Here is a 144,179-nt window from a genome sequence, read left to right as displayed (position 1 = left end):
GCCATCAGATTTTCGTACTCTTTTTTGCACTACTTATTAAATTTCATCTATTTACTTAATTTGGAGGTACAGCATGAAACAGGCTCTTCCAGCCCTTTGAGGCATGGTGCCCAGCAATCCCCCAGTATAGCCCTAGGCTAATCACATGATAGCTTACAGTGCCCAGCAATCCCCCAGTATAGCCCTAGGCTAATCACATGATAGCTTACAGTGACCAACTAACCAGTCCGCCTGTGGACTGTGGGTGGAAACCAGAACACCCAGAGGAACCTGACTCTGACACCCCCGTGGTTAAGGGGAGGACTCCTTACAGACGTCACCAGGCATCTGTAAGGACAGCACCTTACAGGCGCTAACCACTGCTAACATGGTGCCCCATCAGTGTGGGTCTTCAGGTCTGTGTACCCCTCACTGATTGTAGTAATGAAAAAGCTTTTATTTACACCTAGTAGCCACTTTACCCCTGAAAGTGGCCACTGAGTGTACGTCCGTGGCCTTCTGCTCTGTGGCCCATCCGCTTCAAGGTTCAACGTGTTGTGCATTCAGAGACGCTCTTCTGCACACCACTGTTGTAACACGGGGATACTTGAGTCACTGTCTCCTTCCTGTCAGCTTGAACCAGTCTGGCCATTCTCCTCTGACCCCTCTCATTAACAAGGCATTTTCACCCTCAGAACTGCCACTCACTGAATTATTGTTTTGTTTTTCACACCATTCTCTAAACTCTGGACTGTGGTGTGTGAAAATCCCAGATCAGCAGTTTCTGAGAGACTCAAACCACCCCGTCTGGCACCAACAATCATTCCACCATCAAAGTCACTCAGATCACATTTCTTCCCCAGTCTGATGTCTGACCTCTTCACCATGCCCGCGTGTTTTTGTGCATTGAGTTGCTGCCCCGTGATTGGCTGATTGGATATTTGCAGTAACGAGCGGGTGTCGGGGTACCTCATCAAGTGACCACTGTCAGGAAATGTGTTGTTTTGCGGGACCGCTACAGTGCAATACTTCATATTAAAAGCTATAAATTACAATAAGAAGTACATTTTAAATAAGTTATGCTGAAGGAGATCAAGGACCCTGTACTGACGGTGGTTTTCTTTGCTTCACAGTGCCAACACTGGACAGCAACAATCGCGTCCAAGGAGAGACTTGACAATGGAATGAAACTGTGAGTGCTTGAGGATTAATTAAAGCTCGCCGTCAATCGGAGCCCGTGGCTGAGTGCGATGAGTAGTGAAACGTGTCTCTGTTTTGCAGACAGATAGGATGGGAAACAGGAAGTCAAGTGTTGCCAATGTCCTGCATAAAAGCTCCCAGGGTGTCATCATCATCGAGTCGCCTCTAGTAAGTCTAACGTTCCTCACCTACAATGACTAAAGATTAGCTTTGGTACATCAAAACATCGAAACACACAGTGAAAAGCGGCATTTGCGTCAAATCAGTGAGCATTCTGCTGGGGGCAGACCACAACTGGCCAGCACCAAAATAGCACCTCCACAAATTAGTAACCCTAAATCATTTTCTTTTCTGCATTCTGGCTCCCTCTCACCCCTTCTCTTCTCCTTTCCTGCCCATCAACTCCCTCTGGTTCCCCTCCTCTTTTTCTTTCTCCCATGGTCCACTCTCCTCTTCTGTCAGATCCCTCCTTCTTCAGCCCTTTACCTCTTCATCCCACCTCCCCCTTCACCTGGTCTCACCCATCACCTCCCAGCTTCTTACTTCATCCCACCTCCCCCTTCACCTGGTCTCACCTATCACCTCCCAGCTTCTTACTTCATCCCACCTCCCCCTTCACCTGGTCTCACCTATCACCTCCCAGCTTCTTACTTCATCCCACCTCCCCCTTCACCTGGTCTCATCTATCACCTCCCATCTTCTTAATTCATCCCACCTCCCCCTTCACCTGGTCTCACCTATCACCTCCCAGGTTCTTAATTCATCCCACCTCCCCCTTCACCTGGTCTCACCTATCACCTCCCAGCTTCTTAATTCATCCCACCTCCCCCTTCACCTGGTCTCACCTATCACCTCCCAGCTTCTTAATTTATCCCACCTCCCCCTTCACCTGGTCTCACCTATCACCTCCCAGCTTCTTAATTCAACCCACCTCCCCCTTCACCTGGTCTCACCTATCACCTCCCAGCTTCTTACTTCATCCCACCTCCCCCTTCACCTGGTCTCACCTATCACCTCCCAGCTTCTTACTTCATCCCACCTCCCCCTTCACCTGGTCTCACCTATCACCTCCCAGCTTCTTAATTCATCCCACCTCCCCCTTCACCTGGTCTCACCTATCACCTCCCAGCTTCTTAATTCATCCCACCTCCCCCTTCACCTGGTCTCACCTATCACCTCCCAGCTTCTGTCTTCATCCCACCTCCCCCTTCACCTGGTCTCACCTATCACCTCCCAGCTTCTGTCTTCATCCCACCTCCCCCTTCACCTGGTCTCACCTATCACCTCCCAGCTTCTTAATTCAACCCACCTCCCCCTTCACCTGGTCTCACCTATCACCTCCCAGCTTCTTACTTCATCCCACCTCCCCCTTCACCTGGTCTCACCTATCACCTCCCAGCTTCTGTCTTCATCCCACCTCCCCCTTCACCTGGTCTCACCTATCACCTCCCAGCTTCTGTCTTCATCCCACCTCCCCCTTCACCTGGTGTCACCTATCACCTCCCAGCTTCTGTCTTCATCCCACCTCCCCCTTCACCTGGTGTCATCTATCACCTCCCAGCTTCTTAATTCAACCCACCTCCCCCTTCACCTGGTCTCACCTATCACCTCCCATCTTCTTAATTCATACCACCTCCCCCTTCACCTGGTCTCACCTATCACCTCCCAGCTTCTTAATTCATCCCACCTCCCCTTCACCTGGTCTCACCCATCACCTCCCATCTTCTTAATTCATACCACCTCCCCCTTCACCTGGTCTCACCTATCACCTCCCAGCTTCTTAATTCATCCCACCTCCCCCTTCACCTGGTCTCACCTATCACCTCCCAGCTTCTTACTTCATCCCACCTCCCCCTTCACCTGGTCTCACCTATCACCTCCCAGCTTCTTCATCCCACCTCCCCCTTCACCTGGTCTCACCTATCACCTCCCAGCTTCTTACTTCATCCCACCTCCCCTTCATCTGGTCTCACCTATCACCTCCCAGCTTGTATTCCTTCCCATCCCCCCACTTTCTTATTCTGGCTTCTGTCCCCTTCCTTTCCAAACCTGGTGGAGGTTCTTGGCCCGAAACATCGACCGTTAATTCCTCTCCACAGATACTCCCTGACCTGCTGAGTTCCTCCAGCATTTTGAGTGTGTGTTGTTCTGCATTTCCAACATCTGCAGCCTCCCTTGTGTTCACTACTAACCCTCACCCTTACACCTTTGGAATGTGGGAGGAAAGTGGAGCACGCATGGAAACCCACGCGGTCACAGGGAGAATATACAATCTCTCACAGACGGTGGTGGGAATTGAACCACAATTTTAGAACTGGTGCTGTAATGCATTTCACTGACCCGACAGCAGTCACATGGCAATGTAACTCATTCACTCATGAGCCAATAGTCTCCTTCCAGCCTCTCCCCCTTCATCTGCCCATCACCCACATGCTTGTCCCAGCAGTTCCCCTCCCTCCCTCCCTCCCTCCCTTTATTCATCACTCCACCTTTTCCCCCAAGGTCGGTGTTGTGGATAGTGCAGAAGGTTATCAAGGGGTTCAACGGGATATTGATGGAAGGCAGGGCTGGGCTGAGGAGTGGCAGATGGAGTTCAACCCAGAAAAGGGCAAAGCAATTCACTTTCACAGGGCAAATCTGAAAGCAGAATGCAGGGTTAATGGCAAAACTCATAGCAGTGTGGAGGAACAGAGGGATCTTCTTGTCCACATCTGCAGATCCCGCAAAGTTGCCAAGCAAGTTGGTAAAGAAGGTGTTAATAGTCAAGGGATTGAGTTCAAGAGCTGCAAGCTAATGTGGCAGCTCTATGAAACTCTGGTTAGATCACACTTGGAGAACTGTGCTCAGTTCTGGTCACCTGATTGTGTAAAGAGAGCGTTTGGCACATTGGCCCGAATAACTCCCGAGTACAGGAGTTGAGACATTATGTTGGAGTGCAGAGAAGATTTATAAGTATGTTGCCAGAATTAGAGAACTTGAGTTTTGGGAAAGATTGAATAGGCTCAGTCTTTATTCCCTGGAGCGTAGGAGTATGAGGGGAGATTTGCCAGAGATTTACAAAATTATGAGGGGGAGCGTTAGGGTAAATGCAAGCAGGTTTTCCCACTGAGGTTGGGTGAGATGATAACTAGAGGTCATGGGTTGAGGGTGAAAGGTGAAATGTTTAGGGTGAACCTGAGGGGAGGTTCTTCACTCAGAGGGTGGTGAGATTTTCGAATGAGAACCAGCAGAAGTGGTGATTGCGGTTTCGATTTCAACATTTAAGAGAAGTATATGGATGGGAGGGGTATGGAGGGCTATGGTCTGGCTGCAGGTCGATGGGACTAGGCAGAATAACAGACTGGATGGCCAGTGTCTGCAGGGTAGTGCTCTGTCACTCCTGAATCTACCTTGACATTGCACCTGTCATTTCCCTTTGAACTTTCCGTGGGAGCTCAGGTCAGTCAGAGGTGACCGTCGAACAGGTAGGAGGGTCACCCCACGTCCTCGGGGAGGAACGCTGTGCAACTGTACTGCCTCAGAGGGGTGGTACAGGCCCATCTCCAGGAGGGGCTTCCGACGGCTGAAGGGTCTCAGTGTGATCGGAAAAAGTTGTAGAAAGTTGTAAACTCAGCCAGCTCCATCATGGGTACTGGCCTCCCCGGCATCGAGGACATCTTCAAAAAAGTGATGCCCCAAAAAGGTAGCATCTGTCATCATGAGCTCTTCTCATTGCTACCATCGGGGAGGGGGTACTGGAGTCTGACGCCACACTCGTTCAGCATTTTCAAATGGACAACGAGCCCATGAACACAACGTCACTATTTTGTTCTCTTTTCACACCACTTATTTATTTTATATTCCTTATTGTAACATATATAAAAAATAACTATTGCACATACAACTGCAGCCACAAAACAACAAATTTCACAACGTATTTCAGTGATATTAAACCTGAGTCACATTCTGATTCTGAAACTTTGACTGTTCATTCCTCTCCTTAGACGCTGCCTGACCTGCTGAGTTCCTCTGGCTTTTTTTGTGTGGCACTCTAGGTCTCCTACTTCTACATTTCTCTGCTGGCACAGGAAGCTTGTTGTACTTCTCTTAAAATTCAGGGGTCTTGAAAGGCTGAGATAGAGTGGACTTGGAGAAAATGTTTCCTGTAATGGAGGGGTCCAGGGCCAGAGGGCACAGCTCTGGATACAGGGATGTCCATTTCAAACAGAGATGAGGAGGAGTTTCTTTAGCCAGAGGCTGGTGAAATGTGGAATCATTGCCACAGACGGCTGTGGAGGCCAAGACATTGGGTATATTTAAAGTGGAGGTTGATGGGCTCTTGATTAGTCAGGGCATAGAAGGTTATGGGGAGAAGGAAGGAGAATAGGGGTTGAGAAGAGTAATAAATCAGCAATGATAGAACGCTGGAGCAGACTTGATGGACTGAATGGCCTAATTCTGCTCCTAATCTTCTCATGATATGCCTGTTTCTTGGAGGCCTTTTTGAACGGCAATATCCCGTAGCTGAGGGCTCCCACCTGTAAAAGCCAAGATATGAAAAGCTGTGGTGCCATTCTGCATCTCCTTTCTGCTCAGGCACGGGGTGTCAGTATTTCACTGAAAATACTCGAAAAGTGCAACTTAAGCATTCTGTTTGGACGCACCATTGCTTGGTCTGGTAACTGCTCTGTCCGTGACCGCAAGGAACCGCAGAGTCGTGGTCACAGCTCAGCACATCACAGAAACCAGCCTCCCCTCCACGGACTCCATCTCCACTTCTCACTGCCTCGATAAAGTAGCCAGGATAGTCAAAGACCCCGCCCACCCCGACGTTCTCTCTTGTCTTAATCACAAAAAAAACTTCTGCAGCTGCTGGAAACCCAGAGCAACACACACAAAATACTAGAGGAACTCAGCCGGTCTGGCAGCATTGACAGAGAGGAATAACCAGTCAACATTTTGGGCCAAGGCCCTTCATTAAGACTTTGCATCTTCTCCTGTCTCTCTTTGGGCAGAAGATCCAAAAGCCTGAAGTGATTTACCACTGGGTTGAAGGACAGCTTCTGTCCCATTGTTCTGACCTTTCACTTTATTATCTACCTGCACTGCCCTCTTTCCGTAGCTGTTTCACTTTATTCTACACTGTTAGTGTTTGGCCTTGTTCTACCTCAATACACGTGTATTGATTTTGTCTGTACGAACAGTATGTAAGACCAACTTCTCACTGTATCTCCGTAAACCAATTCCAATTCCAACACTTGGTGCTAGAAATCCAGAACAAAAACAGGAAGTGCTGGAAAGACTCAGCTGGTTGGGCAGCTATGTGTAAGGTGAGAGTCCGTGTTAACGTTTCATAGATCTGTAATGTGGAGCAAGTCACGTGAATCAATTCTTTATGAGTGGCATTGAACACTGTGGATGAGGGGGCCTGCTTTGCTTCCATGGGGGAAATCCACGGACAGTAGGTGACAGAGCTCCAAAGACCTAGATTCCATCCTGATCTCAGACGTTGTCTGCGTGGAGTTTGCACACTCGCCCTGTGCTTCAGTGGGTTTTGTCCAGGTGCTCCAGTCCCCTCCCACATAGAACACAGAAGACAGAACACCACACCCCAACACAAGCCCTTAGGCCCACAATGTGATCATTAAGGACCCCAATCGCCCAGGACGTGCCCTCTTCCCATTGCTACCATCAGGAAGTGGGTACAGGAGCCTGAAGACACACACTCAATGTTTCAGGAACCGCTTCTTCCCCTCCACTATCAGATTCCTGAATGGACATTGAACCCATGAACACTACCTCAATATTTTTCCTTCTTTTTTTGCACTAATTATTTAACTTAATTTCCTTTTTATGTGCACTTCTTACTGTAATTTATAGTTGTTATTTTTAAATATTGCAATGTACTGCTGCCACTAAACACAAATTTCACAAAATGCTGGCTAACCGGCTAAATTCATCCTGATCAGACAGGAGTTATCCCAGGTAGGTTCCCTTTTTCCAATGTCAGATGCCTCCTTAATACTATGCATGCTGATCATGAGAAAGCTAGTGGGGCAGCAATTTTATCCCTTGAAGCACAGAAGGCTTTTGACCAGCTTGAGTGGCCTTACACGTTTGAGTTGTTGTACAGTTTTGGGTTCGGCAAGTCACTTGTATCCTGGGTAAAACTGATATACGCCAGCCCAATGTGTTCTATTATAACCAATGGTGACAATTCAAATATGTTTCCCCTACACCGTTCAGTTCAGCAGGGTTGCCCTCTCTCGCCCGTTGGCCCTCTTTGCTTTTGCGGTAGAGCCCCTTGCCCTAAAAAATAAAAAGTCACCCAAATATTGTGGGTTTGAAAGTGGGAAGTATCGAAACACTTTAGTTTATATGCCGACGATGTGATACTCTACTTACAAAACTCAGAAAAATCAGTCCCCCTTCTTCTAGATTTGATCACCTCTTTTGGCAGACTGTCGGGCAATACTACTCAATTTGTTGGGCAAAAAGTGACTTGGTGCCCCTCTCCAACATCTACACGCGGGGTTTTTTGGAAAGTGTCCCGTTCAAAGTAGTTAAAGATCAATTTACTTATCTTGGCTTGGCAATCCCCAAAGATCCTAAATTACTATTTAAATTAAACTTTGCAGAGTTTATTTCAAAGCTTAAGCAGAATATAGAAAGTTGGAAAACTCTACCTCAATCCATGATTGGTCGTATAAATTCAATTAAAATGATTTCTCTTCCAAGGTTTCTCTAGCTTTGTCAAAATCTCCCCATTTTTCTTACATCAGCCTTCTTTAAAGAGTTGGACTCCATACTTTTGTCTTATATCTGGAATTATAAGAATCACAGGATTTCGAAATTTCATTTACGAAAGTCCAAGTCTGAAGGAGGGCTGGGATTACCTGTATTGGGCTGTCAGTGCTAGGGCTCTCATGTTTTGGCAACAGGGGGCTCCGGATAACCAGCCCCTGGGGCTCCCTCATGGCGGTGTATGGAGTCTAACTCTGTTATAAATTCCTCCGTGCCAGCCATGCTGCTCTCTAAGCTAGAAGAGCATGGGGCTTCAAAAAATTTGTTTTGTTTTGAAAAATTCCACAGGAATTCTAAATCAGATTAGGAATGTTCTGAATTTACCAGAGACCTCTGTACAAACACCAATCTGCTTCAATCACTCCTTTCTACCCTCATGGTCAGATGCTTGGAGGGAGTAGGGTCTAGTTTCTATTGAAGACCTGTACATAGAGGGACGGTTTGCAACTGAAAGAGAAATTTGAGCTGCCTCACTCGCACTTTTATCGTTACTTACGAACTAGACACTACATTCAATCTAAGATTTGTAATTTTGAAATCCTTCCAGGGAAGCATATATTTTTTGATATTTTAAAGAACCCTCCTGAGTCCAAGCATCTCATTTCTAAGTTTGTACATTTGTTCGATGATCGCACTGTAACTTCTACTGTGAAGATTAGAGACGCCTGGAGAGAGGAAGTGGGCATTGAATTATCTGAAGCTGCCTGGAACAAGGTTTGGTCTATGATATAGGCTTCCTCTGTTAACAGCAGACACCAACTGATCCAGTTTAAAGTTGTCCACTGTCTCCGCTTATCTAAATTTAGATTGCACAGGATTTACCCCTCTGTCTCGCCAAGGTGTGATAGATGCCACGGGATGGAGACCACGTGGTCACACACCTTTAGGTTTTGCCCACTACTGACTGGATTTTGGCCCAAAATATCTGACTGGTTGTCAAAGGCCTATAAAAGATCGTTCCCCTTGGAAGCTGGGCTCGCCATCTTTGGCTGCTCGCAATCCACTCTGCGCTTCCCTACAGCCATACAACAGTCTCTGATGCTGGGGATGACTGACCCTCAGACTTACCCTGAGGGAATGGAGATCACCCTCTCCCCCTTCCTTTCAGAGACAGATGGCTGACATGACCTCAGTCATACAGATGGAGAAACTTAGGTTCTTGAGAACCAATGCAATTAAAAATTTTTCAGCTATCTGGGTTCCATTTCTTGCCTACCTGGATGAGGCCAGGGGCAGATGAACAATTTCCCCCCAGCTGATTTCTCAGGGCCCTCATTTGAGATTTAATGTTTAGTATTTTTGTACAATAGGCATCCCTCTAATGTTATATCCCCTTTGTTTTTGCTTATTTCATTTTTACACATGGCTGATCTGGTATGTGCTTGTTGATTTCTGTATTTCTTTTTAAATTTTGAAAACAAAGTATTAAAAAAACAACAGATTTCATGACATATGTCAATGATATTAAATCTGATTCTGATTCCGACTTTCTAACCTACTCCCAGATTGTTCTAAACTTCCCTCCCACATGGTCCATTTTTCTATCATCTGTGCATCTGTCTAAGAACCTCTTAAATGTCCCTAATGCATCTGTCTCCAGCACTACCCTTGGCAGCAGTTTCACACACTCAACATTCTGTGCAAAAAAACAACTTTCCTCTGGCTGTCCAGCATTTCTATGCCTTTAATCATCTTGTACACCTCTAACACATCCTCCAAAGGGGAAAATCACCAGCTTACTCAATGTATCCTCTCTAGCCATACTCTCTAATCCAGACAGCATCCTGGTAAATCTCCTCTGCACCCTCTCTAATCCAGACAGCATCCTGGTAAATCTCCTCTGCACCCTCTCTAATCCAGACAGCATCCTGGTAAATCTCCTCTGCACCCTCTCTAATCCAGACAGCATCCTGGTAAATCTCCTCTGCACCCTCTCTAATCCAGGCAGCGTCCTGGTAAATCTCCTCTGCACCCTCTCTAATTCAGGCAGCGTCCTGGTAAATCTCCTCTGCACCCTCTCTAATCCAGGCAGCATCCTGGTAAATCTCCTCTGCACCCTCTCTAATCCAGGCAGCATCCTGGTAAATCTCCTGTGCACCCTCTCTAATCCAGACAGCGTCCTGGTAAATCTCCTCTGCACCCTCTCTAATTCAGGCAGCGTCCTGGTAAATCTCCTCTGCACCCTCTCTAATCCAGGCAGCATCCTGGTAAATCTCCTCTGCACCCTCTCTAATCCAGGCAGCGTCCTGGTAAATCTCCTCTGCACCCTCTCTAATCCCGTCAGCGTCCTGGTAAATCTCCTCTGCACCCTTTTCACATCCTCTCTACATTATGAGGCAATCAGAACTGTAACAGCAAAGTGCTGATGAAGGGTGTTGGCTGAAACTTCAATTGTTTATTTCCTCTCCTGGCCTTGTGTTCCCTCCAACATTTTGTGACTGCTGCTCTGAATTTCCAGCATCTGCAGAACCTTTTGTACTTAGGAGAAGAGAGGATGTCTGGGGTGGTTGGGGGTTTTGTGCATTGGTCTTGAACTGAGATACCCCAGAGAATTGCAGGGTGGTGGGTTAACTGATCCGGTGACTGGTGGATCCTCTGGTGGGAGTGTGGGAAGAATATGTCGCTGAGAAATTTAGTAGAGAATGGGATTTCCTTGTGGGCCAGAATAGAGTCAATGGGCTGAATGGCCCCTTTTTATGTCATAGGGAGGTATAGAATGATTACCCATTCAGTAACTTAGTCCCTAAACATAATGCCCTTAACAGCGAGCTCCACCAGGCAGTGTTTGAGTGTGAATATCATGGTGTTTGTGTTTCTGATAAATTGGTTTATTGTTGTCACATATACTGAGAAACAGTAGAAACCTTGCCTTGTCTAATGTTCATACAGACCAGATCCTTAGTGCATTGGGGGTATCACACTCAGTGGCCACGTTATGTACACCTGCACACCTACTCATTAATGGCAACATCTAATCAGCCAATCATGTGGCAGCAACTCAATGCATAAAAGCACGCAGACATAGTCAAGAGGTTCAGTTGTTGTTCAGACCAAACATCAGCATGGAGAAGAAATATGAAGTAAATAACATTGACTGTGGAATGATTGTTGGTGCCAGACGGGGTGGTTTGAGTATCTCAGAAACTGCTGATCCACTGGGATTTTCACAGAGTTTAGAGACAATGGTATGACAAAGACATTGAGTGAGTGGCAGTTCAGTGGGAGAAAACGGCTTGTTAATGAGAGAGGTCAGAGGAGAATGGCCAGACTGGTTCAAGCTGGCAGGAGGCTGACAGCGACTCAAATAACCACACATTACAACAGTGGTGTGCAGAAGAGCATCTCTGAATGCACAAAACATTCAACGTTGAAGTGGATGGGCCACAGCAGACCTCCAACGTACACTTAATGACCACTTTGTGAGGCACAGGAGGTAGTTAAAAAAGTAGCCTCTGAGTGCAGAATGAAGAGTAACAGCTACACAGGACGTGCAGTGCAGGTAGACAGTGAGGTGCAAGGTCATAACAAGATAGACAGTGAAGTCAAGACGAGAGTCTGTCTTATCATACAAGAGGTCTGTTCAACAGTGGGATAGAAGCAGTCCTTGAGCCTGGTGGGCTTTCAGGCTGTTGTATCGTCTGTCTAATGGGAGTGGGGAGAAGAGGGTATGGCCAGGGTTGGGTGGGTCTTCAGTTATGTTTGACGATCAGTGTGCTTATCTACATTTATAGTATGCTGTGGGCATGCATTGCCAGGCTTTGTAAATGGTTTACCACCAATAGAGAAATTCTGTTTGTGTTTTATGTGTGTCTTCAGGAATTCGGGGGTAATCTTGCTGACGACTCCACTCCCAAAACCCCTCCACCATCGACAAGTGCTCGAGAAGCCAGCAGCGGGGACCGTGAACTCTCAGCGAACTCAGGCGGACTCAACGACTCAGAGGTGAAAGGATTACTGACCGAACCGACAAGCGGAGGACAAGGCACTGATCCTAGAGACACAACCAAAGATCCCGCAGAACCAAAAAAAGTCCCTGTGGGGGAAGAGAAAATCCCAGTAGAACCAGGCAAAGTCCCCACAGAGCAGGATCAAGTCCGCACAGTGCCAAATGATGTTCCCACAGAACTAGGCAAAGTCCCAGCAGAAACAGGAGATGTGCCTACAAAACCTAAAAAAGTCCTAGGTGAAGTTCAGACAGAGTCAGGCATAATCACTGCAGAAACGGATGATGCTCCCACAAAACCTGACCAAATCCCAGCACAAACAGAAGTCCCCACAGAACCAGACAAAATTCTAGCAGAACCAGGAGAAGCTCCCAATGAACTGGGCATAACCCCAGCAGTGCTAGGGGAAGTCCCCACAAATCTGGACAAGGTCCCAACAGAAACAGGTGAAATTCCCAATGAATTGGACCAAGTTTCAGCAGAAGCAGGTGACGTCTCCAGTGAACTGAACATAACTCTAGTAGAATCAGACAATGTTCCCACAAAACTGGATAATGCCCCAGCAGAATCAGACAATGTTCCCACAAAACTGGATAATGCCCCAGCAGAATCAGACAATGTTCCCACAAAACTGGATAATGCCCCAGCAGAATCAGACAATGTTCCCACAAAACTGGACAATGCCCCAGCAGAATCAGACAATGTTCCCACAAAACTTGACCATGTCCCACCAGAAACAGACAATGTCCCCTCAAATCTGGAGCATGTCCCAATAGAAATAGACAATGCCCCCACAAAGATGGACAAAATCCCAGCAGAATCTGACAATGTCCGCACAAACCTGGACAAAATCCCAGCAGAATCTGACAATGTCCCCACCAAGCTGGACAAAATACCAGCAGAAACAGACAATGTCCCCTCAAATCTGGAGCATGTCCCAATAGAAATAGACAATGCCCCCACAAAGATGGACAAAATCCCAGCAGAAGCTGACAATGTCCCCTCAAATCTGCACCATGTCCCAGCAGAATCTGACAATGTCCCCATGAAGCTGGACAAAATCCCAACAGAATCTGACAATGTCCCCTCAGATCGGGACCATATCCCAGCAGAATCTGACAATGTCCCCTCAGATCTGGACCATGTCCCAGCAGAATCTGACAATGTCCCTACAAAGCTGGACAAAATCCCAGCAGAAGCTGACAATGCCCCCACAAAACTGGACCATGTCCCAGTAGAAACAGACAATGCCCCCACAAATCTGGAGCATGTCCCAATAGAAATAGACAATGCCCCCACAAAGATGGACAAAATCCCAGCAGAAGCTGACAATGTCCCCTCAAATCTGCACCATGTCCCAGCAGAATCTGACAATGTCCCCATGAAGCTGGACAAAATCCCAACAGAATCTGACAATGTCCCCACAAATCTGCACCATATCCCAGCAGAATCTGACAATGTCCCCATGAAGCTGGACAAAATCCCAACAGAATCTGACAATGTCCCCTCAGATCGGGACCATATCCCAGCAGAATCTGACAATGTCCCCTCAGATCTGGACCATGTCCCAGCAGAATCTGACAATGTCCCTACAAAGCTGGACAAAATCCCAGCAGAAGCTGACAATGCCCCCACAAAACTGGACCATGTCCCAGTAGAAACAGACAATGCCCCCACAAATCTGGAGCATGTCCCAATAGAAATAGACAATGCCCCCACAAAGATGGACAAAATCCCAGCAGAAGCTGACAATGTCCCCTCAAATCTGCACCATGTCCCAGCAGAATCTGACAATGTCCCCTCAGATCTGGACCATGTCCCAGCAGAATCTGACAATGTCCCTACAAAGCTGGACAAAATCCCAGCAGAAGCTGACAATGCCCCCACAAAACTGGACCATGTCCCAGTAGAAACAGACAATGCCCCCACAAATCTGGAGCATGTCCCAATAGAAATAGACAATGCCCCCACAAAGATGGACAAAATCCCAGCAGAAGCTGACAATGTCCCCTCAAATCTGCACCATGTCCCAGCAGAATCTGACAATGTCCCCATGAAGCTAGACAAAATCCCAACAGAATCTGACAATGTCCCCTCAGATCGGGACCATATCCCAGCAGAATCTGACAATGTCCCCTCAAATCTGCACCATGTCCCAGCAGAATCTGACAATGTCCCCATGAAGCTGGACAAAATCCCAACAGAATCTGACAATGTCCCCACAAATCTGCACCATGTCCCAGCAGAATCTGACGATGTCCCCATGAAGCTGGACAAAATCCCAGCAGAAGCTAACAATGCCCGCACAGAGCTCCAAATCTTCAGAGAAAGAAGTGACCTCTTTGCAGCGATAGTCAGACTCCCTTCAGCAAAAGGAAAGGTCCCTGGAGCAGCAGAGAAACCAACCACAGTAGTTACAATCCCCACAGAGCAGAGTAAATTCCCTGCAGAACTGGACGAGCCCCACACAGAAACAGAGAAACTCCTTGGGATGCCAGAAATATCCACCACAATACAAAGCAAGGTGCATGCAGATCCTGTTAACATCCCCACAGAGCTAATTAGGCACCCAGCAGAACAGGCTACACCTCACACACCAGCAGAGGTGGCACCTGAACAGCAAGAGAAGCTCCCTGAGATTCCAGCAGAACCTCACACATCCCCTGAGAGAGTCACTGGTATACCAGCAGAACCTCCCACATCCGTTAAGATACACCCTACAATACCAGCAAAGCCACCCATGGCACCCAATACGCCAGCAGAACTTCACACAGCACTTGAGAAACTGTTTCAATCACCAGCAGAATCTCCCATGGACACTGAGATACTCCCTGGAATATCTCCCGCAGCATTGAATATATCCTCTGGAATACCAGCAGAACTCAGTGCATCTGAGACACCCTCTGGAAGACCAGAGACGATCTCGGCAGTTTCTGCTGATCCAGACCAGGATTCCATTGCTTCAAATCTCATCCATTCAGTACCGGATCAGGTATACTATAGTGCAAGCCAGGGCAGGAATGAGCCAGCCTGGCTTCCCACAGAACTCCAGGGGGTCTCTTCTGGTCCATACTCAATAGTCGAGTCCAAAGCAACAAGCAAAGAAATGTCTGCGTCACTCTCATACGTAACCACCTCGAGTTCAGCCACTCAGTTGTCATCTGCAAAGTCCCTGCAGTCGGGGACGGCTATTCACGCCCAGGAGCCAAGTACACCACGCAAAGTGAAATCAACGACCTCAGGACCAAACTTGCTCACTCCCAGAGCAAGCCCCTCTTCATGGGCGGTAGAAGACAGCGGAGAGTCAGCGGACGAGGTGCCTGTGACAGTGAGGCCCCTGCATACAACGAGGGCCAGGAGCCCCATCATCTCCAGCTCGGCTCCCTTCCTATCAGCCCCTGAGCCACTGCCCCACCCGGAGCAGTTTGATGAGGCCCTCTTTGAAATCCTGTTCCACACGCCAAGGGACGTGCCGGACAAGATGCTGGTCAGCGTGCCTGAGGAGGACCACGAGTACTGGGGGGTGTTGCACTTCCTCGGACTGGACGCTGCTCGAGATTTAATCAGGAAAAGGGAGGATGACGAGGAGAAGAAAAACAAGATGTGACCATTTTCGCTCCCTCTTGCCCCAGGTGCTGGAATGTATTATTTACCCAACACTCACTCTGGTGTGGAATCTGCACTGGCCAACAGGATCAAAACAGACTGCCTCGCTGCCATCTATTGTGTGGGGTTAGAACCCAGGAAAAGGTGATTCGTTGAGAAATCTTCACCTAACACTAGAGGACCCCGGGCCTAGAGTTTGTGTTATTGAGAATGGCAAATGTTTCTCTCTCTCTCTCTCTCTCTCTCTCTCTCTCTCTCTCTCCAGCTCACTCTCCCTCGCTCTCTCCCTCTCTCCTTCCCTCCCTCTATCTCCAGTCTGGCATCTTTAAGTGTCCACATTAAAATGTAAAAAAGGACTGAAGTATTTCCAGGAATATCTAGGCTTTGTCTCTGAATTCCCTTGTGCCTAAGAAAGGGCCCTCTCTTGCTATGTTTATTCCAAAATAAAACCTAAGGAGGGCTTGTGCACATGCTTGGTGCTAACTTTTATTTTGAAGAAACAATAGAAGCTCTAACAGAAAACTAGAGCAAACACCGGAGGCTTGGCCTTTGAGGACTGTTTCTGAGGTAAGGACAGTGACATGAAAGACTGGCAAATTCAGGATGGGCAGGGTTAAAACCGCGTGTCCTTTCAGCCCCCAAAATACTGCAAAAGGAAAACACCACCTGACCGAGCCATTCTTCCTCGTTGCGTTCGCCTTTACTGGGGCACGGGCCGCCAACAGCAGCTGGTCAGAGTCCTCTGTCCTGGGCCAAATGTCAATCGACCCCGCAGCTTCCCCTTTCACCACACATCGGGGCGGAGGCCTCTCCTCTCCTGGGAGTGAGATCCTTGGAGCTCCTGCTGGTGTTTCTGTAGCTCTGGGTTTTTATGGAGCCTATCAGTCTACCTATCCACTTCCTGTCCTTCTCCTTTCACAGCCAGGTCTGGGACTGTCCATGGCCGAGTTGACCTACCCATATATCAGAATAAATCTTCCTGCACCAGACCAGCCTGTGTTCGCTGCCTTGTCCCAGACTGAAATAGGTCTAGGTTAGGTCACCTCTTCTCAGGGAGAGAGCACGGAGCTGGGCATTCAATACTATGAAGACTATGCAGTCAGTGGCAACTTTATTAAGTACCTCCCGTATGTCCCACGTTGCCCATTCATTTCAAGGCTCAATGTATCGTGTATTCAGAGATGCTTCTGCACACCTCTGTTGTAACGTGTGGTTATTTGAGTTACTGTCACCTTCCTGTCAGCTTGAACCAGTCTGGCCATTCTCCTCTGACCTCTTTCATTAACAAGGGGTTTTCACCCACAGAGCTGCCGCTCACTGGATGCACTTTTGTTTTTCACACCATTCTCTGTAAACTCTAGAGATTGTAATACATCAAAATCTCAGGAGATCAGCAGTTTCTGAGATACTCAAACCACTCCATCTGGCACCAACAATCATTCCACAGTCAAAGTCACTTAGATCAAATTTTTCCCCCATTCCGAAGTTTGGTCTGAACAACCAAACCTCTTGACCATGTCTGCATGCTTTTCTGCATTGAGTTGCTACCACACGATTGGCTGATTAGATATTTGCATTAATGATCTACCTAACAAGGTGGCCAACCCATTCTCCTATCTTCCCCCTGTAACCTTGGATGACCATCAAGAACCTGAAGACTAAAGACTGGCTTTATCTGTCGAAATGTGCATCATTTGCATCAAATCAAATGAGTAAGGATTCTGTCACCACACTTCCAGCACCAGCAGGATGCGCCAACAACTTACTAATTCTAACCGTGTGTCTTAGGAATGTGGGAGGAAACTAGAGCACCCAGAGGAAACCACAAAGTCGTGGGAGAACGTACAAACTCCTTACAAGCAGTTGCAGTAATTACCCCAATCAGTAATCACATTATGCTTCATTACTGAGCCACTGGTGAGTAGCTGCTGTAGATGCAAATATTTCAAATTCTGGAAAAAAAACAAAATCTGTAACACTTGCAGCCCCAAGCGTTTCAGATAAGGGATATTCAAACTGTAATAATGTAGACTGTGAAGAGGCTTATCAAAATTTACAAGTGGATCTTGATAGGGCTGAAGAAAGACAAACAAAATTTCTCAGTGCGAGGCGCTACGTGTCGGTGAATTAAACAGGATTGAACTTTCACAGATAAAGTCAGGGCCTTGGGGAGTTTTGTAGAATTGGGGCTTGATAGGTACAGGGATGGTAAGGACTGGAGGGAAATAGGATTATAAGATAAAGGAGCAGATCCGGGCCACTCAGCCCATCGAGTCTGCTCTGCTCATCGAGTCTCATCATGACCAATTTATTATCCCAGTCAGCCTCATTCATCTGCCTTAACTGTTGATGCCCTTATGAATCAAGAACCCATTAACCTATGTTTTAAATATACCCGATGACCTGGCCCAACAGCCGCCTACAGCAATGAATTCTACAGGTTCACCACGCTGTGGCTAAAGAAATTCCTCATCTCTGTTTTAAATGGACATCCTCCATTCTGAGAACAGTCTGTGCCCTCTGGTCCTAGACTCCCCCACTATAGGAAACATCACTCCATTCCATAGGTTTCAATGAGATGCATCTTCATCCTGCTACATGCCAGTGAACATAGATACATGGATGGAGGGGAATGCAGGTAGGTGGGACTAGGTTGAAGATCATGTCAGCATGCAGTAAACGGGCCAAATGGTTAGCTGGTTTAAAGCCACAGAGGCTTTTATGTTAAACTGCAGAAGCATGTAGTGACAGTGGATGGAGATGGAAGTCAGGCCACAGTATTGTCATTAAATAACCGGACTTTGAAAACTCAAACACTATCCTCTATTATACATTATTGAGCTTGTCCCTCATCACCAAACTCATTTGTTTATTATTTATTTAGAGAACTAATGGGGAACAGGACCTTCCAGCCCAGCAACCTGCCTACTTAAGCTTAGCCTAATCTAGGACAGTTTACAGTGACTAATCAACCTATGAACTGGTACACCTTTGGACTGTGGGAGGGAACCAGAGCACCCAGGGAAAACCCGTGTGTTCACAGGGAGAAAGTAACAACTCCTCACCGATGGCCACAGAACTGAACACCCCCAGGCTGTAATGGCATTGTGTAAACCGCATTGCCATAGTGGCATCCAAGATCTGAACTTTTGAACAGCAAGAAGCTACTTTTAAACAGAATTCACTTGTTGGATGCAGATATTGACCGATCGGTAATCTTGTGTGCTTTCAAGTCTATATTTGCGTAGTCAATCACCAATCACACTTCCATAAGGCAGGTGTAAACAGCCAATAGAATCTCAATATTACTGGACAATAATACTATTGGGCTATTGACAACATCCATATTATTCCACAAAGAAAGATGCGTTGGGAATTTGAGATATACATCCAGTGAGAGCTGGTGATGTCTGGAAGTTAAACAGTGCGACCCGAGACTTTAATCTGGATGATGTTGAAAGAGGTGGGTTAATTAGGGGTGCTATCGTTGCAGGACACTATTTCAGCTTGGAGTGCTCAATGGTCATTGGTTTTAAGATACGTCCCAATGTCTCTGCCTCTTTGGTATATTGGAGGCCAACTGTTCAACCTTCCTCCATCCATTATGCATTGACATGTGCAGGTCTGGTCTCTGATCTAGAACGTAGAACATAGAACAGTACAGGCTCTTCAGCCTCAAAGTTGTTCCAACTTCTTAAGCTACTCCAAGATCAATTTTAAGCTTTTCTCCTACATAGCCCTCCATTTTTTTTATCATCCATGTGTCAACCTAAGAGTCTGTCAAAGGTCCTTAATGTATCTGCCTCTACTCACCTCCAGCAGTGTTTTTCATGTGCCCACCACTCTCTGTGTAAAATACCTACCTCTGACATCCTCCTCTACTTCCATCAATCACTTTAAGATCATGCCCCCTCACAATAGCCATTTCTGCCCCTGGAGAGAGGGTCTGACTGTCCACTCTATTATTTCTGTCCTGGGAGAAAGTGTCTGTGTCATGGTCCGGTCCGTGGACTCAAGACTCCAGATCTTCCGGCGTTCCCTTGTCTCAATTGGGCTTAATTGTAGGCACCTGATTCTCGTCTTGTGGTCGGGAATATAAGTGGCCCTGGGTTTGAGGCTGGTGGTGGGTTTGTCTTGACAGTATCCTGTCCTGGCCTCTGTGGGGTAAGTCAGGCTGTCATTGCTGTTTCCCTTGGGAACAATAAAGTATGTCTGTCTGTTACCCTGAGGCTGGACTATTCACTTCCCTCTGAAGCCCTGCCTGTAACCTGTGACCTGCGCCTGGAACCCTGCCCTGTGACCAGCGCTGTTGCCTGGAGCCCTGCCCTGCCTTGCCTCTGCCTGGAGACTTGCCCTATTTAGAACTGCCCGTCCATGTCCACACCTTCGCTAGGTAGGTCCGGCCGTTTTGCCGCTACCCAGCGTTAGGAACTGCCCGTCCATGTCCACACCTTCGCTAGGTAGGTCCGGCCGTTTTGCCACTACCTAGCGTTAGGAACTGCCCGTCCATGTCCACACCTTCGCTAGGTAGGTCCGGCCGTTTTGCCACTACCCAGCGTTAGGAACTGCCCGTCCATGTCCACACCTTCGCTAGGTAGGTCCGGCCGTTTTGCCGCTACCCAGCGTTAGGAACTGCCCGTCCATGTCCACACCTTCGCTAGGTAGGTCCGGCCGTTTTGCCACTACCCAGCGTTAGGAACTGCCCGTCCATGTCCACACCTTCGCTAGGTAGGTCCGGCCGTTTTGCCGCTACCCAGCGTTAGGAACTGCCCGTCCATGTCCACACCTTCGCTAGGTAGGTCCGGCCGTTTTGCCGCTACCCAGCGTTAGGAACTGCCCGTCCATGTCCACACCTTCGCTAGGTAGGTCCGGCCGTTTTGCCGCTACCTAGCATTGGGAACTGTCTCGTTGTGTTCAGTGTTCTGTGTAATGAGTCCCAGCCCTATGTCCTGTACCCAAGGAGGGGTCCTGGCTCTGTGTTCCATGTTCCTGTTCTCCCTCAACTCTGTGTTCTGCGTTCCTGTTCTCCCTCGACCTAGGCTCTGTGTTCTCGTCTTGTCCATGTGCCTTGCCCAGCCCAGGAGTACCTTGCCCAGCCCAGTGCTGGGATTTCCTTGTCCTGTTCAGGAGTCTCACATCCAGTCTTGTGCCTCTCCTCATCCTATAGCCACGTCTTGCCCTTGCCTGGTTCTGGAGTTCGAGCCCGAGTCAAGACCCAGGTTCTGGGTCCTTGTCCAGTCTCTGGCTTGGAGTCCAAGCCCAGGCTCCTAGTTCCCAGTTCCATGTCCTGGTTCCACTGTCCTTGTCAAGTCCTAGGCCAGGCCCAGAGTCCTTGTCTCGTCCGGGGCCTTTGTCATGTCCAGTGTCCTTTCTTCCTCGCATCCCTTGCTTCCTTCTCATGCCCAGTCCTGTTCCTGGTAGTTCAGTGTCTGTGTCTTGCTTTTGAGTCCACTCCCAATGCCCCCCTATAACAGTCTGACTGTCCACTCTATCATTTCTACCCCTGGAGAAAGGGGCTGACTGTCCACTCTATCATTTCTGCCCCTGGAGAAAGGGGCTTACTGTCTGCTCTGTCTATGCCTCTTATGCACCGTTATCAAGTCATGTCTCTTCACTCCAAAGAGAAATGCACCTGGAGGAGAGCCACGTGGTCACGGGCTGAACGTACAGACACTTTACGGGCCATGGTGGGAATTGAACCCCAGTCAGTGGTCACTGGTGCTGTAAATCGATGTGCTAACTGCTGTTATACCATGCCTCCCCATCTGATCAACGTCCATTTGTAACCTGTAACAATTTTTTATACTATCCACACCACCTCCAAACTTAGTGTCATCTGCTAACTTACCAACCCACCCATCCACTTCCTTATCTAATTCATTGTTACCTTGTGTCCCCCCACCGCCCCTGAAATTCTGCCTTCATATCCGAGACTTTGTGCAGGATTCCCTAAAGGTTAGCTTGCAGGTTGAGTCCATGGTGCGGAAGGCTAATGCGATGTCAGCAAGAGGACTGGAATACAAGAGCAGGGATGTGATGCCGAGGGTTGATAAGGTGTTGGTCAGACCAGTGTTGTGAGCTGCTTTGGCCCCTTTATCTCAGAAAAGATGTGCTGCCCTTGGAGAGCATGCAGAGGTTAACGAGAACCAGGAGCATTTAATGGCTCAGGTCCTGTACTCACTGGAGTTTAGAAGAATGAGGGGGTATCTCATTGAAACCTGTTGAATATAGAAAAGCCTAGACACGAGGGGACGTGAACAGAATGTTTCCCATAGTGGGGAGTCTAGCGCCAGAGGCTACAGACTCAGAATAGAGGTACGTTCATTTAAAACGGAGATGAGCAGGAATTTCTTTAGCCAAGGGTGGTGAATCTGTGGAATTCATTGCCATTGACAACTGTGGAGGCCAAGTCGTTGAGTATATTTGAAGCAGAAGTTGATAGGTTCTTGATTAGTCAGGGCATCAAAGGTTACGGGGAGAAGGCAGGAGAATGGGGTTGAGAGGGATATTAAACTAGCCATGATGGAGGAGTGGAGTAATTCTACTCCAGTGGGTTATGGTCCTATGCTACTGTGGCTGTCCATACCTTCGAATTCTACATCTCCAAGTGGGAATGCTTGAAACCGCAGTGAGGAAAACAGTTCTGAATTGTCTTAATCCTTACTTCTTGCCAAATAACAGTGGCCAAAAATCACTGCCTCTTGAACACCAGCATATGCAGCTGGTGCTATTTTAAAACTGTCTGTTCCAGGCGTGTAGTATCTGACGGCAGCACAACGTGCATGGACCTGCCTCTAGTTACAAACAGTCCTGTGCCCCAGTTAAGCGGCACAGTGTCTCAATAAATGATGGGAATCCCGGCTATTTTCTCCACGAGCTTTCATGTTCTTTAAGAGCTGTCCCAAATAAGCTGCTGCCCGATTAACCGATGGCCCAAGTAACTGGAATCCACTGTGTATGAGAAGTGTAGCTCGCTGAGTGGTGTCATGGCTGGCAACATGGGCAGGGTCTCTACCCATTGCTATATGCAATACAGACACACACAACTTCCTCCCAGTGTGATTGGAGATTACCATGGGGGGCGGGGGGCGCAGAAAATGAGATTTCCCCACAGGACTGAAGTTACATATTTTATAAAAATATTCACCCAGATTTCTGGTCACCTACTTACAGGAAAGATGTAAATAAGGTTGAAAGAGTACAGAGTAAATTTACAAGGATGTTGCCAAGACTGGAGGAGCTGAGTTAGAGGGAAAGGTTGAGAAGCTTAGGACTTTATTCCCCAGAGTGGAAAATTAATGGAGGCATACAAAATCATAGATAGGGTAATTGCAAGCAGGCTTTGGGTGGGACTATGCGTTGAGGCTGTGGGTTAAGGGTGAAAGGTGAAACATTTAAGGGAAACTTCTTCGTTCAGAGGGTCGTGAGAGAGTGGAACAAGCTGCCTGTGGAGGTGCTGGATGTCAGCTCCACTTCAATATTGACGAGAAGTTTGGATTGATATGTGGATGGGAGGGCTAGGGTCCCGGTGCAGTTCGACGGGTCTAGGCAGCTTAAGATTGGCTGAAGGGACTGTCACTGCTTTACGACTCTGACTCAATAGAAGAACACACAGAGGAACTGAATGATCTTTAATAATGAAAGAAAAAAAGGTTTACCAGTCTGATTTACCAGTTATGTACATCACTGAAATCCTTCATTTGATTTTCATACCTGATGAAAATGCAGATTTCTGATACTTTCTATAAATAATCCTGCTTAATATCTTTTTTATACAAAATAACAAAACAGCATTAAATTAAGCAATAAGATACAGTAGTTTACACACAATATTGCACTTCAGTTAAAAAAAAATTCCTTTGGTTTCTCTGCAACACGCACAGAATGCTGGAGGAGTTCAGCAGGTCAGGCAGGTCGATGGAGAGGGATAAACACTTGATGTTTCGGGCCGAGACCCTTCAGCACTGGTTTCTGTTGCTATTGGAAACAATACCTGAGGCTCAGTATGGCTTTGCAATTGAATGCCTGGGGGAAAAACTGTGAAGCAGCCAATACAGCTTCCCAATCTCTCACAAAACTCTCCTATCAGTCTGTCTGTGGACCATAGGAGACCATCCGGTCTCCAATAGGAGATTGTAAACTGAAATCAGAGTTGCAAAGGGAGTTGGGAGCCCTTGTGCAGGATTCCCAAAGGTCAATTTGTAGGCCGATTCAGTGGTGAGGAAGGAAAATGCGATGTTAGCGGTCATTTCAAGAGGACTCGGATATAAGAGCAGGGAGGTGATGCTGAGGCACTGGTCAGTCCACGCTCGGCGAGCAGCTTTGGATTCCGTATTGCAGAAAGGATGTGCTGACATTGGAGAGGGAATGATCCCAGGAATGAAAGGGTTAATGTATGGGAACCACTTGATGGTTCTGGGTCTGTACTCACTGATGTTCCGAAGAATGAGGAGGGATCTCAATGAGACCTATCGAATACTTAAAGGCCTAAACAGAGTGGGTGTGACGTTGCCTTTGGTGGTGGGGGTCTAGGGCCAGAGGGCACAGCCTCACAATAGCAATGCGTCCATTTAGAACAGAGATGAAGAGGGATTCCTTTAGTCAGAGGGTGGTGAATCTGTGGAAGTCATTGCCACAGGCAGCTGTGAGGCCAGGTCATTGGGTATACTTTATGCAGAGATTAATCAGTTCTTGACTAGTCAGGGTGTCAAAGCTTACAGGGAGAAGGCAGGAGCATGGGATCGAGAGGGATAATAAATCAGCCATGATAGAAAGGTGGAACAGACTTATTGGGCTGAAGGGCCAGATTCTGCTCCTATGAACCTCATGGCCTTATTTCACCAAGGGTGAAATGAAAGGGGGCAGGTTTTCTCAGAGAAAACATTTAAGGTTGTTCTATTTCAACACCAAGCCACGCTAAAGCATGCCTATTGAGCTGTGTTGCCCGATGTCCTGTCCAGTAGACCCATCTCCATTTACATTAAGTGTTGTTGGCCATCCAAAGGCCCAGTCCTGTTAGTGCGTCACACTGTAGTTTCCTTGGAGATGGGCTGGTACACAGCCTGCATCCTGGAGGCCAGGGTCTGCTGCAGGTCTGTCAGGAGGTCCAATTTTACTGCCTCATCCATCAACAGCTCCTGGAAAGAGTCCTGATCCAGCAGGGACAGCAAGTTCTTCAGGAAGTAACCACTGCAGTACGAGACTAACTGGGATGCTCCAGCGACCTGCAGTGAACAGGGTTAGAGCTTTACAGTCAAGAAAATCACAAGCTTTGTCCCTTTCTGGCTTTAAAATGGAGAGTTCCACCCCTCCATTCATTTATATTTGCATAGAGTGCTGTCGCAGGAAAGCAGCATCCATTTTTAGGGACCCCCACCACCCAGGTCCCGCTCTCCTCTCGCTGCTGCCATCCGGAGCCTCAGGACTCACCAGGAACAGTTATCACCCCTCAACCATCTGGCTCTTGAACTAGAGGGGATAACTTCACTCAACTTCACCCACCCCATCACTGAAGTGTTCCCAAACCGATGGACTCACTTTCTCCATCTCATCGTCTTGATATTTATTGCTTTTTTTTACTAATTTGATTTGTTACTTCTTTGTATTTGTAACCCATGCTCCTGCCTTCTCCCCATAACCTTTAACACCTTGACTAACCAAAAACCCAACAACCTCCACTTTAAATAGACCCAACCACTTGGCCTCCGTAGCCGACTGTGGCAATGAATTCCACAAGATTCACCACTCTCGGGCTAAAGAAATCCTTTCTAAATGGGCATCCTTCTATTTCGAGGCTGTGCCCTCTGTTCGCACTATAGGAAACATTCTCCCCACATCCACTCCATCTAGGCCTTTCAATATTTGATAGGCTTCCAGCAATGACAGGCCCAGAGCCTTAAAATGCTCCTCATATTTCATTCCCAGAACCATTCTCACAAACGTGTAAGGGGCCCAAAACCGCTCAGAATACTCCAACAGAGGTCCGAAAGCCTCAGCATTACATCTTAGCGTTTACACTCTAGTCCTCCCAAAATGACTGCTAACATCACATTTGCCTTCCTCACCACTGAATAAACCTGCAAGTTAACCTTCAGGAAATCCTGCACGAAGACTCCCAAGTATATTGTACCTCTGCATTTTCTCCATGTTTGGAAAATAGTCTACGCCTGTATTCTTCACCAGAGTGCATGACAGTACACATGCCTACACCGTATTCCATCTGCCACTTCTTCACCCATTCTCCCAATCTGTCCAAATCCCTGCTCCCTCAACACGATCTGCCCCTCCTATCTTTGCACTGTATCACCTGCAAAATTGGCTACAAACCAAACAATTCCATCAGCCAAACTGTTGGCATATAACATACAAAGCAGTCACAACACTGACTCCTGCGGAAATCAACTCGTCACCAGCAGCCAATCAGAACAGGCCCCCTTTCTTCCCACTGTTTGCCTCCTGCTAGTCAGCCAATCTTCTATCCAGGCTACTATCTTTCCTGTTATGCCACGGGCTCTTACCTTGTTTAGCAGCCTCATGTGTGGCTTCTGTCTGTCCTGAAACCTTATTCCCCGGAATGAAGATTGAGGGGAGGTGTACAAACTGGCCTGTTTTTGTGCTGTTGTATTCTATGACCCTACCAGCCTATAAAATGGTACCTACGTAGCGAGTTCTCCACCTGGTGCTGAACTGCACCAAATTTAACCCTTATACTTCAAAGAATACCCCATTAATCGTTAAAGCATTCCTGAAGATTACCTCAGGATGCTGCGCATTATACAACTTGCATATCAGCGGGAGGTAGGGCTGACCTCACCTTGGCCCTTCGATAAGTCTTGGAGCTGTCAGCAAGGGTCAAATCTCGGGAACACATGACTTCACAGTGATGCGTAAGCGATTCTAGCTTGAAGAGGCTGGAAGCTGAGAGAACCTGGAACAGAGACGGAGAGGTGAGTTCGGCTAGGAAGAACCTGCAACACAGACGGAGTGTGAAAGCTCCAGCCAGGCAAGGGTTAAGATGTCACATGCTTCATGGCAGCAGCTCCTCAGGGCCCAACAAATGGTGCAAATGCTTGTCTTGAAACTTTTCTCGTCATCACAAGACCCTGTGGAGATTCTATTGGCTATTAATATCTGCATTGCTGCAGTGTGATTGGTCACTGATTGTGCAAAGTTATTACCCTACAACCAGCAGATTCCTGAACCAGTGTGGATAACTTCATTCACCCCAACACTGACCTGATCCCACAACCCACAGACCCACTTTCAACATCTCTACAACTCGCATTCTCTGTATTACTTATTATTTGTTTTTATTAATTTGCATAGATTGTCTTCACTTGCACGTCATTTATCAGTCTTTGTGTGCAACTCTTCATTGATTCTATTGTATTTCTTTGTTCTACTTTGCTAATAAATTTACCTTGAGCTTTGAATAAGGAAATGGAACATATGCACACAAGATTACCAATTGGTCAGTATCCATTTGGTAGCTTCGGTGTAAAAATGGCACCTCTGCTCAAACTTCAGAGCAGTCTGATTTCCTTGTGCACGGGTACGTAAAGTGTGGCTGAGGAATGTCTGCAGCGTCAGAGTCCAGTTCAGTTGGTGACGACACAGGAAATGAGCAATCTCTCTACATGTCGTTCAAAGTCATTCCATCTCTTACACCCATTCCAATCATCTCATTCCAAAGCACATGCACCATAATTCATTCCACTAAAAGCATCTAATCCACTCCAAGACAACTCGAGGGAGCATGCATAAATCTACCCCTCCTCAGCTGTGGGTTATTTCCTACGCCCCACTCACCTCCAAATTCAAAGTGAATTTATTATCAGGGAACCTGTATGTCACCACATACTACCCCGAGATTCATTTTCTTGCAGGCATTTGCAGGAAAATAAAGAGATAAAATTGAATTTCTGAAAAAGACCAACTAACAACTAATGTGCAAAAGAAGACAAATTGTGCAAATGAAATATAAATAATAATTATAAAGATAGGCCTTGAAAGTGAGTCTGTAGGTTGTGGAATCAGTTTAGTGTTGTGGTGAGTGAAGTTATCCTCTCTGGTTCAGGAGTACTAACTATTCCAGAACCTGGTGGTGTGGGTCCCGAGGCTCCTGTACTTCCTTCACGGTGGCCTGGATGGTGGGGGTCCTTGATAATGGATGCTGCTCTGCTGTGGAATTGCTCAATGGTGGGAGGCTGTGTGATGGACTGGGCCGTACCCACTACTGACAGTTGGCTTTTCCGGTTCCTGAGCAGCGGTGTTTCCGTCCCAGGCCGTGACGCAGCAATTTAGACACTCTCCACTCTGTATCTATAGAAGTTTGTCGGGGTTTTAGGTGACATGCTGGATGGATCTTCGCAAACCCTTCAGAGAAAAGTGCAGTGCTGCCCATTTCCTGACATTCTTTCTCTCCACTACCAGCCCTTAACCGACAATTTTCAGCCACCCACTCCGTGAGGAGAGTGTCATTTCCAGTGTGTCCATATTGAATATCCCCACCACACCCCACCGACACTGCCGCTATTGGAGCACCTCGATTCAGTCGTCCCTGGCCCACGGTAATGAACTTGGTGCAGACACCTTAGTGCACATTACCATCTGACTGAGGATGTGGATAAGAACGTCTGATAGCTCACCGCTCGCCAAGTGGCAGGGCACTAGGGAATAAGCGTGCGAGTTGAGATGCACAGGAGGGAAGAGCTTACCTCCAAGGCTCTGCTTTTCCTGATGTGCAGTCCATCTGTTCCTCCATTGTAAATATACCGAACCAAGCACTGTGGAGACATCACAGATCTCGATATGAGTTCGTGCACAAGTCTCCAATAAAAAATTGCAAGTGAAAAAAACCATTTCTCCAAATGCAAAACAGCCATTTCTTTGACAGGTTTGGTTATTTCAGAGACCTTTATAGCCAGGTATTACTGCTGTGGTATAGTCGCTGACATTTCTGCAATGGGTTTGCTTATTACAGAGACCTTTATAGCCAGAGTTCGTTGCTATTTTGTTAAAAAATTGTAGCCTATACACTGTGTATCATTAGCTATGCAAAAATCAAAATCGGATGAAGGAAAGAAAGAGAGAGAGAGAGAGAGAGAGGAAAAAGAGAAAGAGCATGAGAAAGAAAGATTAAAGAGAGATGAGCTTTATTTGTCACCTGTACATCAAAACGTTCAGTGAAATGTGTCATTTGCATCAGCAACCAACACAGTCTGAGGATCATGCTGACATGTAAGTGCATTCAGCACCAACAAAGCAAGCCCGCAACTCACTGATCCTCACCCGTGTGTGTTTGGAACGAGGAAGCCAGAGCACTCCGTGATGTGGAGATCTAACTCCTTACAGACAGACTGGTGGTTAAGCGACAACACTGTCATGCTACTGCGCTGCCTTGGTTATCGTTACTTTGTTGGAGACCACAGCAATTAAACGGTTCTCAGTTTTACATTTGCACAGATTGTCTTCTTTTGAACATTAGTTGTTTGTTAGTCTTTTGTTTATGTGTAATTTTTCATAAGTTCTATTGTATTTTTCCCTGTGAATGCCTGCAACAAAATAGATCTCAGAGTAGTATATGATGACATATATGTCCTTTGATACACTTCCTTTGGCGTTGGCACTTTCAGACTGATCATCTGCTCCAAAGGAAGGTCCCTCTCTACCAACCTGAAGTATCTCCCTGTTAGAGGTGTTGGAGAACTCACGTATAATGGGTTCGTTATCCGAATCATGTTTCAATTGTAATCAGAGATAGTCACAGGATGGCATGGTTGTAGTAGTGTCAATCTTACCTGTCGTTGATAGCCGCTCCCCCACGGGAGGTGGGGATTGGCCTGTGTGAGGAGCATTGCAGCCCATCCCACTACCTGTCACTTAGTCACGGTGCTGGTAGAGTTTAAATCTAGCCACACACCCTCTTTTCACACACCTGGTCACCCCGGGCTGAGGGTCATGTTATTGTGGAAACAGTAAACAATGGGGGGGGGGGGGGGTGCTGTAAAGAGGGTCTGTGCACACGCTTTAGAGAGGTATTTCCCACAATGTGTATGTTTAGTGTCTGAGCATATATAGTTAACATACTTACCAGTAGTGAGTGTCTCTGTCCCAACTCACCAAACCTGTGAACCTGATTTCACACCAACAGATACGAACCAGATGCACTAGGATTTTGTCCATGAGACAAGATGCATCAAGTGTGCAGGAAGTTAGCTGTCAATAAACATCCCTGGTGTGTGTGACATTAATTTGCTACATTCGTTCTATCAGAAATATGAATAATTTGCTGTTGGTTACCTCAAATGTTTCGTACGCTATATCTTGGATCTCAATTGGGTCTCTGGCCTTGTCATCGACGGAAGGGCAGGCTTCAATAAGCACTCTGAACCTTAAACGTAACCAAAAAGTAGAATTATGTAGAACACAGAGCCAGAGAGAGAAACGGCACAAAATGCAGCCAGTGTTGGATCTGTGTCCAGTAAACAGCAATAAAATAGATCTGACTCTCAAATAATGTGAGCAGCAGAAGTAGCCCTAACCCCCAATCAAACACACTCTGTCCAGAGAAGCTCCTCCATAGAAATCCCAATGCTCCATTTTGGGGAGGCTCTCCCCACTGAGGTTCAGTGTTATTTCACGTACACTGTCCCTTCCCACGTTCATCCCCAATACTGTCGTAACTCCAACATTTCTCAGTTTCCCACCCTGACCAGCCTTGTTTAACTAAGATAGAACATTACAGCACAGTACAGGCCCTTTGGCCCACAATGGTGTGCTGACCTTTTAGCCCACTCCAAAATCAAGCTAATCACACGCGGGGGAAAGGATTTTGTTGCGTGATGTGTTCTGTTCTACCGAGCAGTGCGGGCATGCCGTGTTGGTGTCAGAAAATGTGGTGGCACTTGTGAGTTGCCCCAGCACTTCCTTGGGTGTGTTGTTTGTTGAACATCATGTTGGAGCCGGAAAATTGCCAGCAGTCCTTGTTCGTGTTGGTTGTTAATGCAGAAAACACATTTCACTGTATGCGATAAATGAAACTGCACCTGAATTCCAATTCCTTTTTTTTCCATTCTCATGCCCATCCAAGGGTCTCTTAAATTTCCTGTTGTACCTGCCTTTCCCTGGCAGTGCATTTCCCTTCTTTCTTTTCCTCAGCTTCACAAAAATCTGTTGACTCGAGCCCAGCATATCAACGTAATTGCCCGCAGCTAGACTTCATTAGGAGTTTGGGAGGAGATTTGCTAAGTCTCTGAAATCTCTCACCGATGTACCGCAGGGAGTATTCGAACTGGTTGCTTCACCGCCTGGTATGGGGAGGTAAGGGAACACTGCACAGGACCTGAGAAAGCCGCAGAAAATTGTAAATTCAGCAACTTTTTCATGGATACTAGACTTCCCACCATTAAGGGCATAGAGTCATAGACCACTACAGCGCAGAAACAGGCCCTTTGGCCCATCTAATCCATGCTGAACCATTCATCTGCCTAGTCCCATCGACTTGCAACAGATCATAGCCATCCATACCCCTCCCATCTACGTACCTGTCCAAATTTCTCTTAAGCATTGAAATTGAACCTGGATCCACATTTGTGATGGCTGCTTGTTCCACACTCTCATCACCCTCGGAGTGAAGAAGACCCGCCTCATGTTCCCCTTAAACATTTCACCTTTCACCCTTAACCCATGACCTCTAGTTCCAGTCTCATCCAACCTCAGAGGAAAAAGCCTACTTTAACCCTATCTATATTTGTCATAATCCTCTCCTCTCCTCAATCTTCCAACGGTGATGCCTCAAGAAGAAAGCATGCACCATTAAGGACACTCAACATCTAAGACGTCCCTCTCTCACTTCTATCATCAGGGGCCTGAGGATCTAACACTCAATGTTCTGGGAAGAGCTTCTTCCCTTCTGCCTGGTGTACGGCGGGCTCTTACCGTGGTGATGCTGACATCAGCAGCTCGCGATCACCGTAGAAAGGTTTCCCGCCCACCAGGAAGGTGACGTCTGAGCACTCCTGGTTGTTCAGAGGGATGGTTTCTGCAGGAGGAAACAAGAGAGGGTTAAATTCTCGCAAACCTCCTCTTCCAGTGCCAGCACAGCCTTTCTCAGAAAAGGAGACCAAAGCTGCTCACAATACCCCATATGCAGTGTAACCAATAACTTATAGAATTCCGCATTGTATCCTTGCTTTTGTGTTCTACTGCTAACACTGCGTTTACCTCCCTTACCTGCAAGTTAATCTTTAGGGAATCCTGCACAAGGGCTCCCAAGTGCATTGCATCTTTGATTTTGGAATTTTCTCCCCACTTAGAAAATAGGCTTCCCCTTTATTCCTTACATGCATGGCCATACGCCTCCCTAGGCTATATTCCATCTGCCACTTCTTTGCCCATTCTCCCAATCTAAGTCCTCATAGGCAGCCTCTTTCTATCTGCCAAGGCCTCACTATTACATCCTCGTTGTCTCCGAACATCACATTTGCTTTGCGAAGATCTGGGATTGAAAGTTTGTCTCCGTTCGAGTCCACAGACAAAGCCTCTGATACTCACCGCCTGGGTCTCTGAGTTTCTGCTTCAGGTCTTGGATCATGGGGATATGGTAGGGTCCATAGCAGTGAGTGAAGATGGCAGCCAGCTGCCGAATTATAGTATCATTCTGAAAAACAAGGCACAAAGACACATCACAACACGTCACTCAAGTCTGAGATCAGTTCACCAGCTTTCCATAGTTACCACTTTGCTTAGAACATGCAGAACATAGAACAGTACAGGCCCTTCGGCCCACTATGTTGTGCTGACCTTTTAACCTACTAGAGATCAATCTAACTCTTCCATCTGACAGAGCTCTACACTTTTCATATCATCTATGCTTCTTCTTCTTGTTTTACGGCGGTTGGCACTCAGCCTAATGGTGCATTACCACCACTTTCTGCTCCGGGCAGGGTGTAGATCAGACTTACATTCTAAATCCCTTCACCCACTCACACACCCTAATCTACACATTACCCTTCCTTCTTTGGCCAGCCTAGTACCCTATTCCTGTGTATCCGTCATATCCGATATAAAAAAACCCTGTATCACTTAAGAAAGCTAAAAGTACCCTGACCTGTGCCCTCTCACCCATGCCCGGCAACCCTTTTAATGTGAATTCCTGCACCCCCAATTCCCTTAGATTAATTCTCATCATCTCTCTCTGTATCCCATACTTCCTGCAACTCAGAACTACATGTTCTACTGACTCCTCTTCCTGACATTCCTCACACAATCCTGCCTGGTGTTTCCCTGTCATTTTCAATGTTTGGTTTAGTGCACAGTGCCCCAGCCTTAACCTAGTCCACAGTTTCCTCTCTTCTGTATCCAATACCTACCCTAGTACCTGTAAAAATATAAAACTGATTTGGTAAGTGCATTTAACTGTCATGTGATGGAAAAGTATAGTGATTACACTCGGATTTATACGGATGGTGCTCAGGACCCTAAAACAGAAGTGACAGGATTTGGGGTGGCTATACCAGCAAAAGAAATTGCAATCAGCAGAAGAACATCTGATAAGTTAGTGGTGTAAACAGTGGAGATGCTGGCAGTGTTGGTTGCGTTGCATTGGGTGGAGAAAGCTAGACTAGTCAAAGCTCAGACTCATCCTCAGCTCTAGCAAGTTTAAGGTCTTTTCACTCAAACAGCCGGCAAGACGTACTTCATGAAGTCCTTCAGTCAGTCACAAGAGTTGCAAATCAGGGAGGTCAGGTTAAATTTCTATGGGTTCCAGCTCATGTAGGGGGTGAAGGGGAATGAGAGGGTGGATGAGTTGGCAAAGAGGGCAATAAAGAAAGAAAATATAGAAATGCACATTAGTATCAGTAAAGCAGAGGTTAAGTGTGTAATCTGAGAAAAAATCATCCAGGTGTGGCAAGAAAGATGGGGCAGGGAGGGGAAAGGGAGGCATTTATCGATCATCCACGCGCCTATCTAAGTGTCTCTTAAATGCCTGTAACGTATATGCCTCTATCACCACCCTGGCTGGGCGTTCCACACACCCACCACTCTGGGTAAAAACCTACCTCTAGACAAGACCCACCCACCCCCCGTGCTTCCCTCCAATCTCCTTGAAAATATGCCTCCTCATTTTAGCCAGTACAGTCCTGCGAGTGTTCACTCAATCTTTGCCTCTTATCACCCTCCCTCACTCCAGACACTCACATTCTATCCTCATGAGGCTTGCTCACTAATCCACCCTGGTAAATCTCCTCCACAACATGACGATACGGCCTTCAGATCCTGCGCCCTGACCTATGAAAGCAAGCACGCTGCATGCATTCACCGCCATCCTATTCATCTCTGCTCAAAGTTCAACATAATTTTTTATTAAAGTATGTTTATGTCATTATATAGAGTAGATTCCTGTTAATTACAAAATCTAAATCGAGAAAGTAGCCAGGATTCCCTTCATTTAGTTGGTGCACGACACCTCTCAACTGGGTCAACAAACTGTCACTAGCTGCCAACGGGAGACAGGCTTGTGCTCATTAAGACACTACACCAGGCGTAGAGCAAACAGTTTGTAAACAGTGTCAGTTGTGTGTGTTTCTGTTCAGTGATCTTTGTCACTGAAATAAGCAGGAAGACAATTCTGAACCGTTTTGCTCACTGCAGTTTCAAGCACTCGGGCTGGGAGATGCCGGAAACGGATGGGAGTGAAAATTGAGCAATTTCACTATTCCAACAAGTCAGGAACTACGAAGAATCAACAGTCACCTTGAAAGTTACAATGAAAATGAAGATTTGGAGGATGCGATCGTTAACAGCATTGTTTGAAGGCAGTCCACTATCTGCACCAGGTGTCTGTGCAGATTCTGTTCATTCACAGTCAATCAAAAGAACACAGCAGTGTACACTGGATGAAATCCCCCATCAAAAACTTCTTTATACCTTTTTGACTATTTCCATAAAACTTCGGCTAAAGTGGGCAGCTGCTTAATTGGGCCGAAATGTTACTGGTCCCGATGTGTCGCAATTAACCAGAATACACTGTAGTACCTTGACATTTGCTTCCTTGCAGGCATTCACAGTAAAGCAACAAAATACAATTGAACCAATGAAAACCCATGCACAGAGACCGACAAGCAACAAATGCATTACTCTCGCTATGTTCAGGACACAATGGGCTCGAACCCCAAGGTCCCTCTGTTCACTGACATTCCTTAGTGCCCTCCCTGTGCCTGCCACAGTGCATCAACTTCCCGGGCAAAGTAGAACTGGAATGAGGAAACAGGGTAGATTTGTACGGGCCTAGACAAGACCCACCTTGCTCAGATGGAATACATTGGACACAAGGGGCAGAGGCTCTTGGAGATGAGGTAAGGGGGTAGATTTGTACAGGCCTAAACAAGACCCACCTTGCTCAGACGGAAAATGTTGAACATGAGAGGCAGGCCCTCAGAGATCATTTCCTTGCTATACACGTCCTTCAGGCTATCAAATTCTTTCAACAGCTCCAGGGTGACGGAGCAGCGATGCTGATTGTACGAGGTCTTCAGGGACTTCTGCCACGAGTGTATAGTCCATGGCACACCTAGAGTGAAAACAGACACTCATCAGACCAGAATACACTGGAGCAGTATCAAGCCATTCGGCCTATTGAGTCAGCCCCGCCATTCCATCATGGCTGATTTATTGTCCCTCTCAACTCCATTCTCCTATCTTCTACACTTAATCTTTGACCCCCTTACTAATCAAGAGCCTATCAACCTCCACTTTAAACTTACCCATTGACTTGGCCTCCACAGCCATCCATGCAATCAATTCCACAGATTGAACCGCCCTCTGTCTGACTTGGGTCCACTCCAATTTACCTACCATCACCACAGCTCAACAAAACAGCAGATGCCATCTCATTGACTCTTCACTCAGCTCTGGAGCATCCAGACACTGAAGATGCATACGGTCTTCATTGTCTACAGCTCAGCATTCAATGTTATCATCCCCACAAAACTAATCTTCAAGACCTTGGCATCAATACCTCCTTGTGCAATTGCATCCTCGATTTCCCCACTTGCAGACCTCAGTCAGTTTGGATTGGCAACAACATCTCCTCCATGATCTCCAACAGTACAGGTGCACCATGAGATTGTGCGTTCAGTCCCCTGCTCTACTCACTTATGACATTGGGGCTAAGCACAGCTCCAATGCTGTATTTCTTTGCTGAGGAGAGAGGTTGAAAGTCTGGCTGAACGGTGTCACAACATCTCACTCAACGTCAGCAAGACCAAGGAGCTGACCATTTTCAGGAGGAGGAAACCAGAGGTCCATGAGCCAGCCTCCATCAGGAGATCAGAGGTGGAGAGGGTCAGCAACTGTAAACTCCTCGGTGTTACCTTTTGAGAGGACCTGTCCTGGGTCCAGCACATAAGTGCAATTACAAAGAAAGCACAGCAGCACCTCTCTCTCAGCTCAGGCTGGCCAAACCTGATGTGTGAGCAAAGCCAAGCACACCTATTTCTCAATTGCTACGAACTTTCGGGCTATTTCAGTACTGGTTAGTGTTGTGATTTTATGATGACTTACATAAATATTGCTGCATTGGCCGAATTGTTTAATGCTATTGCATAGTGCCTTTGGGATGACATCAGTTGTAGATATTACTATCAGGACAATGTATACCCTGTCCATGTTCCATAGCCTTTCAACTTCCTCTTTCAATTCAGCATATTTCTGGTGGTTTTCACATTGATTTCTGTAAGTTATGCGTGCTTGGAATGGCTGTATCTATTAAGTAAGTTGTTCTTATTATTATCCTGTTTTACTATATCTGGATGGTTATTACAGATTGTCCTATCTGTAATAACAGATTGGTTGTAACATTATTTGTAGGGCTCTGACTCTGAAACGGGACCAGGCTTGTATTTATAGTAAGATATAGCGTCATTTATCAGTTCGTATTTTAAAGCAAGATTTTGGTGAATGATGTTTGCCACTCAATTGTGCCTGTGTAAGTAATCAGATTGAGTTAAACTGCTATAGGATCCTGTAATGTGTTGGATTTTTTCTGGTTTCTCTAGGCATTTTCTGAATTTATTGTGTTGAATTTCTCAGTCTTCTATTATTTATTTTAACATTTTTGTGTTAATCACCTGGCCCTGTGTTGCCACAAGGAACTCCAGTTTCTGCAACGGTCTCATTATTATTAATTATTTTTCTTTTACTTTTTGTATTTCCACAGATGGTTTTTTTTTTGTGCAACTAGTCGGGACAGTCTTTCATCAATTCTATTGTGTTTCTTGTAATTACTGTGAATGCCTGCAAAAAATTGAATCTGGTGTTGTATATGGTGACAAATTTGATAATAATATCATAAATATATATACATATACACATATTTAATATATATTATAAAATATGTGTATATGTATATGCTGATATTATTATACAGAATACACATACAGAATCTTCCAAACTTCTGAGAAAGTAGGGGTGCGAACATGCTTTCCTTGTAATGGCACTAAATGCTGGACCCAGGACAGATCCACTGAAATTACAATAATTTGATAATAAATTTACTTTGAACTTAAACATATTAAAGATATTCCTCTTCATCAGAACAGGGGCATTTTATAATGGTTGAAGGAATGAGGCCATTCAGCCCATTGAGTCTGTGGTACCATTCCACCATGGCTGATTTGTTTCTTTAACCCCTTTCTCTCAACTTCTCGCCATAGCCCATAACTCGCTGACCAATCAAAAAACTATCAATCTCAAGCTCAATGTTTGAGCTTAATTTCTTATCCAAGTTCCTATATCTTACCTTGAGATTAGTTTCCCAGCAGACATTTACAGGAAAATACAGAAATACAATAGAATTTATGAAAAACTATACATAAACAGACTGACAAAGAACTCGTGCAAAAGAAGACAAATTCTAAAAATAAATAAGACTAAGGACATGAGATGTAAAGAGTTCTTGAAAGTGACTCCATAGGTTTTGAGTTCAGTGTTTTGGTGAGTGAAGTTATCCACAGGAGGGTAATAACTATTCCTGAACATGGTGGTGTTGGACTTAAGGCTTCTCTGCCTTAGATACACCCAATGATGGCCTCCACAGTGAATGACAATGAATTCCATAGACTTGCCACTCACTGCCTGAAGAAATTCCTCTTCATCTCTATCCTAAGTAGACGTCCCTCTATTCTGGTCCTAGACTCCCCCACTATAGGAAACATCCTCTTCACATCCAGTCTTTCAACAGTCGATAGGTTTCAATGAGATCCCTCTCATTCTTCTAAACTCCAGAATGTATAGGCCCATCAAATGTTCCTCAAAAATTAACCCATTCATTTCCAAAGTTATTCTTGTGACCCTCCTCTGGACCCTCTCCAATGCCAGCACATCTTTTCTTAGATAAGGGGCCCAGAATTGCTCGCAATATTCCAAGCTCAGACTGACCGATGCCTTATAAAGCCTCAGCATTTCATCCTTGCCTTTCTGTTCCAGTCCTCTTGAACTTGTGTGAAGATCCGTACTGTACCTATCCCAGAGCACTGAAATCCAGTCAATCCCCGATTTGTTCCTGGTGCAAAAATAATCAACCTACTTTCAACTGCAAGATGCACAAGGTACTGGAGGAGCTCAACAAGGTCAGGCAGCATCTATGGAGCGGGATAAACAGCGACCCTTCTTCAGGGCTGGAAAGAAGCCAGAATAAGAAAAGGAGGGGAGGGAGAGGCAGGTGATAGGTGAGACCAGGTGAGGGGAAGGTGGGTGAGCGGGGGCGGGGGAGGGTGAAATGAGAAGCTCGGAGGTGAAAGGTGGAAGATGTAAACGGCTTAAGAAGAATCTGATAGGAGAGGTGGGTGGAGCATGGGAGAAAGGAAAGGGGATACGGGAGGGGCACCAGGAGATGGTGATAGGCAGGTGAGAAGGGAAGGGGTGAGAAGAGAGCTTGAATGGGGAATGGAAAAAGAGAGAAAGTCTGCCTTCAATATTGTTAATTCTCAGAAATTCAAACATGATGCAACGGAAATTTTAGGCCAGTGCACACATATCTGTTTCAGTGTTTTCTACTTTATTACGTCACGAAGTTCCTTCATATGCAGTGAAGTGTTCCATTATGTCCTGCTGAAGGTTCCTTTCTAACCAAAGATCTTCCTCCCTTGCTCTGCTGTGGAAGTCCGCAGACTGGACTGCCCTGCGAGGAGGTTGAGCAGACAGGCGCAGTTCCAGTCACTGCCAGCAGAGGCCGCCTGCTCATCACATCTGGGTGAAGCTCTCCTCGTTCAGTAGGGATTTTTCAAACTTTGCCCCGAATAGGCCTATCCAGCCCTCGAGCGACACCTCCCTGCACTTCTCCGATAGAATCCGAGCCTAATCGCGGGACAATTAACCTACTGACCAGTACATCATTGGACTGTGGGAGGAAACTCAGGCAACTGGAGTAATCCTACACATCATGGAGACGACACTGGGATTGAACTCGGAGTTGTCAGAGCAGACATCCCAGCTCTCCCAGAAGTTCCGGGAGTCTCCCGCATATTGATAGTGGCTCCCTGACGCCCGCATATTATATACAATATTCGGAAAAGGATATTTTTTGAGAGAGATGAGGTAAAGAGAGAATCAGTTCAGGAACGAGAGCTGGAAGCCGTGGCAAGGATCGACACATACCCAGCCTGTGCAGTTCCATGGTGATGTCGAGATAGCCGTGCTCAGCGCTCTGGTACAGGGCGTCCTGCAGCGCTCTCCTGCGGGCTCTGCTACTGCGACTCAGGCCAAAGCTCGCAGCCTGCGGCTTGCTCAGACCCGCTCCCTCGGCAAGAATGTCCTCCAGGGACACAAACTCGGTGTTGGCGGTGTCTGGCTGCGACATGAGTTTCTGAAGCACGTTCCTGAGTAACAATTAAAAACAACAAAGAATGAAAAGCAGCCAAAATTTTGCTTGGCAGTGTGTGGTTTGATATCTGCCATGACTGCCAACTGCCTACAGTACAGACCTCCCCAGTTATTCATAAACACACACTGGAAACCCGAAGTCAATGGTGGAGGGGCTCAGCAGGCCAGGCAGCATCTGTGTAGGGGTTACCATGGAGTCTATGTTTGGGCAGAGCCTCTTCATCTGGTCTGGAAGGGAAGGGGGAAGATGCCAGAATAAGAATGTGGGAGGAGGAGACGGATGATAAGCTGGCAGGTGATAGGTGAGACTAGGTGAGGTGGGGGGAGGGGTATGAAGTGAGAAGCTGGGAGGTGATTGGTGGAAGAGTTAAAGGGTTGAAGAAGAAGAAATCTGATAGGAGAGGAGAGTGGACCATGGGAGAGAGGAGGGGCACCAGAGGGAGGCGATGGGCGGGGGTGAGAAGAAGTGAAGGGGTGTAAGGGGTAACAGTATAGGGAATGGAGAAGGGGAGGGGGAGGAATTACCAGAGGTTAGGGAAACCGATGTTCGTGCCACCAGATTGGAGGCTACCCAAACAGAACTCAAGGTGTTGGGCCTCCAGCCTGAGAGTAGCCTCACTGTGGCAGAAGAGGAAGCCATGGACAGACACATCGGAATGGGAGTGGGGAGTGGAAGTAGAATAGGTGGCTGTCGGGAAATCCTACCTCATCTGCACAGATGCTGCCTGACCTGCTGAGTTCCTCCAGTACTTTGTGTTTTTCCCTTTACTTCGGCGCATTCAGAACACCTTTCTCTGGCAAAGGCCCAGTAAGATCCTGCCCCACCTCTGTCATGTAACAAAGCTCCCAGCTAAAACGTACTCTCTGCTGCACCTTTTCACATTGTAAGGCTTCCAGTGAAAACACACTTTCCTTCACACCTCCCATAAAACACCTTCCCAACATGGTGTGCTCATCTGGCAATATGGGGGGGGGGGGGCATAATTTTAAAGTGATTGGGGTAAGTGTAGGGGGATGTCAGGGTTAGCTTTTCCCAGAGTGGTGGATGTGTGGAATCAGGGCTGGCGGTAGATACACCACTAGACTCTGTGATAGACACATGGATGGTAGGAAAATGGAGGGGTAGATGGGAGGGAAGAGTTAAAGTTGATCTCACTGAAAGTTAAAAAGCTCATTGTAAGTTTATTATCAAGGTATATGCCACCTTGAGATTCATTTTCTTGCGGGCATTTACAGGAAAATAAATAAATAAATAGATCGATAAATAAAGAGAATTTACAAAAACAAAAGACTGACAAACAGACAATGTGCGAGTTAAAAATAAATGAACAATATCGAGATCATGAGTTGAAAGTGAATCTCTAGGTTGAGGAATTGTTCGGTGCTGGAGTTAGAGAAGTTATCCACACTAGCCCAGGAGCCTGATGGTTGAGGGATATTAACTGCTCCTGAACCTGGTGCTGTAGGTCCTAACGTGCCTGTCCCTCCTGCCTGATGGTACGCTCAAGCAGAGAGCATGGCCTGGATGGTGGGGGTCTTTGAGGATCTGCTGTTCCTTGAGGCAGCGCTCTGTGGAGATACACTCAATGTTGGGGATGGCTTTTCCTGTGACGAATAGGGCTACATCCAGTACTTTCCATTCCTGAGTGTTGGTATTTCCATACCCGGCCATTACGTAACTACTCAGGACACTCTCAACTGTGCATCTCAAGAAGTTTGGAAAAGTTTTAGATGACATGCCAAATCTGTGCAACCCCTCAGGAGTAGAGGCACTATTGTGCCATTTTGTAATGGCGTTTAGCTGCTGGTCCCAGAGCAGACCCTCTGATATGTTAACACCCAAAGGTCCTGGCCCGTGCTGCAGCGATCTACGTTCTATACGTCCAGCTGATTTACCTGCGTCCGTGGGCAGCAGCCTCACTGAAGGGATTAGAGATTCCGTGCATTGACGTAGCCACACCACTTTTGTCCATGGTCCCAGCCAGGACATCGGCTCCCTTTTGCAATAAATGGCAAACGAGATCAAAGTGACCTGAAATTGACGAAAGGCAAGGCAAAAATTAGAGAGGATCTGCACAGTGGGGAGATCCATGGAGGGTCTGAATGACGAGGAGATCCAGAGAGGGTCTGAACGGAGAGGAGATCCGGAATGAGAGAGAGTTGTGAAAAGGGGCAGAGCATCATAGCTAACAAGGAAAAGGTGTGACTAGAATCAGAATTGGTTTGGTATTGTTGCATGGACTGAGATACAGTGAACAGCTTGTCTGGCACACTTTTCATACAGATCAATCATAGCACAGTGCACTGAGGTAGAACAAGGTCAAACAATAATAGAACGATAGAGAAATGGAGGGTTATGTGGGATGGAAGGGTTAGATTGATCTTAGAGTCGGTTAAAAGATCAGCACAACATCGTGGGCCGAAGGGCCTGTACTGTGCAGTACAGTTCCATGTTCTAATGCAGGATAAAGGGTAACAGCTGCAGAGAGGTGCTGTAATAAATGATAAAGTACAAGACCATCGCTTGGTAATTGTGTACCTGCAGCAGCTGCTAGCTGTAGTGGTGTTTCCGACCAGTTTCCCTCGTTGACCCCTCCTTCGACATTGGCCCCCGCATCCAATAGTAGCTGCAATGCAAAAGAGTTGAATTGTACAGAATTCACGGCAAGAATTTGGTTCAGCTTGCCTCTGCCCCATGGTTCTCGTCATGAACCCTCTCTCAATGTGATGTCTGTGTTCTACGAATAAAGTCATCTCGAGCTTCCATCTTCATCAGGGTTGATGCCTGGGCAAGTCCAGTTCGGTGGTATTTATACCCCCATCATCCATCCCCACGACTGGTTAGCCCTCATCCAATCAGCTTTCTGCTTTCCCACCCTGTTTACAATCAAATTCCAGCTCTTACTTCGGGTGAGAGCTGCATCTTTGTTAAAATTCTTCTCCTCTAGTTTTATTTCAATGGCTGCCTTCACCAGGCAGTCCCAAAACAGCAGTTTTGTGCCGTTAAAGTCAATCCTCTGGTCATTGCAAATGCAATGTTGTGCTACCACCGATTTCTCTGGGTAACCCAAACAGATACACCTCCTGTGCTCCTTGATACGGGTTGATGCCTGTATTCACTGCTCCACATTCACAGGGAATCCTCTGAATTTGATTATACATGAGGCGGGAGAGCAGAAACCTGATTGGATGAGGATTAACCGATCAGGAGGGACGGATGACGGGGGTATAAATGCCACCGGACTAGACATACCCAGGCATCATCCTTGATGAAGATGGCAGAGTTTGTCATCAAAACATCAGTTAAATTCAATCCCTGTTCCCAGCCAGAAGCCTGAGAGAGGTTATCCGTTATATACTCCGGGAAAGCAGCAGACCCTTTTTCTATGTTCTCTACTCAGAAGCTGCTTGATGAGGTACACTGGTACACCTGCTCGTGGATGCAAATATCCAACCAGCCAATCGTGTGGCAGCAACTCAACGCATGAAAGCATGCAGACGTGGTCAAGAGGTTCAGTTGTTGTTCAGACCAAATGTCAGAATAGGAAGGAAAGTGACTTTAACCGTGGAATGATTGTTGGTACCACACAGGGTCTCAGAAACTGCTGATCTCCTGGGATTTTCACATATAACAGTAGAGTTTAGAGAGAACGGTGTGAAAAAACAGAAGGCAACAAACCCAGTGAGTGGCAGCTCTGTGGACAGAAACACCTCGTTAATGAGAGGGGTCAGAGGAGAACGGCCGGACTGGTTTGAGCTGACAGGAAGGTGACAGTGACTCAAACAACCACACGTTACACCAGCAGAGCAGCATCTCTGAACACACAACACATTAAACGTTGAAGTGGACGGGCCACAGCAGCAGAAGATCACGGACAGACACTCTGTGGCCAGCTTATTAGGTACAGGAGATACGTAATAAACCGGCCACTGAGCGGGCTTTCTACATTCTTAGTGTGGACACACGGTTTGAGGACTCGGAGTGACAGGGTAGGGGTTGGAGCTTTAGTCAGGGGCAGTGGGGATAGAGGAGATGCAGCCTTCATATGGAGTTTTGCAGACTATTCTGACACACAGAGAGTGTGTGGAACACCCTGCCACAGCTGGTGATGGAGGCAGAGATATGTCAGTGACATTCAAGAATCTCTTTGATAGGCACATGGTTGGAAAAAAAAAATGGAGGGCGATGTGGCTGGGTATTTGATCTTTGGTAGGCTACAAAGTCGGCCAAAGGACCTGTTCTGTGCCGTAGTTCTCTATGTTCCAGTAAAAAATGAAGAACTTGAGTAAATTATAATACTGCCCAACTGTGAAGTTAAAGGAAGGAGGGAAGACAAAAGAACGATGTAAAACTTTCTTGAGGGAATCGGAATCAGGTTTATTATCACTGACACATCATGAAATTTGTTGTTTTGCAGCAGCAGTAGAGTGCAAAACAAAAATACTATATATTTCAGTCGTCGTCATCATTATGTGCTGTATTGTATGACATCATCATTATGAGCCGTATTGTATGACATCATCATTATGTGCTGTGACATGTGACGTGGGTGAACATGGTCTTTCCACAACCGTGATTGTTCTTGGCAAATTTTCCTACAGAAATGGTTTACCACTGCCTTTTCCTGGGCAGAGTCTTTACAAGACGGGTGACCCCAGCCATTATCAATACTCTTCAGAGACTGTCATCAGTGGTCACATAACCAGGACTTGTGATTTGCACCGGCTGCTCATACAACCACCCACTCACCTGCTCCCATGGCTTCACGTGACCCTGATCGGGGGCTAAGCAGGAACCAGACCTTACCCAGGGGTGACCCGCAGACCAGCAGAGGTGAGGAGCACCTTACATCTCTCTTGATAGAGATGTTTCTCCACCCCACCATCCAATAAGTTACAATAAGAAATGTATATTTTTAAAAAAGTTAAATAATTAGTGCAAAATGATGGAAAAAGTAATGGGTTCATTGTCCATTCAGAAATCTGATGGCGGAGGGGAAGGAGCTGAGTGCGTTCTTTCGAATTCCTGTCCCTCCTCCCTGATTTTACAATGAGAAGAGGGCGTGTCCGGCTGTGCTCCCACTCTGGGGTAGACATTGTCAGTGTCATCACAAGAAAGAGTCCACCGGCTTCCTGGGTGCTAAAACAGCTGGGAGGTGTGGAGTGGGCAACACAAAACGCTGGAGGAACTAGACAGGTCAGGCAGCAGCGATGGAGGGGAATAAACAGTCCAGACCCTTCATCGGGACTGGAAAGGAAGGCGGAAGAAGCCAGAGTAAGGAGGGGAAGGAGTACAAGCTGGCAGGTGGTAGGTGAGACCAGGAGAGGGCGGAAGGGGATGGGTACGGGAGGGGGGACGAAGTGAGAAGCTGGGAGGTGATGAGTGGAAGAGGTGAAGGGCTGAGAAAGGAATCCAATAGGAGGGGAGTGGACCATGGGAGAAAGGGAAGGAGGAGGGGTACCAGGGGGAGATGATGGGCAGGTGAGAAGAGGTGAAAGGGGAACCAGAATGGGGAATGGAAAAAGAAAGGAGGAGAAGAGGGGAGAAATTTCTCTCCTAAAATTGAGTAAATAATTTTCCATCCAAGTTCTTATAATATTTTCCATCATGTGCCCTTTAACAGACAGCTTGTACTCCTCCCCCGCCTTCTTATTGTGGTTTCTGCCCCCTTCCTTTCCAGTCCTGATGGTCTCAGAGCTCGAAATGTCAGCTGTTTATTTCCCTCCATTGATGCTCCATAGACCTGCTGAGTTCCTTCAGCATTTTATGTGTGTGTCGCTCTGGATTTCCAGCAGAGTCTCTTATTTTTACGCGAGAGAATCAGCCGTTATTTGAGCTCCACCATGGACGCTAGCCTCCCCAGTTCCGAGGCCATCTTCAACAGGTGATGCCTCAAAAAGGGGTCCCCCATCACTCAGGACTTGCCCTCTTCTCATTGCTACCACCAAGGAGGATTTACAGGAGCCTGGAGACACAGGAACAGCTTCCTCCCCTCTGCCATCAGGCTTCCCTAAGGACAAGGAACCCAATGTGGTGAAATTTGTTGTTTTGCAGCAGCAGTACAGGGCAATGTTTAAAAGTTAATATAAATTATGATAAGGAATATTGATAGGAAATATTTGTAAGTATAAACTGTAGATATCTGCACTATGCATGTGTGTGTGTAACTATATCTGTACATACTGTATATATCTATAGTTTGCTGCAGGAAAACAACACGTTTTGTGACATATATCATGATAATAAACCTGGCTCTGGTTCTGGAGTAACTGGCCTAATTTAGTCTCAGCATGTGTTTTTAACGTCACCCCCCCGGCAGTAAAGATGTCACTCAGTGATCTCTCATGAGGTTCACTTCACGAGTGCAGGAGGTCTGCCTCTGGAGTGCTGGCACTGAAGAGGAGGGCTGCGGTCTGAGCAGGAACGACCCAAGTCCAAGGACAAGAACCAGCAGTCCTCCGCCAATCCTGCCGTGAAGCCACAGGCCTCTCCAAGAGCCGGCACTGCAGGCAGAACTTAACGCACGCTTCTTTCTGTAAAGATCATCAACCCGCCTCCCTACCTGAGTGACGGGGAGATGGCCAAACGCCACAGCGAAGCTGAGGGCGGTCCAGTGTCGAGTCTCTGCGTGAATGGACGGCCACTGCTGGGAATTGCTGGGCACCTGCAAGGAAACATACAGCTCAGACTCAGGCGGCCAGTCCTAAACGTCATTGTTACCGTGTCTCAAACTCCGGCGGCCAATCCTAAACGTCATTGTTACCCTGTCTCAAACTCCGGCGGCCAATCCTAAACGTCATTGTTGCCGTGTCTCAAACTCTGGCGGCCAATCCTAAACGTCATTGTTACCGTGTATCAAACTCCGGCGGCCAATCATGAATGTTACTGTGAGCAGGTCTCAAACTCAGCTGGCCAATTTTTTTTGGGAAACAGTGAGGAACTGGCCCTCCTGGCCCTTTGAGCCAGGCTGCTCAGCAAATCGCAGATTTAACCATTGCCTAACCTCAGGACAACTTACCTGTGAACCAGTACCTCTTGGGAAACCAGAACAGCCGCAGGAAGGCAGGGGCTTTATAAGGCACTGGTCAGACTGCACTTGAAGTATTCTGGGCAGTTTTTGGGCCCCAAAAGATGTGCTGACATTGGAGAGGGTTCAGAGGAGATTCGCAAGGATGATTCCAGGAATGAAAGGCTTAACACATGAGACGCTCTGGGCCTGTACTCACTGGAATTTAGAAAAATGAGGAGGAGTCTCATTGAAACCTATCAAATATTGAATAAAATGGATGTGATGTTTCCTATAGGGTGTGAGTCTCGGACAAGAGGGCACAGCCTCCGAATAGAGGGACATCCCTTGAGAGCACAGATGAGAAGGAATTTCTTCAGACAGAGAATGGTGAATCATTGTCACAGATGGCTGTGGAGGCCAAGTCATTGTGTATATTTAAAGTGGAGGTTAATGTTTCTTGATTAGTCAGGTTGCAAAAGGTTACGGGGAGAAGGCAGCAAAATGGGGTTGAGAGGGAGAATAAATCAGCCAGGTTAGAATGGTGGAACAGACTTGATGGGCTGAACGGCCTAACTCAGGGCTCAAGCTCATCTGCTCAACCTTAAACATAACTGTCAACAGGTCGGCAAAAGAGCTGGAAACTTTGCGAAGTACGTGCATGTTGAGATTCCAACGTGAGCCAGGCATACTACCTGTCATTTACTGCAGAGGGCGCTACAGAGCCAGGTGGCATGAAAACTGGCTCTTCCACCCAAATCGTCAACGGCAGCTCGTTCCACCCCTCATGGTCCGGCCCATAGCCCTCTAATCCTTTCCTGCCCAAAAGGCCTTTAAGGTGTTAACATTACTGCGTTAACCACTTTCTCGGGCAGCTTGTTCCAAATCAGGGTTTTAGGTAGGGTTAATGCAAGCACACATTTTTCTGCTAAGGATGAGTGAGATTAGAACTAGCGGTCACAGGTTAAGAGTGAAAGGTGAAATATACGAGGGAAAACTTGTTCACTCAGAGGGTGGTGAGAAAGTGGAACGCAAGTGGTGAATGTGGGGGTCAATTTCAATATTTAAGAGAAATTTGGATAGGTACATGGATGGGAGGAGTGTGGAGGTCTATGGTCCAGGTATAATAGGCAAATCAATGGTTCAGCACAGGTTAGATGGGCCGAAGGGCTTGTTTCAGTGTTGTAGTGTTCTATGGCTTTATATGCTGACCCCTCTCTGGATATAAAAGCTGACTGCCGGGTTCTTATTAAATCTCTCTCCTCTCATACTACACCTGTGGCCTCCCCTGACCCATTCCCCACCAGTGGGGAGAGGTCTATGTGCATTCGGCCTTTCTGGAGCCCTCGTGGTTTGAAACGCCTCAGTCTGATGCATCCACCTGAACTGGGTCAGGGATTCATTTTATTTCAAGATTAGCTTTGTTTGTCACATGCTTTACTTGCTAAACCAGATTAAAAAGATCACGGAATCCAGGATGAACTGGTGTTCAGCTCACGACTCCATGAGGTTCACTCGCCTCTGCGTTAAACTGTGTGTCTGTATCCTGCACCCCTCGGTTTCTACTGAACTGACTGTGTCTGTGTCCTGCACCTCTCGGTTTCTACTGAACCGTGTGTCTGTATCCTGCACCCCTCGGTTTCTACTGAACCGTGTGTCTGTATCCTGCACCCCTCGGTTTCTACTGAACCGTGTGTCTGTGTCCTGCACCCCTCGGTTTCTACTGAATGGAGTGTCTGTGTCCTGCACCCCTCGGTTTCTACTGAACTGTGTGTCTGTGTCCTGCACCCCTCGGTTTCTACTGAACCGTGTGTCTGTGTCCTGCACCCCTCGGTTTCTACTGAACTGTGTGTCTGTATCCTGCACCCCTCGGTTACTACTGAACTGTATGTCTGTGTCCTGCACCCCTCGGTTTCTACTGAACTGTGTGTCTGTGTCCTGCACCCCTCGGTTTCTACTGAACCGTGTGTCTGTGTCCTGCACCCCTCGGTTTCTACTGAACTGTGTGTCTGTATCCTGCACCCCTCGGTTTCTCCTGAACCGTGTGTCTGTATCCTGCACCCCTCGGTTTCTACTGAACTGACTGTGTCTGTGTCCTGCACCTCTCGGTTTCTACTGAACCGTGTGTCTGTATCCTGCACCTCTTGGTTTCTACTGAACCGTGTGTCTGTATCCTGCACCCCTCGGTTTCTACTGAACCGTGTGTCTGTGTCCTGCACCCCTTGATTTCTAATGAACCGTGTGTCTGTATCCTGCACCCCTCGGTTTCTACTGAACCGTGTGTCTGTATCCTGCACCTCTCAGTTTCCACTGAACTCTGTGTCTGTGTCCTGCACCCCTTGGTTTCTACTGAACTGTGTGTCTGTGTCCTGCACCCCTCGGTTTCTATTGAACTGTGTGTCTGTGTCCTGCACCCCTCGGTTTCCACTGAACTCTGTGTCTGTGTCCTGCACCCCTCGGTTTCTACTGAACTGCGTGTCTGTATCCTGCACCTCTCGGTTTCCACTGAACCGTGTGTCTGTGTCCTGCACCCCTCGGTTTCTACTGAACTGCGTGTCTGTGTCCTGCACCTCTCGGTTTCCACTGAACTGTGTGTCTGTATCCTGCACCCCTCGGTTTCCACTGAACCGAGTGTCTGTATCCTGCACCCCTCGGTTTCCACTGAACCGTGTGTCTGTGTCCTGCACCCCTCGGTTTCTACTGAACCGTGTGTCTGTGTCCTGCACCTCTCGGTTTCCACTGAACTGTGTGTCTGTATCCTGCACCCCTCGGTTTCCACTGAACCGTGTGTCTGTGTCCTGCACCCCTCGGTTTCTACTGAACTGTGTGTCTGTGTCCTGCACCCCTCGGTTTCTAATGAACCGAGTGTCTGTATCCTGCACCCCTCGGTTTCTACTGAACTGTGTGTCTGTGTCCTGCACCCCTCGGTTTCTACTGAACTGTGTGTCTGTGTCCTGCACCCCTCGGTTTCTACTGAACCGTGTGTCTGTGTCCTGCACCCCTCGGTTTCTACTGAACTGTGTGTCTGTGTCCTGCACCCCTCGGTTTCTACTGAACCGTGTGTCTGTGTCCTGCACCCCTCGGTTTCTAATGAACCGAGTGTCTGTATCCTGCACCCCTCGGTTTCTACTGAACCGTGTGTCTGTATCCTGCACCTCTCGGTTTCTACTGAACTGTGTGTCTGTGTCCTGCACCCCTCGGTTTCTACTGAACTGTGTGTCTGTGTCCTGCACCCCTCGGTTTCTACTGAACTGTGTGTCTGTATCCTGCACCCCTCGGTTTCTACTGAACTGCGTGTCTGTGTCCTGCACCTCTCGGTTTCTCCTGAACTGTGTGTCTGTGTCCTGCACCCCTCGGTTTCTACTGAACCGTGTGTCTGTGTCCTGCACCCCTCGGTTTCTACTGAACCGCGTGTCTGTATCCTGCACCCCTCGGTTTCTACTGAACCGTGTGTCTGTATCCTGCACCCCTCGGTTTCTACTGAACCGTGTGTCTGTATCCTGCACCCCTCGGTTTCTACTGAACTGTGTGTCTGTGTCCTGCACCTCTCGGTTTCTCCTGAACTGTGTGTCTGTATCCTGCACCCCTCGGTTTCTACTGAACCGTGTGTCTGTATCCTGCACCCCTCGGTTTCTACTGAACTGTGTGTCTGTGTCCTGCACCCCTCGGTTTCTACTGAACTGTGTGTCTGTGTCCTGCACCCCTCCGTTTCTACTGAACCGCGTGTCTGTGTCCTGCACCTCTCGGTTTCTACTGAACTGTGTGTCTGTATCCTGCACCCCTCGGTTTCTACTGAACTGACTGTGTCTGTGTCCTGCACCTCTCGGTTTCTCCTGAACTGTGTGTCTGTGTCCTGCACCCCTCGGTTTCTACTGAACCGTGTGTCTGTGTCCTGCACCCCTCGGTTTCTACTGAACCGCGTGTCTGTATCCTGCACCCCTCGGTTTCTACTGAACCGTGTGTCTGTATCCTGCACCCCTCGGTTTCTACTGAACCGTGTGTCTGTATCCTGCACCCCTCGGTTTCTACTGAACTGTGTGTCTGTGTCCTGCACCTCTCGGTTTCTCCTGAACTGTGTGTCTGTATCCTGCACCCCTCGGTTTCTACTGAACCGTGTGTCTGTATCCTGCACCCCTCGGTTTCTACTGAACTGTGTGTCTGTGTCCTGCACCCCTCGGTTTCTACTGAACTGTGTGTCTGTGTCCTGCACCCCTCCGTTTCTACTGAACCGCGTGTCTGTGTCCTGCACCTCTCGGTTTCTACTGAACTGTGTGTCTGTATCCTGCACCCCTCGGTTTCTACTGAACCGTGTGTCTGTGTCCTGCACCCCTCGGTTTCCACTGAACTGACTGTGTCTGTGTCCTGCACACCTCGGTTTCCACTGAACTGTGTGTCTGTGTCCTGCACCCCTCGGTTTCTACTGAACCGTGTGTCTGTGTCCTGCACCCCTCGGTTTCCACTGAACTGACTGTGTCTGTGTCCTGCACACCTCGGTTTCCACTGAACTGTGTGTCTGTGTCCTGCACCCCTCGGTTTCCACTGAACTGACTGTGTCTGTGTCCTGCACCCCTCGGTTTCTACTGAACCGTGTGTCTGTGTCCTGCACCCCTCGGTTTCTATTGAACTGTGTGTCTGTATCCTGCACCCCTCGGTTTCTACTGAACTGTATGTCTGTATCCTGCACCCCTCGGTTTCTACTGAACTGACTGTGTCTGTGTCCTGCACCCCTCGGTTTCTACTGAACCGTGTGTCTGTGTCCTGCACCCCTCGGTTTCTATTGAACTGTGTGTCTGTATCCTGCACCCCTCGGTTTCTACTGAACTGACTGTGTCTGTGTCCTGCACCCCTCGGTTTCTACTGAACCGTGTGTCTGTGTCCTGCACCCCTCGGTTTCTACTGAACCGTGTGTCTGTGTCCTGCACCCCTCGGTTTCTACTGAACTGACTGTGTCTGTGTCCTGCACCCCTCGGTTTCTACTGAACTGTGTGTCTGTGTCCTGCACCCCTCGGTTTCTACTGAACTGTGTGTCTGTATCCTGCACCCCTCGGTTTCTACTGAACCGTGTGTCTGTATCTTGCACCCCTCGGTTTCTACTGAACTGTGTGTCTGTATCCTGCACCCCTCGGTTTCTACTGAACTGTGTGTCTGTATCCTGCACCCCTCGGTTTCTACTGAACCGCGTGTCTGTATCCTGCACCCCTTGGTTTCTACTGAACTGTGTGTCTGTGTCCTGCAACCCTCGGTTTCCACTGAACTGTGTGTCTGTGTCCTGCACCCCTCGGTTTCTACTGAACCGTGTGTCTGTGTCCTGCACCTCTCGGTTTCTACTGAATTGTGTGTCTGTGTCCTGCACCTCTCGGTTTCTACTGAACTGTGTGTCTGTGTCCTGCACCCCTCGGTTTCTACTGAACCGAGTGTCTGTATCCTGCACCCCTCGGTTTCTACTGAATTGTGTGTCTGTATCCTGCACCCCTCGGTTTCTACTGAACTGTGTGTCTGTGTCCTGCACCCCTCGGTTTCTACTGAACCGAGTGTCTGTATCCTGCACCCCTCGGTTTCTACTGAACTGTGTGTCTGTGTCCTGCACCCCTCGGTTTCCACTGAACTGTGTGTCTGTATCCTGCACCCCTCGGTTTCTACTGAACTGTGTGTCTGTGTCCTGCACCCCTCGGTTTCCACTGAACCGTGTGTCTGTGTCCTGCATCCCTCAGTTTCTACTGAACCGTGTGTCTGTGTCCTGCACCCCTCGGTTTCTACTGAACCGTGTGTCTGTGTCCTGCACCCCTCGGTTTCTACTGAACCGAGTGTCTGTATCCTGCACCCCTCGGTTTCCACTGAACCGAGTGTCTGTATCCTGCACCCCTCGGTTTCTACTGAACTGTGTGTCTGTGTCCTGCACCCCTCGGTTTCCACTGAACTGACTGTGTCTGTGTCCTGCACCCCTCGGTTTCTACTGAACCGTGTGTCTGTGTCCTGCACCCCTCGGTTTCTATTGAACTGTGTGTCTGTATCCTGCACCCCTCGGTTTCTACTGAACTGTGTGTCTGTATCCTGCACCCCTCGGTTTCTACTGAACTGTGTGTCTGTATCCTGCACCCCTCGGTTTCTACTGAACCGTGTGTCTGTATCCTGCACCCCTCGGTTTCTACTGAACCGTGTGTCTGTGTCCTGCACCCCTCGGTTTCTATTGAACTGTGTGTCTGTGTCCTGCACCCCTCGGTTTCTACTGAACTGACTGTGTCTGTGTCCTGCACCCCTCGGTTTCTACTGAACCGTGTGTCTGTGTCCTGCACCCCTCGGTTTCTACTGAACCGTGTGTCTGTGTCCTGCACCCCTCGGTTTCTACTGAACTGACTGTGTCTGTGTCCTGCACCCCTCGGTTTCTACTGAACTGTGTGTCTGTGTCCTGCACCCCTCGGTTTCTACTGAACTGTGTGTCTGTGTCCTGCACCCCTCGGTTTCTACTGAACTGTGTGTCTGTGTCCTGCACCCCTCGGTTTCTACTGAACTGTGTGTCTGTGTCCTGCACCCCTCGGTTTCTACTGAACCGTGTGTCTGTATCCTGCACCCCTCGGTTTCTACTGAACTGTGTGTCTGTATCCTGCACCCCTCGGTTTCTACTGAACTGTGTGTCTGTATCCTGCACCCCTCGGTTTCTACTGAACCGCGTGTCTGTATCCTGCACCCCTTGGTTTCTACTGAACTGTGTGTCTGTGTCCTGCACCCCTCGGTTTCCACTGAACTGTGTGTCTGTGTCCTGCACCCCTCGGTTTCAACTGAACCGTGTGTCTGTGTCCTGCACCTCTCGGTTTCTACTGAATTGTGTGTCTGTGTCCTGCACCCCTCGGTTTCTACTGAACTGTGTGTCTGTGTCCTGCACCCCTCGGTTTCTACTGAACCGAGTGTCTGTATCCTGCACCCCTCGGTTTCTACTGAATTGTGTGTCTGTATCCTGCACCCCTCGGTTTCTACTGAACTGTGTGTCTGTGTCCTGCACCCCTCGGTTTCTACTGAACCGAGTGTCTGTATCCTGCACCCCTCGGTTTCTACTGAACTGTGTGTCTGTGTCCTGCACCCCTCGGTTTCCACTGAACTGTGTGTCTGTATCCTGCACCCCTCGGTTTCTACTGAACTGTGTGTCTGTGTCCTGCACCCCTCGGTTTCCACTGAACCGTGTGTCTGTGTCCTGCATCCCTCAGTTTCTACTGAACCGTGTGTCTGTGTCCTGCACCCCTCGGTTTCTACTGAACCGTGTGTCTGTGTCCTGCACCCCTCGGTTTCTACTGAACTGCGTGTCTGTGTCCTGCACCCCTCGGTTTCTACTGAACCGAGTGTCTGTATCCTGCACCCCTCGGTTTCCACTGAACCGAGTGTCTGTATCCTGCACCCCTCGGTTTCCACTGAACCGTGTGTCTGTATCCTGCACCCCTCGGTTTCCACTGAACCGTGTGTCTGTGTCCTGCACCCCTCGGTTTCTACTGAACCGTGTGTCTGTGTCCTGCACCCCTCGGTTTCTACTGAACCGTGTGTCTGTGTCCTGCACCCCTCGGTTTCTACTGAACTGTGTGTCTGTGTCCTGCACCCCTCCGTTTCTACTGAACCATGTGTCTGTGTCCTGCACCCCTCGGTTTCTACTGAACTGTGTGTCTGTGTCCTGCACCCCTCCGTTTCTACTGAACCATGTGTCTGTGTCCTGCACCTCTCGGTTTCTCCTGAACTGTGTGTCTGTGTCCTGCACCCCTCGGTTTCCACTGAACTGACTGTGTCTGTGTCCTGCACCCCTCGGTTTCTACTGAACTGACTGTGTCTGTGTCCTGCACCCCTCGGTTTCTACTGAACCGTGTGTCTGTGTCCTGCACCCCTCGGTTTCTACTGAACTGACTGTGTCTGTGTCCTGCACCCCTCGGTTTCTACTGAACCGTGTGTCTGTGTCCTGCACCCCTCGGTTTCTACTGAACCGTGTGTCTGTGTCCTGCACCCCTCGGTTTCTACTGAACCGTGTGTCTGTGTCCTGCACCCCTCGGTTTCTACTGAACCGTGTGTCTGTATCCTGCACCCCTCGGTTTCTACTGAACCGTGTGTCTGTGTCCTGCACCTCTCGGTTTCTACTGAACTGTGTGTCTGTATCCTGCACCACTCGGTTTCTACTGAACCGTGTGTCTGTGTCCTGCACCCCTCGGTTTCTACTGAACTGACTGTGTCTGTGTCCTGCACCCCTCGGTTTCTACTGAACCGTGTGTCTGTGTCCTGCACCCCTCGGTTTCTACTGAACCGTGTGTCTGTGTCCTGCACCCCTCGGTTTCTACTGAACCGTGTGTCTGTGTCCTGCACCCCTCGGTTTCTACTGAACTGTGTGTCTGTATCCTGCACCCCTCGGTTTCTACTGAACCGTGTGTCTGTATCCTGCACCCCTCGGTTTCTACTGAACTCTGTGTCTGTATCCTGCACCCCTCGGTTTCTACTGAACTCTGTGTCTGTATCTTGCACCCCTCGGTTTCTACTGAACTCTGTGTCTGTGTCCTGCACCCCTCGGTTTCTACTGAACCCTGTGTCTGTATCCTGCACCCCTCGGTTTCTACTGAACCGTGTGTCTGTGTCCTGCACCCCTCGGTTTCTACTGAACCGTGTGTCTGTATCCTGCACCCCTCGGTTTCTACTGAACTGTGTGTCTGTGTCCTGCACCCCTCGGTTTCTACTGAACTGTGTGTCTGTGTCCTGCACCCCTCGGTTTCTACTGAACTGTGTGTCTGTGTCCTGCACCCCTCGGTTTCCACTGAACCGTGTGTCTGTGTCCTGCACCCCTCGGTTTCTACTGAACCGCGTGTCTGTGTCCTGCACCCCTCGGTTTCTACTGAACCGAGTGTCTGTGTCCTGCACCCCTCGGTTTCTACTGAACCGAGTGTCTGTGTCCTGCACCCCTCGGTTTCTACTGAACTGCGTGTCTGTGTCCTGCACCTCTCGGTTTCTACTGAACTGCGTGTCTGTGTCCTGCAACTCTCGGTTTCTCCTGAACTGTGTGTCTGTGTCCTGCACCCCTCTGTTTCTACTGAACCGAGTGTCTGTATCCTGCACCCCTCGGTTTCTACTGAATTGTGTGTCTGTGTCCTGCACCTCTCGGTTTCTCCTGAACTGTGTGTCTGTGTCCTGCACCCCTCGGTTTCTACTGAACCGAGTGTCTGTATCCTGCACCACTCGGTTTCTACTGAACCGTGTGTCTGTGTCCTGCACCCCTCGGTTTCTACTGAACCATGTGTCTGTGTCCTGCACCCCTCGGTTTCTACTGAACCGAGTGTCTGTGTCCTGCACCCCTCGGTTTCCACTGAACTGTGTGTCTGTGTCCTGCACCCCTCGGTTTCTACTGAACCGTGTGTCTGTGTCCTGCATCCCTCGGTTTCTACTGAACTGTGTGTCTGTGTCCTGCACCCCTCGGTTTCTACTGAACTGTATGTCTGTATCCTGCACCCCTCGGTTTCTACTGAACTGTGTGTCTGTATCCTGCACCCCTCGGTTTCTACTGAACCGCGTGTCTGTATCCTGCACCCCTCGGTTTCTACTGAACTGTGTGTCTGTATCCTGCACCCCTCGGTTTCTACTGAACTGTGTGTCTGTGTCCTGCACCCCTCGGTTTCTACTGAACTGACTGTGTCTGTGTCCTGCACCCCTCGGTTTCTACTGAACCGTGTGTCTGTGTCCTGCATCCCTCGGTTTCTACTGCACCGTGTGTCTGTGTCCTGCACCCCTCGGTTTCTATTGAAATGTGTGTCTGTGTCCTGCACCCCTCGGTTTCTACTGAACCGTGTGTCTGTATCCTGCACCCCTCGGTTTCTACTGAACCGAGTGTCTGTATCCTGCACCCCTCGGTTTCTACTGAACCGTGTGTCTGTATTCTGCACCCCTCGGTTTCTACTGAACTCTGTGTCTGTATCCTGCACCCCTCGGTTTCTACTGAACTGTGTGTCTGTATCCTGCACCCCTCGGTTTCTACTGAACCGTGTGTCTGTATCCTGCACCCCTCGGTTTCTACTGAACTCTGTGTCTGTATCCTGCACCCCTCGGTTTCTACTGAACTCTGTGTCTGTATCCTGCACCCCTCGGTTTCTACTGAACTCTGTGTCTGTGTCCTGCACCCCTCGGTTTCTACTGAACTCTGTGTCTGTATCCTGCACCCCTCGGTTTCTACTGAACTCTGTGTCTGTGTCCTGCACCCCTCGGTTTCTACTGAACTCTGTGTCTGTGTCCTGCACCCCTCGGTTTCTACTGAACCCTGTGTCTGTATCCTGCACCCCTCGGTTTCTACTGAACCGTGTGTCTGTGTCCTGCACCCCTCGGTTTCTACTGAACTGTGTGTCTGTGTCCTGCACCCCTCGGTTTCTACTGAACTGTGTGTCTGTGTCCTGCACCCCTCGGTTTCTACTGAACTGTGTGTCTGTGTCCTGCACCTCTCGGTTTCCACTGAACCGCGTGTCTGTGTCCTGCACCCCTCGGTTTCTACTGAACCGAGTGTCTGTGTCCTGCACCCCTCGGTTTCTACTGAACCGCGTGTCTGTGTCCTGCACCCCTCGGTTTCTACTGAACCGTGTGTCTGTGTCCTGCACCTCTCGGTTTCTCCTGAACTGTGTGTCTGTGTCCTGCACCCCTCGGTTTCTACTGAACTGCGTGTCTGTGTCCTGCACCTCTCGGTTTCTCCTGAACTGTGTGTCTGTGTCCTGCACCCCTCGGTTTCTACTGAATTGTGTGTCTGTGTCCTGCACCCCTCGGTTTCCACTGAACTGACTGTGTCTGTGTCCTGCACCCCTCGGTTTCCACTGAACTGACTGTGTCTGTGTCCTGCACCCCTTGGTTTCTACTGAACCGTGTGTCTGTGTCCTGCACCTCTCGGTTTCTCCTGAACTGTGTGTCTGTGTCCTGCACCCCTCGGTTTCTACTGAACCGTGTGTCTGTGTCCTGCACCCCTCGGTTTCTACTGAACCGAGTGTCTGTGTCCTGCACCCCTCGGTTTCTACTGAACCGTGTGTCTGTGTCCTGCACCTCTCGGTTTCCACTGAACTGTGTGTCTGTGTCCTGCACCCCTCGGTTTCTACTGAACCGTGTGTCTGTGTCCTGCACCCCTCGGTTTCTACTGAACCGTGTGTCTGTGTCCTGCACCCCTCGGTTTCTACTGAACTGTGTGTCTGTGTCCTGCACCCCTCGGTTTCTACTGAACTGTGTGTCTGTGTCCTGCACCCCTCGGTTTCCACTGAACCGTGTGTCTGTGTCCTGCACCTCTCGGTTTCTCCTGAACTGTGTGTCTGTGTCCTGCACCCCTCGGTTTCTACTGAACCGTGTGTCTGTGTCCTGCACCCCTCGGTTTCTACTGAACCGAGTGTCTGTGTCCTGCATCCCTCGGTTTCTACTGAACTGTGTGTCTGTGTCCTGCACCCCTCGGTTTCCACTGAACCGTGTGTCTGTGTCCTGCATCCCTCGGTTTCTACTGAACTGACTGTGTCTGTGTCCTGCACCCCTCGGTTTCTACTGAACTGTGTGTCTGTGTCCTGCACCCCTCGGTTTCCACTGAACCGTGTGTCTGTGTCCTGCATCCCTCGGTTTCTACTGAACTGTGTGTCTGTGTCCTGCACCCCTCGGTTTCTACTGAACTGTATGTCTGTGTCCTGCACCCCTCGGTTTCTACTGAACTGACTGTGTCTGTGTCCTGCACCCCTCGGTTTCTACTGAACCGTGTGTCTGTGTCCTGCACCCCTCGGTTTCTACTGAACCGTGTGTCTGTATCCTGCACCCCTCGGTTTCTACTGAACTCTGTGTCTGTATCCTGCACCTCTCGGTTTCTACTGAACCGTGTGTCTGTGTCCTGCACCCCTCGGTTTCTATTGAACTGTGTGTCTGTGTCCTGCACCCCTCGGTTTCTACTGAACCGTGTGTCTGTATCCTGCACCCCTCGGTTTCTACTGAACTGTGTGTCTGTATCCTGCACCCCTCGGTTTCTACTGAACTGTGTGTCTGTATCCTGCACCCCTCGGTTTCTACTGAACCGCGTGTCTGTATCCTGCACCCCTCGGATCCTACTGAACTGTGTGTCTGTGTCCTGCACCCCTCGGTTTCTACTGAACCGCGTGTCTGTATCCTGCACCCCTCGGTTTCTACTGAACTGTGTGTCTGTGTCCTGCACCCCTCGTTTTCTACTGAATTGTGTGTCTGTGTCCTGCACCCCTCGGTTTCTACTGAATGGAGTGTCTGTGTCCTGCACCCCTCGGTTTCTACTGAACTGTGTGTCTGTGTCCTGCACCCCTCGGTTTCTACTGAACCGTGTGTCTGTGTCCTGCACCCCTCGGTTTCTACTGAACTGTTTGTCTGTGTCCTGCACCCCTCGGTTTCTACTGAACCGTGTGTCTGTGTCCTGCACCCCTCGGTTTCTACTGAACTGTGTGTCTGTGTCCTGCACCCCTCGGTTTCTACTGAACCGCGTGTCTGTATCCTGCACCTCTCGGTTTCTACTGAACCGTGTGTCTGTGTCCTGCACCCCTCGGTTTCTACTGAACTGTGTGTCTGTGTCCTGCACCCCTCGGTTTCTACTGAATTGTGTGTCTGTGTCCTGCACCCCTCGGTTTCTACTGAATGGAGTGTCTGTGTCCTGCACCCCTCGGTTTCTACTGAACCGTGTGTCTGTATCCTGCACCCCTCGGTTTCTACGGAATTGTGTGTCTGTGTCCTGCACCCCTCGGTTTCTACTGAACTGCGTGTCTGTGTCCTGCACCCCTCGGTTTCTACTGAACCGTGTGTCTGTGTCCTGCACCCCTCGGTTTCTACTGAACCGAGTGTCTGTATCCTGCACCCCTCGGTTTCTACTGAACTGTGTGTCTGTGTCCTGCACCCCTCGGTTTCTACTGAACCGAGTGTCTGTGTCCTGCAGCCCTCGGTTTCTACTGAACCGAGTGTCTGTATCCTGCACCCCTCGGTTTCTACTGAACCGTGTGTCTGTGTCCTGCACCTCTCGGTTTCTACTGAACTGTGTGTCTGTGTCCTGCACCCCTCGGTTTCTACTGAACCGTGTGTCTGTGTCCTGCACCCCTCGGTTTCTACTGAACTGACTGTGTCTGTGTCCTGCACCCCTCGGTTTCTACTGAACCGTGTGTCTGTGTCCTGCACCCCTCGGTTTCTACTGAACCGTGTGTCTGTGTCCTGCACCCCTCGGTTTCTATTGAACTGTGTGTCTGTGTCCTGCACCCCTCGGTTTCTACTGAACCGTGTGTCTGTGTCCTGCACCCCTCGGTTTCTATTGAACTGTGTGTCTGTGTCCTGCACCCCTCGGTTTCTATTGAACTGTGTGTCTGTATCCTGCACCCCTCGGTTTCTACTGAACCGAGTGTCTGTATCCTGCACCCCTCGGTTTCTACTGAACTGTGTGTCTGTATCCTGCACCCCTCGGTTTCTACTGAACCGTGTGTCTGTATCCTGCACCCCTCGGTTTCTACTGAACTCTGTGTCTGTATCCTGCACCCCTCGGTTTCTACTGAACCGTGTGTCTGTATCCTGCACCCCTCGGTTTCTACTGAACTCTGTGTCTGTATCCTGCACCCCTCGGTTTCTACTGAACCGTGTGTCTGTATCCTGCACCCCTCGGTTTCTACTGAACTCTGTGTCTGTATCCTGCACCCCTCGGTTTCTACTGAACCGTGTGTCTGTGTCCTGCACCCCTCGGTTTCTACTGAACTCTGTGTCTGTGTCCTGCACCCCTCGGTTTCTACTGAACTCTGTGTCTGTATCCTGCACCCCTCGGTTTCTACTGAACCGTGTGTCTGTATCCTGCACCCCTCGGTTTCCACTGAACCACGTGTCTGTGTCCTGCACCCCTCGGTTTCCACTGAACCGCGTGTCTGTGTCCTGCACCCCTCGGTTTCTACTGAACCGAGTGTCTGTGTCCTGCACCCCTCGGTTTCTACTGAACTGCGTGTCTGTGTCCTGCACCTCTCGGTTTCTCCTGAACTGTGTCTCTGTGTCCTGCACCCCTCGGTTTCTACTGAACCGAGTGTCTGTATCCTGCACCCCTCGGTTTCCACTGAACTGACTGTGTCTGTGTCCTGCACCTCTCGGTTTCTCCTGAACTGTGTGTCTGTGTCCTGCACCCCTCGGTTTCTACTGAACCGAGTGTCTGTATCCTGCACCCCTCGGTTTCTACTGAACCGTGTGTCTGTGTCCTGCACCCCTCGGTTTCCACTGAACCGTGTGTCTGTGTCCTGCATCCCTCGGTTTCTACTGAACTGTGTGTCTGTGTCCTGCACCCCTCGGTTTCTACTGAACTGTATGTCTGTATCCTGCACCCCTCGGTTTCTACTGAACTGACTGTGTCTGTGTCCTGCACCCCTCGGTTTCTACTGAACTGTGTGTCTGTATCCTGCACCCCTCGGTTTCTACTGAACTGTATGTCTGTATCCTGCACCCCTCGGTTTCCACTGAACTGTGTGTCTGTATCCTGCACCCCTCGGTTTCTACTGAACCGCGTGTCTGTATCCTGCACCCCTCGGTTTCTACTGAACTGTGTGTCTGTGTCCTGCACCCCTCGGTTTCTACTGAACTGTGTGTCTGTATCCTGCACCCCTCGGTTTCTACTGAACTGTGTGTCTGTGTCCTGCACCCCTCGGTTTCTACTGAACCGTGTGTCTGTGTCCTGCACCCCTCGGTTTCCACTGAACCGAGTGTCTGTATCCTGCACCCCTCGGTTTCTACTGAACCGCGTGTCTGTATCCTGCACCCCTCGGTTTCTACTGAACTGTGTGTCTGTATCCTGCACCCCTCGGTTTCTACTGAACCGCGTGTCTGTATCCTGCACCCCTCGGTTTCTACTGAACTGACTGTGTCTGTGTCCTGCACCCCTCGGTTTCTACTGAACCGCGTGTCTGTATCCTGCACCCCTCGGTTTCTACTGAACTGTGTGTCTGTGTCCTGCACCCCTCGGTTTCTACTGAACTGTGTGTCTGTGTCCTGCACCCCTCGGTTTCTACTGAATGGAGTGTCTGTGTCCTGCACCCCTCGGTTTCTACTGAACCGTGTGTCTGTGTCCTGCACCCCTCGGTTTCTACTGAACCGTGTGTCTGTGTCCTGCACCCCTCGGTTTCTACTGAACTGTGTGTCTGTGTCCTGCACCCCTCGGTTTCTACTGAACTGTGTGTCTGTGTCCTGCACCCCTCGGTTTCTACTGAACCGAGTGTCTGTATCCTGTACCCCTCGGTTTCTACTGAATTGTGTGTCTGTGTCCTGCACCCCTCGGTTTCTACTGAATGGAGTGTCTGTGTCCTGCACCCCTCGGTTTCTACTGAACCGTGTGTCTGTATCCTGCACCCCTCGGTTTCTACTGAATTGTGTGTCTGTGTCCTGCACCCCTCGGTTTCTACTGAATTGTGTGTCTGTGTCCTGCACCCCTCGGTTTCTACTGAACCGTGTGTCTGTGTCCTGCACCCCTCGGTTTCTACTGAACTGTGTGTCTGTGTCCTGCACCCCTCGGTTTCTACTGAACCGAGTGTCTGTATCCTGTACCCCTCGGTTTCTACTGAATTGTGTGTCTGTGTCCTGCACCCCTCGGTTTCTACTGAACTGCGTGTCTGTGTCCTGCACCCCTCGGTTTCTACTGAACCGAGTGTCTGTGTCCTGCACCCCTCGGTTTCTACTGAACTGCGTGTCTGTGTCCTGCACCTCTCGGTTTCTCCTGAACTGTGTGTCTGTGTCCTGCACCCCTCGGTTTCTACTGAACCGAGTGTCTGTATCCTGCACCCCTCGGTTTCTACTGAATTGTGTGTCTGTGTCCTGCACCCCTCGGTTTCCACTGAACTGACTGTGTCTGTGTCCTGCACCTCTCGGTTTCTCCTGAACTGTGTGTCTGTGTCCTGCACCCCTCGGTTTCTACTGAACCGAGTGTCTGTATCCTGCACCCCTCGGTTTCTACTGAACTGTGTGTCTGTGTCCTGCACCCCTCGGTTTCCACTGAACCGTGTGTCTGTGTCCTGCATCCCTCGGTTTCTACTGAACTGTATGTCTGTATCCTGCACCCCTCGGTTTCTACTGAACTGACTGTGTCTGTGTCCTGCACCCCTCGGTTTCTACTGAACCGTGTGTCTGTGTCCTGCACCCCTCGGTTTCTACTGAACCGTGTGTCTGTGTCCTGCACCCCTCGGTTTCTACTGAAACGTGTGTCTGTATCCTGCACCCCTCGGTTTCTATTGAACTGTGTGTCTGTGTCCTGCACCCCTCGGTTTCTACTGAACTGTGTGTCTGTATCCTGCACCCCTCGGTTTCTACTGAACTGTATGTCTGTATCCTGCACCCCTCGGTTTCCACTGAACTGTGTGTCTGTATCCTGCACCCCTCGGTTTCTACTGAACTGTGTGTCTGTATCCTGCACCCCTCGGTTTCTACTGAACTGTGTGTCTGTGTCCTGCACCCCTCGGTTTCTACTGAACTGTGTGTCTGTATCCTGCACCCCTCGGTTTCTACTGAACCGCGTGTCTGTATCCTGCACCCCTCGGTTTCTACTGAATGGAGTGTCTGTGTCCTGCACCCCTCGGTTTCTAATGAACCGAGTGTCTGTATCCTGCACCCCTCGGTTTCTACTGAACCGAGTGTCTGTGTCCTGCAGCCCTCGGTTTCTACTGAACTCCGTGTCTGTGTCCTGCACCCCTCGGTTTCCAGGACCGGCTGAAACACGGAACTGACTGTGGACTCACTTTCAGAGACTCTGCAGTTCATGCTACTTGTTTACATAGAAACATAGAAAACCTACAGCATAATACTGGCTCTTCAGCCCACAATGCTGTGCTGAACATCTCCCTACCTTAGAAATTACCTAGGGTCACCCATAGCCCTCTATTTTTCTAAGCTCCATGTACCTATCCAGGAGTCTCTTAAAAGACCCTATCGTATTCGCCTCCACCACTGTCGCCAGCAGCCCATTCCACACACTCACCACTCTCTGCGTAAAAAACTTACCACGACATCTCCTCTGTACCTACTTCTAAGCACCTTAAACCTGTGCCCTCTTGTGGCAACCATTTCAGCTCTGGGGAAAAGCTTCTGACTATCCACACGATCAATGCCTCTCATCATCTTATATACCTCTATCAGGTCACCTCTAATCCTCTGTCGCTCCAAGGAGAAAAGGCCGAGTTCATTCAACCTATTCTCATAAGGCATGTTCCCCAATCCAGGCAACACCCTTGTAAATCTCCACTGCACCTTTTCTATGATTTCCATATCATTCCTGTAGTGAGGTAACCAGAACTGAGCACAGTACTCCAAGTGGGGTCTGACCAGGGTCCTACATAGCTGCAACATTACCTCTCGGCTCTTAAACTCAATCCCAGAGTTGATGAAGGCCAATACACCGTATGCCTTCTTAACCACAGTGTCAACCTGTGCAGCAGCTTTGAGTGTCCTGTGGACTCAGGCCCCAAGATCCCTCCGATCCTCCACACTGCCAAGAGTCTTACCATTAATACTGTATTCTGCCATCATATTTGACCTACCAAAATGAACCACTTCACACTTAACTGGGTTGAACTCCATCTGCCACTTAGCCCAGTTTTGCATCCTATCCTAGTCCCGCTATAAACTCTGACAGCCCTCCACACTATCCACAATACCTCCAACCTTAGTGTTATCAGCAAACTTACTAACCCATCCGTCCACTTCCTCATCCACGTCATTTATAAAAATCACGAAGAGTAGGGGTCCTGGAGCAGATCCCTAAGGCACACCCCACAGCCTGGAGTATATCCCATTTGGTCCAACTTATCCAACTTGATGCTTTCCAAAAGCACCAGCACATCCTCTTCCTTAATATCTACATGCTCAAGCTTTTCAGTCCGCTATAAGTCATCCCTACCATCGCCATTCTTTAAGTAACTCAGCTACCTCATCTGGTTCCATACACACTTTTCCACTGTCACACTTGATTGGTCCTATTCTCTCACATCTTATTCTTTTGCCCTTCACATGCTTGTAGAATGCCTTAATCCTTTCCTTAATCCTGCTCACCAAGGCCTTCTCATGGCCCCTTCTGGCTCTCCTCACTTCATTCTTAAGCTCCTTCCTGCTAGCCTTATAATTTTCTAGATCTCTATCATTACCTAGCTCTCTGAACCTTTCGTAAGCTTTTCTTTTCTTCTTGACTAAACTTTCAACTGCCTTTGTACACCATGGTTCCTGTACCCTACCATCCTTTCCCTGTCTCATTGGAACATACCTATGCAGAACGTCACGCAAATATCCCCTGAACATCTGTCACATTTCTGTCGTACATTTCCCCAAGAACATCTGTTCCCAATTTCCTGCCTGATAGCCTCACATTTCTCCTACTCCAATTAAGCGATTTTCTAACTTGTCTGTTTCTATCCCTCTAACGCTATGGTAAAGGAGATAGAATTGTGATCACTATCTCCAAATTGCTCTTCCACTGAGAGACCTGTCACCTGTCCAGGTTCATTTCTCAATACCAGATCAAGTACAGTCTCTCCTCTTGTAGGCTTATCTACTTATTGTGTCAGGAAACCTTCTTGAACACCCTAACAAACTCCACCCCATCTGAACCCCCCTCTAGAGAGATGCCAATCGATATTTGGGAAATTAAAATCTCCCACCACAATGACCGTTATTATTACACCTTTCCAGAATCTGTCTCCTTATCTGCTCCTCGTTGTCCCTGTTACTATTGGGTGGTCTATGAAAAACACCCAGTAGAGTTATTGACCTCTTCTTGTTCCTAACTTCCACCCACAGAGACTCCGTAGACAATCCCTCCATGACTTCCACCTTTTCTGGAGCTGTGACACTATCTCTGATCAACAGTGCCACGCCTCCATCTCTTTTGCCTCCCTCCCTGTCTTTTCTGAAACACCTAAAGCCTGGCACTCTAAGTAGCCATTCCTGCTCCTGAGCCATCCAAGTCTCTGTAATGGCCACAACATCACAGCTCCAAGTACTGATCCACACTCTAAGCTCATCCGCTTCTCTATCACCTGCCTATCCTCCCTCTCACACTATCTAAAAGCTTGCTCGATTTGTGAGCCAACCGCTTCTTCCTTTGTCTCTTCAGTTCAGTTCCCACCCCCCAGCAGTTCTAGTTCAAACTCTCCCCAACAGCCTCAGCAAACCTCTGTGCCGGGATATTAGTCCCCCTGGGATTCAAGTCCAGCCCTTCTTGTACAGGTTCTTATTGTTTGCACAATTTGTTGTTATTTCGCACATTGAGTGTTTGATGTGCTTTGTTGTGTGGGTTTTTTAAATTGTGTTTCTCTGTTTTGAATGGAGACAACTCTCAAGATTGCGTATAATATACAAATGTTGAACTTCCTCCTGTCGAAGCAAACAGTGAAAAGCGTCGTTTGCATCAAATCAGCGAGACATCTGTCAATCACACAGAAAGCACTGGGGCCATGGTCAAACCCAGGGCAGCGAATCCACCTGACGGGAACGGATGTGTTCGGAAAACCTGTCATTACTCTCACCTGGATATCTACATCTGCTCCCGAGTTCAGCAGGACTTGTGCCATGGCCTCATCCCCATTGCTGGCTGCATACATCAACGGTGTCATTCCCTGGCGGGTCAGAAAGCACTAGGTTAATAATGAGCTTCGAGACCAGGTGCCTGCGTGCCCAGTGACTCCGGGCACAAGACAGCGGCAAACCTGAATGAAAAACACAAAGTACTGGCACTGCACACAGCCGACCGATGCAACTGCCTGCCGGATCCTGCTCCCGGGAGGCAGACAGCTCTGCCTGGTTTAACCTACACATCAGGAAAGAGGATTAAGTAATTAGCACATGGGAGCTGCCTTTTTTAGCTCTTCAGAAAAGTTGGAAGTTCAAAAGTAAATGTATTTATGGAAAATAGCCAATAATATCATGAAGGATCCCAGTCATCTGGCTCACAGACTGTCTGTCCCATCCCATCAGGGAGGAGGCTACGTAGCGTCCACGTCAGGACCACCAGACTCATATACAGACACTCCTGCATCTAACGACACTTTATGAGCAGAAAATCAATGTATGTAAGCTATCTTACGTATTTATATTTATTGCGTTTTTTTATTGCTGTCTTCTTTATCTTGTTGTGTTTCTTCTTTATGCTGCATTGGATCCAGAGTAACAATCATTTCATTCTCCTTTACACGTGTACTGGAAATGACGTTACACAATCTTCAATCCCGAATCATTGAATTATCTATATGTTTCCATACACTACCTTGAGATTCATTTTCTTGCGAATCTTCACAGTAAGACAAAGAAATACAACAGAATTTGTGAAAAACTGGCAAACAGCCAGTGGGCAAAAGACAAATCACAAAACTCTGCAAAAGTCTTAGACACATGCAAAGCAATTCTGTAAAGTGAGGCCACTTTAGTTTTGAAATATCAAAAAACTTACTATATAGAACAAAATCTATCAAAATAAACAAAGAGTGAAAAATGAAATGAAATCAATATCTGGTGTGACCACCCTTTTTGCTTTCTAAACTGCATGAATTCTCTTTGGTATAGGGTTTTATAAGAAAATTGGCTGGTAGATTGTTGCAAGCTCCACTGCGGACCAGACAGGCTCGATGTTGGGATCAGGGCTCTGTGGAGGCCACCTCATCTGTTACAGAACTGTCTTCTTTTTGCTGAAGAATCTCACTCTCTCTCACTGGATATATCTATACACACACAGATATATGAGATAATAGAATAACTGAGTATATGAGATGCAAAGATTTGCATTCCTGGAGAGTGAGTCTATAGGTTGTGCAATCAAGGTGAGTGAAGTTATCCACGCTGAAGTTTGAGGGGTAATCGCTGTTGTAGGTCCAGAGGCTCCTGTGCCCCCCTCCCGGATGGCAGCAGCAAAAACGAGAGTGTGCCTCGATGGTGAGAATCCTTGATAATGGATGCTGCTTTCCTGCGACCGAGACACAACACTGTAACAGGACCTTCCTGCCCAACAATCCTGTCCTGCCCAATACACGTGACCAATTAACTGTGCTGGCATTGGAGAGGGTCCAGAGGAGGTTCACAAGAATGATTCCATGAATGAAAGGGTTAACGTACGAGGGGCATTTGATGCCTCTGGGGCTGTATTCACTGGAGTTTGGAAGAATGACGGGGGTTGGGGTATCTCAGTGAGTATTGAAAGGCCTAGGTAGAGTGGATGTGGAGGGGATGCTTCCTATACTGGGGGAGTCTAGGACCAGAGGGCACAGCCTAAGAATAGCAGGATGTCCCTTTGCAACAAAGATAAGGAGGAATTTCCTTAGCCAGAGGGTGGCAAATCTGTGTAATCCTTTACCACAGACAGCTGTTGAGACCAAATCATCGGGTACATTTAAAGTGGAGGTTGATAAGATTCCTGATTAGTCAGGGTGTGAAAGCTTACATGGAAAAGGCAGGAGAATAGGGCTGAGAGGGAAAATAAATCAGACATGATAGAATACCGAAAAAGACTCGATGGGCCAAATGGTCTAATTCTGCTCCTACGTCTTATGATCTTAACCTGCTAACTGGTGCATCTTTGGACTGTGGGAGGAAACCAGAGCACCTGGAGGAAACCCACACAGTCACGGAGAGAACATATAATCTCCATACAGACGGCGACAGGACTTGAACCAGTGTCGCTGGTGCTGTGACCACTGCACGACTGCACCACCCCCTCTCCGTAGGAGCCCGCTTGTCTGTGCGGTGTCCACGGGCAAAGGTCTGGTGAATATTGGTTTTGGGTGTCAGACTCAAGTGCACACAATGTGAGTGACGTCACATCCGTGTAAAACGACTCAGTGCGGGGCAAGTGAACGGGAACGGCGTGAGACCAGGACGTTCCACACGGAGACGAACAAGAGAATACAAGTCATCCGTGGAGACTGCAGACTCAAAAATAGCACGTTGACACATAACGTGGCGGTTTATCTTCATCAGTAGACATTGGGCGTGTCAGCAAACACACAAGCAGCAACAGCAAAACCAGAACAACAGCTCAGCACATCCCTCCCTCACACGCTCCCCTCCCCCCAACACAGCTCAGCCGCAGCAGCTCGAAGCTTCTGAACTCAGGTCTTTAGATCTACCTACAGGAAAGTTACCAATAACACTACAGATAAAATTTACAAGGATGTTGCCGAGACTTGAGGACCAGAGTTCCAGGGAAAGGTTGAATACACCCATAGAACTAACAGCACAGAAACAGGCCTTTGGGCCCTTCTTGGCTGTGCCGAACCATTTTCCTGCCTAGTCCCACTGACCTGCATATCCCTCCATACCTCTCTCATCCACATCCCTGTCCAAGTTTTTCTTAAATGTTAAAAGTGAGTTTGTATTTACCACTTCATCTGGCAGCTCATTCCACACTCCCACCACTCTCTGCATGAAGAAGCCCCCACCGTTCCCCTTAAGCTCTTCCCCCTTCACCCTTAACCCATGTCCTCTGGTTTTTCTCTCCCCTGGCCTCAGTGGAAAAAGCCTGCTTGCATTCACTCTATCTATAGGTTAGGACTTCATTCCCTGGAGCGTAGAAGATTGAGGAGAGATTTGATTGACCTTTACAAAATTGTGAAGGGTATAGATAGGGTAAATGCAAGCAGGCTTTTTCCACTAAGGTTGGATGGGACAACTAGAGGTCATGGGTTAAGAGTGAAAGGTGAAATGTTTAAGGGAACCTGAGGGGAGCTTCTTCACTCAGGCTGTGTTGAGGGTGTGAAATAAGCTGCCAGTGTGAGTGGTGGACGTGGGTTCAATTTCAACATTTAAGAGACATTTGGATAGGTGCATGGATGGTAGGGGTATGAAGGGCTACAGTCTGAGCGCAGGTCGATGGGACTAAGCAGATTCATGTCTCGCACTGGCCAGAAGGGCCAAAGGGCCTGTTTCTGTGCTGTAGTGTTCTATGACTCTGTAACTCCAACCTCCAGACGAGTCAAATTCAGTTCTTCACTTTTCAGTTTCAACCTCCAAACTTTCTGACCTCTGAGGCCTCTGATTTCAACCTGCAGGCTTTACCAATCTCTGGGTATTGACCCCAGTACTTACCGCTCACATGCAATGTCTCGATCTCTTGTCTCGATGATCTCTGGTTTCAACCCCAGGGGTTGCCAAAGGAATCAGGACTTGCCAACTGACCTCTGTGGGCCTCCAAAGCCTTGCCTTGTGCCCTTAACTCCTGGTGGAGTCGTCGGGGCGCCACCATGACAAGCTTTTCAACAGTTTGTTCCATCCGTTGTGGTTGTGTGCCACAGCCTGGGTCACTGCAAATGTTTCCCTGTCCATTCTTTAATGTTGTCCGTCCATCTGTTCCTCTGTCTGCCTCTCCATCTTTTCCACTCCACAGTTCCTTGTAGAACGGTCTTTGCAAGGCCACTGGATCTTGTTACGTGGCCATACCTTCTCAGCTTTCTTTTCTTCACTGTTGTGAGGTCTTCATGGGGGCCAACGTGGAGCTGGATGATCTTGCGGGACCTGCTTGTTTGTGATGTGGTCAAGTATGAGATGCCCAAGATGTTGCGATAGCATCTCATTTCCAATGCCTGTATCTTCCTCTGTAGCTCTGCTGTGAGGGTCCATGTCTCGCATGTGTACAGGAAGATGGAGAATACCAATGCATGCAGGAGTCTGATCTTGTATTTCACGGTGATGTTGCTGTCCCTCCATATTTGAGGTTGGATAGTGCAGTCATTGTCTGTGTGGTTCTTGCCAGGACTTCTAGTCTTGATCCTTCATTACTGATGATTGCCCCTAGGTATTTGAACTGTTGCACTGTCTCAAGTTTCTGACCATGGACTGGGATATCTGTTGTGATGGCACCATTGGCATTTGCCATGAGCTTGGTTTTCTCGGCACTTATTTCCATTCCAAACTTTGTGGCGGCTCTGTCAAGATGGCTGACCAGGTTGGCCAGTTCATCCTCTTTTCCTGCAAGTCCATCAATGTCATTAGCAAATCTTAGGTTTGTGGTGTTCTCCCTCCGATGCTGACCATGCCCACATGATCTTCAAGGGCATCACTCATGATCTGTTTCAGGAAGATGTTGAAGAGTGTGGGGGAGAGGAGGCAGCCCTGACGGACTCCTGCAGAAGTATGGAACCACTCCCCGACTGTGGCCTGAGTGAGTACTTGGCGTAAAGCTGATAGATCGTATGTTGAATTTCTTCATGGTGGCCCATAAGGCATCATGTCAGACTCTGTCTCGAATGCCAGGAACCACTAGCTTCAGACGTCCAACCCCAGGACTCAACGACCTTGGGGATCACCGGCCCTCATTCTCAGGGTCCTACAGACCCTCAGCCCTCCGGTACTGGGAGGATAACTGGCCTCTGAACTCAGAACCCTCTGCCTTAAACACCAACCCCACCTACTTCCCCGGACTCGACATTCACAGCCCCTGACCTCTCACACCCCCCCACCCCTGTCCCTAATCCCTAACCTGACCCCCAGCTCATCGTTATCGACATGGTGACCACTGAATGCCCTTGCAAGTGCACAGTACGAACCTTTCTAAGTGAATTACCATGGCAACAGGAATGGGAAAGACTACAGAAAGTAGTGGATGCAATCCAGTCCATTAGAGGTGAAGCCCTCACTACGTGTGTAAGGGACACAGCCACGAGAAAGCAGCACCCATCAAGAATCCCCACCATCCAGCTCTTTTCTCACTGCTGCCACCAGGAAGAAGGTACAGATGTTTTAGTGTATGTATTTGGGTCAGCACCGCCCCCACTTGTCCCATTTAACCTGTTGCAGTACGGTGGATTTTAGGACCCGGGGCAGCTCAAGTTGTGCCACCCGTGGTGTACAGTACAGTACGTACTGTTCTGTATCTGCTCCATTGACGGAAAAAGATCACGGTTGAAAATACTGTAAGGTGGAAATAATGAAGTGATTGGAAAGAGGTGAGACGCATTCGGTCATTGGAAAAGCGTTAGGCTGCAGTCGGTCACCGATCAGAACAATTTTAAAGGATAAAGTGAGAATAATGGAGTATGTAAAAGGCCCTGCCCTGATGAAATTATTACTAAGCATCGTAGTGGTTTAATTATTGAAATACATACTGTACGCTGCTTATGTATTTTTTATGCATACTAAGGTAAAATATATACTATATACCAAGATAAACATTTGACTAACTGACACTTGGAGAGAGGGAGAGAGGGAGCGAGGGAGAGAGGAAGAGAACGGATATTTGCTCAATGTGATTGGTTGGTCGTCAGTCTTTGTTTAGGTGTAGTTTTTTGTCTATAAACTCTATTGCATTTATATTGCTATAAATTCCCGCAAGAAAATGAATCTCAGGTGGCACATGCTTTTTATTGACTTTGATTTGATGTGTCTGTTACCGCAGACTCTCCCCTACCTGTTCATTCAGTGTGTTGATTCCATCCGGCCCCAGTAAGGCGACAGCGGCCGTCACCAGGTCCGTGCGGCCACTGCTCAGCATCTGAAACCCCAGATCCTGTTTCAGCTTCAGCTCCGCCTGCTCGGCATTCAGGCCACGGGAGACGCATAGGGAGCTGGTGATCCTGTGGGAGACGGCAGCCGTCAGGGGAGTGGACACGCAATTCACCGGGCAGACTTTCAATCAGGAAAAGGGCAACACATAGAAAATGCCGCAGGAGCCCAGCAGGTCAGACAGGAACTACAGAGAGCCATTAACAGTCGACGTTTCGGGCCAAGACCCTTCATCAGGACTGGAAAGCCAGGATAAGCAGGCGGGGGGGGGGGTGGGGGGGAGCAGGACCAGCCGGAAGGTGACAGGAGAGACCAGGTGGGTGGGGGGGGGAATGAATTGAGAAGCTAGGAGGTGATAACTGGGAAAAGCAAAGGGCTGAAGGAGAAGGAATCTGACAGGAGAGGAGCGTGGACCAGAGGAGAAAGGGAAGTGGTGGTAGGGGGAGTACCTGGGGGAGGTAATGAGTAGGTGAGAAGAGGGAAGGGGGGAAAGGGGAGAAAGAGGGTAATAAAGGCAAAAAAAAAAATGGAGTTTCAACAGTATCTCCTGTTTCCACCTTTAGCCCTGAACCCTCCTCTTCCCATACACAGAACACACTGCCGGGGTGGGTGTCACAACCACAGATTAGGCAACTGCGCCTTTGAATGTGCACATGGCAGCTAATTGTGTCACTGTGATGGTATTTAACTCCATTCATCCCGCCGTGGTTTTTGCCGAGACTTGGACACAGCAACACTTTGCTGCCTGCACTCCACCTTGCCTGAGAAACTGGACTGTTGAGTCAACTGACTGAAGCCGAGCGATATTCCTTTAATTCTTAGTTGTTCTTTTCAGCTGCAGTGTCGGCTTCGTTTCCCATTTGAGAGTTTTAGTTAACAGCCCTGTTCGGCCTAGTGTTCATTGTTTTCTTTTCCTGTAACGCTATTTGCATTGAAGTCTGTGAACTACCGACTCGTGTCAGTGTCTCCCACTCCGCACTTTGCCCATCTCTGTACTGGCTGACGGTGGGAGTAGAAACTGAACCCTACACTTCACATACACAGAAAGCACTGCCAGGGTGGGAGTAGAGAATTGAACCCGACTCAATTATAATACGATGACTCAGCCTTTTCTCCTTGGAGCGACGGCGGATGAGAGGTGTACAAGACGATGAGAGGCATTGATCGTGTGGATAGTCAGAGGCTTTTTACCCAGGGCTGAGATGGCTATCGTGAGAGGGCAGAGTTTTAAGGTGCTTGGAAGTAGGTACAGAGCAGATGTCAGGGATAAGTTTTGTTTTTTTATGCAGAGAGTAGTGAGTTTGTGGAATGGGCTGCCGGTGACGGTGGTGGAGGTGGATACGATAGGGTCTTTTAAGAGACTTCTGAATAGGCACATGGAGCTCAGAAAAATAGAGGGCTACGGGTAAGCCCAGGTAATTTCTAAAGTAAAATACATGTTCGGCACAGCATTGTGGGCTGAAGGGCCTGTATTGTGCTGTAGGTTTTCTTTGTTTCCATGTTTCTACTCTTCCTGTACACAGAACGAGGAAATGGCTAATGTGAGGGGACTTAATTTTAAAGTGATAGGTGGAAAACATAGAGGGATGTCAGAGGTAAGTGTTTTTTTTATATACTGAGAGGGATTAGTCATGAAACACCCTGCCAGGGATAGTAGTAGAGCAGGGGTTCTCAGCCTGGGGTCCAAGGACATCTCGGTTATTGGTAGGGGACCATGGCATGAAGGAGGTTGGAATCCCTGTGGTAGAGGGATTTTAACAGACTCATGGATGATAGAAAAATGGTCTTACAGCAGGTTAAAGGGTCGGCACAAAACTGTGGGGGGTTGAAGTGTTCTATCTTCTAACAACCACACTTGGAGTAGTGAGTTCATTTCTGGTCGCCTCATTATAGAAGGAAGTGGAAGTTTCGGAGAGGGTGCAGAGGAGATTTACTGGGATGCTGCCTGAGGTAGAGAGCACGTCTTTTGAGGATAGTTTGAGCAAGCTGGGGCTTTTCTCTTTGGAGTGAAGGATGAGAGACAACTTGATAGAGGTGTACAAGATGAGAAGAGGTATAGAGAGAGTGGACAGCCAGAGATTTTTTCCCAGGGTAGAAATCAGTAAAAAAAAGGGGACATAACTTTAAGGTACTTGGAGGGAGGTTTGGGGGTCAGATGTAAAGATGGAAAAAGGGAGTGGTGGGTGTGTGGAACACCCTGCCGGGGGTGGTGACAGAGGCAGATACATTAAAGACATTTAAGAGACTGTTAGATATGCACATGGATATTGGATAACGGAGGGCTGTGTAGCGAGAGGGAGGAGTTAAATTGATCTTAGAGTAGGTTAAACAGTCAACACAACACTATGGGCCTGAGGGTCTGGGCCTGGACTGTTGTATGCATGTTCCTTAAGTGCAAACTGAGTACAATTCTTCCAGGGAATGAAGGTTAATGATGGGCTTTCATGAAAAGCAGAAATTCACTACACAGGAACATCAGTGTTGCTCAGGCAAGTAAATTGTGGGTCAGGAAAATATTGATTTAAATGGATTCCGCTCGGTATCAATGGCACCCAACTAGTGCAGTGTAATACACTTGCGAATTCACTGAGCAACGTGACTGAATGGCCACGCTATAGAGTTCCGATGAAGGGTCTCAGCACGGAAACCCTGATCCTGTCCCCCACCCCCAGCTGGGTCAGCAAGTCTTCATGCAACTTCTTCACATCTCAGTCCTTCACAGACCCTTCACGGCTGTGTTTTTAAAAACACCAGTAGTGTGTTCACCTCTTCACCCTGTGTTTTTAAAAATGCTAACAATCCGTTCACCTCCACAGATCATTCACTTTTTAATCTCCACATCTTTATAAACTTGGCCGACCATCTTTCAAAGCACTTTTAAAATTTAGAGATGCAGCACGCTAGCGGGCTCTTCCGGCCTAACCAGCCTGCACTGCCCCATTACACCCATGTGAATGATGAGCCAACTAACCTATGAGCTGAACCTGGGGCGCTGATGCTCTTATAGCATTACTAACGTTAGTGCTACTAACCCGTATGCCTTCGGAATTTGGGAGGAAACCGGAGCCCCCCAGAAAATGTGCAAACTCCTTACAGACAGCGGCAGGAATCGAACTCTCGATCGCTTGCGCCGTAAGAGCGTTTCTCTAAACCACTGCACGGCTGTGCCGTCTCAAAGTAATGACGCTGAAGAACTGTATTCCCCAACAGGCAGAAAAGATGTTATGGCATTGGAGGGGGAGGTTCGTGAGAATGATTGCAGGAATAAAAGGGTTAATGTGTGAGGAACATTCGCTGGCTCAGGGCCTGCACTTGCTGGAGTCCGGGAGAATGAGGAAGGACCAATGGACAGCTATGTGTGGAGCCGAAAGAGATGGGGAGATTCTAAACAATTTCTTTTCTTAGGTATTCACTAAGGAGAAGGATATTGAATTGTGTAAGGCAAGGGAAACAAGTAGGGAAGTTATGGAAACTATGATGATTAAAGAGGAGTAAGTACTGGCGCTTTTAAGGAATATAAAAGTGGATAAATCTCTGGGTCCTGATAGGATATTCCCTAGGACCTTGAGGGAAGTTAGTGTAGAAATACAAAGGGCTCTGACAGAAATACTTCAAATGTCATTAGAAACGGGGATGGTGCCCGAGGATTGGTGTATTGCTCATGTGGTTCCATTGTTTTAAAAGGGTTCTAAGAGTAAACCTAGCAATTATAGGCCTGTCAGTTTGACATCAGTGGTGGGTAAATTAATGGAAAGTATTCTTAGAGATGGTATATATAATTATCTGGATAGACAGGGTCTGATTAGGAACAGTCAGCATGGATTTGTGCGTGGAAGGTCATGTTTGACAAATCTTATTGAATTTTTTAAAGAGGTTACAAGGAAAGTTGATGAGGGTAAAGCAGTGGATGTTATCTATATGGACTTCAGTAAGGCCTTTGACAAGGTCCCGCACGGAAAGTTAGTTAGGAAGGTTCAATCGTTAGGTATTAATATTGAAGTAGTAAAATGGATTCAACAGTGGCTGGATGGGATATGTGAGAGAGTAGTGGTGGATAACTGTTTGTCAGGTTGGAGGCCAGTGACTAGTGGTGTGCCTCAGGGATCTGTACTGGGTCCAATATTGTTTGTCATATACATTAATGATCTAGTTGATGGGGTGGTAAATTGGATTAGTAAGTATGCAGATGATACTAAGGTAGGTGGCATTGTGGATAATGAAGTAGGTTTTCAAAGTTTGCAGAGAGACTTAGGCCAGTTAGAAGAGTGGGCTGAACGATGGCAGATGGAGTTTAATGCTGATAAATGTGAGGTGCTACTTTTTGGTAGGAATAATCCAAATAGGACATACATGGTAAATGGTAGGGCATTGAAGAAATCAGTAGAACAGAGTGATCTAGGAATAATGGTGCATAGTTCCCTGAAGGTGGAATCTCATGTGGATAGGGTGGTGAAGAAAGGTTTTGTTATGCTGGCCTTTATAAATCAGAGCATTGAGTATAGGAGTTGGGATGTAATGTTAAAATTGTACAAGGCATTGGTAAGGCCGAATTTGGAGTACAGTTCTGGTCACCGAATTATAGGAAAGATGTCAACAAAATAGAGAGAGTACAGAGAAGATTTACTAGAATGTTACCTGGGTTTCAGCATCTAAGTTACAGAGAAAGGTTGAACAAGTTAGGTCTTTATTCTTTGGAGCGTAGAAAGTTGAGGAGGGACTTGATAGAGGTATTTAAAATTATGAGGGGGATAGATAGAGTTGATGTAGATAGGCTTTTTCCATTGAGAGTAGGGGAGATTCAAACAAGAGGACATGAGTTGAGAGTTAAGGGGCAAAAGTTTAGGGGGAACTTCTTTACTCAGAGTGGTAGCTGTGTGGAACGAACTTCCAGTAGAAGTGGTAGACGCAGGTTTGGTATTGTCATTTAAAAAAAAATTGGACAGGTATATGGACAGGAAAGGAATGCAGGCTGAGTGCGGGCCAGTGGGATAAGGTGAGAGTAAGCGTTCAGCATGGACTAGAGGGGCCAAGATGGCCTGTTTCTGTGCTGTAATTGTTATACGGTTATATGGATCTCATCAAAACGTTTCAAATATTGGAAAGCTGAGATAGGGTGGATGTGGAGAGGATGCTTCCGATTGGAGGAGAGCCTCAGAACAGAAGTGATCTCATTTAGAATGGAGATGAGAGGCAATTTCTTTAGCCACTGGGTGGTGAGTCTGTGGAATTCTTCGTCACGGATGTGGAGGCCAAGTCATCGGGTATATTTAAATTGGTTCTTTGGTTCTTCATTAGTCAGAGCCTCCTGGGATACGGGGAGAAGGCAGGAGAATAGTATTGAAAGGGATAATAAATCAGCCATGATGGAATGGCGGAGTAGACACAATGGGCTGAATAGCCTAATTCTGCTCCTATGTCATAAGGTCTGATGGTTGAAGGCCGAGGAGGAACAGAAAGCCAGTGCTGACCTGAGTTGCCGTGGCTCACAGTCGACACCCGGTAACAGTAACCTGGCAGCCTGTCGAACATCAACACTGTCCACTGTCAAGCTGCTCCTGTACTCCGCATGAGCGACACAAACCCTGATCCACTCGACCATTGGCGGCAGAACCTCGTACAGCCTGCGGAGGACAAAAGGGAGCAGACGTGATTATAACATGGACACAAAAGGCGAGAAGGAAGCAGCTAATCTTCACACATGGATCGGCAATCCCTGAATAAGAAACATATTCTGTTTCTACAAAGGTCCCAAAGTAAATTTATTCTTCAATAACACAATCTATAAAAGTCAGGTTTATTTATCAGACACTCATTGAAAGACAGAGCACATCAACGATGATCAAATGTGATGGGAAAAGGCTAGAAAACGGGATTCAGAGAGATAATAAATTTGGCGTGACTGAATCGTGGAGCAGATGCATTGTGTCAAATGGCCTAATTCTGCTCCTATGTCTTATGGAGATGTGCCATCCACATATTCGACCAGCATAATATGAGGACGTGGTGCAGGAAGCCCACAAGTGTCACCACGCTGCCACCACCAACATAGCCTACCAACAACTTACGAACCCGAACCCGCATATCTTTGGACTGTGGGAGGAAACCAGAACACATGGACAAAACCCAGAGTCACAGGGAGAAAGCTCAAACTCCCGACAGACAACAGTGAGTATTGAACACCGACCGATCACTGACGGTGAAAAGTGATGCACTGAGCTACACCACCTTCCACTGTCCACACCACCAACCTTCCACACTGTCCACAACACCACCAACCTTCCAAACTGTCCACAACACCACCAACCTTCCAAACTGTCCACACCACCAACCTTCTACACTGTCCACAACACCACCAACCTTCCAAACTGTCCACACCACCAACCTTCTACACTGTCCACAACACCACCAACCTTCCAAACTGTCCACACCACCAACCTTCTACACTGTCCACAACACCACCAACCTTCCAAACTGTCCACACCACCAACCTTCTACACTGTCCACAACACCACCAACCTTCCAAACTGTCCACACCACCAACCTTCCACACTGTCCACAGCACCACCAACCTTCCACACTGTCCTCAACACCACCAACCTTCCACACTGTCCACAACACCACCAACCTTCCACACTGTCCTCAACACCACCAACCTTCCACACTGTCCACAACACCAACCTACCACACTGTCCACACCACCACCAACCTTCCACACTGTCCACAACACCACCAACCTTCCACACTGTCCTCAACACCACCAACCTTCCACACTGTCCACAACACCACCAACCTTCCACACTGTCCACAACACCACCAACCTTCCACACTGTCCACACCACCAACCTTCCACACTGTCCACACCACCAACCTTCCACACTGTCCTCACCACCACCAACCTTCCACACTGTCCTCACCACCACCAACCTTCCACACTGTCCTCACCACCACCAACCTTCCACACTGTCCTCACCACCACCAACCTTCCACACTGTCCACAACACCACCAACCTTCCACACTGTCCTCCACACCACCAACCTTCCACACTGTCCTCAACACCACCAACCTTCCACACTGTCCACAACACCACCAACCTTCCACACTGTCCACACCACCAACCTTCCACACTGTCCACAACACCACCAACCTTCCACACTGTCCTCAACACCACCAACCTTTTACACTGTCCTCCACACCACCAACCTTCCACACTGTCCACAACACCACCAACCTTCCACACTGTCCTCAACACCACCAACCTTTTACACTGTCCACAACACCACCAACCTTCCACACTGTCCTCAACACCACCAACCTTTTACACTGTCCTCAACACCACCAACCTTTTACACTGTCCACAACACCACCAACCTTCCACACTGTCCACAACACCACCAACCTTCCACACTGTCCACACCACCAACCTTCTACACTGTCCTCACCACCACCAACCTTCCACACTGTCCACACCACCAACCTTCCACACTGTCCACAACACCACCAACCTTCCACACTGTCCACACCACCAACCTTCCACACTGTCCTCCACACCACCAACCTTCTACACTGTCCTCAACACCACCAACCTTCCACACTGTCCTCCACACCACCAACCTTCCACACTGTCCACAACACCACCAACCTTCCACACTGTCCACAACACCACCAACCTTCCACACTGTCCACACCACCAACCTTCCACACTGTCCTCAACACCACCAACCTTCCACACTGTCCTCAACACCACCAACCTTCCACACTGTCCACAACACCACCAACCTTCCACACTGTCCTCAACACCACCAACCTTCCACACTGTCCTCACCACCAACCTTCCACACTGTCCACAACACCACCAACCTTCCACACTGTCCACAACACCACCAACCTTCCACACTGTCCACAACACCACCAACCTTCCACACTGTCCACAACACCACCAACCTTCCACACTGTCCACAACACCACCAACCTTCCACACTGTCCTCAACACCAACTTTCCACACTGTCCACAACACCACCAACCTTCCACACTGTCCACAACACCACCAACCTTCCACACTGTCCACAACACCACCAACCTTCCACACTGTCCACAACACCACCAACCTTCCAAACTGTCCTCAACACCACCAACCTTCCACACTGTCCACACCACCAACCTTCCACACTGTCCACAACACCACCAACCTTCCACACTGTCCTCCACACCACCAACCTTCCACACTGTCCACACCACCAACCTTCCACACTGTCCACAACACCACCAACCTTCCAAACTGTCCTCAACACCACCAACCTTCCACACTGTCCACACCACCAACCTTCCACACTGTCCTCAACACCACCAACCTTCCACACTGTCCACAACACCACCAACCTTCCACACTGTCCTCCACACCACCAACCTTCCACACTGTCCTCAACACCACCAACCTTCCACACTGTCCTCCACACCACCAACCTTCCACACTGTCCACAACACCACCAACCTTCCACACTGTCCTCCACACCACCAACCTTCCACACTGTCCTCAACACCACCAACCTTCTACACTGTCCTCAACACCACCAACCTTTTACACTGTCCTCCACACCACCAACCTTCTACACTGTCCACAACACCACCAACCTTCTACACTGTCCTCAACACCACCAACCTTTTACACTGTCCTCCACACCACCAACCTTCCACACTGTCCACAACACCACCAACCTTCCACACTGTCCTCAACACCACCAACCTTCTACACTGTCCTCAACACCACCAACCTTTTACACTGTCCTCAACACCACCAACCTTCCACACTGTCCTCAACACCACCAACCTTCCACACTGTCCACAACACCACCGACCTTCCACACTGTCCACAACACCACCGACCTTCCACACTGTCCACAACACCACCAACCTTCCACACTGTCCACAACACCACCGACCTTCCACACTGTCCACAACACCACCAACCTTCCACACTGTCCACAACACCACCAACCTTCCACACTGTCCACACCACCAACCTTCCACACTGTCCACAACACCACCAACCTTCCACACTGTCCACACCACCAACCTTCCACACTGTCCTCCACACCACCAACCTTCTACACTGTCCTCCACACCACCAACCTTCCACACTGTCCACAACACCACCAACCTTCCACACTGTCCACAACACCACCAACCTTCCACACTGTCCTCAACACCACCAACCTTTTACACTGTCCTCACCACCAACCTTCCACACTGTCCTCCACACCACCAACCTTCTACACTGTCCTCACCACCAAACTTCCACACTGTCCACACCACCAACCTTCCACACTGTCCACACCACCAACCTTCCACACTGTCCTCAACACCACCAACCTTCCACACTGTCCACACCACCAACCTTCCACACTGTCCACACCACCAACCTTCCACACTGTCCACAACACCACCAACCTTCCACACTGTCCACAACACCACCAACCTTCCACACTGTCCACAACACCACCAACCTTCTACACTGTCCACAACACCACCAACCTTCTACACTGTCCTCAACACCACCAACCTTCCACACTGTCCACAACACCACCAACCTTCTACACTGTCCACAACACCACCAACCTTCTACACTGTCCTCAACACCACCAACCTTCCACACTGTCCACAACACCACCAACCTTCCACACCGTCCACAACACCACCAACCTTCCACACTGTCCTCAACACCACCAACCTTCCACACTGTCCACAACACCACCAACCTTCCACACTGTCCTCACCACCAACCTTCCACACTGTCCTCAACACCACCAACCTTCCACACTGTCCACACCACCAACCTTCCACACTGTCCACAACACCACCAACCTTCCACACTGTCCTCAACACCACCAACCTTCCACACTGTCCACAACACCACCAACCTTCCACACTGTCCTCACCACCAACCTTCCACACTGTCCTCAACACCACCAACTTTCCACACTGTCCACAACACCACCAACCTTCCACACTTTCCACACCACCACCAGCCTTCCACACTGTCCTCAACACCAACCTTCCACACTGTCCTCCACACCACCAACCTTCTACACTGTCCTCACCACCAAACTTCCACACTGTCCACAACACCACCAACCTTTTACACTGTCCTCACCACCAACCTTCCACACTGTCCTCCACACCACCAACCTTCTACACTGTCCTCACCACCAAACTTCCACACTGTCCACAACACCACCAACCTTTTACACTGTCCTCACCACCAACCTTCCACACTGTCCTCCACACCACCAACCTTCTACACTGTCCTCACCACCAAACTTCCACACTGTCCACACCACCAACCTTCCACACTTTCCACAACACCACCAACCTTCCACACTGTCCACAACACCACCAACCTTCCACACTGTCCACACCAACCTTCCACACTGTCCTCAACACCACCAACCTTCCACACTGTCCACACCACCAACCTTCCACACTGTCCTCAACACCACCAACCTTCGAAACTGTCCACACCACCAACCTTCTACACTGTCCTCAACACCACCAACCTTCCACACTGTCCTCAACACCACCAACCTTCCACACTGTCCACAACACCACCAACCTTCCACACTGTCCTCAACACCACCAACCTTCCACACTGTCCACAACACCACCAACCTTCCACACTTTCCACACCACCACCAACCTTCTACACTGTCCTCACCACCAACCTTCCACACTTTCCACACCACCACCAACCTTCTACACTGTCCTCACCACCAACCTTCCACACTTTCCACACCACCACCAACCTTCTACACTGTCCACAACACCACCAACCTTCCACACTGTCCACACCACCACCAACCTTCCACACTGTCCTCAACACCACCAGCCTTCTACACTGTCCACAACACCACCAGCCTTCTACACTGTCCACAACACCACCAACCTTCCACACTGTCCACACCACCAACCTTCCACACTGTCCACAACACCACCAACCTTCCACACTGTCCACACCACCAACCTTCCACACTGTCCTCCACACCACCAACCTTCCACACTGTCCACAACACCACCAACCTTCCACACTGTCCTCCACACCACCAACCTTCCACACTGTCCTCAACACCACCAACCTTCTACACTGTCCTCAACACCACCAACCTTTTACACTGTCCTCCACACCACCAACCTTCTACACTGTCCACAACACCACCAACCTTCTACACTGTCCTCAACACCACCAACCTTTTACACTGTCCTCCACACCACCAACCTTCCACACTGTCCACAACACCACCAACCTTCCACACTGTCCTCAACACCACCAACCTTCTACACTGTCCTCAACACCACCAACCTTTTACACTGTCCTCAACACCACCAACCTTCCACACTGTCCTCAACACCACCAACCTTCCACACTGTCCACAACACCACCGACCTTCCACACTGTCCACAACACCACCGACCTTCCACACTGTCCACAACACCACCAACCTTCCACACTGTCCACAACACCACCGACCTTCCACACTGTCCACAACACCACCAACCTTCCACACTGTCCACAACACCACCAACCTTCCACACTGTCCACAACACCACCAACCTTCCACACTGTCCACACCACCAACCTTCCACACTGTCCACAACACCACCAACCTTCCACACTGTCCACACCACCAACCTTCCACACTGTCCTCCACACCACCAACCTTCTACACTGTCCTCCACACCACCAACCTTCCACACTGTCCACAACACCACCAACCTTCCACACTGTCCACAACACCACCAACCTTCCACACTGTCCTCAACACCACCAACCTTTTACACTGTCCTCACCACCAACCTTCCACACTGTCCTCCACACCACCAACCTTCTACACTGTCCTCACCACCAAACTTCCACACTGTCCACACCACCAACCTTCCACACTGTCCACACCACCAACCTTCCACACTGTCCTCAACACCACCAACCTTCCACACTGTCCACACCACCAACCTTCCACACTGTCCACACCACCAACCTTCCACACTGTCCACAACACCACCAACCTTCCACACTGTCCACAACACCACCAACCTTCCACACTGTCCACAACACCACCAACCTTCTACACTGTCCACAACACCACCAACCTTCTACACTGTCCTCAACACCACCAACCTTCCACACTGTCCACAACACCACCAACCTTCTACACTGTCCACAACACCACCAACCTTCTACACTGTCCTCAACACCACCAACCTTCCACACTGTCCACAACACCACCAACCTTCCACACCGTCCACAACACCACCAACCTTCCACACTGTCCTCAACACCACCAACCTTCCACACTGTCCACAACACCACCAACCTTCCACACTGTCCTCACCACCAACCTTCCACACTGTCCTCAACACCACCAACCTTCCACACTGTCCACACCACCAACCTTCCACACTGTCCACAACACCACCAACCTTCCACACTGTCCTCAACACCACCAACCTTCCACACTGTCCACAACACCACCAACCTTCCACACTGTCCTCACCACCAACCTTCCACACTGTCCTCAACACCACCAACTTTCCACACTGTCCACAACACCACCAACCTTCCACACTTTCCACACCACCACCAGCCTTCCACACTGTCCTCAACACCAACCTTCCACACTGTCCTCCACACCACCAACCTTCTACACTGTCCTCACCACCAAACTTCCACACTGTCCACAACACCACCAACCTTCTACACTGTCCTCACCACCAAACTTCCACACTGTCCACACCACCAACCTTCCACACTTTCCACAACACCACCAACCTTCTACACTGTCCTCACCACCAAACTTCCACACTGTCCACAACACCACCAACCTTTTACACTGTCCTCACCACCAACCTTCCACACTGTCCTCCACACCACCAACCTTCTACACTGTCCTCACCACCAAACTTCCACACTGTCCACACCACCAACCTTCCACACTTTCCACAACACCACCAACCTTCCACACTGTCCACAACACCACCAACCTTCCACACTGTCCACACCAACCTTCCACACTGTCCTCAACACCACCAACCTTCCACACTGTCCACACCACCAACCTTCCACACTGTCCTCAACACCACCAACCTTCGAAACTGTCCACACCACCAACCTTCTACACTGTCCTCAACACCACCAACCTTCCACACTGTCCTCAACACCACCAACCTTCCACACTGTCCACAACACCACCAACCTTCCACACTGTCCTCAACACCACCAACCTTCCACACTGTCCACACCACCAACCTTCCACACTGTCCTCAACACCACCAACCTTCGAAACTGTCCACACCACCAACCTTCTACACTGTCCACAACACCACCAACCTTCCACACTGTCCTCAACACCACCAACCTTCTACACTGTCCTCAACACCACCAACCTTCCACACTGTCCTCAACACCACCAACCTTCCATACTATCCACTACACCACCAACCTTCTACACTGTCCACAGCACCACCAACCTTCGTGTTATCTGACAAAGACATGACCTGAATTGACAAAATTCACAGTCATATCTTAATTACATAATTATCTCTCCATGAAACAGATAAAATCATAACCACAAGGGATTCTGCAGATGCTGGAAATCCAAGTCAACACACACAAAATGCTGGAGGAACTCAGCAGGTCAGGTAGCACCTATGCAGAGAAATATAATGTCCATGTTTCGGGCTGAGTCTCCTTATCATGGTTGGAAAGGAAGTCGGGGAGTAACTAGATTAAGAAGGTGGGAGGAGAAGAACAGGTGATAGGTGAGAACAGGTGAGGGGGATGTTGGGTAACTGGGTATGAAGTGAGACGCTGGGAGTTGGTAGGTGAGAACAGGTGAGGGGGAAGGTGGGCAAGTGGGTATGGATAAAGTAGAAGCTGGGAGGTGATAGGTGGTAGAGGTAGGGGCTGAAGGAGAATCTAGCAGGAGCATGGACCATGGAGGAAAGGGAAGGAGGAGGGAGGGAGGGTGATAGGCAGATGAGGGGAAGAGAAAGGGTGAGAGGGGAGTCAGATTGGAGAATGATCTTTCTTCCTTTCATCTGATGCTGCCAGACATGTAAGTTCCTCCAGAATCTGGTGTGCATGAGCTTGTGAAGGATTTGCTTTTTCCTCAGGTGACTCCTTCCTGCTGCTTCACATGGAGTGGCCATCGCATAGGACTGGAAAAAGCTGCAGAGTTGTAAGTTCAGCAAAGTCCATCACCCAGGACATGCCCTCTTCTCATTGTGATGCTCAAGGTGGAGCTATTGGAGCCTGAAGCCACACACTCCACACCTTAGGAAACTGTTTCCTCCCCCCACCATCAGATTTCTGAATGGACAATGAACCCACGTACCCTAACTAGCTCACTAATTTTTGCACTAAATATATATCATTCTTATTGTGATTCATAGCTTTCACTGCTATTCCACGACCCATGTCAGTAACAATAAAGCTGAGTCTGATTCATCCGACCACATCTGTGCTTCCCCTCCTCACTCATTCTCATATGAACGCCGGGAAATGTGAGAGTTGACGGTGCAGTTTGTACCCACACACAGGAGGCTGAACAAGTACATAGAACAATCGTTGCCTCCGCTCAAAAGCACCAAGCCTGTGGTCACCATATCGTGCAGCAAGCTCTACCTATCACTCGGGGACTTTTCACTTCCTGCAACCTTTCAGGGTAGTCGTCATCGCTGTTCTCTGAAAAACCCCAGAAAACTAAAAATCCGACTTACATCATCCCATGATAAACTTGCCACACACAGCAGCTTGTGTTCAGAGGCTCATCAAATTCAAGCTGTACTTCTGACAGACTATAAATTAACACTTCCTCTTTTCACAGTTCATTGCCATAAAAATATGTACAACATTTAACATAAACAGCAAACACTCAATTCCACCCTGAATTTAGTGGCGATATGCCCAAGCGACTGCCGTGACCTGAGCCAGGGACTGCAAGCCTGGCTGGAATCCGCGTGCATTGGGGTTGAAGCAGACCTGAGTGGAATATGGCCATTCAGCCCATTGAGTTTGCTCTGTGCCACCAGAGCATAGCTGTTGGCACCACACTATTACAGCTCAGGACATCAGTTCAGAGTTCAATTCCAATGTTATCCATAAGCAGCCTGTACGTCCTTGCCATGGAACCCATGGGTTTCCCAGTTCCTCCCGCGCAAGTCGTAGGGTAATTAGTTATTGTTAAAAAGGAGCATCACGTGCCCTTTTCTCACTGTTCCTATCAGGTAGGAGGTACAGAAGCCTGAAGGCACACACTCAGCGATTCAGGAACAGCTTCTTCCCCTCTGCCATCCGATTCCTAAATGGACATTGAACGCTTGGGCACTACCTCACTTTTTTAATATATAGTATTTCTGGAGTTTTTTGTACAATTTTTAATTTATTCAATATACATATAATTGATTGATTGATTGATTCTTCTAGATTATGTATTGCATTGAACTGCTGCTGCTAAGTTAACAAATTTCACACCACATGCCGGTGATAATAAAACTGATTCCGATTCGGATTTGGAGCTGTCCTGTGATTGGAATCGGTGGTGTGGTTTGAAGGATTGAGATTCCACACTCTATCCCAATCAGTGAATAAATAGATCAGCACTAGACATCCTGCAGATGCTGGAGATCGAGAGCAACACATTCAAACTGAATAACCAGTCAACGTTTCAGGCCAAGACCTTTCCTCAGGAAATATATAACCGATTAGTTTTTCCCTCTCAACCCCATCCTCCTGCCATTTCCACATAACCTTTGATGCCCTGACTAACCAAGAACCTATCAACCTCTGCTATAAATACACTCAATGACCTGGCCTCACCAACTATCTGTGGCAATGAATTCCATAGACTCTGCCTAAAGAAATGCCTCCTCACCTCTGCTCTAAATGGATGTCCCTCCAGTCTGAGGCTGCGCCCTCTGGTCCTAGACTGTCCCACTATAGGAAACATCCTCTCCACGTCTACCCCATTGAGGCCTTTCAATATTCGATAGGTTTCAATAAGTTCCTCCCTCATTCTTCTGAATTCCAGCAAGTACAAGCCCAGAGACATCAAACGTTCCTCATATGTTAACCCATTCATTTCTGGGATAATTCTCGTGGACCTCTTTTAGATCCTTGCTTTTATAATCTAGCTCCCTCAAAAAAAAGTTGGAGCCAAGAGTGGACCCTTACATGGTTCTGAGACAAAAGAACGGTCTAGCTCACTCGTCCTGTCCTCCACAAGACATGCTCTCTAGTCCAGGCAGCACCCTGGTAAATCTCCTCTGAGCATACATCACAACGCCATGCCTCCCTCTTAACCTACTCCAAGATCAATCTAACCCTTTCCACCAACAGAGTCCGTCATTTCTCTATCATCTAAGAATTTCTTAGATGTCCCCAGTGATCTCACCCCTGGCAGGGCTTCCATGCACCCACCACTCTCTGCAAAATAGCCACCACTGACATCGTCCCTATATTTTCCTCCAATCATCTTAAAATTATGCCCCCTCGCATTAACCATTTCCACCCTTGAGAAAGATCTCCTGCTCTCCACTTGATTCACATCTCTTAATAGTTTGTACACCTCCATCAAGTCGCCTCTCACTCTCCTTCACTCCAGAGAGAAGCAATTATTTGGATGGTGTTCTGAAATCCCCTGATGTGCGACACAGAAAGCGTCCAAACTCCCAAAAGCCCAGCGGGACATGTTGTGCTACCCGTGAATGACTCCGCTCGGCACAAGAGAGCGCGCCGGCCCATCCCGTGGAGGAGGGCTTGCAGCTGCCTCACCTCTCGTTGTTCAGCTTGCCCTTGGGAGGCTCCTCACCGAGGTTCTCCCACTCCATCTGCGGGCAGTGGGTGTAGTAGTAGAGACTGTGTAACGCCTCCGGCTCCCAGGAGTACGGGCCCTTCCTGAAGTGCAACTGAAACCCCTGGTCACGGTGCAAAGCGCCAAACTGCTGGAGGTAGTACATAGAGTGAGAGATCAAGTCGCCTAGGGAACAGAGGAAAGGAGGTTAGCATCCATCACCATTCCAGTTCCTTTACTGTCATCAGACTGTACACATACACAACCAAACCAAACTACGCTCCTTAGGGATCAGATTCTGAAGCAGAATCAGGTTTAACATGACTGACATTGACGGGAAATTTGTTGTTTTGTGAAAGCAGTACGGTGTAATACACAAAAAACTGTAAATTTCAACAAGGAATTATATGTGTGAAAATCAAATACATGGTGCAAAAGCAGAGCAAAAAAAAACAGTAAGGCAGAGTTCAGGGGTTCATTGATAAGCAATCAGATGGCGAAATGTGTGCCTTCAGGCTCCTGTATCTCCTGCCTGTTGTTAGCAGTGAAGAGAGGACATGTCCTGGGAGATGTGGGACCCTAATGCCAGGCTCTGCTTTTCAGATGTCGGGTGCCACGGTAGCGTAACAGCTAGCACGGCACAATTACAGCTTAATTCCGACACTCTCTGTAAGGAGTTTGTACGTTCTACCCTTGACCACGTGGGTTTCCTCCGGGTGCCCACAGCCCAAAGACAGTAGATTAATTGGACATTACAAATGGTCCTATGGTTAGGCTGGTGTTAAATAGATGGGTTGCTGGGTGGTGTGGGGCTCATTGGAGTGGGAGGGTTTGTTCCTCACAGTATCTCAAAATAAATCAATACACAGCTTTATCACAGCACCATACACGTTAGCCTTTTACACACATGAACGCGCTTGCAGAAACGGTGACTGAGGTCTTCCGCTCTGGACTGTTCTGAAACATAATGAAGTGCCCTCCCCCCACTGGTACGCGGACTGAGAGGAGGAGAGAGGGTCGCAGAGTACTGACTGAGTTCAGCAATGGTGCCCACGGAGGTTGCCAGCATGGCTTGCTCCAGGTTCTTCAGGTCATGGCTGGTGTAGAGCTGCTGATGATGGCGCTCGGTATACATACTGAGGTACGTCGGAAGGCAGGGCACACCTGAGAACACAAGAAAAGAGGCCAGCGTTTGGTTAGACATCTCAGAGACATATTCCGAGGAGAAGTCAAATCTATCGGGGCTTCAATGAGGAATCTCCAAAGTCAGACAGACGCACCAAGATGATTCACTTAGACCATAAAACCATTCATTCGTTGTGAGCCGTGCCAAATGACGTGGGAATTCTTAGTCTCATGACCATGATTGTTCCTGGCTAATTCTTCTACAGAAGGCGTTTCCCATTGCCTTCTTTTGGGCAGTGTTTTTACAAGAAGGTTGACCCCACCCGTTATCAATACTGTTCAGAGACTGTCTGCCTGGTGTCAGTGGTCGCATAACCAGGACTTGTGATGTGCACCGGCTGCTCATACAACCGTCCACCACCTGCTCCCATGGCTTCACATGGCCCTGATCGGGAAGGTTGCCCAAGGGCGAGAAGGAGGGAAGCAGCTCCTGACGCCTCCTTTGGTACGGACATATCTCCACCCCACTACTTATGGATTCTTAAGTAAACCTATTATCAAAGTACACATATGTTATTAATTCAGCCCTGAGATTCGTTTTATTGTGAACATTCACAGTAAATACAAATTGGAATCAATGACAGATGGACAAACAACCACTTTATAAAAATAACAAAGTGTGTGTAAACAAACAAAAAAAATAATAAATTAATACTGAGACCATCAGTTGTAGAGTCCTTAAAAGTGAGTGCATAGGTTGTAAAATCAGTTCACTGCTGCGGTGACTGAATTTTCCCTCTCTGGTTCAACACCCTGATGATTGAGGAGTAATAACTGTTCCTGAACCTGGTGGCATGGGACACCAAAGCCCAGGAATGGGGGAGTCTGCAGGAAGTAATACATAACGACCCAGTTCGTCACAGGAAAAGCCCTCAGCACCATTGAGTGCGTCTACATGGAGCACAGTTCCTGGAAAGCATGTTCACCATCACGGTCCAGCCCATGCCCTCTTCCTGCCACTACCACTAGGCAGCAGGTACGGGACGGGGGAAGTGGTGTCAGAAACAGTTCCTAGTCTATAATCATCAGGCTCCTGAGGTAGCCTTTAAAGTCCACAGTAAATTTATTACTAAATTGCAGGGGGGATTGTTCTCTCTGCGATTCCCTCTTTCATTCACCCCTCCCTCCCGGCACTGACCCCTAAGTGCCACACCTGCCCCTTCACCTCCTCCCTCACCCCTACTCAGGGCACCAAACGATCATTGCAGGTGAGGCAACACTTGACCTGCAAATCTGCTGGGGTCGTTGATTGTGTCTGGTGCTCCCAAACACAGCCTCCTCTACATTGGTGAGGTCCGTCCTAAACCGCTTCATCGAGCACCTCCGCTCCATCCGCCAAAAGCGGAACCTCCCGGTGGCCAATCATTTTAATTCCCGTTCCCGTTCCAAAGTGTCGATCTCTTGTGTCACGTTGAGGCCACCCTCAGGGTAGAGGAGTGATATCTGAGTAGACTCCACTCTGATGGCACCTCTTTCCAGCAAGAACATTTCACCTGGCCTCCTGACTTAAACCCCCTGGCCTCTCACCTCTCCATCTAGAGTTGCAAGGAGTGCTTTGAAAGCCTGTAGATCATTAAAACAGTACAGAGAAGTGGTGAGTGAAATTATTATCCATGCTGGTTCAGGAGCCCGATGGCTGTGAAGTAACAACTGTTCCTGAACCCGGAGGCATGGAGCCTGATTTCCTGGACTAGTTCAAGCATCAGCCTCCTGAATCGGTATGTATAACCAGGGTTTTGACCATCCCTCTCCAGCTTGTTGGTTGTAAGTTCCATTTCACAGCCTAAGTGAGGCTGAGAGGAAGTGATGCACAACCCGATATGCTGCCTCTCGGTTTGGCTGTTAGACTAGACTCTTTCCTACACATAAAGTCCCACGGAACAGCTCTGGCTTCTGTCATGGGTGAAAGTGAACTCTCAGCCAACGGCAAGAAAACTTTGCTGCACTGAAGCTGGAAAACACAGGAGAGTCTGCAGATGGAAATCTAGAGTAACACACACAAAATGATGGAGGAACTCGGCAGCTATGGAAAGGAATAAACAGTTGACATTTCAGGCCGAGACCCTTCATCAGGACTGGAAAGGAAGGGGGAAGAAGCTGGAATAAGAAAATGGGGGGAGAGGGGAAGGAAGAACAGCTGGCAGGTGATAGGTGAGATCAGGTGAGGGGGAAGGGGCTGGGTGGGTGGAGGAGGGGGGATGAAGTAAGAAGCTGGCAGGTGATAGAGATGGAAGAGGTAAAGGGCTGAAGAAGGAATCTGATAGGACAGAAAAGCAGACCATGGGAGAAAGGGAAGGAGGGAGGTGATGTTCAGGTGAGAAGGGAATCAGGTAGTGTGACATCAAAGGTTGTATTCTTCCTCTCCCCATTTCAGTTTGTTTTTCTGTTATTGTCACATACTAAGCCAGGCTCGGCCCAAAATGGCAACTGTTTACTTCCCTCCATAGATGCTGTCTGAACTGCTGAGCCCCTCCAGCATCCTGTGTGGTTTTATAGACAGTGTGCATTTGCAAGCGTGTGCAATCTTTGTGAAATTTTTTCTCTAAATCAGCTGCAGCTTTTAACTGAGGTATGTGTAAGAGCCTTGCAGTTGTTTAAATGGACTATATTAGGTTGCATGCCATTTGCTGCACTGTCAAACCACACTAACATTTCTGGACAGAACTCAGCTCTCAACCACAAGTCTGCTTCACCATCATCTGAAAAGGGAACAGAAAGCAGTAACCATGACAGGTATGGAAACAAATGCCACTTCACCAAAACCGTGTGGCTGTGTCCCTTCTGAACCAGGAGAAGGACACAAGCCCTCAATGCATCACAATCTGAGTTTTAGGGACAATCATGCATTGCATTAGCAGGGCAATTTCCATGTACTAGCAAGGAAATGATACAAGAGGAATGTTGTTCCTGGGAAAATTGACAAAGGGATGATACAGGGGGAACTTTGTTCCATATAACCAAAACAGCACGGAAACAGGCCATCTCAGCCCTTCTAGTCCGTGCCGAACGCTTACTCTCACCTAGTCCCACCGACCTGCACTCAGCCCATAACCCTCCATTCCTTTCCTGTCCATATACCTATCCAATTTTACTTTAAATGACAATACTGAACCTGCCTCTATCACTTCTACTGGAAGTTCATTCCACACAGCTACCACTCTCTGAGTAAATAAATTCCCCCTCGTGTTACCCTTAAACTTTTGCCCCCAACTCTCAACTCGTGTCCTCTTGTTTGAATCTCCCCTACTCTGAATGGAAAAAGCCTATCCACGTCAACTCGATCTATCCCCCTCATAATTTTAAATACCTCTATCATGTCCCCCCTCAACCTTCTATGTTCCAAAGAATAAAGACCTAACTTGTTCAGCCTTTTTTCCCTGGGAAAATTGATGCAAGGGATGATACAGGAGGAACTTTGTTCCTGGAAACTTCTGGGACTTAACAAAGTAACAATATTGGAGGAACACGAGGACGTCTGCAGATGCTGCAAATCCAGAGTAACAGACACACAAGATGCTGGAGGAGCTCAGCAGGTCAGGCAGCGTCTATGGAGAGGATTGAACTGCCGATGTTTCCAGCCCAGACCCTTCTTCAGTACCATAAAGGAAGGGGGAAGAAGCCCGAATAAAAAGATGGGAGGAGAGGGAGGAGGATAGCTAGAAGGTGACAGCTGAAGCCAGGAAATATGATGCTGGGAATTAACAAAGGAATGATATTGGAGAAACAACGTCCCTGGAAATTAACAAAGGAATGATATTGGAGAAACAACATCCCTCGAAATTAACAAAGGAATGATTTTGGAGAAACTATGTTAATTCTGTTAGAAACAGCTTAAAGATAAACAGCTGTCAACTTAAGATGATGCCACTTGTTTCTTTCCCTGCTGATTATTTCCAGTACTTTGCTTCTAATAGGTTTTCAGACATCTACTATATTTTAGGGTGGCGGGGTGGAGATACGTATCTACCAAAGGAGATGTAAGGTGCTCCTTCCCCCCGCTAGCCTGCAGGTCACCCTTGGCCAAGGTGTAGCACCCCGACTCCCCCCCCCCCCCCCCGAATCAAGGTCACATGAAGCCACGGAAACTGGTGGTGAATGGTCGAATGAGGAATTGGTGCATAGCACGAGTCCAGATTATGTGACCACTGACGCCAGGCAGACAATCTCTGAAGAGTATTGATTGTGGCTGGGGTCACCCATCTTGTAAGGACTCTGCCCAGAAAAAGGCAATGGCAAACCACTTCTGTGGAACAAGCTGTCAGGAACAATCGTGATCGTGGAAAGACCATGATCACCCACGTCATAGAACACCGCACATAACGAACAAACTGAATTTTACTTCAAATAAATTAGATAGTGGAAGCTCTACAAAAGTAAAAGATTGTTCTGCTTTCTGTCTCTTAGTCCAGAGGAAAAGAGAATCTGTCACTCGCCCACACTTTTTGCAGTATAGTTAATTACTAATTATTGTGTAATCTGAAACTACTGATCATAAAGCCATGGACCAGCAAGTCGAAATGGGATTGGGAAGTCAAATCAATGTGGGTGGCCACTAGGATTTAACGTTTTTTTTTGCTGTTTAAATCAACTAAGGCTGATGAAGTGAGCCCCTGTGAATTGGGACAACTTTTAAAAATAACAGCTACCTTCTACCTCACCAGTAGCTTCACAAGTTTCTGATTTACATATTAATTAGCAATTGATCATACCACAGAAAATGTGGATGCAAGTTATGTTCCTACAATGATGAAGACTTGGCGTCTTTCTGGAGTTGAGTTGCAGTCACGTCCTGTCAGCTTGAACCAGTCTGGCCATTCTCCTCAGACCTCTCTCATTTTCAGCCACACGACTGCCACTCAATGGAATTTTTTTTCTGTTTTTCACACCATTCTCTGTAAACTCGAGAGACTGTTGAGCATGAAAATCCCAGTTTCTGAGATACCCAAACCACTCCGCCTACCACCAACAATCATACCACGGTCAAAACCACTTAGATCACATTTCTTCCCCTTTCTGATGCTTAGTCTGAGCAACAATGGGATCTCCTAACCATGCCCACGTGCTTTTATGCATTGAGTTGCTGATCAAATCCAGGCTGATCAGATACAGAAAGCAACTGTATTTAATAAATTGGCCACTGAGCACGCAACAAGGGAGCCTCCACTGAATGGAAAGTTTTAAAAAGTCCAACAATTGCAGCGGGTCAAGGAGCATCCGAGGGAAGACAGGAATTGTCAGAGTTTCGGTTCAAAATCCCCCCACATAATTCCTTTCCTCCCACAGACTCGATTTGACTGGCTGAATTCCTCCAACAGCTTGATTGCTGCTCCAAGCTCCCAGATCCGGGGTTCTCTTCAGTCTCCGCTGAAAAAGTCGGGCCTTTCTGAATGTTCAGTGATTAATATCGTCCACTTGGAATGTTTGGAACATGTCTGAATGGTGATGTCAGCTGCATTCTAGGGAAGGGTTATGCAAAGGGACGGGAACTGTGTGTGATGAAACATTTCTTATCTTACCCATGACAGACCCAGCAATAATTAACAGGTTATGCTTTATGCTGTAACTGAACCAGAGAAAATGTCTTTTCAACAATGAATAAGCAACGGTCAGGAGCTTGCTGTGGTGTATTGATCAGGGCAGGACATGCAACAAAACACAACATTCAACAAATCTCAATAACAATATGTAAACTAAAATATGTAAACAATATGTATATCAAGAAAAAGATGTAAACTTGAGTACAGATATGGAATAAAATGTGCAAATATAAGCATTATAAAAAGTGGTTTAAAGTGTTTACAGTACAGACCAGTGACCGGGGGGGGGGGGGGGGGGGTAATAAATAGAGGGGGCTGAGGTGGCACACTAGAATGGCTGATCAGATTAACTGGCTGCAGGGGAGGAAAGAAACTTTTAAGATGTCATGAAGTTTTTGATTTCATAACCCTATCAATCTCCCTAAGTACAGGTACAGCACAAGGCCGTGAGCTTAGCCCCCTGCTCTAATCCATTTGGTGGAGGGTATATTGACGGACTCCATCACAACTCACAAACACAGTGGATACGGGCCAGTCCATCGCCGGTAAAGCCCATTGAGCATGTGTAACTGGAGGAAGCCCACACTGTCACAGGGATGGTGGAGGACCCCACCATCCAGGCCACGCTCTCTTCTTCATTCTACCCTCAGGCAGGAGGTACAGGAGCTTTAGGTCCCACACCACCATGTTCAGGAACCTTTAACCATCAGGCTGCAAGGATAACCTCACTGAACTGATTCCACAACCCAGGCTCACTTTTGAGGACTCTGCAACGCATATGTGTCAGTATAATTTATTATTTTATATCATTTCCACAGTTTGTCTTCTTTTACACACTGACAGTTTGGTAGTCTTCACCTCTGTATAGTTTTACATAAGTTCTACCAGATTTCTTTATTCTCCTGTAAATGCCTGCAAGAAAATGAATCTCAGGATAGTAGAGGTGTAATATGATAACAAACTCACTTTCAAGTGGGACTTCAGTCAGACAGGGCATTTCGGAGCCCAGGTCTGGAGAACTGCCAGCAGTATTGCAGAAGGAATGAAGTCAACCAGGGGAGGCAGTTTCAAGAAAGTCACTAAACTACAAAGTCAAGTGGATAGCTTACCTCACAAGGCAAGCTTGTAGCGGACACTGTGTGTATAAATAGTATTTAACTGTGGGACGTGCACATCGCTTGGGAAAACAAACTGTCGGTTAAAGAACAAAATTGCAGTTGCATTACAAAATGATTGGCTGTGAATGTGCCCAGACATGCTCCCATTCCTTCCAGGTATCTTAGTTTGAAGTAAAACAATGTATACAGTAAAGGACCGAGTAAGAGGAGCCAGTCTGAGGAAACACACAAATCACAGACATTCAACCATTAGGAGCCTGGATCTGTACTCTAGGGCCACTTCGTCTGATACCACCTCGACCTAATGAAGTGGTCACTGAGTGTATGTGCTGTGGCCCGCCCGCTTCAAAGCTCAACGTGTCCAGAGATGCCAGTGTTGGTACGCGTGGTTATTTGTGTTCCTGCCGTTCTCCTCTGACCTCTCTCATCGACAAGGCGTTCTGCACCCAAAGCGCCGCCACTCACTGGCTGTTTATTTTTGTTTTTCACACCACTCTCTGTAAACTCTAGAGACCGTTGTGTGTGAAAATCCCAGGAGATCCGCAGTTTCTGAGATACTCACACCACCAACAATCATTCCACGGTAAAGTCACTTCCATCACATTGCTTCCCCATTCTGATGTTTGGTCTGAACAACTGAAACCACTCACCATGCTTTCTGTCCATTGAGTTGCTGCCATATGATTGGCATTAACGAGCAGATATACATGTGTACCTAATAAAATGGTCACTAAAAGTGTACCGCTTAAACGCCACTGTCGAATCTCCCAGTGCCCCTCACCTCCGGAGTCCACTTACCGTAAGCGTTTTTGCCGCAGATCAGGTGGTCGTGAGCCTGGAAGAGGCCCCAGAGATCAGCATCGCTGCCAACAGCCTGCTCCAGTGCCTTGTCCAGCCCGCCGAGTTGCTGGTCGGCCCGGGCGCCCAGGTGGTCCAGCAGCCTCAGGTAGAGCTCGTCCAGCAGGTTCTCCAGGCAGGCCGCCAGGTAGATGGCCGCGTGTTCGTGGACGCGCAGCGACAGCTTACAGTCCATCATCCAGCGGAAGAAGCGGCCGACGGAGAAGGTCAGATTACAGTAGGCGCTCTTGCTGGCACTGAGCTGCTCCCTGCAGCTCATGTTGTAGGCAGACAGAGCCTTGACGGCCGCTTCGATGCAGCTCTGGGACAGGGCCCAGGACAGGACGAGTTTGGCGGCGCCCTGCACTTCGTGCTTGCTACACTGAGCGCTGACTAGGCTCAGTCTCTGTGCCTCCCGGGCGATGCGGACCAGCGCCCTGCCCAGGTAGGCGGAAAGTCTCTCCAACAGCTGGCTATCCGCGGCCGGACCTCCGGGTCTGCACCTCCTCAGGATCTCCCCCACCTCTTGCTCGGACCAGGGCACCTCCTCCAGGTGGGGCAGTTTGGGGTAACAGTCCGGGGACTCCAGGGGTCCGGAGCTTTCCAGCAGCCCGGCGTCCAGCGTCCCGCAGCTGTTCGTGTACCTCTTGCTGGCCTCCGCGGGGTCGGAGTACAAGGTGCTGCCCAAGTGGGGCAGCGACAGGGTGGACGATCTACACGAGGCTCCGGCTCCTCCATAGCCGGAGTCCAAAGTCAGGTTCTCGAAGTTCCTGCCCAGCAGTTTATGGAGCCCGGACATGGTCTGGGCTCCCCTCGGCCGGATCATTGGCGGCTGCTCTGCCGAGATCTGCATGGACTTTCTCTAGTTATGACTGGTTTTCCTGGCCCGGCCCCTCTTCAGAGTCGGACGGTGTGTCTGAGCGAGTCGCCCACCAAACCCCTCCCACATTCTCCCCGCCCACTCACCTACCTCCGGCAACTCCACCTCCCCGTCCGACACAGCCCTGTGTACACAGAACCTGGTCCGAAGTAATGTACGTGTCACCCGAAGGAAGGCTGGACTTCCTGCACGGTAAATACAAAGAGGCGCAATAGCAGCAATGAAAGGCCGCGCACACACACAGACAAGCAACAGTGTGCGCAAGGCAAATTGTCCAGATACTGAATAAACAAATAAAAACAGATAGACCAATAATACCGAGAAGATGAGTTGGAGAGTCCTTGGAAGCCAACCCGAAAGTCGTGGAATCAGTTCAGTGTTGGGGTGAATGAAGTTATCCCCGCTGGTGAGCCAGATGGTTGAGGGGTGATAATTGTTCCTGAACCCGGTGGTGTGGGTCCTGAGGTTCCTGTACCTCCTTCCTGATGGCAGCAGCAAGAAGAGAGCAGGTCCTGGGCGGTGGGGTCCCTGATGATGGATCTGCTTTTCTGCAACTGTACTCCTCATAGATGTGGTAGGAGGGTTTTATCTGTGATGCACTCGGCTAGTCCATCACAGAGCAAATCAACACCCTACAAGACTCAACAGTGGGGATAGAGAGACAGTGATGTAGACAGGGCAGTATGTGTGTTCCAGAGAGAGAAGGTGTGTTCCTAGACCGAACCGGGTGTGACCCAGGGATAGAGATGGTGTCATCCTAGGCAGGACAACGAGTGTCCAGAGAAAAGGTGTGTTCCTAGACTGAAAAGGGAGTGACCCAGGGATAGAGATGGTGTCATCCTAGGCAGGACAACGAGTGTCCAGAGAAAAGGTGTGTTCCTAGACTGAACCGGGTGTGACCCAGGGATTGAGATGGTGTCATCCTAGGCAGGACAACGAGTGTCCAGAGAAAAGGTGTATTCCTAGACTGAACCGGGTGTGAACCAGGGATAGAGATGGTGTCATCCTAGGCAGGACAACGAGTGTCCAGAGAGAAGGTGTGTTCCTAGACTGAATAGGGAGTGACCCAGGGATAGAGATGGTGTCATCCTAGGCAGGACAACGAGTGTCCAGAGAGAAGGTGTGTTCCTAGACTGAACCGGGTGTGACCCAGGGATAGAGATGGTGTCATCCTAGGCAGGACAACGAGTGTCCAGAGAAAAGGTGTGTTCCTAGACTGAACCGGGTGTGACCCAGGGATAGAGATGGTGTCATCCTAGGCAGGACAACGAGTGTCCAGAGAAAAGGTGTATTCCTAGACTGAACCGGGTGTGAACCAGGGATAGAGATGGTGTCATCCTAGGCAGGACAACGAGTGTCCAGAGAGAAGGTGTGTTCCTAGACTGAACAGGGAGTGACCCAGGGATAGAGATGGTGTCATCCTAGGCAGGACAACGAGTGTCCAGAGAGAAGGTGTGTTCCTAGACTGAACAGGGAGTGACCCAGGGATAGAGAGGCAATGACAGGCACTGCCACTGGCAGGACAGCAGGGATAGAGAGAGGGTGGCAGTCAAGTTCAAGTTTATGGTTGTTAAACTGTACACCTATATGCAGCTAAATTGTTCATTCAGGATCAAGTTGCAAAACACGGTACGTATAGTCACACACAGTACATAGAGTTCTTACAGCACATAAATCACAAAATAATATTAGCACAAGCCCCTGAGTGGCGTGGCCTGAAGATTGATGGTGCATGGGATGTTGTCCTGGAGCTACGTTTCTGCAAGAACAAGCTCACAGCAGTTACTCATCTCACCCTGGGTCACCTGCAGACAAAAGTGAACACTGGAAAGCAGCACCAACAGGAGAGCCAGCCTGTGGAGTCCTAACCCTAGAGAGGATAGTGAGAGAGAGTGATCCTAGACCAGTGTCCTGTGTATAATCACACCCTCTTTTGATCTGGGTGTCCCAGAGGTGGTGAGAGAGAGAGATCCTAGACCAGTGTCCTGTGTATAATCACACCCTCTTTTGATCTGGGTGACCCAGAGATGGTGAGAGAGAGAGAGAGAGAGAGAGTGATCCTAGACCAGTGTCCTATGTATAATCACACCCTCTTTTGATCTGGGTGTCCCAGAGATGGTGAGAGAGAGAGATCCTAGACCAGTGTCCTGTGTATAATCACAGCCTCTTTTGATCTGGGTGACCCAGAGATGGTGAGCAGGGGGCTGTCAGCCTACAGAGGGAAGTGTATGACCCAAGGATAGAGAGGGGGGGGGGGAGAATGTGCTGCTATGCAGGACAGGGTGTGTGATCCTATTCTGGACAGTGCGTAGGGGAGGAAGTGTAATCCAAGAAAGATGACCCAAGGATGGAGGGAGTGTATGAACCAGGGATAGGAGGATTACGTGCTTCAGAAATGTGTATGACGCATCACAACAAAATGGACACACACTAGTGGAGTAGTTTGTGAAGCTATGACGGCTTGGCGCATCAGAGTTTGGAGTTCAATTCCCACGTCCTCTGTGAGCAAGGCTGGATGTTAGTTCCCCCCGCTTACCCTTGGCTTTCCTCTGGGTGCTCTGGTTTCCTCCCACGGTCTAAAGACGTACCAGTTGTACTTGCTGCACAAATCCCTCTCTCACCTGGACAGGGTCAGTGGTGCTGTGAGGATTACATTCCTGGACTTCTCTAGTGCCTTTAACACCATCCAGCCCAGGATCTTAAGGCACAACCTAACGGAGATGGGAGTAGACTCACACATGGTGGCTTGGATAACGGACTACTTGACAGACAGACCTCAGTATGTGCGGTTGGGAGACTAGGTCTGACACGGTGGTCAGCAGCACAGGAGCGCCGCAGGGGACCGTGCTCTCTCCGGTCCTGTTCACCCTGTACACATCAGACTTCCAATATAACTCGGAGTCCTGCCATGTGCAGAAGTTCACTGATGACACGGCCATAGTGGGGTGTGTCAGGAATGGTCAGGAGGAAGAGTATAGGAAACTGATACAGGACTTTGTGATATGGTGCAACTCAAACTACCTGCGTCTCAATATCACCAAGACCAAGGAGATGGTGGTGGACTTTAGGAGACCTAGGCCTCATATGGAGCCAGTGATCATTAACGGAGAATGTGTGGAGCAGGTTAAGACCTACAAGTATCTGGGAGTGCAGTTAGACGAGAAGCTAGACTGGACTGCCAACACAGATGCCCTGTGCAGGAAAGCACAGAGTCGACTGTACTTCCTCAGAAGGCTGGCGTCATTCAATGTTTGTAGTGAGATGCTGAAGATGTTCTATCGGTCAGTTGTGGAGAGCGCCCTCTTCTTTGTGGTGGCGTGCTGGGGAGGCAGCATTAAGAAGAGGGACGCCTCACGTCTTAATAAGCTGGTAAGGAAGGCGGGCTCTGTCGTGGGCACAGAACTGGAGAGTATGACGTCGGTGGCAGAGCGGAGTAGGCTACAGTCAATCATGGAGAACCCTGAACATCCTCTGCACAGCACCATCCAGAGACAGAGAAGCAGCTTCAGCGGCAGGTTGCTGTCAATGCAATGCTCCTCAGACAGGATGAAGAGATCATTACTCCCCAACGCCATTCGGCTCTACAATTCAACCACCAGGGGCAAGACATGTTAAAGTGCCGGGGTTAGGACTGAGCTTAAGTTACCACTCAATGCACTTTAGTAAACTATTTAAGAACTTTTTAAAAGCTATTTATTAATGCTTTTTGGGAGGGTGATTTTAGATGCATATCATATTTATACTGAGTTAAATACTGTATGTAATTAGTTTTGCTACAATAAGTGTGTGGGACACTGGAAAAATGTTGAATTTCCCCTTGGGGATGAATAAAGTACCTATCTATCTATCTATCTATCTATCTATCTATCTATCTATCTATCTATCTATCTATCTATCTATCTATCTATCTATCTATCTATCTATCTATCTATCTATCTATCTATCAGTTAGTAGGTTAATAGGTTAGTGTGAATTGTCCTGTGATTAGGCTAGGGTTAAATATATGGGTTGCTGTGCGGCCTGGCTCATTGAGATGGAAGGACCTGTCCAAATAAAATAAATAAACAAGCATCAAAGTAGCAACAGCAAAGCAAGCTCTTTTCCACATGCGCACGGGCAGCCTTGCAACAGCAGTACAGACCTTCAGGCCTACAGTCTCCTGGCCTTGGCTTCCCAACTTCTGATTGACCTTCTGTATTGGTCCTCAGACTAGCCGAAGACAGGACCCAGAATGCCAGGCTCACCAACTGTCCGGCTCTCGTGCCTCAAACTGGATATAAGGCATGGAAGAGGGCTATGTGTGGGACTGGGGCTCTGCCAGACTGCTTGTCAGCAGGATGAGGAAGCAATGGTCACGGGTAAAGCTCTCCCCACCACTGAATGCACCAACGCAGAGTGCTGTCACATGAAAGCAGCATCTATCATCACAGACCCCCATCACCCAGACTGCCCTCCTCTCACTGATACTGTCAAGGAAGTACAGGAGCCTCAGGACTCACACCTCCAGGACCAGGAGCAGTTATCACCCCTCAACCATCAGGCTCTTGAACCAGAAGGGATAACTTCACTCACCCCATCACTGAAATATTGCCACTTTCAAGGACTCTTCATCTCATGTTCTTGTTATTTATTGCTTATTTATTTATTTATTTATTTATTTATTTTTCTCTTTTGTATTTGCACATTTTTTTGTCTTTGGGGAAAGGGTTGTTGGTCTGCCCTGCTGGCAGTGGATGTAGTGTACCTGGACTTCTAGAAAGCTTTTGATAAAGTCCTACATAGGAGATTAGTGGGCAAAATTAGGGCACATGGTATTGGGGGCAAAGTACTGACATGGTTTGAAAATTGGCTGGCTGATAGGAAACAAAGAGTAGTGATTAACGGGTCCCTTTCGGAATGGCAGGCTGTGACCAGTGGGGTACCGCAAGGTTCGGTGCTGGGACCGCAGCTGTTTACAATATACATTAATGATTTAGATGAAGAGATTAAAAGTAACATTAGCAAATTTGCTGATGACACAAAGCCAGGTGGCAGTGTGAAATGTCAGGAGGATGTTATGAGAATGCAAGGTGACTTGGACAGGTTGGGTGAGTGGGCAGATGCATGGCAGATGCAGTTTAATGTGGATAAATGTGAGGTTATACCACTAAAGGGGAAGTACAACGAGATCTAGGTGTTCTTGTACATCAGTCAATGAAAGCAAGCATGCAGGTACAGCAGGCTGTGAAGAAAGCTAATGACATGCTGGCCTTGATAACAAGAGGAATTGCGAATTGGAATAAAGAGGTCCTTTTGCGGCTGTACAAGGCCCTGGTGAGACCACACCTGGAGTATTGTGTGCAGTTTTGGTCTCCAAATTTGAGGAAGGACATTCTCGCTATTGAGGGAGTGCAGCGTAGGTTCACAAGGTTAATTCCTGGAATGGCGGGACTGTCATATGTTGAAAGATTGGAGCAACTGGGCTTGTATACACTGGAATTTAGAAGGATGAGAGGGGATCTGATTGAGACATATAAGATTATTAAGGGATTGGACACACTGGAGGCAGGAAGCATGTTCCCGCTGATGGGTGAGTCCAGAGCCAGAGGCCAGAGTTTAAGAATAAGGGGTAGACCATTTAGAACTGAGATGTGGAAAAACTTTTTCACCCAGAGTGGTAGATATGTGGAATGCTCTGCCCCAGAAGGCAGTGGAGGCCAAATCTCTGGATGCATTCAAGAGAGAGTTAGATAGAGCTCTTATAGATAGTGGGGTCAAGGGATCTGGGGAGAGGGTAGGAATGGGGTACTGATTGTGTATGATCAGCCATGATCACAGTGAATGGCGGTGCTGGCTAGAAGGGCCGAAGGGCCTACTCCTGCACCTACTGTCTATTGTTGCATTTTGTGTGTGTTCCTCAAGATTTCCAGCATCTGCAGAATCTCTTGCATTTATCTTTCTTTATTTAACAGTCCTCTTGACTCCTTGAGGTTGCCATAGCCAGTGTGGTGGGGGGGTGGGGGAGAGGTGTAGTGGGGATAAGCTCCCACTACCTATTAAATAGTCCCAATGGCGTGCACCTCAAATAGACTCTGACAACTAGGTTCGGCTCCTGGCCTTCAGGTGCGGTTCAGCTACTAAGCCTGGTGGAACCACTTCTACTGACAGAAGGGACAAAGGCAGGTTACTGGCAGCTTAAAACCAGTTGCTTCGGGCAAATGGGTCCATCTGCCGTGGCTGGCAGCTCAGCGAGGAGAAGCAAAACTCTGGTCTCAAACCTGCACTGCCTTTCAGCGATATTCATTCACGGGGAAGGCCTCAGGGGTAAACCCCGGGGGAAGAATCCAGAGCAGGAGTCCCTGAAGCAGTCCATGTTGATTTCAACGCTGACTGACAACTCCTGCGATGCCACTGCTGTTCCTTTGGGTCCATCAGTTGCATGGAGAAGGGGAGCCCGCTGCATTGGCAACAGCTTGCCCTCCTCATTCCACTGGTCAGGCCTGCATAACATGTGGATGCTGGCACACAACGTCCATCGTCCGCCTTTGACCGACAGTTCACTTCATCCAGACCAAAACCTTAGCTTTACATTTATGTGCTGGAGTAACATTTTAAGCGACACCTTTATGAAATGCAAATGTACAGGCCTTTCTTTCCCTGGCCTGCTACCTACATCCTCCTGGGACTCTCCACTTTGCCTGATCACATTAACACTCCAATAACAGGATTCCAACTCTTCCCAGCTAATGACGTTTGGCTGCAATGCCCTCCTTACCATTACCCTCCTTTCCGCAATGGCATTCTTGTTTTCTGATTCCACACGACTTTCCTAGAGTCGTAGAACACTACAGCACAGAAACAGGGCCTTCAGCCCATCTATCCATGCTGAACCCATTAATTTGCCTAGTCCCATCCACCTGGACCTGGACGATAGCCCTTTATACCCTCCCATCCATGCGCTTACCCCAACATCTCTTAAACATTGAAATCAAACTCACATCCACCACCTCCGCTGACAGCTCATTCCACACCCTCTGAGTGAAGAAGTTCTTCTTAAACATTTCACCTTTCACCCTTAACCCATGACCTCTAGTTCTACTTTCACTCAACCTCAGTGGAAAAAGCCTGCTTGCATTTTCCTTATCTTTACCCCTAATAATTCTGCCAAGTCTCCTCTTAATTTTCTGTGCTCTAGGGAATCAAATCCTAACCTGTCCAACTTTTCCCTATAACTGATGTCCTCAAGTCTTGAAAGCATCCTTGTAAAAACTTTCAATTTACACCTTTCATGTAAGTTGGTGATCAAAACTGCACACAATACTCCAAGTTGGGCTTCACAATTGTCTTATACAATTTCAACAGAACACCACATCTCAATGCATTGGATTATGAAGGCCAATGTCCTGGCATCAAGGGAAATTTGGAAGATTTTAGAAAAAAATTGTGAACAATTTTAATTAGCATAGATGGGGAAAAAGACATCTGTACATCTGTAGCACTTTACTGCAACCAAAACCAGAAACTAGCGAGAACATACACACTTTATTAGGTACCCCTGTGCACCTGCTCATTAATGCTGATATCTAATCAGACAATCATGTGGCAGCAACTCAGTGCACAAAAGCATGGTCAAGAGGTTCAGTTGTTGTTCAGACCGAATATCAGAACAGGGAACAAACATGATCTGAGTGACTTTGATGGTGGAATGATTGTTGGTGCCAGACAGGGTGGTTTGAGTATCTCTGAAACTGCTGATCTCCTGGGATTTTTACACACAACAGTCTCTGGAGTTCACAGAGAATGGTGTGAAAAACAAAAACCATCCAGTGAGTGGCAGCTCAGTGGGTGAAAACCCCTTGTTAATGAGAGAGGTCAGAGGAGAATGGCCAGACTAGTTCAAGCTGACAGGAAGGTGTCAGGAACTCAAATCGTTACAACAGCGGTGTGCAGAAGAGCATCTATAAACACACAATTTGTCGAACCTTGAAGTGGACAGGCTGTAACTGCAGAGAACCATGAACCTACACTCAGTGGCTGCTTTATTAGGTACACGGTGTACCTACTAATGATTCACTTGAGTGAGATTGTAATCAGTATTGTTTGTGGTTGGGTGTGGCACAACAGTAGTCTAGTGGTTAGTGCAACTTGGGGTTCCGAGCTCAGTTCCAGCACCGTCTAGACATTCTCCCCGTGAAACGTCTGAGCTTTCCCCGGGTGCCTCAGCTTCCTCCCACAGTCCAAAGACGTACCAAATGGAGGTTACTTGCTCATTGTAAATTGTCCCATGATTGGGCTAGGATTAAGTCAAAGATTGCTGGATGGTACAGCTCAAAGGGCTGAAAAGGCCTATTCTATGCTAGACCTGTAAACAAATCATAAACCTGACTGTCAATGAGAAGTTGCCTCATTTCTGCAGGTGTGCTTCTGGGTGTTTGATCACAGTTAGGCTTTAGCACATGATCAGCTGTTTCAGTGCGTCAGTCTTCGCTGGTGTTTTCATGTGACTCAGTACTTTCCCACCAGTATAAATCAGTGAGTCATTCCTAAGGTGTGCGCACCGATCTCACTGTGTCTGCTGATTTTTTTTTCTGTGCAACAGAGAGATGTCGAGTTATGTCAAAGTTACAACACAGTGGAAGGTTATTTCGCTCATCAAGTCCACGCCAGTCACTTGTAAGAGAAACCAAACACTTTACCCCAACAATGCACACAAAATGCTGGAGGAACTCAGCTAGTCCGGCAGCAGCTATCGAGAGGAATACGCAATCAATGTTCTGGCTTCTGCCCCCCCCCCTTCCCTCCTAGTCCCGATGAAGGGTCTCAGCCCAAAATGTTGTCTCTTTATTCCCCTCTGTAGATGTCGCCTGACCTGTTAAATTCCTCCAGCATTTTGAGTGTTAAGCTGGATTTCCAGCCTCTGCAGAGTTTACATTAAGGCGCTGGCTCCCTCAGATTCTTTGATTCTTGAAATGAGTCCAAAATTCTGCAGGTATCAGCCTTACAACAGCAGCAGTCACAACAGCAGTCTCAGTAGGATCCACAGCAGCAGGCTCAGGAACAGTTATTACCCCTCCACCATCAGACTCCTGAACTGCCGAGGGTAATAACTTTCCTCACCTCAACACTGAACACAACCTCTTATCAGTACTGCCACTGGGGAGGAAGCACTGGGAGCCTTAGGTCCCACACCACCAGGTTCAGTAGCAGTTCAGCCACTGAACCAGCAAGGATCATTTCACTCATCACAACACTAAACTGATTCCACAACCTACAGACTCACTTTCAAGGACCCTATAAATCATGTTCTCCCGTGCTATTTATTGTTTATTTACACAAATTTCCTCTTCTGCACATTGGTTGTTTGTCGGTCGTAGTTTATGTTGTTAAGTTTTTCTTAAATTCTATTGTTTTTTTTTACTTTTCCTGCAAGAAAATGAATCTTAAGGTGGTATGTGTTGATGTAAACCCATCTTGATAATAAATGTATTGTACTTTGGCTTTGAGCTAGCAACTTGACCCCGTGAAAAAAAACCTGGAGAGGGATGGGCTCCGCCAGGTTTCAGATGCCCAAGACACGCCGTACGATCACCAAAAAGATCGGTACGAAAAGCTTGTCATGACGGCACCCCGACAACTCCATCAGGACACACACACACACACACACACACACACACACACACACACACACACACACACACACACACACACACACACACACACGTACACACACACACACACACACACACACACTCACACTCACACTCACACTCACACACACACACACACACACACACACACACACACACACACACAGTCACACACACACACACTCACACACACACACACACACACACAGACTTTGACTGACCTGCTGAGGTCCTCAAGCTTTCCAGCATCTATGAATGCCCTCTGTCTCTGACTTTACCCCGGTTGCCCCCTTCTTAGAGTACTGTCATCTGTATCTCATTCAACTTCCAATGTATGCTCACCACCCAGGCCATGCTCATTTCTCACTGCTGCCATCAGGTAGAAGGTACTCGCACCACCAGGTTCAAGAACTGTTACTACCCCACAACCATCAGGCACTTGAACAAAAGGAGATAACTACATTCATTTAAGGACTCTTTTAAATTGTTACCTCATGCCTGTTATTTATTGCTATTGTATTCCACAGTTTAGTGTCCATTGATCCTGTTTACAGTCACTGTTCTATAGATTTGCTGAGTATGCCCACAGGAAAATGAATCTCAGGGTTGCATGTGGCGATGTGCATGTACTTGAATAATAAATTTTACTTTGAATTTTGATCTTTGAACTTTGTAGTGCCTTTTCAGATAACCCTGATTAAACCTAGACACCATCACTATAACAAAAGATCTGCTGGCATTGGAGAGAGTTCACAAGAATAGTTCTGGGAATGAAAGGGTTAACAGATGAGGAGCGTTTGTTGGCTCTGGGCCTGTACTCATCGGAGAGCGAGGGGGAATCTCATTGATAGCTATCAAATATTGAAATGCCTCAACAGAGTGGACGTGGAGAGGATGTTCCCTGTAGCAGGGGAGTCTAGGACAAAAGGTCACAGCCTCAGAATAGAGGACCATCTGTTTAGAACACAGATGAGGAGAAATTAAAGCCAGAGGGTGGTGAATCTGTGGAATTCATTGCCACAGATGGCTGTGGAGGCTGAGTTATGATGTATATTTAAAGTGGAGGTTCATGGATCTATCAGGGTGTCAAAGGTTATGGGGAAAAGACAGGAGAATGGGGGTTGAGAGAGATAATAAATCTACCATAATGGAATGGTGGAGCAGACTCGATGGACTGAATGACTGAATAGTCTAATTCTGCTTCTATGTGTTGTGGTCTTATCACCAGATTCTAATCCACCCCCGCTGGGTACACTTTCCTCTGCTCCTGTCACGTTTGAATCTCTCGCTTTCGTTCTACCCTGTGTGATTCATATTCCTTCCATCGATGTCTGACTGCATCCTTTGTGAATTAAGATTCAAGATTCAAGTTTATTTATCACGTGTACATCAAACACACAGTGAAATGGGTCATTTTGTTAGCAACCAGCACACCCGTGGGCACTCTGGGGACAGCTCGCAAGTGTCACCACACGTTGCAGCATGAACATGACATGCCCACGATGCTCAGCAGAACAACACACCAAACAGCAAAACTAGCCCCTTTCCTCCCTCACACCCTCGCACAAACAGATAGACCTCCATTCCCAAGACAGGGCATCTTCTTCGGCCTCCACTGGACTCAGATTTGTATGCAGACTCACGGACATTTACAGTCTCGGTTCTCCGGCTAAAGGGCCTCAATGTCTGGACTACTGATTCAAGCTCTGGGCTCGGTCATTGGCACTCACCCCAGGATCAGCAAAAACTAGGTTTCAAGCAGGCTGCTGATGGGACCCCAAACACTAGACGTCTAACTCCAGTCTCACCGATTCGCGAACCTAGGGGGTCATCAGACCTCATTCCTTCTGCCCGCATAGAAATCCGACTCCGGATCCTGCTGACAAATCCCTGCACTGTTTGTCTCCTTTTGCACATTGGTTATTTGTCAGTCTCTCTCTCCCTCTCCCTCTCCCTCTCCCTCTCCCTCTTTCTCTCACTCTCTCTCTCACACTCTCTAGTTTTCTGTTGATTCTATTGGATTTCTTTATTCTCCTGTAAATGCCAGCAAGAAAATGAATCTCAGGATAGTCTATTGTGATACATACATACTTTGATGATAAATTATCTTTGACTTTGATGTACACCACACCAGAGCGTATGTAACAAAGACGTTACCTGTCAACTGTTCCTTTGGGGCGTTACAGGGAACTTGGGCCCTGTTGTCCATTGTTAGTTACACCTGCGACAGTTTGACCTTCCCAACACGCACACACAAAGTGCTGGAGGAACTCAGCCAGCCAGGCATCATCTGTGGAGGGGAATAAACAATCCATGTTTCAGGCTGAAGCTCTTATCAGCACTTGAAAGGAAAGAGGACGGAGCTAGAACAAGGAGGTGGGGGGAGGTTATGTCAGTCGATGGCTTCCCCTACTTCCCCTACAAGGAGGTGGGGGGAGGTTATGTCAGTCGATGGCTTCCCCTACTGCCACAGTGAAGACACTTTCAGGCTGGAGGAGTTCATATCATTGGTGCCAGATGGGGTGGTTTGAGTATCTCAGAAACTGCTGATCTCCTAGGCTTTTTACACACAACAGTCTCTGGAGATTACAGAGAATGGTGCAAAAAAAAAATCCAGTGAGTGGCAGTTCTGTGGGTGAAAACCCTTGTTAATGAGAGAGATCAGAGGAGAATGGCCAGACTGGTTCAAGCTGACAGGAAGGAGACAGGAACTCAAGTAACCCCGTGTTACAACAGTGGTGTGCAGACAGATCAAGTCATTAGACACGGATAATTAGATGAGGGTCGTCTTCATCCCATGTTCTGGATATTTATTATTTATTTACGAATATTGATTCCTCTTTTTGCATTTGCACAGCTTGTTGTCTTCTGCACTCTGGTTGAATGCCTTAGTCGGGTGGTCTTTCACCAATTCTATTATAGTCATTACCTGTATATCATCTGGTCCTTTAGGGGAGGAATCCCACTGCCCTTACTTGGTCTAGGCTACATGTGACTCCAGACCCACAGCAATGTGACTGACTTTTAAATGCCCTCTGAAATGGCCTAGCAGGCCATTCAGTTGTATCCAACCGCTAATAAGAAAATAATAAGGAATGAACCCAGACGGACACCCAGTATCGACCGCGGCACTGGAAACAACAACAGTAAAAACTACGGCAGGTCGTGAGTGAGAGATCCAACAAGAGGGAAAGACACACTTGATCTCATTCTCACCAACCTGCCTGCCGCGGAAGTATCTGTCCATGACTGCATTGGTAGAAGTGACCGCTACACAGTACTTGTGGAGACTAAATCCTGTCTCCACATTGAAGAAACACTCCACCACATTGTGTGGCACTACCACCATGCTAAATGGGATAGACTTCGATCAGATCCAGCAGCCCAAGACTGGGCATCTATGAGGCGCTGTGGGCCATCAGCAGCAGCAGAATTGTACTCAACTACAATCTGTAACCTCATGGCCCAGAGTATCCCCCATTCTTATATTACCACCAGGCTAGGGGATCAACCCCGGTTCAATGAAGAGTGCAGAAGGGCATGCAGAGACAACACCAGGCATACCTGAATATGAGGCGTCACCCTGGTGAAGCCACAATACAAGACTACTTGGATGCCAAACACCATAAGCAGCAAGTGATAGACAGAGCTGAATGGTCCCACAACCAACGGATCAGATCTAACTCTGCAGTCCTGCCACATCCAGCCATGAATGGTGTGGACAGTCAAACAACTCAGTAGAGGAGGAGGAGGAGGAGGAGGCTCCACAAATATCCCCATCCTCAATGATAGAGGAGCCCAGCACACCTGTGCAAAAGGTAAGGCTGAGGCATTTTCAGTCAGAAGTGTCAAGCAGATGATTCAGCTTGGCCTCCTCCAGAAGTCCCCAGCATCCCAGATGTCGACATGCAGCCAATCCAGTTCACTACGCGTGATATCAGAAAAGGGCTGAAAACACTGGATATTGCGAAGGCTGCAGACCCAGACAAAATCTTGGCAATAGTCCTGAAGACTTGTGCTCCAGAACTTGGTGCGTCACTAGCCAAAGTGTTCCAGTACAACTACAACACTGGCGTTTACCCGGCAATGTGGAAATTTGCCCAGGTAGGTCCTGTACACAAGAAACAGGACAAGTCCAACCCAGCCAGTTACCACCCTATCAGCCTACTCTCAATCATCAGCACAGTAATGGAAGGGGTCATCAACAGTGCTATTATGTGGCACCTACTCACCTGCTTACGGATGCCCAGTCTGAGTTCCGTCAGGGCCACTCAGCTCCTAACCACATCATCTCCTTAGTCCAAACATGGACCAAGGAGCTAAATACCAGAGGTGAGGTGAGAGTGACAGCCCTCGACATCAAGGCGGCACTTGACTGTGTATGGCTTCAAGGTGCCCTAACCAAAATGGAGTCAATGGGAATTGGTGGGAAAACCCTCCGCTGGTTGGAATCATATCTGACACAAAGGAAGATGTTTGTGGTGGTTGGAGGTCAATCATCTCATCACTGTAGGAGATCCTCAGGGAAGTGTCCTAGGACCAACCAGCTGCTTTGTCAATGGACAGTTGCGGCAGTGTGTACTATCTACAAGATGCACTGCAACAACACACCAAAGTTCCTAAGGCAGCCCCTTCCAGACCCATGACCACTACCATCTAGAACAGCAGATACCTGGGAACACCACCACTTGGAAGTCCCCCCTCCAAGTCACTCACCATCCTGACTTGGAAACATATCACCATTCCTTCATTGTCACTGGGTCAAAATCATGGAATTCCCTTCCTAACAGCACTGTGGGTGTACCTACACCTCAGGGACTACAGCAGTTCAAGTAGGCAGCTCATCACCACCATCTCAAGGGCAACTAGGGATGGGCAATAAGTACTGGCTTAGCTGGAGACGCCCACATCTCGTGAATGAAAAAGTAATATTCTACAGATTTGTTAAGTAAGCCCCCAAGAAAATGAATCTCAGGATTGTATATAGTGACATGTATGTACTTTGATTATAAAAGTTACTTTCAACTTTGTAAATAATTATTCTTTGGATGTAGAAAGCACTCCGCAGTTCAGGCAGCACCTGTGAGCAGAAATGACGTTAATGTTTGAAGTTCAGGATCCTTCATTAGAACTGGAAGAGTGAGGTACAGGCATGTCTTAAGTTGCAGAGAAGGGGAGTGGTGCAGAGAACAAAGAGTTTGTGAGTGCCGACGAAAGTTGTTTAGGCAAGTTCAAGTTTATTGTCATTCAACCCTGCACACACTTGCCACCCAAGCAAAACAATGTTCCTTCCAACCAAAGTGCACAACACAGTACACATAACTCAAACACATCGCACATAAAGCAATATTACCACAAATAATAAGGTGCATTTACAGCATAAGTTAAAAAGTAAACAGATTAACTCTACTGGTGCTTCATATGTGATGAGACCTAGGTGGTGGCAGGGAGTTTAGTAATCTCATGGCCTGGGGGAAAAAGATCCTAACAATTCTTGTCTTAATGGTGCCTCAAGCCTGATAGAAGGGGATCAAAAATATGGTGTTACATTTGGGAGGGTATCATTGACAATGCTAAGCACGCTTGATAAATATCTCTAGCGACTTTTCTAAAACTTCTCATTAGACTTCAAAGAGCAAAACAAAAGAAATCTATTACAGCAAAAATATACAGCCAAGGATGGTAAGCTGAAAATGTTAAGTTTATTATTGAACTTTTGGGGGCAGCGCAGTGACAACCCCTTTACCGACTGGGTCTCCATTCCCACCGCTGTCTGTAAGGAGTTTGCACGTTCTCCCCTGTGGTTTCCTCCGGGGGCTCATGTTTCCTCCCACATTCCGGTGGGGTTAGTGAATTGTGGGCGCTGGAAGCCTGGCAGCACTTGTGGTTCGCACCCAGGACAATCGTTTGCCGATTTGATTTGACACAGCAATGTAATTCACAGTATGTTTTGATGTACAGTACATGCGACAAATAAAATGGACCTTTAAGGGCTACGAGACAGACAGAGAGAGGATGTGGTTTCGCCCCTTCGCTTTAAGCAGAAAACAAAACAGAAGGCCAAGTATAGGACAGAAAGAGGAACTTTGAAAGCAATGCACTGAGCTCAGATTTCAAAGTAAATTCATCATAAAAGTAGATATATGTCACCATTTACTACCCGGAGATTCTACTTTCCGAGGAGGCTGAAGAGAGCTGGACTTTGCACATCCATTCTCGCGTCACTCTACAGTGAGCATCCCAACAAGTTGCGTCACTGCCTGGTATGGAAACTGCACTGCGGTGGAGAGGAAGGCTGTACAGCGGGTGGTCAAAACTGCCCAATGTATCATCAGCCCCAGGCCACCCACCATCAAGGTCACGTATATACAGAAAGGTGCCAGAAAAGGGCCAGTAACATCACAAAGGATCCCACCCACCCTGCTCCTGGACTGCTTGTACTGCTCACATCAGGGAGGAGGTTACGTAGTGTCAACACCAGGACCGCCAGACTCAAAAACAGTTACTTTCCCCCAGCAGTAAGGCTGATCAACACCTCCACCCACTAACCCACCACTACTTCATTATTTCCCGTCGGTCACCTAACGTAACAGGTTGGCGTCACTTTATGGACATAGAACCAATCTATGTATCTTATGTATTTATATTTACTGTTTCTTTGTGTGCATCAGTCCGGAGTAACAATTATTTTGTTCTCCCTACAAGTGTACAGGAAAACACATTAAATAATATTGTGTATTGATGCAAAGAAACACAGTAGAATCAATGAGAAACTGCACCCAAACGACGACAGACAAATAACCAATGTGACAAACAGCAGAAATGCACGGAATGATCAACAAATAAATAAAGAAATGCACATGCACTGACAACATGAGCTGCAAAGAGTCCTTGAAAGTGAGGTTGTGGAATCAGTTCAGAGTTGAGGTGAGGTGGTTCAGGAACCTGATGGTTGAGGCCGGGTAGTAACTGTTTCTGAACGTCGTTGTGCGGAACCTGAGGTTCCTGTACCTCCTGCCCGGTGAGAGCAGTGAGAACACATCGGACTGGGCTGTCAGAATCCGGGTTTCAGTTCTGACGTCACGTGTGAGGACTTTGTAGGCTCTTCCCGTGACCATGGGGGCTTTCTCTGGGTGCTCCAGTTACCTCCCACAGTCTAAAGACGTACCAGCTGTCAGATTAGTTGGTCATTAGGCTGTGGTTAAGTCGGGGGTTGCTGGGTGCCAGGTCTAGAAGGGTCCACTCCGCGTTGTATCGCAATAAATAAGTGAGGTTGTGGTCTTGATGTTGTTGAGGTTGGATCCTGCGACTGGACAAAACACAAGCAAATTGCCTCTTGCCGTGGCTTGCTGGGCTCCTCGGTGTGAAAGAGCAGGTGTCACATCTCCTGTGATCGGATGAGAAAGCACGGTAAGGAGGGGAAGGAATGAGGCAGATGGGAGAGTGAACCAGGAACACGCATAAGGAAAGAGCCCTGCAGAAGATTGCAAGTGGAGGGGTGCTGGGCTCACTTTGATACTGAGGTATTTCCTGTTTACTGTTTACCACTGCTTTATTTATTTATCAGTTTGCTTGTTTAGTTATCTACAGAAGGGCCTTTCAGCAACCACCAGTTTAACCAAACAGACCTCCAAACTGGAGCACTCGGAGAAAACCCGAGCAGGCGCAGGGGAACCGTACCAAGGCTCCTTGGAGAGGACGCCGGGATTGTACTCTGAATGCTGATGCCCCACCATGGCTGCCCGCTATATGCCCATTGAACTATGCCTTACAGAATCATGTACGGCAATGTTTTGGTTTTCTTGCTGTGGATTGCATGTTTGGAGGTGAACCGTGGTCTGGAGGAATGGTGTTTCATTTGGTTGTATGTGTGTACAGTCAGATGATAACAAACTTGACCTGGAGTGGCAGGCGTCTCTGGTGTTGGAATCCCATTGAACACGGTGGGAATTATAGAGGATGCTGGTGGGGAAGGTAGTGTTCCATCTCCCTTTGGACTGGGAGGAGAGAGATGTGAGAGTGAAAGATTGGGACCGAGACTGAGTGAAAGGCAAGGCAACACTGTTAGAGGCAGGTATGAAACATCTAAGCATCAACGTGGAAAACCTCATTAGAATCGATACGACAGAAATAGACTAACGAAACACTCAGTCGCTACTTTATCAGATACCTCCTTTACCTTATATAGTGGTCACTGAGTGTATTTCTGTATGTTCGTGGTCTTCTGCAGCTGTACCGATCCACTTCAAGGTTTGTTGTGTACTCAGAGGTGCTCTTCTGCGCACCACTGTTGTAACGTGTGGTTACTGAAGTTACTGTCAGCTTGAATCAGTCTGTTCATTCTCCTCTGACCCCTCTCATTAACAAGGTGCTTCCATCCACACAATTGCTGTTTTGTTTTCTTGTTTCTCACAACCATTCTCTGTAAATTCTAGACACTTGTGTGTGAGAACCCCAGGAGATCAGCAGTTTCTGAGATACGCAAACCTCCCTGTCTGGCACCAACAATCATTGCACAGCTGATGTCAGTTAGATCGCATCTCTTCCCCATTCTGATGTTTGCTCTGAACCTCTTCACCATGCCTGCGTGCTCTTAGGCCAACAGTTGCTGCCACGTGATTGGCTGATGAGATATTTGCAATATCGAGCAGTGTACAGGTGCACCTAATAATGTGGTCATTGAGTGCACCCAGGAAATTACCCTCAGGTTGTTTTGGGAAAATAAGTATACAATCCCCTGGAACTTGAACAAGGAATTGAAAGAATTAATCATCAATTATTTCAGAATGAATGGGAACTCCAGAGAATCAGACACATCCTGAGTAATAAGCAAAACAGAGCTCACATGAACACATCATTTTTGTCAATGACGCAACTGCATTCACACACACACACACACACAGAGGTGTACTGAAGAGGTAAAGAGACACATACGAATACACTGACTCACAGATATTAAAAAACAGTTTGTATTGTGAAAGCAGATTTACTGTAAGGAAACATTCTTTTCCTCGTGTAAGTATGTATTAGTAGCGTAGTGGTTAGGATTTCCCTTTAGTGTACCAGTGACACGGGTTCGATTCCTGCCGCTGTCTGTAAAGAGTTTGTACATTGTCCTCACGACCACGTGCGTTTCTTCCGGGTGCTCTGGTTTCCTCCCACAATCCAAAGATCTGGAATGTTAATGGGTTACATGGGTATAATTGGGAGACCTGTACTCTTTTGGCCAGAGCTGTATCTTGAAGTCAATAAAATAAACCTGGCTTACTTTTACGTTCTTTGCAAATCACTTCCTATATTCTCATTGAAGTTGTGAACGTGGACACTAGAAATTGTGCAGGTTCTGAAAATCTGGAGTAACACCACAAAACAGAGGAACTGGGCAGGTCAGCAGCATCTATGCAGGGGAACAAGCAGTCAGTGCTTTGGACCAAGACCCTTCATCAGGACTCAGTTGTTAATGCATAGGCCAGGCATTGAGGGCCCCTGCTGGCCTCGGGCTCCCAATCACGACACCATCATACCACAGAAACCAGCCTCCCCTCCATGGACTCTGTCTATACTTCTCACTGACTCAGTGAAGCAGCCAGCAGAATTAAAACCCCACCCAGCCCAGGCATTCTGTCTTCTCCTCTCCCCCACCGGGCAGAAGAGACAGGGCATTGAAATCACATACTACCAAGCTCAAGGATAGTGTGTATCCCACCGTTACCCCTGGATGATCAGATTGACTCTAGACTTCACAGTCTAGCTCATTATGATCTTGCACTTTATTGTTTATGTTCTATGTAGCTGTTCCACTACATTGTTGTTATTGGTTTTAGCTTGTCCTACCTCAGTGCACTGTGTAATGATTTGATCTGTATGAACAAGCACAAGACAAACTTTTCACTGTATCTCGGTACATGTGACAATAATAAACCAATTCCAATACCAAATTAGATCATAAGACTATAAGATATAGAGACAGAAGTAGGCCATTCGGCCCATCAAGTCTGCTCCGCCATTCAATCATGGGCTGATCCAATTCTTACAGTCATCCCCACTGTCCTGCCTTCTCCCCATACCCTTTGATGCCCTGGCTAATCAACAACCTATCTATCTCTGCCTTAAATGCACCCAATGACTTGGCCTCCACAGTTGCTCTTGGCAAGAAATTCCACAAATTTACCACCCTCTGACCAAAGTAATTTCTTTGCATCTCAGTTCTAAAAGGACGTCCTTCAGTCCTTAAGTCGTCCCCTACCATGGGAAATAACTTTGCCGTATCTAATCTGTTCAGGCCTTTCAACATTTGGACTGCTTCAATGAGATTCCCCCTCATTCTCCTGAATGCCAGGGAATACAGCCCAAGAGCTGCCAGACGTTCCTCATACGGTAACCCTTTCATTCCTGGAATCATTCTCGTGAATCTTCCCTGAACCCTCTCCAATGTCAGTATATCCTTTCTAAAATAAGGAGCCCAAAACAGCACACAATACTTCAAGTGATCTGTTCAGGCCTGAACTCCAGGAATGCTGGTAAAGGCAGATACATTAGGGATATTTACGAGACTCTTGGGGACATCTTGTTCTTGTTAAGCTCATCTCCCCTTCTGGGGCAAAGGCTGCTAACAGCAGTTCACCAGGGTCCTCTGACCTGGGCCAGTCTTCAGGTTGTCCCCAGGTGTAGCCCATCTTCTTGGTGTATCCTTCCTCTCCCTAGGATTCTCCCTTTGGAGCTTCTGTTTGTGTTTCTGTAGCTCCGGGGTGGGGGGGGGGGCGCGGTGTGGAGTCGACCTGCTCACCCCATACCCAACCAACCTCCTTTGGTAGTCAAGGTTGGGACCATCCACGGTAGAGTTTGTTGGGAACATGGATGAAAGAAAGATGGAGGGGTATGTAGGAGGGAAGGGTTAGCTTGATCTTAAAAGGTTGGCGCAACATCATGGGCCAAAGGCCCTGAACTGTGCTGTGGTGTCCTATGTTCTCTGCGGTAGGTTCACGGTCTGGGGTGCTGCAGGAGGCAAATATGATGGAGGCATTCAATAGCCTCTTAGATAGGCACAGAGATGTTTGGAGTATCGCAGGGCAGGGACATTGCATAGCAGAAGGAATTGTTTAGTTGGGCCTTTGATTTACTTGGGCCTATTGAGTCCAAACTCACCGTCAAACACCCATTTACACTAATTATGCAGTAATCCTAACTCCACCATGGACGGTCCCAAACCCGGCTGCGGAAGGAGGAGCTAGCAACCCCGCTCCATTAAAACCCAGAGGTACAGGAATGCCAACAGAAGCTCCAAAGTCCTCATCCCCCGGTAGAGGGTGGATACGCCAAGACGATGGGCTACACGCGAGGACAAGGTGAAAGACTGGCCCAGGACTGAGGACTCTGACGAGCTACTGTCGGAGGCCTATGCCCCAGTAGGGGTGATGGACTTAAGTAAACGTAATCATGCAATAATTCTATTTTATTTTTATTCATCCCACCTTCTCAACTGCCACACACATACCCTCTCAGGGCAATTCACAGCAGAGAGCTGCGTCTCACTGGAATTCGGGGAGAGACTAGAGCAATCCAACGTGGTTGCAGAAAACATACAGATTCTACTCAGGCAGCATTAGGGTTCAAGCTGCTCACTCATCTCCTCTGTATCTTGAACGCGGTTTCTTGAGAAAGTGTTTAGAGCAGTTTATCTGCAGAACTTATTAATGCACAGAGTAAATTCCCTATCAATTGGACCATGGGGGTTCCCATAGCAATGTTTATCTAGAAGAAGGAACTCAAAATAAAAGTATTTGTTACGAGAAGCTATGTACACTCATCTGCTGTAACTAATGAAGTGGCCACTGAGTGAATGTTCATGGTATTCTGCTGCTGTAGCCCGTCCACTTCAAGGTTCAACGTGTTATGGGTTCAGAGATGCTCTTTTGCACACCACTGTTGTAGCACGTGATTATTTGACCTACTGTCGCCTCCCTGTCAGCTTGTAACAGTCTGGTCATTTTCCTCTGACCTCTCTCATTAAGAAAGTGTTTTTGCCCACAGAACTGCCACTCACTAGATGTTATTCGCACTGTTCTCTGTAAAAAAAAAACCCTACAGACAGCAGTGTGTGAGAACCTCAGGATATCAACAATTTCTGAAATACTCTAACAACCCCATCTGGCACCAACAATCATTCCACAGTCAAAGTCACTTAGATTGCATTTCTTCCCCATGCTGATGTTTGGTCTGAACATGGACTGAACCTCTTGATCATGTCTGCATGCTTTTATGCATTGAGTTGCTGACACATGATTGGCCGATTGGATATTTGCATTAATGATAATGTGTACAGGGACATGTAATAACGTGGCCACTGATGGAGCATTCAAAATGTGTGGGCCCACGTTACTGCAAACACATAGAGAACAGGAGGGTGTCCAAGGGTTTGAGACCTGTCTGATTGTGTGAGTGGGTGAGAGGCTGGGAACGGGGATTGTTGTTGCTTGTGTTGTTCTGCCGAGTATTGTGGGCATGCTCTGTTGGCACTGGAATGTGTGGTGACACTTGTGAGCTGCCCTCAGTAGACCCTTACGTTGTTAGCACAAATGACGTGTATCACTGCGTGTTTCAATGTACATGTGATAAATAGTTCTGAATGTGAAAATGGATACTTGTTGATAAACACAAGAGATTCTACAGATGCTGGTAATCCAGAGCAACTCACACAAAATGCTGCAGGCACTCCTCTGGTCAGGTAGCATCTACAGAGAGGAATAAAGAGTCAACGTTTTGGGTGGAGACCCTTCTTCAGCACTGCAAAGGAAGGGGGGAGATGCCAGAATAAAAAGAATAAAACATTACCAGAAGAAGGAATTGATGTTCAGCTTGGAGACTGCCCAGGCAGAAGGTGTTGCTCCTCCACCCTGAAAGGGGCCTCATCGTGGCACAAGAGAAGGCCATGGACCAACATGTTAACAGTAATGGGAATTGGAATTAAAATGGCTGGCCACCAGAAAATTCCACCCATGGCGAATGGAGCGGAGGTGCTCCACAAACTGTTCCCAAATCTACGTCATGCCTCAACAGTGTAGAAGAGGCTGCACTGGACACAATAGATGAACCCAGCTCATCCACAGGTGAAGTGTCCCTCACCTGAAAGAACTGGTTCCAAGTGCCTGGTGGTTGAGGGGTAATAACTGTGTCTGAACTTCTTGGTATGGGACTTCTAGTTGTTCAAAGTAGAATATGGGAAGGAAAAGAGGCAGGTAGAGGTGGTACTTCTGTTGTTATTTCGTATGGCATTCACACTTCTAATTAAAGTGTAACCTGGGGGGCAGACGTGAGTCTGTCTGTTCAGGAGCCGGGGTTAGATTCATCTTCATCTGGCATCTCGTCCACAGCCATTCCAATGTGGCTGGCCCTGAGCTGGCATCGTCTGATGGAGTCCCTGAAGCACACAAGCCTCCATTCAAAGTCAACAAGTTGGTCCAGGTCGTGGAGCAAAGGTGGAATTCAGAGAGACAAGTAAGTATTGATGTGGAGGAGGGACTGAGAGAGACGAGTAGGTATTGAAGTGACAGTAGAGATGGGATTGAGAGAGACTAGTAGGTATTGATGTGATGGTAGAGGTGGGTTTGACAGAGACGAGTAGGTATTGAAGTGGAGGTGGGATTGCGAGAGACGAGTAGGTATTGAAGTGAAGGTAGAGGTGGGTTTGAGAGAGACGATTAGGTATTGATGTGATGGTAGAGGTGGGATTGAGAGAGACGAGTAGGTATTGAAGTGAAGGTAGAGGTGGGATTGAGAGAGACGAGTAGGTATTGAAGTGAAGGTAGAGGTGGGATTGAGAGAGATGAGTAGGTATTGAAGTGACAGTAGAAGTGGGATTGAGAGAGACAAGTAGGTATTGATGTCACAGTAGAGTGGGATTGAGAGAGACGAGTAGGTATTGAAGTGAAGGTAGAGGTCGGATTGAGAGAGATGAGTAGGTATTGAAGTGGAGGTGGGATTGAGAGAGATGAGTAGCTATTGAAGTGATGGTAGTGGTGGGATTGAGAGAGACGAGCAGGTATTGATGTGATGGTAGAGGTGGGATTGAGAGAGATGAGTAGGTATTCATTTGAAGGTAGAGGTGGGATTGAGAGAGACGAGTAGGTATTGAAGTGAAGGTAGAGATGGGATTGAGAGATTCGAGTAGGTATTGAAGTGAAGGTAGAGGTGGGATTGCGAGAGACGAGTAGGTATTGAAGTGAAGGTAGAGGTGAATTTCGGAGAGACGAGTAGGTATTGATGTGATGGTAGAGGTGGGATTGAGAGAGACGAATAGGTATTGAAGTGATGGTAGTGGTGGGATTGAGAGAGACGAGCAGGTATTGATGTGATGGTAGAGGTGGGATTGAGAGAGATGAGTAGGTATTGAAGTGAAGGTAGAGGTGGGATTGAGAGAGACGAGTAGGTATTGATGTGATGGTAGAGGTGGGATTGAGAGAGACGAGTAGGTATTGAAGTGAAGGTAGAGGTGGGATTGAGAGAGACGAGTAGGTATTGAAGTGAAGGTAGAGGTGGGATTGAGAGAGATGAGTAGGTATTGAAGTGACAGTAGAAGTGGGATTGAGAGAGACAAGTAGGTATTGATGTCACAGTAGAGTGGGATTGAGAGAGACGAGTAGGTATTGAAGTGAAGGTAGAGGTCGGATTGAGAGAGATGAGTAGGTATTGAAGTGGAGGTGGGATTGAGAGAGATGAGTAGCTATTGAAGTGATGGTAGTGGTGGGATTGAGAGAGACGAGCAGGTATTGATGTGATGGTAGAGGTGGGATTGAGAGAGATGAGTAGGTATTCATGTGAAGGTAGAGGTGGGATTGAGAGAGACGAGTAGGTATTGATGTGATGGTAGAGGTGGGATTGAGAGAGACGAGTAGGTATTGAAGTGAAGGTAGAGGTGGGATTGAGAGAGACGAGTAGGTATTGAAGTGAAGGTAGAGGTGGGATTGAGAGAGATGAGTAGGTATTGAAGTGACAGTAGAAGTGGGATTGAGAGAGACAAGTAGGTATTGATGTCACAGTAGAGTGGGATTGAGAGAGACGAGTAGGTATTGAAGTGAAGGTAGAGGTCGGATTGAGAGAGATGAGTAGGTATTGAAGTGGAGGTGGGATTGAGAGAGATGAGTAGCTATTGAAGTGATGGTAGTGGTGGGATTGAGAGAGACGAGCAGGTATTGATGTGATGGTAGAGGTGGGATTGAGAGAGATGAGTAGGTATTCATGTGAAGGTAGAGGTGGGATTGAGAGAGACGAGTAGGTATTGAAGTGAAGGTAGAGATGGGATTGAGAGAGACGAGTAGGTATTGATGTGATGGTAGAGGTGGTTTTGAGAGAGACGAGTAGGTATTGAAGTGAAGGTAGAGGTGGGATTCGGAGAGACGAGTAGGTATTGATGTGATGGTAGAGGTGGGATTGAGAGAGACGAGTAGGTATTGAAGTGACAGTAGAAGTGGGATTGAGAGATTCGAGTAGGTATTGAAGTGAAGGTAGAGGTGGGATTGCGAGAGACGAGTAGGTATTGAAGTGAAGGTAGAGGTGGGTTTGAGAGAGACGATTAGGTATTGATGTGATGGTAGAGGGGGGATTGAGAGAGACGAATAGGTATTGAAGTGAAGGTAGAGGTGGGATTGAGAGAGACAAGTAGGTATTGAAGTGAAGGTAGAGGTGGGATTCAGAGAGACGATTAGGTATTGATGTGACAGTAGAGGTGGGATTGAGAGAGACGAGTAGGTATTGATGTGATGGTAGAGCTGGGATTGAGAGGGACGAGCACGTATTAAAGTGAAGGTTGAGGTGGTATTGAGAGAGACGAGTAGGTATTGAAGTGAATGTAGAGGTGGGATTGAGAGAGACAAGTAGGTATTGATGTCACAGTAGAGGTGGGATTGAGTGAGACGAGTAGGTATTGAAGTGAAGGTAGAGGTCGGATTGAGAGAGATGAGTAGGTATTGAAGTGGAGGTGGGATTGAGAGAGATGAGTAGGTATTGAAGTGATGGTAGTGGTGGGATTGAGAGAGACGAGTAGGTATTGATGTGATGGTAAAGGTGGGATTGAGAGAGATGAGTAGGTATTGAAGTGAAGGTAGAGGTGGGACTGAGAGAGACGAGTAGGTATTGAAGTGAAGGTAGAGATGGGATTGAGAGAGACGAGTAGGTATTGATGTGAAGGTAGAGGTGGGATTGAGAGAGACGAGTAGGTATTGATGTGATGGTAGAGGTGGTTTTGAGAGAGACGAGTAGGTATTGAAGTGAAGGTAGAGGTGGGATTGAGAGAGACGAGTAGGTATTGATGTGATGGTAGAGCTGGGATTGAGAGAGACGAGTAGGTATTGAAGTGGAGGTGGGATTGAGAGAGACGATTAGATATTGATGTGACGATAGAGGTGGGATTGAGAAAGACGAGTAGGTATTGAAGTGGAGGTAGGATTGAGAGAGATGATTAGATACTGATGTGACGGTACAGGTGGGATTGAGAGAGACGAGTAGGTATTGATGTGACGGTACAGGTGGGATTGAGAGAGACGAGTAGGTATTGAAGTGACAGTAGAGGTGGGATTGAGAGAGACGAGTAGGTATTGATGTGAGAGTAGAGGTGTGATTGAGAGAGATGAGTAGGTATTAATGTGATGGTAGAGCTGGGATTGAGAGAGACGAGTAGGTATTGAAGTGAAGGTACAGGTGGGATTGAGAGAGACGAGTAGGTATTGAAGTGATGGTTCAGGTGGGATTGAGAGAGAAGAGCAGGTATTGATGTGATGGTAGAGGTGGGATTGAGAGAGATGAGTAGGTATTGAAGTGAAGGTAGAGGTGGGATTGAGAGAGACGACTAGGTATTGAAGTGAAGGTAGAGATGGGATTGAGAGAGACGAGTAGGTATTGATGTGATGGTAGAGGTGGGATTGAGAGACACGAGTAGGTATTGATGTGACAGTAGAGGTGGGATTGAGAGAGACGAGTAGGTATTGATGTGAAGGTAGAATTGGGATTGAGAGAGACGAGTAGGTATTGAAGTGAAGGTAGAGGTGGGATTGAGAGAGACGAGTAGGTATTGATGTGACGGTAGAGATGGGATTGAGAGAGACGAGTAGGTATTGATGTGACAGTACGGGTGGGATTGAGAGAGATGAGTAGGTATTGAAGTGAAGGTACAGGTGGGATTGAGAGAGACGAGTAGGTATTGAAGTGAAGGTAGAGGTGGGATTGAGAGAGATGAGTAGGTATTGAAGTGACAGTAGAAGTGGGATTGAGAGAGACAAGTAGGTATTGATGTCACAGTAGAGCTGGGATTGAGAGAGACGAGTAGGTATTGAAGTGAAGGTAGAGGTCGGATTGAGAGAGATGAGTAGGTATTGAAGTGGAGGTGGGATTGAGAGAGATGAGTAGGTATTGAAGTGATGGTAGTGGTGGGATTGAGAGAGACGAGCAGGTATTGATGTGATGGTAGAGGTGGGATTGAGAGAGATGAGTAGGTATTGAAGTGAAGGTAGAGGTGGGATTGAGAGAGACGAGTAGGTATTGAAGTGAAGGTAGAGATGGGATTGAGAGAGACGAGTAGGTATTGATGTGATGGTAGAGGTGGTTTTGAGAGAGACGAGTAGGTATTGAAGTGAAGGTAGAGGTGGGATTGAGAGAGACGAGTAGGTATTGATGTGATGGTAGAGGTGGGATTGAGAGAGACGAGTAGGTATTGAAGTGAAGGTAGAGGTGGGATTGAGAGAGACGAGTAGGTATTGAAGTGAAGGTAGAGGTGGGATTGAGAGAGATGAGTAGGTATTGAAGTGACAGTAGAAGTAGGATTGAGAGAGACAAGTAGGTATTGATGTCACAGTAGAGGTGGGATTGAGAGAGACGAGTAGGTATTGAAGTGAAGGTAGAGGTCGGATTGAGAGAGATGAGTAGGTATTGAAGTGGAGGTGGGATTGAGAGAGATGAGTAGGTATTGAAGTGATGGTAGTTGTGGGATTGAGAGAGACGAGCAGGTATTGATGTGATGGTAGAGGTGGGATTGAGAGAGATGAGTAGGTATTGAAGTGAAGGTAGAGGTGGGATTGAGAGAGACGAGTAGGTATTGAAGTGAAGGTAGAGATGGGATTGAGAGAGACGAGTAGGTATTGATGTGATGGTAGAGGTGGTTTTGAGAGAGACGAGTAGGTATTGAAGTGAAGGTAGAGGTGGGATTGAGAGAGACGAGTAGGTATTGATGTGATGGTAGAGGTGGGATTGAGAGAGACGAGTAGGTATTGAAGTGAAGGTAGAGGTGGGATTGAGAGAGACGAGTAGGTATTGAAGTGAAGGTAGAGGTGGGATTGAGACAGATGAGTAGGTATTGAAGTGACAGTAGAAGTGGGATTGAGAGAGACAAGTAGGTATTGATGTCACAGTAGAGGTGGGATTGAGAGAGACGAGTAGGTATTGAAGTGAAGGTAGAGGTCGGATTGAGAGAGATGAGTAGGTATTGAAGTGGAGGTGGGATTGAGAGAGATGAGTAGGTATTGAAGTGATGGTAGTGGTGGGATTGAGCGAGACGAGCAGGTATTGATGTGATGGTAGAGGTGGGATTGAGAGAGATGAGTAGGTATTGAAGTGAAGGTAGAGGTGGGATTGAGAGAGACGAGTAGGTATTGAAGTGAAGGTAGAGATGGGATTGAGAGAGACGAGTAGGTATTGATGTGATGGTGGAGGTGGTTTTGAGAGAGACGAGTAGGTATTGAAGTGAAGGTAGAGGTGGGATTGGGAGAGACGAGTAGGTATTGATGTGATGGTAGAGGTGGGATTGAGAGAGACGAGTAGGTATTGAAGTGACAGTAGAAGTGGGATTGAGAGATTCGAGTAGGTATTGAAGTGAAGGTAGAGGTGGGATTGCGAGAGACGAGTAGGTATTGAAGTGAAGGTAGAGGTGGGTTTCAGAGAGACGATTAGGTATTGATGTGATGGTAGAGGTGGGATTGAGAGAGACGAATAGGTATTGAAGTGAAGGTGGAGGTGGGATTGAGAGAGACGAGTAGGTATTGATGTGACAGTAGAGATGGGATTGAGAGAAACGAGTAGGTATTGATGTGATGGTAGAGGTGGGAAGGAGAGAGACGATTAGGTATTGAAGTGAAGGTAGAGGTGGGATTGACAGAGATGAGGAGGTATTGATGTGACAGTAGAGGTGGGATTGAGAGAGACGAGTAGGTATTGATGTGATGGTAGAGGTGGGATTGAGAGAGACGAGTAGGTATTGAAGTGAAGGTTGAGGTGGGATTGAGTGAGACGAGTAGGTATGGAAGTGAAGGTAGAGGTGGGATTGAGAGAGACAAGTAGGTATTGAAGTGAATGTAGAGGTCGGATTGAGAGAGATGAGTAGGTATTGAAGTGACAGTAGAAGTGGGATTGAGAGAGACAAGTAGGTATTGATGTCTCAGTAGAGGTGGGATTGAGAGAGACGAGTAGGTATTGAAGTGAAGGTAGAGGTGGGATTGAGAGAGACGAGTAGGTATTGAAGTGAAGGTAGAGGTGGGATTGAGAGAGACGAGTAGGTATTGAAGTGAAGGTAGAGGTGGGATTGAGAGAGACGAGTAGGTATTGATGTGAAGGTAGAGGTGGGATTGAGAGAGACGAGTAGGTATTGAAGTGAAGGTAGAGGTGGGATTGGGAGAGACGAGTAGGTATTGATGTGATGGTAGAGGTGGGATTGAGAGAGACGAGTAGGTATTGAAGTGACAGTAGAAGTGGGATTGAGAGAGTCGAGTAGGTATTGAAGTGAAGGTAGATGTGGGATTGAGAGAGACGAGTAGGTATTGAAGTGAAGGTAGAGGTGGGATTGAGAGAGACAAGTAGGTATTGAAGTGAAGGTAGAGGTGGGATTGAGAGAGACGATTAGGTATTGAAGTAATGGTAGAGTTCGGATTGAGAGAGACGAGTAGGTATTGAAGTGAAGGTAGAGGTGGGATTGAGAGAGACGAGTAGGTACTGAAGTGAAGGTAGAGGTGGGATGGAGAGAGACGATTAGGTATTGAAGTGAAGGTAGAGGTGGGATTGACAGAGATGAGGAGGTATTGATGTGACAGTAGAGGTGGGATTGAGAGAGACGAGTAGGTATTGATGTGATGGTAGAGGTGGAATTGAGAGGGACGAGCACGTATTAAAGTGAAGGTTGAGGTGGGATTGAGAGTGACGAGTAGGTATTGAAGTGAAGGTAGAGGTGGGATTGAGAGAGACAAGTAGGTATTGATGTCACAGTAGAGGTGGGATTGAGAGAGACGAGTAGGTATTGAAGTGAAGGTAGAGGTCCGATTGAGAGAGATGAGTAGGTATTGAAGTGGAGGTGGGATTGAGAGAGATAAGTAGGTATTGAAGTGATGGTAGTGGTGGGATTGAGAGAGACGAGTAGGTATTGATGTGATGGTAGAGGTGGGATTGAGAGAGACGAGTAGGTATTAATGTGATGGTAGAGGTGGGATTGAGAGAGATGAGTAGGTATTGAAGTGAAGGTAGAGGTGGGACTGAGAGAGACGAGTAGGTATTGAAGTGAAGGTAGAGGTGGGATTGAGAGAGACGAGTAGGTATTGAAGTGAAGGTAGAGATGGGATTGAGAGAGACGAGTAGGTATTGATGTGATGGTAGAGGTGGTTTTGAGAGAGACGAGTAGGTATTGAAGTGAAGGTAGAGGTGGGATTGAGAGAGACGAGTAGGTATTGATGTGATGGTAGAGGAGGGATTGAGAGAGACGAGTAGGTATTGAAGTGAAGGTAGAGGTGGGATTGAGAGAGACGAGTAGGTAATGAAGTGAAGGTAGAGGTGGGATTGAGAGAGACGAGTAGGTATTGATGTGAAGGTAGAGCTGGGATTGAGAGAGACGAGTAGGTATTGAAGTGAAGGTAGAGGTGGGATTGGGAGAGACGAGTAGGTATTGATGTGATGGTAGAGGTGGGATTGAGAGAGACGAGTAGGTATTGAAGTGACAGTAGAAGTGGGATTGAGAGATTCGAGTAGGTATTGAAGTGAAGGTAGAGGTGGGATTGAGAGAGATGAGTAGGTATTGAAGTGAAGGTAGAGGTGGGTTTGAGAGAGACGATTAGGTATTGATGTGATGGTAGAGGTGGGAATGAGAGAGACGAATAGTTATTGAAGTGAAGGAAGAGGTGGATTGAGAGAGACGAGTATAAATTGATGTGACAGTAGAGATGGGATTGAGAGAAACGAGTAGGTATTGATGTGATGGTAGAGGTGGGATTGAGAGAGACGAGTAGGTATTGAAGTGAAGGTAGAGGTGGGATTGAGAGAGACGAATAGGTATTGAAGTGAAGGTAGAGGTGGGATTGAGAGAGACGAGTAGATATTGAAGTGATGGTAGAGTTGGGATTGAGAGAGACGAGTAGGTATTGAAATGAAGGTAGAGGTGGGATGGAGAGAGACGATTAGGTATTGAAGTGAAGGTAGTGGTGGGATTGACAGAGATGAGGAGGTATTGATGTGACAGTAGAGGTGGGATTGAGAGAGACAAGTAGGTATTGATGTGATGGTAGAGGTGGGATTGAGAGAGACGAGTAGGTATTGAAGTGAAGGTTGAGGTGGGATTGAGTGAGACGAGTAGGTATTGAAGTGAAGGTAGAAGTGGGATTGAGAGAGACAAGTAGGTATTGAAGTGAAGGTAGAGGTGGGATTGAGAGAGATGAGTAGGTATTAAAGTGACAGTAGAAGTGGGATTGAGAGAGACAAGTAGGTATTGATGTCACAGTAGAGGTGGGATTGAGAGAGACGAGTAGGTATTGAAGTGAAGGTAGAGGTGGGATTGAGAGAGATGAGTAGGTATTGAAGTGGAGGTGGGATTGAGAGAGACGAGTAGGTATTGAAGTGAAGGTAGAGGTGGGATTGAGAGAGACGAGTAGTTATTAATGTGAAGGTAGAGATGGGATTGAGAGAGACGAGTAGGTATTGAAGTGAAGGTAGAGGTGGGATTGAGAGAGACGAGTAGGTATTGAAGTGGCAGTAGAAGTGGGATTGAGAGAGTCGAGTAGGTATTGAAGTGATGGTAGTGGTGGGATTGAGAGAGACGAGTAGGTATTGATGTGATGGTAGAGGTGGGATTGAGAGAGACGAGTAGGTATTAATGTGATGGTAGAGGTGGGATTGAGAGAGATGAGTAGGTATTGAAGTGAAGGTAGAGGTGGGACTGAGAGAGACGAGTAGGTATTGAAGTGAAGGTAGAGGTGGGATTGAGAGAGACGAGTAGGTATTGAAGTGAAGGTAGAGATGGGATTGAGAGAGACGAGTAGGTATTGATGTGATGGTAGAGGTGGTTTTGAGAGAGACGAGTAGGTATTGAAGTGAAGGTAGAGGTGGGATTGAGAGAGACGAGTAGGTATTGATGTGATGGTAGAGGAGGGATTGAGAGAGACGAGTAGGTATTGAAGTGAAGGTAGAGGTGGGATTGAGAGAGACGAGTAGGTAATGAAGTGAAGGTAGAGGTGGGATTGAGAGAGACGAGTAGGTATTGATGTGAAGGTAGAGCTGGGATTGAGAGAGACGAGTAGGTATTGAAGTGAAGGTAGAGGTGGGATTGGGAGAGACGAGTAGGTATTGATGTGATGGTAGAGGTGGGATTGAGAGAGACGAGTAGGTATTGAAGTGACAGTAGAAGTGGGATTGAGAGATTCGAGTAGGTATTGAAGTGAAGGTAGAGGTGGGATTGAGAGAGATGAGTAGGTATTGAAGTGAAGGTAGAGGTGGGTTTGAGAGAGACGATTAGGTATTGATGTGATGGTAGAGGTGGGAATGAGAGAGACGAATAGGTATTGAAGTGAAGGAAGAGGTGGGATTGAGAGAGACGAGTATAAATTGATGTGACAGTAGAGATGGGATTGAGAGAAACGAGTAGGTATTGATGTGATGGTAGAGGTGGGATTGAGAGAGACGAGTAGGTATTGAAGTGAAGGTAGAGGTGGGATTGAGAGAGACGAGTAGGTATTGAAGTGAAGGTAGAGGTGGGATTGAGAGAGACGAGTAGGTATTGAAGTGATGGTAGAGTTGGGATTGAGAGAGACGAGTAGGTATTGAAATGAAGGTAGAGGTGGGATGGAGAGAGACGATTAGGTATTGAAGTGAAGGTAGTGGTGGGATTGACAGAGATGAGGAGGTATTGATGTGACAGTAGAGGTGGGATTGAGAGAGACAAGTAGGTATTGAAGTGATGGTAGAGGTGGGATTGAGAGAGACGAGTAGGTATTGAAGTGAAGGTTGAGGTGGGATTGAGTGAGACGAGTAGGTATTGAAGTGAAGGTTGAAGTGGGATTGAGAGAGACAAGTAGGTATTGAAGTGAAGGTAGAGGTGGGATTGAGAGAGATGAGTAGGTATTAAAGTGACAGTAGAAGTGGGATTGAGAGAGACAAGTAGGTATTGATGTCACAGTAGAGGTGGGATTGAGAGAGACGAGTAGGTATTGAAGTGAAGGTAGAGGTGGGATTGAGAGAGATGAGTAGGTATTGAAGTGGAGGTGGGATTGAGAGAGACGAGTAGGTATTGAAGTGAAGGTAGAGGTGGGATTGAGAGAGACGAGTAGTTATTAATGTGAAGGTAGAGATGGGATTGAGAGAGACGAGTAGGTATTGAAGTGAAGGTAGAGGTGGGATTGAGAGAGACGAGTAGGTATTGAAGTGGCAGTAGAAGTGGGATTGAGAGAGTCGAGTAGGTATTGAAGTGAAGGTAGAGGTGGGATTGAGAGAGACGAGTAGGTATTGAAGTGAAGGTAGAGGTGGGATTGAGAGACAAGTAGGTATTGAAGTGATGGTAGAGTTGGGATTGAGAGAGACGAGTAGGTATTGAAGTGAAGGTAGAGGTGGGATTGAGAGAGACGAGTAGGTATTGAAGTGAAGGTAGAGGTGGGATGAAGAGAAACGATTAGGTATTGAAGTGAAGGTAGAGGTGGGATTGACAGAGATGAGGAGGTATTGATGTGACAGTAGAGGTGGGATTGAGAGAGACGAGTAGGTATTGATGTGATGGTAGAGGTGGGATTGAGAGAGACGAGCAGGTATTAAAGTGAAGGTTGAGGTGGGATTGAGAGGGACTAGTAGGTATTGAAGTGAAGGTAGAGGTGGGATTGAGAGAGACGAGTAGGTATTGAAGTGAATGTAGAGGTGGGATTGAGAGAGACGAGTAGGTATTGAAGTGAAGGTAGAGATGGGATTGAGAGAGACGAGTAGGTATTGAAGTGAAGGTAGAGGTGGGATTGAGAGAGACGAGTAGGTATTGAAGTGAAGGTAGAGGTGGGATTGAGAGAGACGAGTAGGTATTGAAGTGAAGGTAGAGGTGGGATTGAGAGAGATGAGTAGGTATTAAAGTGACAGTAGAAGTGGGATTGAGAGAGACAAGTAGGTATTGATGTCACAGTAGAGGTGGGATTGAGAGAGACGCATAGGTATTGAAGTGAAGGTAGAGGTGGGATTGAGAGAGATGAGTAGGTATTGAAGTGGAGGTGGGATTGAGAGAGACGAGTAGGTATTGAAGTGAAGGTAGAGGTTGGATTGAGAGAGACGAGTAGTTATTAATGTGAAGGTAGAGATGGGATTGAGAGAGACGAGTAGGTATTGAAGTGAAGGTAGAGGTGGGATTGAGAGAGACGAGTAGGTATTGAAGTGAAGGTAGAGGTGGGATTGACAGAGATGAGGAGGTATTGATGTGACAGTAGAGGTGGGATTGAGAGAGACGAGTAGGTATTGATGTGATGGTAGAGGTGGAATTGAGAGAGATGAGTAGGTATTGAAGTGGAGGTGGGATTGAGAGAGACGAGTAGGTATTGAAGTGAAGGTAGAGGTTGGATTGAGAGAGACGAGTAGTTATTAATGTGAAGGTAGAGATGGGATTGAGAGAGACGAGTAGGTACTGAAGTGAAGGTAGAGGTGGGATGGAGAGAGACGATTAGGTATTGAAGTGAAGGTAGAGGTGGGATTGACAGAGATGAGGAGGTATTGATGTGACAGTAGAGGTGGGATTGAGAGAGACGAGTAGGTATTGATGTGATGGTAGAGGTGGAATTGAGAGAGACGAGTAGGTATTGAAGTGAAGGTTGAGGTGGGATTGAGTGAGACGAGTAGGTATGGAAGTGAAGGTAGAGGTGGGATTGAGAGAGACAAGTAGGTATTGAAGTGAATGTAGAGGTCGGATTGAGAGAGATGAGTAGGTATTGAAGTGACAGTAGAAGTGGGATTGAGAGAGACAAGTAGGTATTGATGTCTCAGTAGAAGTGGGATTGAGAGAGACGAGTAGGTATTGAAGTGAAGGTAGAGGTGGGATTGAGAGAGACGAGTAGGTATTGAAGTGAAGGTAGAGGTGGGATTGAGAGAGACGAGTAGGTATTGAAGTGAAGGTAGAGGTGGGATTGAGAGAGACGTGTAGGTATTGATGTGAAGGTAGAGGTGGGATTGAGAGAGACGAGTAGGTATTGAAGTGAAGGTAGAGGTGGGATTGGGAGAGACGAGTAGGTATTGATGTGATGGTAGAGGTGGGATTGAGAGAGACGAGTAGGTATTGAAGTGACAGTAGAAGTGGGATTGAGAGAGTCGAGTAGGTATTGAAGTGAAGGTAGATGTGGGATTGAGAGAGACGAGTAGGTATTGAAGTGAAGGTAGAGGTGGGATTGAGAGAGACAAGTAGGTATTGAAGTGAAGGTAGAGGTGGGATTGAGAGAGACGATTAGGTATTGAAGTAATGGTAGAGTTCGGATTGAGAGAGACGAGTAGGTATTGAAGTGAAGGTAGAGGTGGGATTGAGAGAGACGAGTAGGTACTGAAGTGAAGGTAGAGTTGGGATGGAGAGAGACGATTAGGTATTGAAGTGAAGGTAGAGGTGGGATTGACAGAGATGAGGAGGTATTGATGTGACAGTAGAGGTGGGATTGAGAGAGACGAGTATGTATTGATGTGATGGTAGAGGTGGAATTGAGAGGGACGAGCACGTATTAAAGTGAAGGTTGAGGTGGGATTGAGAGTGACGAGTAGGTATTGAAGTGAAGGTAGAGGTGGGATTGAGAGAGACAAGTAGGTATTGATGTCACAGTAGAGGTGGGATTGAGAGAGACGAGTAGGTATTGAAGTGAAGGTAGAGGTCCGATTGAGAGAGATGAGTAGGTACTGAAGTGGAGGTGGGATTGAGAGAGATAAGTAGGTATTGAAGTGATGGTAGTGGTGGGATTGAGAGAGACGAGTAGGTATTGATGTGATGGTAGAGGTGGGATTGAGAGAGACGAGTAGGTATTAATGTGATGGTAGAGGTGGGATTGAGAGAGATGAGTAGGTATTGAAGTGAAGGTAGAGGTGGGACTGAGAGAGACGAGTAGGTATTGAAGTGAAGGTAGAGGTGGGATTGAGAGAGACGAGTAGGTATTGAAGTGAAGGTAGAGATGGGATTGAGAGAGACGAGTAGGTATTGATGTGATGGTAGAGGTGGTTTTGAGAGAGACGAGTAGGTATTGAAGTGAAGGTAGAGGTGGGATTGAGAGAGACGAGTAGGTATTGATGTGATGGTAGAGGAGGGATTGAGAGAGACGAGTAGGTATTGAAGTGAAGGTAGAGGTGGGATTGAGAGAGACGAGTAGGTAATGAAGTGAAGGTAGAGGTGGGATTGAGAGAGATGAGTAGGTATTGATGTGAAGGTGGAGCTGGGATTGAGAGAGACGAGTAGGTATTGAAGTGAAGGTAGAGGTGGGATTGGGAGAGACGAGTAGGTATTGATGTGATGGTAGAGGTGGGATTGAGAGAGACGAGTAGGTATTGAAGTGACAGTAGAAGTGGGATTGAGAGATTCGAGTAGGTATTGAAGTGAAGGTAGAGGTGGGATTGAGAGAGATGAGTAGGTATTGAAGTGAAGGTAGAGGTGGGTTTGAGAGAGACGATTAGGTATTGATGTGATGGTAGAGGTGGGAATGAGAGAGACGAATAGGTATTGAAGTGAAGGAAGAGGTGGGATTGAGAGAGACGAGTATAAATTGATGTGACAGTAGAGATGGGATTGAGAGAAACGAGTAGGTATTGATGTGATGGTAGAGGTGGGATTGAGAGAGACGAGTAGGTATTGAAGTGAAGGTAGAGGTGGGATTGAGAGAGACGAGTAGGTATTGAAGTGAAGGTAGAGGTGGGATTGAGAGAGACGAGTAGGTATTGAAGTGATGGTAGAGTTGGGATTGAGAGAGACGAGTAGGTATTGAAATGAAGGTAGAGGTGGGATGGAGAGAGACGATTAGGTATTGAAGTGAAGGTAGTGGTGGGATTGACAGAGATGAGGAGGTATTGATGTGACAGTAGCGGTGGGATTGAGAGAGACAAGTAGGTATTGATGTGATGGTAGAGGTGGGATTGAGAGAGACGAGTAGGTATTGAAGTGAAGGTTGAGGTGGGATTGAGTGAGACGAGTAGGTATTGAAGTGAAGGTAGAAGTGGGATTGAGAGAGACAAGTAGGTATTGAAGTGAAGGTAGAGGTGGGATTGAGAGAGATGAGTAGGTATTGATGTCACAGAAGAGGTGGGATTGAGAGAGACGAGTAGGTATTGAAGTGAAGGTAGAGGTGGGATTGAGAGAGATGAGTAGGTATTGAAGTGGAGGTGGGATTGAGAGAGACGAGTAGGTATTGAAGTGAAGGTAGAGGTGGGATTGAGAGAGACGAGTAGTTATTAATGTGAAGGTAGAGATGGGATTGAGAGAGACGAGTAGGTATTGAAGTGAAGGTAGAGGTGGGATTGAGAGAGACGAGTAGGTATTGAAGTGGCAGTAGAAGTGGGATTGAGAGAGTCGAGTAGGTATTGAAGTGAAGGTAGAGGTGGGATTGGGAGAGACGAGTAGGTATTGAAGTGAAGGTAGAGGTGGGATAGAGAGACAAGTAGGTATTGAAGTGATGGTAGAGTTGGGATTGAGAGAGACGAGTAGGTATTGAAGTGAAGGTAGAGGTGGGATTGAGAGAGACGAGTAGGTATTGAAGTGAAGGTAGAGGTGGGATGAAGAGAAACGATTAGGTATTGAAGTGAAGGTAGAGGTGGGATTGACAGAGATGAGGAGGTATTGATGTGACAGTAGAGGTGGGATTGAGAGAGACGAGTAGGTATTGATGTGATGGTAGAGGTGGGATTGAGAGAGACGAGCAGGTATTAAAGTGAAGGTTGAGGTGGGATTGAGAGGGACTAGTAGGTATTGAAGTGAAGGTAGAGGTGGGATTGAGAGAGACGAGTAGGTATTGAAGTGAATGTAGAGGTGGGATTGAGAGAGACGAGTAGGTATTGAAGTGAAGGTAGAGATGGGATTGAGAGAGACGAGTAGGTATTGAAGTGAAGGTAGAGGTGGGATTGAGAGAGACGAGTAGGTATTGAAGTGAAGGTAGAGGTGGGATTGAGAGAGACGAGTAGGTATTGAAGTGAAGGTAGAGGTGGGATTGAGAGAGATGAGTAGGTATTAAAGTGACAGTAGAAGTGGGATTGAGAGAGACAAGTAGGTATTGATGTCACAGTAGAGGTGGGATTGAGAGAGACGAATAGGTATTGAAGTGAAGGTAGAGGTGGGATTGAGAGAGATGAGTAGGTATTGAAGTGGAGGTGGGATTGAGAGAGACGAGTAGGTATTGAAGTGAAGGTAGAGGTTGGATTGAGAGAGACGAGTAGTTATTAATGTGAAGGTAGAGATGGGATTGAGAGAGACGAGTAGGTATTGAAGTGAATGTAGAGGTGGGATTGAGAGAGACGAGTAGGTATTGAAGTGGCAGTAGAAGTGGGATTGAGAGAGTCGAGTAGGTATTGAAGTGAAGGTAGAGGTGGGATTGAGAGAGACGAGTAGGTATTGAAGTGAAGGTAGAGGTGGGATTGAGAGACAAGTAGGTATTGAAGTGATGGTAGAGTTGGGATTGAGAGAGACGAGTAGGTATTGAAGTGAAGGTAGAGGTGGGATTGAGAGAGACGAGTAGGTATTGAAGTGAAGGTAGAGGTGGGATGAAGAGAGACGATTAGGTATTGAAGTGAAGGTAGAGGTGGGATTGACAGAGATGAGGAGGTATTGATGTGACAGTAGAGGTGGGATTGAGAGAGACGAGTAGGTATTGATGTGATGGTAGAGGTGGGATTGAGAGAGACGAGCAGGTATTAAAGTGAAGGTTGAGGTGGGATTGAGTGGGACGATTAGGTATTGAAGTGAAGGTAGAGGTGGGATTGAGAGAGACGAGTAGGTATTGAAGTGAATGTAGAGGTGGGATTGAGAGAGACGAGTAGGTATTGAAGTGAAGGTAGAGATGGGATTGAGAGAGACGAGTAGGTATTGAAGTGAAGGTAGAGGTGGGATTGAGAGAGACGAGTAGGTATTGAAGTGAAGGTAGAGGTGGGATTGAGAGAGACGAGTAGGTATTGAAGTGGCAGTAGAAGTGGGATTCAGAGAGTCGAGTAGGTATTGAAGTGAAGGTAGAGGTGGGATTGAGAGAGACGAGTAGGTATTGAAGTGAAGGTAGAGGTGGGATTGAGAGAGACAAGTAGGTATTGAAGTGATGGTAGAGTTGGGATTGAGAGAGATGAGTAGGTATTGAAGTGAAGGTAGAGGTGGGATTGAGAGAGACGAGTAGGTATTGAAGTGAAGGTAGAGGTGGGATGGAGAGAGACGATTAGGTATTGAAGTGAAGGTAGAGGTGGGATTGACAGAGATGAGAAGGTATTGATGTGACAGTAGAGGTGGGATTGAGAGAGACGAGTAGGTATTGATGTGATGGTAGAGGTGGGATTGAGAGAGACGAGCAGGTATTAAAGTGAAGGTTGAGGTGGGATTGAGAGGGACGAGTAGGTATTGAAGTGAAGGTAGAGGTGGGATTGAGAGAGACGAGTAGGTATTGAAGTGAAGGTAGAGGTGGGATTGAGAGAGACTAGTAGGTATTGAAGTGAAGGTAGAGGTGGGATTGGGAGAGACGAGTAGGTATTGAAGTGAAGGTAGAGGTGGGATTGAGAGAGACAAGTAGGTATTGATGTCACAGTAGAGGTGGGATTGAGAGAGACGAGTAGGTATTGAAGTGAAGGTAGAGGTCGGATTGAGAGAGATGAGTAGGTATTGAAGTGGAGGTGGGATTGAGAGAGACGAGTAGGTATTGAAGTGATGGTAGTGGTGGGATTGAGAGAGACGAGTAGGTATTGATGTGATGGTAGAGGTGGGATTGAGAGAGATGAGTAGGTATTGAAGTGAAGGTAGAGGTAGGACTGAGAGAGACGAGTAGGTATTGAAGTGAAGGTAGAGATGGGATTGAGAGAGACGAGTAGGTATTGATGAGATGGTAGAGGTGGTTTTGAGAGAGACGAGTAGGTATTGAAGTGAAGGTAGAGGTGGGATTGAGAGAGATGAGTAGGTATTGATGTGATGGTAGAGGTGGGATTGAGAGAGACGAGTAGGTATTGAAGTGAAGGTAGAGGTGGGATTGAGAGAGACGAGTAGGTATTGAAGTGAAGGTAGAGGTGGGATTGAGAGAGACGAGTAGGTAATGAAGTGAAAGTAGAGGTGGGATTGAGAGAGACGAGTAGGTATCGATGTGAAGGTAGAGCTGGGATTGAGAGAGACGAGTAGGTATTGAAGTGAAGGTAGAGGTGGGATTGGGAGACACGAGTAGGCATTGACGTGATGGTAGAGGTGGGATTGAGAGAGACGAGTAGGTATTGAAGTGACAGTAGAAGTGGGATTGAGGGATTCGAGTAGGTATTGAAGTGAAGGTAGAGGTGGGATTGAGAGAGACGAGTAGGTATTGAAGTGAAGGTAGAGGTGGGTTTGAGAGAGACGATTAGGTATTGATGTGATGGTAGAGGTGGGATTGAGAGAGACGAATAGGTATTGAAGTGAAGGTAGAGGTGGGATTGAGAGAGACGAGTATATATTGATGTGACAGTAGAGATGGGATTGATAGAAACGAGTAGGTATTGATGTGATGGTAGAGGTGGGATTGAGAGAGACGAGTAGGTATTGAAGTGAAGGTAGAGGTGGGATTGAGAGAGACTAGTAGGTATTGAAGTGAAGGTAGAGGTGGGATTGAGAGAGACGAGTAGGTATTGAAGTGATGGTAGAGTTGGGATTGAGAGAGACGAGTAGGTATTGAAGTGAAGGTAGAGGTGGGATTGAGAGAGACGAGTAGGTATTGAAATGAAGGTAGAGGTGGGATGGAGAGAGATGATTAGGTATTGAAGTGAAGGTAGATGTGGGATTGACAGAGATGAGGAGGTATTGATGTGACAGTAGAGGTGGGATTGAGAGAGACGAGTAGGTATTGATGTGATGGTAGAGGTGGGATTGAGAGAGACGAGTAGGTATTGAAGTGAAGGTTGAGGTGGGATTGAGAGAGACAAGTAGGTATTGATGTCATAGTAGAGGTGGGATTGAGAGAGACGAGTAGGTATTGAAGTGAAGGTAGAGGTGGGATTGAGAGAGATGAGTAGGTATTGAAGTGGAGGTGGGATTGAGAGAGATGAGTAGGTATTGAAGTGATGGTAGTGGTGGGATTGAGAGAGACGAGTAGGTATTGATGTGATGGTAGAGGTGGGATTGAGAGAGATGAGTAGGTATTGAAGTGAAGGTAGAGGTGGGACTGAGAGAGATGAGTAGGTATTGAAGTGAAGGTAGAGATGGGATTGAGAGAGACGAGTAGGTATTGATGAGATGGTAGAGGTGGTTTTGAGAGAGACGAGTAGGTATTGAAGTGAAGGTAGAGGTGGGATTGAGAGAGATGAGTAGGTATTGATGTGATGGTAGAGGTGGGATTGAGAGAGACGAGTAGGTATTGAAGTGAAGGTAGAGGTGGGATTGCGAGAGACGAGTAGGTATTGAAGTGAAGGTAGAGGTGGGATTGAGAGAGACGAGTAGGTAATGAAGTGAAAGTAGAGGTGGGATTGAGAGAGACGAGTAGGTATTGATGTGAAGGTAGAGCTGGGATTGAGAGAGACGAGTAGGTATTGAAGTGAAGGTAGAGGTGGGATTGGGAGAGACGAGTAGGTATTGACGTGATGGTAGAGGTGGGATTGAGAGAGACGAGTAGGTATTGAAGTGACAGTAGAAGTGGGATTGAGGGATTCGAGTAGGTATTGAAGTGAAGGTAGAGGTGGGATTGAGAGAGATGAGTAGGTATTGAAGTGAAGGTAGAGGTGGGATTGAGAGAGACGAGTAGGTATTGAAATGAAGGTAGAGGTGGGATGGAGAGAGACGATTAGGTATTGAAGTGAAGGTAGATGTGGGATTGACAGAGATGAGGAGTTATTGATGTGACAGTAGAGGTGGGATTGAGAGAGACGAGTAGGTATTGATGTGATGGTAGAGGTGGGATTGAGAGAGACGAGTAGGTATTGAAGTGAAGGTTGAGGTGGGATTGAGAGAGACAAGTAGGTATTGATGTCACAGTAGAGGTGGGATTGAGAGAGACGAGTAGGTATTGAAGTGAAGGTAGAGGTCGGATTGAGAGAGATGAGTAGGTATTGAAGTGGAGGTGGGATTGAGAGAGATGAGTAGGTATTGAAGTGATGGTAGTGGTGGGATTGAGAGAGACGAGTAGGTATTGATGTGATGGTAGAGGTGGGATTGAGAGAGATGAGTAGGTATTGAAGTGAAGTTAGAGGTGGGACTGAGAGAGACGAGTAGGTATTGAAGTGAAGGTAGAGATGGGATTGAGAGAGACGAGTAGGTATTGATGAGATGGTAGAGGTGGTTTTGAGAGAGACGAGTAGGTATTGAAGTGAAGGTAGAGGTGGGATTGAGAGAGACGAGTAGGTATTGAAGTGAAGGTAGAGGTGGGATTGAGAGAGACGAGTAGGTAATGAAGTGAAAGTAGAGGTGGGATTGAGAGAGACGAGTAGGTATTGATGTGAAGGTAGAGCTGGGATTGAGAGAGACGAGTAGGTATTGAAGAGAAGGTAGAGGTGGGATTGGGAGAGACGAGTAGGTATTGACGTGATGGTAGAGGTGGGATTGAGAGAGACGAGTAGGTATTGAAGTGACAGTAGAAGTGGGATTGAGGGATTCGAGTAGGTATTGAAGTGAAGGTAGAGGTGGGATTGAGAGAGACGAGTAGGTATTGAAGTGAAGGTAGAGGTGGGTTTGAGAGAGACGATTAGGTATTGATGTGATGGTAGAGGTGGGATTGAGAGAGACGAATAGGTATTGAAGTGAAGGTAGAGGTGGGATTGAGAGAGACGAGTATATATTGATGTGACAGTAGAGATGGGATTGATAGAAACGAGTAGGTATTGATGTGATGGTAGAGGTGGGATTGAGAGAGACGAGTAGGTATTGAAGTGAAGGTAGAGGTGGGATTGAGAGAGACGAGTAGGTATTGAAGTGAAGGTAGAGGTGGGATTGAGAGAGACGAGTAGGTATTGAAGTGATGGTAGAGTTGGGATTGAGAGAGACGAGTAGGTATTGAAGTGAAGGTAGAGGTGGGATTGAGAGAGACGAGTAGTTATTGAAATGAAGGTAGAGGTGGGATGGAGAGAGACGATTAGGTATTGAAGTGAAGGTAGAGGTGGGATTGACAGAGATGAGGAGGTATTGATGTGACAGTAGAGGTGGGATTGAGAGAGACGAGTAGGTATTGATGTGATGGTAGAGGTGGGATTGAGAGAGACGTGTAGGTATTGAAGTGAAGGTTGAGGTGGGATTGAGTGAGACGAGTAGGTATTGAAGTGAAGGTAGAAGTGGGATTGAGAGAGACAAGTAGGTATTGAAGTGAAGGTAGAGGTGGGATTGAGAGAGACGAGTAGGTATTGAAGTGAAGGTAGAGGTGGGATGAAGAGAGACGATTAGGTATTGAAGTGAAGGTAGAGGTGGGATTGACAGAGATGAGGAGGTATTGATGTGACAGTAGAGGTGGGATTGAGAGAGACGAGTAGGTATTGATGTGATGGTAGAGGTGGGATTGAGAGAGACGAGCAGGTATTAAAGTGAAGGTTGAGGTGGGATTGAGAGAGACGAGTAGGTATTGAAGTGAATGTAGAGGTGGGATTGAGAGAGACGAGTAGGTATTGAAGTGAAGGTAGAGGTGGGATTGGGAGAGACGAGTAGGTATTGATGTGATGGTAGAGGTGGGATTGAGAGAGACGAGTAGGTATTGAAGTGACAGTAGAAGTGGGATTGAGAGATTCGAGTAGGTATTGAAGTGAAGGTAGAGGTGGGATTGCGAGACACGAGTAGGTATTGAAGTGAAGGTAGAGATGGGATTGAGAGAGACGAGTAGGTATTAATCTGATGGTAGAGGTGGTTTTGAGAGAGACGAGTTGGTATTGAAGTGAAGGTAGAGGTGGGATTGAGAGAGACGAGTAGGTATTGATTTGATGGTAGAGGTGGGATTGAGAGAGACGAGTAGGTATTGAAGTGAAGGTAGAAGTGGGATTGAGAGAGACGAGAAGGTATTGAAGTGAAGGTAGAGGTGGGATTAAGAGAGACGAGTATATATTGATGTGACAGTAGAGATGGGATTGATAGAAACGAATAGGTATTGATGAGATGGTAGAGGTGGTTTTGAGAGAGACGAGTAGGTATTGAAGTGAAGGTAGAGGTGGGATTGAGAGAGATGAGTAGGTATTGATGTGATGGTAGAGGTGGGATTGAGAGAGACGAGTAGGTATTGAAGTGAAGGTAGAGGTGGGATTGAGAGAGACGAGTAGGTATTGAAGTGAAGGTAGAGGTGGGATTGAGAGAGACGAGTAGGTAATGAAGTGAAAGTAGAGGTGGGATTGAGAGAGACGAGTAGGTATTGATGTGAAGGTAGAGCTGGGATTGAGAGAGACGAGTAGGTATTGAAGAGAAGGTAGAGGTGGGATTGGGAGAGACGAGTAGGTATTGACGTGATGGTAGAGGTGGGATTGAGAGAGACGAGTAGGTATTGACGTGATGGTAGAGGTGGGATTGAGAGAGACGAATAGGTATTGAAGTGAAGGTAGAGGTGGGATTGAGAGAGACGAGTATATATTGATGTGACAGTAGAGATGGGATTGATAGAAACGAGTAGGTATTGATGAGATGGTAGAGGTGGTTTTGAGAGAGACGAGTAGGTATTGAAGTGAAGGTAGAGGTGGGATTGAGAGAGATGAGTAGGTATTGATGTGATGGTAGAGGTGGGATTGAGAGAGACGAGTAGGTATTGAAGTGAAGTTAGAGGTGGGATTGAGAGAGACGAGTAGGTATTGAAGTGAAGGTAGAGGTGGGATTGAGAGAGACGAGTAGGTAATGAAGTGAAAGTAGAGGTGGGATTGAGAGAGACGAGTAGGTATTGATGTGAAGGTGGAGCTGGGATTGAGAGAGACGAGTAGGTATTGAAGAGAAGGTAGAGGTGGGATTGGGAGAGACGAGTAGGTATTGACGTGATGGTAGAGGTGGGATTGAGAGAGACGAGTAGGTATTGAAGTGACAGTAGAAGTGGGATTGAGGGATTCGAGTAGGTATTGAAGTGAAGGTAGAGGTGGGATTGAGAGAGACGAGTAGGTATTGAAGTGAAGGTAGAGGTGGGTTTGAGAGAGACGATTAGGTATTGATGTGATGGTAGAGGTGGGATTGAGAGAGACGAATAGGTATTGAAGTGAAGGTAGAGGTGGGATTGAGAGAGACGAGTATATATTGATGTGACAGTAGAGATGGGATTGATAGAAACGAGTAGGTATTGATGTGATGGTAGAGGTGGGATTGAGAGAGACGAGTAGGTATTGAAGTGAAGGTAGAGGTGGGATTGAGAGAGACGAGTAGGTATTGAAGTGAAGGTAGAGGTGGGATTGAGAGAGACGAGTAGGTATTGAAGTGATGGTAGAGTTGGGATTGAGAGAGACGAGTAGGTATTGAAGTGAAGGTAGAGGTGGGATTGAGAGAGACGAGTAGGTATTGAAATGAAGGTAGAGGTGGGATGGAGAGAGACGATTAGGTATTGAAGTGAAGGTAGAGGTGGGATTGACAGAGATGAGGAGGTATTGATGTGACAGTAGAGGTGGGATTGAGAGAGACGAGTAGGTATTGATGTGATGGTAGAGGTGGGATTGAGAGAGACGAGTAGGTATTGAAGTGAAGGTTGAGGTGGGATTGAGTGAGACGAGTAGGTATTGAAGTGAAGGTAGAAGTGGGATTGAGAGAGACAAGTAGGTATTGAAGTGAAGGTAGAGGTGGGATTGAGAGAGACGAGTAGGTATTGAAGTGAAGGTAGAGGTGGGATGAAGAGAGACGATTAGGTATTGAAGTGAATGTAGAGGTGGGATTGACAGAGATGAGGAGGTATTGATGTGACAGTAGAGGTGGGATTGAGAGAGACGAGTAGGTATTGATGTGATGGTAGAGGTGGGATTGAGAG

The 144,179-nt window shown here is 47.7% G+C and overlaps 1 protein-coding gene across 1 annotated transcript; it reads right to left on the bottom strand.

The window, feature by feature from the left end:
- Nucleotides 1-23,128: 23,128 nt before the first annotated feature.
- LOC132395751 (ankyrin repeat and BTB/POZ domain-containing protein 3-like) lies at nucleotides 23,129-98,300 on the bottom strand. Its single transcript, XM_059972730.1, has 17 exons — nucleotides 97,327-98,300; nucleotides 89,721-89,852; nucleotides 88,670-88,874; nucleotides 77,317-77,469; nucleotides 71,754-71,919; nucleotides 65,890-65,979; nucleotides 45,959-46,060; nucleotides 41,935-42,022; nucleotides 41,292-41,427; nucleotides 39,171-39,391; nucleotides 34,910-35,085; nucleotides 32,067-32,172; nucleotides 31,452-31,554; nucleotides 29,814-29,904; nucleotides 28,229-28,297; nucleotides 26,326-26,439; nucleotides 23,129-24,736 (listed from the first exon to the last, which is right to left on the bottom strand). The coding sequence occupies exons 1-17, from the start codon at nucleotides 98,216-98,218 to the stop codon at nucleotides 24,536-24,538; spliced, it is 3,045 nt and encodes a 1,014-aa protein (XP_059828713.1). The 5' UTR covers nucleotides 98,219-98,300; the 3' UTR covers nucleotides 23,129-24,535.
- Between the last annotated feature and the right edge of the window lie 45,879 nt (nucleotides 98,301-144,179).

The sequence above is a fragment of the Hypanus sabinus genome, chromosome 6 (assembly GCF_030144855.1).
Source record: "Hypanus sabinus isolate sHypSab1 chromosome 6, sHypSab1.hap1, whole genome shotgun sequence".
NCBI classification, from domain to species: Eukaryota; Metazoa; Chordata; class Chondrichthyes; order Myliobatiformes; family Dasyatidae; genus Hypanus; species Hypanus sabinus.
Note: the sequence above shows the minus strand (reverse complement) of the source record. Positions and strands in the feature narration are given on the sequence as shown.

Excerpts from the sequence above, each read along its gene's own strand:
- LOC132395751 (XM_059972730.1), bottom strand. The coding sequence starts at position 98,218 with ATGCAGATCTCGGCAGAGCAGCCGCCAATGATCCGGCCGAGGGGAGCC. Across the intron at positions 35,086-39,170 it reads CATGGAACTGCACAGGCTGG|GTGTGCCATGGACTATACAC; the intron begins GTATGTGTCGAT and ends TTTTCACTCTAG. Across the intron at positions 31,555-32,066 it reads GAAACTCAGAGACCCAGGCG|AAACCATCCCTCTGAACAAC; the intron begins GTGAGTATCAGA and ends TTCCTCCTGCAG.